The sequence below is a fragment of the Callospermophilus lateralis genome, chromosome 2 (genome assembly GCF_048772815.1).
Source record: "Callospermophilus lateralis isolate mCalLat2 chromosome 2, mCalLat2.hap1, whole genome shotgun sequence".
NCBI classification, from domain to species: Eukaryota; Metazoa; Chordata; class Mammalia; order Rodentia; family Sciuridae; genus Callospermophilus; species Callospermophilus lateralis.
In genome coordinates, this window is record NC_135306.1 from 54,101,122 (window position 1) to 54,240,566 (window position 139,445).

The 139,445-nt window shown below is 35.0% G+C and overlaps 2 protein-coding genes and 1 pseudogene across 2 annotated transcripts; 2 read left to right on the forward strand and 1 right to left on the reverse strand.

Moving 5' to 3' along the window:
• Nucleotides 1–1,121: 1,121 nt before the first annotated feature.
• On the forward strand, nucleotides 1,122–3,594 carry Cer1 (cerberus 1, DAN family BMP antagonist). The gene is made up of 2 exons (XM_076843422.2): nucleotides 1,122–1,628; nucleotides 3,298–3,594. Exons 1-2 carry the CDS (start codon nucleotides 1,122–1,124, stop codon nucleotides 3,592–3,594), a joined length of 804 nt encoding a protein of 267 aa, XP_076699537.2.
• Nucleotides 3,595–20,816: 17,222 nt separating this feature from the next.
• On the forward strand, nucleotides 20,817–82,333 carry Zdhhc21 (zDHHC palmitoyltransferase 21). Its single transcript, XM_076843423.2, has 9 exons — nucleotides 20,817–20,894; nucleotides 28,525–28,656; nucleotides 34,780–34,978; nucleotides 36,206–36,304; nucleotides 44,375–44,486; nucleotides 47,707–47,845; nucleotides 69,356–69,472; nucleotides 81,482–81,525; nucleotides 82,078–82,333. The coding sequence occupies exons 3-9, from the start codon at nucleotides 34,825–34,827 to the stop codon at nucleotides 82,208–82,210; spliced, it is 798 nt and encodes a 265-aa protein (XP_076699538.1). The 5' UTR covers nucleotides 20,817–20,894; nucleotides 28,525–28,656; nucleotides 34,780–34,824; the 3' UTR covers nucleotides 82,211–82,333.
• A 52,681-nt stretch (nucleotides 82,334–135,014) lies between these two features.
• On the reverse strand, nucleotides 135,015–135,565 carry LOC143390934 (large ribosomal subunit protein eL18 pseudogene; annotated as a pseudogene).
• Between the last annotated feature and the right edge of the window lie 3,880 nt (nucleotides 135,566–139,445).

A 139,445-nucleotide genomic window follows, 5' to 3' on the forward strand; every position in this document is an offset into this window, starting at 1 on the left:
TTCTCTTCCCTTGGCTGATTTTAGATAGTGATTTAACAAGTTTCCTTTTGATCCCTGAAAACTCATGTCTGTCTCAATCTTATTTAACCTGATCATCAATTACTGGAGAATAAAGGAGGAAGATGTGGATTCGGTAAGGTAAGGAACTGAGCAGCCAGCCTCACACCCCAAGCCATCAAACCTGGTTCTTAGAATCCACCTTCCCAAGTCTAGCTCTTTTGTTTAAAGAAAGAAAAACAAGTTGATAATGGGGGTTGGGGGGCATTTCCCCATCCTCATTGAAGACTGATGAACTGTCAGCCAATCTACCTTAGGATTCTTGCTGAGAAATTTAAGGACAATTGTAAAGTTTACTGAGGACTGACCAGTTGTGAAATTTAGCACACAGTATTTGATACTTAACGTGAGAGTATTAACTTGTGAATTACGAGATTCCATGTGTGGAAAGGGAGAATGTATTTATTCCCTTTACTCTATTACTACACAACAGCCAACAACCTTAATCCACATAGAAGTAAAAGGTGATAAATCTCTTTCTCGACAAAGTTAACATCCCTCTTTCTTTCCTTTCCATACCATTTTGATATACTTCTTTAGTAGTGTGTGTGTGTGTGTGTGTGTGTGTGTGTGTGTGTAAATAGTTTTCCTAAAGGCCTGGTCTTTTGTTAAATGTGTGCCCTTGATTTTTATCTGATACACTTCTCTCAAAAACATGTCATGCCTATTCTATCCCAACACAGTAAAGAAACACACCAAATGTTAGCTGTCTTCCTTCTTCTAATAACAGTGATGGGAAATCCAGCAAAGAATGAGCTGTTTTTGCTAATACAGCTCTTTAAGTCTCAGACAGAGAGCTAAACTGTCAGTTAATTACCCCCTGGGTCTCAGGCTTTCACTGGGCCTTCTAAAATACACAAAACCAAAGTGAAGGCAGGACACCATTAGCACCACATAATTCAAGCAAACAATCAATGTGTTTACTCTGCCTGGCTACTGACCACCTGCCTTCCATCCCACCAGGCAGGTCTCTCTATATAGGCTGTCCTGTTCACAGTCCTGTAGAGTGAGCCTCTTTGGGCGTCACCATCTGTGAACTGAAAGGAATCTTGGGCTCTGATAGCATGCATCTGCTTTTACTTCAATTGCTTGTGCTCCTGCCTCTGGGGAAGGCTGGCTGGCGCCTGGATGACCGTGGAAGTCACAGTTCTCTTTCCCTCCTGCTCCTAGAAAGGAGCCGCCGAGAACTCTCCACCAGCAACCAAGAGGAAGCTGAGGACAAGCCGGATCTGTTTGTTGCAGTGCCACACCTGATAGGCACCAGCCTGGCAGTGGAAGACCAGAGGCAGAAAGAGAAGATGCTGTCCATGTTTGGCAGGATCTGGAAGAAGCCTGAGAGAGAACTGTACCCTCTTGGGGACATAGAAAGTGAGTACTCCCCACCTGGGACCCAGGCCCTCCCTCAGCCAATAGAAAGGAAGAAAATAGAGAAGTCTCCTCTTCGAGAAGAAGCCAAGAAATTCTGGCACCACTTCATGTTCAGAAAAGGTCCAGCCTCTCAAGGGGTCATCTTGCCCATCAAAAGCCATGAAGTACATTGGGAGACCTGTAGGACAGTGCCCTTCAGCCAGGTATGTGTCCTGGGGGTGGAGTAGATGGGGGTTTGCAAGATGGGAAACAGCTGAGACAGGGAGAGAGGAGGAAAAGCAGCTGTGGGGAATCAGTCTTGCCTAACTTCAAACTTGGTCCTAGATAGTCACCATAGGATTTGGTAAAGTATGATCTTATTCCCTACATCTCCTTCTCATCTCTCTGTTATTTCTTGGCATGCCAGAAATGCTACAAGAATGGTATAATGGTACTGTCAATATGATAATCAAAGGATACAGAGCTCTGTTTTATTTATTTATTTTTAGACTGGGGGTGTCCTATCCAGAGAAGTAAGTCTGCCCTCAGTTAGGAAACTGGGAATACAGAGCAATCACCAGGACTTATTTGTAGCTACATCTCTGCACCTCTGGAATGTGGGTGAACAGGTCAACTCCTTCTGTAGATAAGGTGGGACGTACTGAATTCTTCCCCAAACAAATTTCACATTCATTGTGACAGTCTTAATCTATTTCACACCTAACCATAGGTTTATGAAAGTTTCTTTAATAGTTGTCAAAGCTATCCAACTTTTAAAAAGCTATCCCACAACCTCAAACTATATTGAGATTCTTGGGACAAAAGTTTGCTGTATTATTTCTAGTATTGTGATAGAAAATGATTTAGTTTAACTTATTTTTACAAAAGCTCTCAAAAAATAATCTAGATGTGATATGACACCACCTACCCCACCCTATCTCCGGATTTATGTTTTATTGGCTGACATATACTTACCATGATCAATTCCAATTCTATTAAAACAAAATGCATCAGATACGTAAACATGAAGATGTTGAACCAAAAGCAATGCAGGGAAAAGTAAAATTTTACAGTCCAGTAACTCTACCCAATTAAGCAGGCAGTATTATAAGACAATTGACTGTGTGAGGCAGTTAAGTATTCTGCTTGCAAAGGCAAGGATATGCAGCATTGACAAGTCAATTATCAAATAATAATGACTGCTTTGTGGCCCATGTGCAATTAGAAAATTAATTCTAAGAATTGAGCCATCAAATTTCCTTTGAAATTCTTATTTTGAATTATATTGCTAATTAAATTATAATTAAGATGTTTGATTCTTGTATATTTTGGAAAGCACATAAAACTAGGTGTATGAGGTTACGAGAGAGGCAAAGATGATGTAACAGGTGCATGCACTGCAATTTTGCCATGCAACTTTGTAGATTTGAATGCACCACAGTTCCTGCAAAATAGGACAGAATTAAATTTGTGATGTTCTGGTCTATTTTATGATCAATTGAACAAAATATGTATAGAGAGCCTACTATGGGAAATGTACTGTGAGGAATAAAATAGTAACACAGAGTACTTAAATAAGAAGTTTGTCATTAGAATTTTTCCAATTGGTCACATTCAACTAGACAAAATGTCTTAGTCTGACATTTATAGTACCAATTATTTTCATATTAAGTTGAGGATACCAAAAGGCTAATAATTTACTCAATACATTTAGTTAAGTTGGCTTTATGCCCTAATAGATACCCTCACTTGGACATTACAAAATGTATCCAAAATGGAAAAGCAATGGAAATTTTAGTCTGTTATCCTGATTTACACTCTCTAGCTTCTTTGCATCATGTACAAAAGGGAAATGACTCAAGATAACATAATGGAAATGTGTTTGTCTTTTAGACCATCACCCATGAAGACTGTGAAAAAGTTGTTGTTCAGAACAACCTTTGCTTTGGGAAGTGCGGGTCTGTTCATTTTCCTGGAGCGACGCTGCACCCCCATACCTTCTGCTCCCACTGCTCACCTGCTAAGTTCACCACTGTGCACTTGCAGCTGAACTGCACTGGCCTGGCCCCTGTGATCAAGGTAGTGATGCAGGTGGAGGAGTGCCAGTGTGCGGTGACGACAGAGCATGGAGACGGACACCCCCTTCAGGCTGGCTCCCAGGATTCCTTTATCCCAGAGGTTTCAACTTAAAAAGTTCTCCCACTATTACCTTTGAAAAGCAAAACCACAACAACAAGGCAATGGTTATTCAGTCTGGAAATAATAAGTGGGTACATAATGCTTAAAGGGAAAGGTGGTTTTAAAAGTAATTACAAGATGGCAATATTTAGAAGAAATAGTATTTTTCTAGTTTTTGATAGATGTTTGGAATCTAGTGATGGCTGTACCACTAACTGGTTGTAGAATATTAAGGAGCTGTAGAAATTTGCACCATCTAAAGCTTTTTATCTACAAATGAGAGACTTGTCCCAGTTGATTGCAAAAGTCCTTTCCACTACTGGTACATGATTGATTTTCTCCAAAATTTTAAAAGCCTTCTATCTAAGGAAAAGAAATAAACTACATCATAAAAATGGGCTTCTTCAATAGCTTGTCAAATCACCAGCAGGAACAAACAAACAAACAAACAAAAAAAGTTGGAATATTTTTAGAAGGGATTTCACATGCTTGTAGCTGCATTTGTGATTCAGGGAATGTTTTGCCTTCTTCTATCCGATGATTCTTTTCATAGATGTTTGAAGTAACTTGCTTGGTTTCTCCTCCTCTCCCATCTTCCTCCTCCTTTTTAAAATTGTTTTTTTTTTGGGGGGGGCGGTTACTGGGGATTGAACCCAGGTGTGCTCTACCACTTAGCTACAAACCCAGCCTTTTTAAAAATTTTTTATTTTAATATAGGGTCTTGCTAAGTTACTGAGGGCTTCAAACTTGTGATCTTCCTGCCTCAGACTCCCACGTAGCTGGGATCACAGGCATGCACTTGGCCTCCCCATATAAAGTTCTTAATGTCTGGTGTCTGTCTTTGATGAAGTAACATTGATGCTACTTTTAGCAGTTTACATAGGGAAGAGGAACAATCTTTGGTAGCCAAATAGCTACCTATATTATGAGAAAGAAAAACTATATGACGAGAACCATGATTAAAGCTCACTCCAGAAACACTAATGAAAGTAAACAAGAAATTCAGCAGAGGTCAAATTAAATAAATTGTAAATAAATAATTTAAAATTGAAATAATTTATGGTGAAATATCCACATGGCTTTTGAGTTAGGTAATAAGTAAGGTTTCTGAGTTTGGATCACTGTTTTTGAGTATTGTATAAAACTTTGTATGATAAATTCTACTCAGCAAAGGCCACAATGAAAAGGTCTGACAATATTCTGAATGTTTTGATGTACTGAATTTTAGTGTATGAAGCATTCTGGAAAATGTTGTGGCATGTAAATATCTTATGTTTGGCCCTTATTTGTTTTGCCTGTCTCATCATTTAAAGGTACCACTGGGACATCAGTATTAGAAGTGTTTCTGAATGTCTGTGTGGGCTTATGACACTGACCCATGGGTTTCTTCTGACTTTGTAAGCAGCCTGTGGTTTAAGCCTTTGAACCACTGTCATTTATCGATTGTCTTTCCTGCCTGTATTTATTTGTATGCATACATTGTGCCGAATTGACTTTTCCCAACCAGATTATTTTTTTATAATTATTCAAAAATTCATTTTAAAAAATTGCTTGATTTGGATTCCTTTATTTCAATACATACACATGTGAGCTCGTGCCTACACACACATGAGCACACACACGAACACACACATACACAAGCAAATGTTTCATGGAATAATAACTAATTATTTTTTGAAAAGAAATCAATTTAAATTTTAATTCTATTCCTCTTTAATCACACTATCTAACATGGTGTTTCAAAGAAGTAAATGCATTTATATTTAGTGTGTATTATGAAACACATCAATGTAATAGAATATGAGCTACATAGATACACATGTGACATTTACAACAGAATATATTATACCCTTTGGTGGTCAAAAACAATCTAATTGGCCAAGATGTGGTCATAAGGATAAAATTGTTCAGCATTAGTGATATCCCAGCTGGTCAATATATTTTGATGCCAAAAGCTATTGAGCAGCTGTCTAGTTTGCAGATTCTCCCCCAATTGGAATCTCCTTTTCCTCACATCTTTGCATATATCCCTTTTATCTGTACTTGCAAATAGACTCTAAAGCCCAGGCTCCAAACAGCTCTCTCTTTCATTCAAACTCTGTTCTGCCCTTTGCTCACATGTAATTTCCAGATGGGAAAGCTGATAGCTCCATTGGAGCTAACATTAATGGAGTGATAGCATGAACCTCATGAAATGGCCCATTTACAACCAGTTTAATATGTAAAAAGGGCATTTTTTAATGTTTCAACATAATATGTGTGAGTGTAAGAAACTGGGAGGAAACACACAAATATCAGACATCTATTAATGTCTAGATAATGTGTGATGACTTTTAAAGAAAGTACAAAATCTAACCCTTGCAAAAACCATGTGATGTAGGTAATCACCCCATTTTATAAGGGAGAAAAGGAAGCCTCTAAAAAGTTTGAAAACTTGCCTAAAATCACACGGAATATGCTTTCTTTGAATTAAAATATTTGCTCGTTGGTCCTCGGTCTGAGAGGCCTCAGAGAGAACTTCTTACCTTTTACCTACCTCTCACATCTGAAGCATATTGGTGTCATCTCTTAAATAGAAATTATCCCTAGGTTTTCAGCTAAACATTGCCCTGGTTTGCTTGGTCCCCAAGGCAAGCCCCTTCATAAATCCTGGCCTCATTTTCCTCTCATAAAAAAAGGTTGATAATAATTACCTCGATATTATTATGATGATCAACTGCAGGTAACAGCACTTCAGAGAAACTTTAGATCCTATAAAACCACAAGGTATTAATTCACTTTTCTCCTTTCAGACTTTCCTCTTTTTGTTATTTTTTTAAAATTTGTTTTGAGAAATTTCAGACATAAAAGCATAGAAAAGGATTCTATAACAAACACAAAATTCTCATAGCCAGAATAGAGGATTATCATTTTGCCATCTTCTGCATTTAGTCATTTTTTAAAAAGAATTAAACCATTTGGGATATAAAGAAATTTTCCCTCCATGGGATGCTGAGTCCCATCCCTCAAAATCCCACCCACCCTACATTCCACCCCCTGAAGATATTTGTTTACACTTCCAATTCCTAGTTATATTTTTGCATTTCTATTCACATCCATAATCAGTATACGGTATTATTTTTATATGTGTGAGGATGTATTTGTTAGTGTGCAACATACAGCTCTGGGGGGCTGCAAATACAACAAAGGTACTGGTCAGATAGGATCCCTGCTACTATGGAGCCTCCATTGCAGCAAGGTGAGACATAGTTCAAAAATTAATCAATTTATCCATCAAGCAACTGAAAAGGAAAAATATTAGATGGCTATAAGTGGTATGCAAAAGAGTAAAACAGGAAAATATGCTAGAGATTGATAATTTTAGATTGAGTGGTGACATTAAAGCTGTGCAATTTTAATTATCTGCATGAATATTCTGCAGAAGAGTTTTTAGGTTTTTTTCCTCCATACATGATGCTGACTTGTTCTTACAACAGTTTTTTAGAGGTTTTTTCCCTATACATTTTATTTGTATTCTACAAACTTGAAATTAAGCATTCCCTTCAGTGAAGATTTAACCTAGCTTTGATAAAATTATTTTCTCAGCATATGTATTTTTGGGGGCATGTAAAGATGCAGGTTTGTTTCTTGCACACAGGATGTATTCATCACAGGTTGGCTCTATCTTGGCACCATATTACTCCAGGACCCACACTCTGGACTGGAGCACAATGGTCCATTCCACACTCTGGAATAATAATGGTCTTCCTGTCTGAAACAAAGAGTGAGAACATGGTGAATGGTTTATTAAAGATTTTCTGAAATACACCATAAAGGACTTTCATCATATTTAATTGTCCAAAACAAATCATATGGCAAGCCTGATTTCAAAGGGACTTGGAATTAAAAAACTCTACTAAGGTAGGCTACACAATTTCCTTAACCTGTCAACTGAATTTCTAATTCAGATGTCAATTATTCTCTGATTTTTTTTTTTACAGAGAATTTATTCTATGTAAGACATTGTGCTAAGAACCTTAGGATATTCAAAGATAAATAAGATGTCACCCCAAGGCTGATAATGTAGTAGCAGAGAAAATATATGCAAATTACAAGGCAAAAGTAATAGTAGCAATAATAAGAGCTACCAATTATTGAGGCCTTACTGTGTGTTTGTATACCTCTGATCCCTTATCTCCAAGGAGGGGACATTTTAACTCTCTTTCTCCAAGGACATCGAAATTTAGAGGAGTTCATTCATTCAGTACAAAATATTTATGCCTGTCTCTGATAAGCCAGCCACTGTGCAAGGTGCAGAGAATATAAATGGTTACAAGATGATCTGACCTTAGAAGCCTACCATCCAGGAACAAGTAACTGAATGTTTTTGCTTTCCATTTGTTTTTCTGTTTAGCTTAGAATGATGACCTCACCAGCACATCCCTGTTCTCAAACTCAAACTCTACTTTCCCAATAAAACCTTTCTTAATCCCAGACAAAGTCAGGTGCATCTCTTACACGATTTCATGGCACTATTTTTCTTTACTTCATATCTCTCATCTCAATTTAGAATTATAACTTTATTTGCATGATTATTAATCAAACTGTAAGCTTCCTGAGAACAGGATTCATATTGGGTTTTTTTTTTAATCATTGTAATCAATGCCTAGGAAAAGTACTCAATATTTTTTCTTTGTATGTAAGAAACAAAATCAATAGGTATCATATACTTAACACATATCATGTGTCTATAAGACAACTGTGCCAAGATTATATTATTTAATTATTTATATTATTTAATATAATCCTCATGTAATGTATGAAGTAGGGAGTATAGAACATTTTATTGCTGATGATGCTAAGGCTCAGACAAACAAACTTTTCAAAGTATCACTTCTAGGGAGTGGCAGAAGCTGAATGACTCCTAAGCTCAATTTCTTTTCTACTATGTCATACTGATTCAAGATAGATGTATATTTATTTACATATGTGCATAAGTGGATATATAGACTTTTATACATATGCATATATATTCTATGTATGTACATATATAGAATATGGCAACCAAGGTTAAACACCTCACTCATCTAGTCATCTATCCTAAAATCCATTATCCATGCCTGTTTTCAGGTAACATTGAGGAAGCTTTCAAATCAAGTGCCAGAAAACACAATGCAGAGTGCATTAAATTATAAAGGGATTTATTATTTCACTACAATTCTGAAGGGCAGCTAATTCTTTAACTGGTCAAGTGCAGCTCTACCATTTCATTAGGAATATGGGTTCCTTCTTCTTTCATCTCCATCAGTTTCAGGATATCCTGAAAGCTAAAACTCTGCTCAGTCACATCATGCTGTTGCAGCTCTCAACATTATAGGTTTCACTCTTCACATAATACTGTCCATAGTAGAGAAAAGGGATTCTCCATTGGGTGCAGTTCCGCATTCCTATAATCCCTGCTACTCGGGAGGCTTTGGCAGGAGGACCACAAGTTCAAGTTCACCCTTAGCAACCTAGCAAGACTGCTTCAAAATAAAATTTAAAAAGACTGGAGATGTAACTTGGTGGTAGATCTCCCCTGGGTCCAATCCCCAGTACTCCCACCCAACATACACACACAAAGGATTCTCTTCCACTCATTTCCCTTTTAAAGAGCTGAATAAAATCAGTTATGCCCAGGATAACTGAATAATGGAACAAAATTTTTGTTCTTATAGCAAGAAATAAGGAGAAGATACCTATTGGGTAGTCAAGCAACATCACGCCACAGCTGTTTCTACTTTTAATGTTGTTACCATGATTTATTTCCTTGTCTTTCTCTCTAGATTGTAAGCTATTTAACAGCAAGTCCTGCATGTTATGCATCTTTGATACCTTTCTGCTTGTATTGTTTTCTGTTTTATATTTACATATATACACAAACATATATACATACACATAAAATCTATAATTTTAATGCTTTATAGGGAGTAAATATTCAATTCATGTAAGTTAAATGAATGAATTTTAGGAATTGCTTTTGGAAGGATAGGCAGCATACGTATGGGGAGTTTTGAATAGCAGCCATCGGGTTTTAAAAATGTATGTGGTAGGCAATGTGGAGTTTTAAGCAGATTAGGATGGTATGGGTTTACAGGAGTAGTTTCAGAGGAGTCCGTGAACCCCCTGAAATGTGTGCAAATATTGTGGGTGTTCAGAAGGTCCTGAATTTTCATGAGCTTCTTAAAGGTTTCCATGAGCCAAAAATTTTAGCAGTGGGTATAATAAATTGGAATGGAAAGAAAGCTTAGAGGCCAGAAGAGCTGGAAGAAATCTTGGAAATCATGTGCATAAAACTCTTCCAATTGGAACTCAGGAATGTCAGGTTTCCATGTTGGGAACATAGGAAATATTTTGAAGACATGTCCGTGTGTGCTCTTCACCTGGTTTAATCTCAGGTTCATATCCAGGAGCTTGCAGTGATGAAAGGAATTGAGCAATAATATCCCAACCAAAGGATGGACTTTCCTGTAATACTAGTTTTCTACAGCCCAGCCTCACTTCCCCACCCACATTTCCTGAAGTGGCTTAGATTTTTATTAATTGTTTTCCTTCCTCGAATTGTTTTGTTTTTCTCCTTTCCTTTAAAAGAAACACTCACCAGTGGCCCTCCTATTGATGAGGTCTTAGGTTAATGTTTTCCAAGGAAATTTTCACCACCTCCTCTTGTCAACTTACCAAGCCAAACACACCTCCTTCATGTCCAAAAACCAAAGAACAGGAATTTCTGGTACGTGTACTTTGTAGCTTACAATCACATCACTGAAAGGAAACCTGAGTCCTGCTCAAACTTCAGGCAAGAAGTAGGTGAAAATGTGATGGATAGACGTATCCTACATCATACTAGACCCTGAAAGGATGTCCTTTTCAAAAGACCTGGGGACTGTAGGACTTAATAGTATCTTTGGACACAAAGAAATGGTGCCCTAGAGAGCTCAGGACCATGAAAATAGTGTAAGCCTATAATTGAAGGGGCTTCCAGATATTCAGATAATAGCAAGAAGAGAGACACTATGCCCCATTTTCCTGCTTGTCCTTCAAAGTGATTATATGCTCTGGTATAGGTCTATGGAAAATTGCAAGGCAGGTAAAAAATATTTTTTGGCATCTACTTTTCCTGCTTTCTGCTTCTGAACTCAGTCTTAGGCTCCCTTATCCTTGTTCACCTCATTTCTGAATTTTCAAATTATCTATAATTCCCTAGAGCTTCTAACTAAAGTCTATCACTCCACTAATTGATTAGTTAAATTAATATTTATTTAAAATCTAGTTAGTGTTAGGCATTGGGTTGCTCACTGGGATACCGAGAGGGCCATGACAGGCACCTGCCCTTGAGAAGATAAATTTGCCTGGCTGAGGAGTTGGATTTCATCCCAGAGGCAACTGCTTTTTAAGCCTGTTTGTGTATTAGTTATCTGTGGGCATCTAAAATACAGTAGTACTGTTCCAATGGGTCAGCAGACTTGGTGGATAGCAGACATTACTCTGTAGGTTTTTAAAACTTCACAGGCATTTTTGCTGCTAGGCCAGGTAATAGGAAATTAGGGAGTCACTAAAAACTTCTGATCACAGTAATTAGGAACAGTTGCTCAGATTTCTTTTAGAGAACAATTATGCATTTTCTCCTTTTGTTTGTTTGTTTTTGCAGTACTGGAGATTGAACCCAGGCATGCACTACCACTAAGCTACATTTCCCAACCTCTTTATTTTCCTGTTTGCAACAGGGTTTCACTAAGTTGCCCAGGATGGCCTCGAACTTGCAAATCCTCCTGCCTCCTTATCTCAAATGGCTGGGATCACAGTCATCCTGTTTCTCCTAATTCTTCTTGATGCTTTTAGTTGTTTTTCACTGAAACTCTGCCAAGTTTTTTAGTTTTCAGTTCTATGCAATTAAGGAGTGACATTATTCCTACCCCATTAACTCAATTGCTTTTTTTGTTGTGGTTGGTAATGGTGCTGGGGACTGGACCCAGGATCTCAAACATGCTAAGCATGCACTCTACTCAATTACATGTTTTATATAAAGAGAAAATAGGAGTCTCTGAGTTGATTATCTCCCCCAAATACATTGTTTTTTAAAAATCACATTTATTGTACTTATTCCTCCATTAATATTTAACTTTATAATTCAAAGATTTTTCAACCATTATTGCCTAAAACTTGCTTCAGGTGCTTATTAGCAGTATCTCTCTCTAGGTTCCACAGCTAGTAAGTCTGATTCAGTGGGTTTGGGAGATGCTCAGGAATTTGAAATTTTCCAACTTTTTCACAATGAAGATTTCTTTAAACAAATGAAATAGTTTTAACAAGAAATAAAAAAGAATATCACCAAGAACACCTTCAAGTTCTCTACTTTAAATTAAAAATTGTTTTCATTTTGCCACATTTGTTTTCTCTCTCTACTTAATGAATGCATGGTGGTATATTTATCATGTATTTTTATTTTTCAGAACTATGTAAAAGTAAATTTTGGATATCCTGATGCTTTACCCATAATATTCCAAAATGCATCTCCTCAAAATAAGGATATTCTCCTACATAATTAGGAGAAAGATATCATTGCTTCAAAGATATTTCCAAGATATTGTCTAGTTTTTTTGTATCTCAATGGACATCTTTTAGTTCTCTCTCAAATATAGGACCTACACCTATGGAAGTTTTATACATCCTGGTGGGCCAATGGAGGAGAACTCTGGGGAGCAAGACGTACTTCAGGCCAAACAAAACAGGTTTCAAGTTGGTTCTGGGTAGATTTCACAAAGCAGGTCAGACAAATGTCTCATCTTGCCATAATGACCATTCCACTTGATAGTTGGACAGGTCATATAGCAATGTGGATGCACTCCCACACACTAGTCTTAACTATAAAAAAGGTGAAAAGTTCTTTCCTCCTCTGGGGAACTTCAAAGAAAATGCTCTTGTCCTCATTTTTATGATAGAAAGTTGACTGGTGAGTGTACATTAAGGCATCTACATGACTAAATACACACCCTGACTTACGGGATTAGATTTGCTTCAGCATACATCATTAAATAACTTCCTGCTATGATTGAAGGGTTAAAATCATGAGTCAGTATCAGATTTCAGGGGAGTAATAAGAAATAGGGATCACAGGAGTTGTAGTGTGATACTTCTGCATGCTCTCTGATACTATCTCCATAAAACAACATCGGCTGCTGCTGCACACAGTATAATTTTAATATGTTCTTTTAATATTTACAGAGTGCCTATAAAAGACTTTGTAATAACAGCTGGTAGTTCCCGTGGTAATTAATAAATGATAGCAAAACCATCATCAGATTGCTTTGGGAAGGTCTCTCAGAATGCTGGCCTGGGGAAGATTCCTGGGTACAGGACTTTCTAAACCTGAGGTTGACTCCTTCTCACTACTTGCCTACATGGTTCCATAGATGCTTTTCTCTGAGTTCTTTCCAAAACAGCAAAAACTAAGGAGCAAAAGGAATGAACAAGGAGTTTGACTTTGCAAATTAAGTAGCTAGCAAAGCTAACCTTCCTGCTTGTACTCTTCATTCTATTGGTGCTTCTGTCTCCAATTCTAACTGGTCTCTTCTCTTTTTATGATCTTGTCTTAGAGACAAACTAAGGCTTCCTCATCCTAAAACACAAGCAGGAAACAAAACATTAACTCCTTTTATTACCAATTTCTTGCAGTAATAATGCCTCCTGCCTCTAATTTCTAAGTAGTCTACTTTCTTGCTAGTTCAAATCACCTAGTTATTAAACATACATTGAATTACCCAGGAAAATTCTAGTCACCAAATCTAATGGCCTTTCCTTAAGACCCATGATCTTTAGCATGACCTTTCCTCAGACTTTCATCTTCTTGATCATTCCTCTGCCTGTCACCCATCCCTTTTCTCCCCTCCCTTCTACAAACCCTTCAGTATCTGTGATAAACAAAGCTCAGACTCAGAGCCCTCCTCAAGGGTCTGCCAACCACTCTGACCCTTCTTTCATATCGTTCATTAATTCAACCAACTCATTGAGCACCCATGATGGATCCGACATTGTGAGAAGCAATGGAAAGTTATGTAAAAATAAGACTGGATCAGTGCTCCATGTAGCTCACTGTCTTGTGGGGAAGATGTACAAGCACATAGATAATCCCAACCTGGTGAATGAGTCAGGAGAATCCAATGGGAGTCCAAAGGAAGGTGCCTTAAACTGGTTATTTCAAAGGAAGACACTACCAGACATCTGCAGGGTGAGCATACAGTCAGCCGCTGTGGGGGCATGGAAAATGATGGTCCAGAAAGCCAATCTGTACTATGGGGACATACATTAAAAGGCAAGGCAGAGGAAGGGGATGAGAAATGGGAACACGGAAAAGACTGAAAATGCCAGATTATGATGATATTTTATGCCATGGTAAACATGTCTTGTTTTACAGTAAACACTTGAAGCAGGGAGTAAGAATGGTTAGATTTGCTTTTATGGACAACTGCATGAATGACAGTGTAGAGAATAAGTGGGGGTAGGAGTAAGATTGGAGGTAGAAATGTACCACTGCAGTACGGGGTAAAAAAAAAAAATGGCAACATGAACTAAGATAGCGCTGTAGGGATGGAAGGAATAAATTGTTTCAAGACATATTCTAGAAGTGGAATTGATGGGGTGGTTTGGTGACTGGGTATAGTTGGATTGAGAGAAATAGAGAAGATACATTCATAGTTTTCTAGCTTTGGCAATAATTATTCTGGAATTTGGGATATGGGGTAGGGATAGAGTTAGGGTGCTTTTGATGAAAGTTTTTTTTTCACCTTTCTTTTTAATTTTTTTGAAAGATTAGTTTTCGAACATGTTAGGTTCGAAGTTTTGAAGGATGTGGAGGATAATTTTTCATAGCATATAACTAGGGTTTTGTTCTTGTTCTGAAATGAGGTTCTTTTGATTTTGAAAATTCCAATGAGAAGAAGTTTGGGGGACAATAAGAAATTAAAAAAACAGTGAGAAGAGTAGAGGATAGGAAAGGCAGCAGTCACTAGTATGGCACTCTGTAAAAACGTGGATGTGTAACTGATGTGATTCTGCAATCTGTATACAGGGTAAAAATGGGAGTTTATAACCCACTTAAATCAAATGTATGAGATATGAGATGTCAAGAGCTTTGTAATGTTTTGAACAACCAATAATAAAAAAACAGTGAGAAGGCTTTATATACTCTTATTCTTATCAAAAGCAATGTTCCAATCATATGTAGAGGTTATTCATACTGTCTTTAGCCTTCTACCTTAGCATGAGAGTAATACCAGTTGAGTCACTTCTTACACCAGATCCATGTCTAAGTGCTTGACACACACTGACTCATTTAATCCTCAGGTGTTCTACCACAATGACTATTATGTTACCTTCCTTTTACATAAGAAGAAACTGAGGCACTGGGTAGTTAAGTAAGTTAGACTGGGGACAAAGTCAGGCATTCTTTCTCATTATACTCTTTCTGAGATTGAGTTTCTAATTATCCACAAACTCTGACATATGGGGGCCTAATATGGCCTGCTGCCTGTTGTTGAAAATAAAATTTTATTGTTATACAACCATGCCTGCTCATTTACATATTGTCTATGGCTGCTTTGCAATACAATGGCCAAGTTAAATGGTTACTACAAAGATTATTTCACACACACACACACACACACACACACTCACACACACACACACACACACACACAATTCCTATCTGATCCTTTACAGAATGTTTGTTGACCTCAACCAAAAGGGTTCTAGACACCTGAGTTGATATTTTTCTTTGTCTGTGTGTCGGGGGGTGAACAATGACCACTATACCTTACAGCCAAACTTCTGCAAATAAGATGTTAGAAACTGGTCCTTTTTCCCCCCAATGATAAAACCATTCACCACCTCATTTGCCTTACTTGTCAGGATTAAAAAGTGACAAGTATCTTTCCCTAAGCTATTAATGGAGATAGTTAAAGGACAAACAGATTAAACATTAAGTTGATGTGCAGGTGCAATGATGCACACCTGTAATTCCAGCAAAAACCAAAACCAAAAAGGGCTGAGGATACTGAGGATGTGGCTCAGTGTAAAGTGTACCTGTGTTCAATCACCACAAAGAAACTAACAACAACAACAACAAAAAAAGAAGTTGGTGGCTTGTTTTTGATTGTTCCTACTCTCTTACAGGAAATGAGGCAGAGAAACTTTGTTTGCCTTAAAAATAATGGTACCTTTTTTACCTTTCATGGCTGGTCCCAAAGGCTTTGCATCTATGTGAACCCACATAACAAACATCTGGGGGTGGGGGTTTATTTGAATTTGGGTCTGCAACTCAATAGAAAACAGTTAGATATATTGACTTGCGAATAATTGGAACATAGGAGATTCTTAATCGTTTTTTTTTTTTAATCAAATACTTAAATATACAATAGTCACTTTTCAAGACTCTGCCTTCTTATCTCTGCTCTTACTACAACCCCTTTCTTTGGTGACCTAATCCACTCTTACTGTCTCAACTGTTCCTGCTGGTAGAGGTCTCCAGAAGCCATTTAACATCCTTGAGGTTGCTTACGATCTCTGCTCCAGTCTTATTTTATCTATTGATATAACATTTCTCTCTTTTTTCTCTCTCATTTCTCTCTTTTATAATGAAACCTCTCAGGGAAAATCTCTATCTCCATCCTTCATGTTCAAAGGACAGAATCATCAAAATCCATCAATTTTTATTACTTATTTATTTTGCAGGTATAGGGATTGAACGCAGGGCCTTATGCCTGTTGAGCAAAGGCTCTACCACTAAGCCATACCCTCAGTCCTGCCCTATTTTACAGTTGTACTTGACATTTTACCAAGGCAGGACTTTTCATCATCTTTTTAGATACTTTAACCTTCCCACTCTCTTGGCACTCTCTTCATCCCACTTACTTAAATTAAGCTGCTTCTAAGTAGACCAAGGGAAAAGGGTGCCCTGCTCAAAACATTTCTTCCTCCCACCTTGGAAGAGTCCTTGTGTAAACTGTGGAGCCTCATTATTGGAAATGACAGTTACTTTATTGTGCAATTGACACAGAAAGGTTCCTGAAGAATCTTGATTTTTGAGTCCTGACAATGGGAAGCTTTCATCATTAAGTGGGTTTTTAAGACACAATCAGTCCAGGAACAAATCTGTTATCCCACAAAATCAGATTCACTGCCTTTCAGGGAGGAAGGGCACTCCTACACAAGAGCGGGAAGGGTGGCATCTTCTCTGAGGTATGCTCCCATTGAGGGATTCTGAGGTGAGTCTAAGGGAGTAGTATTAGGTTGGTGTTTGTTTTAAGGTGGGATTAGGAGAAGAGGGAATTAACTAGGAATTGCATGCTTCCAAGAGATGAAGATGACCGAGCAACTGAATATCACCAGTGACAAATGGAAATAACAATTTTTCTGAGTTGTCATCTGTAAGAAGTCAGTAATCATCCAAAGAGGGGGGTCATTATGGCATTTTAGAACTGCTGCATGACCTTTGCAGATTGTCCTGTTAATTTTGCATCTGGATTTGTCTGTCTTCCCAGCCTGATTAGTGGCAGGACTTCTTTTTAGTTCAAGTTGATTTTCAGTCTTTCTATCTCAAATAGATTTTAACTCAGTGTTAATGTGGAGATTAAGTGCACATAAACATTCACCAAGATAAATTTCTTCATTGGCCCTTGACCAAGTAAAAGAATCTCAAGTTCACCTTAACAGAAAATTCTTAAGCAAATGGCAAGCAAATACTAGGTTCCAATTTAGGACATTTAGATCTTCCCAAATGCCCTATCACTCTGCTTTTTGATAATGCTACTACCCTTGCTAACAGTCTCTTCCAGCTCAAAGTAGGTCATTGCCCTTGTCTGAAGCTTGATGGTTCTTCAATAGACATAACATTATTTTTGAGACTCACCATAACTTGACAGTTTCTTTCCATTTGCCTCTCTCTCTTTCCATGTACTCTACATTTGAGCCACACCACATGGACCCTTGCATTTTCATGTATCCATGTCTTTGTTCAATCACTTCCCCCATTCTGAAATTTCTCTCCCTTTTTTGTCCCAAAATCTTACTCTTGGGGCTAGGAGTATAGTTCAGTGGTAGAATGTGTGCTTAGCATTCATGAGATCATGGGTTCAATTCCCAGAACTTTCCCCAACCCCTGCAAAAATATCACCAAGCTTCCTTAAATCAATATCCTATTCCCAGTTGCCTGATGCAAGAACTTATCTCCATGAAACCACCCTTACCCATCCTATTGAAGTTACTAGCTGCATCTCTAGCACTTTCATAGCATTTTGCTTGTAATTATTCAGTGTTGCTCTTATCTTCTAAACACACAGTGGTTTTATAGTTTTCCCTTGATATTTAAAACAAAAGTTATTTTACTCACCCTTTTTTCCTAGGAAGAGTTCTTTACGTAAAGTTCATGACTTCATTGTGATGCTCTCAAAAGTGTGAGACAGTGGGGCAGTGTGTAAAACTTTGTCCATAAATGTATGTACATGTTTACATACATTGTGTGTGTGTGTGTGTGTGTGTGTGTGTGTGTGTGTCTGTGTGTGTGTATGTATGTATTTGTGGAGAGAATCATCAACTTTCATCACATGCTCAGAGATATGTTATCCCCCCCCAAAAAAAATTAAGAACAACTTTTAGATTATATTAGACTACTGTGGAATGGGCACTCTGCCACTCAAACAGATGGAGGAGATGAGTATAAGCAACCAAGAAATCACGAATGTGCATCAAATGTGGGTGCAAAGGGCATGGAACCCATCTGGGCAGGTGGAGAACGCCATCCACCCAAAGCTGCCAAGGGCTATTAGCCTGTATGATTAAACTCTGGATTGCACTGACTTTTGAAAATTGCAGTAAAATCCAGTCCTCCTTAGTCATGGCACAGAAGCACAACAGTTGAGTGAATTTATCTACATAAATGCCCTGAGTATGCCTTTGTTAAGAGCTAAGTTAGCAGTGGAAGCAATGCCATTGTCCTCATCTATTTTTTAGATAAATATGAATTTAGTTAATAATCACATTTCAGTCCTTCACAGGTCCATAAAACAGACTGGAATTTTGGAAGAAAAATATACTGTGATTGATATTATCTATCTATATCTATATCTCCACATACTATCTTCTGTGGCAGGAAGGCACAATAATCTAACTGCACATCACTGCAATATATGTATTCTTTCCATCCTTACAGTAAATATGAAAAGATTATCTGATGACACAGGTGTCTGATGCTTAGGATGAAATGACTTGACTTTCAGTACAGAGGATAGACAGGACTTTGGTTATATGTCTTAACTGCCCATGCTACATGTTTCATGATTTGAGAATATTTTTACCAACACTTCTCTCATTCCTGTGGAATTGACTTGGCTGATATGAGAATGTTAACTCACACACACATAAAGGCATTGGAAATATGAACACTTTTGATTCACATTCATATGCCTTTCAATTAATTCTGATTTGGGCATGTTGAGATCGTTTGACCTTAATCATTCCCTCTCACAGGGGTAAATGAAGAGAGAGCAAAAGAATATGCAATTCAGGTAGCAGGATTTGGGGAAGGGGTTTCTATGTGTTTTCCTTCAAAGTGACTCCTTTTATCTAATGTTTTCTTCTATCCAAACAACCCAAGTTACAAAAATCCTACTATATCAAATGAATGATGAAAATCCAAGCTAATTCTTCCAAAAGGAATTGTGACTAGTCTTCAAACCTATCTCTGTATGAATGGGGTCAAACCAATCCCTATCATTCGGGTTCTTTTGGAATACAATACTTTAGGTCAGCAATTCTGAAATGTTAGTGTGCACTAGAATCTTGGAAGACTTGTTAGAACACATATTGCTAGCTTCTACCTCCAAAATTTCTAATACTATAGATTTGGGGTGGAGGCTGGAGAATATGATTTCTCACAAGTTCCTAGGTGCTGCTGCTGCTGTTGGTCTAGGATCTATACTTTGAAAACAACTAATCTACGTCTTTAAGATCACAAGGGGTTTGTAATCATTTCAATCTGGATAAAATATATTTTTAAAACCCTAGCAATACAAGGTAACATAAGGGTTCCCCAAAGCTACAATGAATGTGGTCCAAGAATAGTGGTGAGGAGGAATTCTGGGATGTCAGGATTTCAGCTGACTTCCAAGTTGGATCAGGATTAAGATGATCCGAGAGAAGATGGAAGACATTCATAATATGAGGAAATAAACCAATTTAGTTGGAGCTAAGACTTGAGAGGTAGGAAGGAACCTATTGGTAGAAGGCTTTCAATTCCATTTTATGTACAGACTTCATACAGCAGGAACTATTTCTTCCATCCACACCAGCTGCCCATCACTGCAGAAAGTTTGAGCTTTTCAAATTCCTTTTAGCTGGGATGAGATGGGAAAGGTTTTTTTTTTTAGTGTATTTCGTAGGTTTGGAGAAGATACCAAATTCTACCGGGATGTGTTGTTAGCATTGCTCAGTTAAATTATTTTTCCTATCCTACACGGATAGAAGAGCTGACAACCTGTGGAGTTCTGAAATAAAAGTAAGGCTTATTTGGCTACGGATGGAGGTTACCGATAGGAATAGGAAAAATCTTGGATGGCTGTAGTATCCCAAACAGAGGGTCAAAAATGGGTAAAGCAAGCACTACAGTGCAGTACTTTGTAATGATTAAGGTGCACTCCTAAAAATCAGCTGGAGATCCAAATGCAGGTACTGATTCAGTAGGCCTGATATTATGCACTTCCTTCAAGTTCCAGAGGATGCTGCAGACCATACTTGAAGCAAGGTACCGGGGGACGTCAAGAACATGTCAGGGGGGAGAGAGGCCTGTTGGCCATATCCTCTGAAGAAAGGAGGATACTTGCAATCCTTAAGGATTAGGCCCCAACCCGGTGCAGTGAGGATGTGGGGACGAGAAGGACGACCTGGGCAAAGCCAGGAAGGGGACCAAAGAGAAGGGCGGAGACACTGAGGTGCTTCAGGTAGAGTGCTCCGGTGATGGCGGCCCACCGCGCGATTTCTGGTCTTTCGGCCCTCCGCGGCTCCCATCGCGGCTCCTGGGCGCGAAGCGGAGACTGCTACGGAGGCGGCGGCGGCGGCGGCCGATCCCTCCTCGCGCGGGCGCGCGGGCATGCGGACACCAAGTCGGCCGGTCCTGGCGCTTGGGCTCCCGGAAGCGGAAGAGGAGAGCGGCCGGGCCTGGGCGGCGGCGCGGGAGAAAAAGGCGTGGGTAGAGTCGCGGGCGGTCGCGTGAGCAGCGGCGGCGAGAGGCTAGCCAGCCGGCGCCGGTAAGTGTGTGGAGGCGCGGGGGTGAGGGGGACGCCCCCGCCGGCCCCGCCCTCCTCGCGGGGCGCCGGGCCACCGACCCCGCTCCCCGCGCCCTCGCGGTGCCTCCCCAGCCCTACTTGCACCTGTCCCCGCGCGCGCTCGGAACCCGGGCTCGGAACCTCGGGACTTCTCCGCGCCCTCCCAGCCCCAGGCCTGGCGGTTTTCAGAGCACCTTCTGCCAGCACCGGAGCCACCCGCCGGTGCCCCTCCCATAACTGGTGATGGGTGGGTTCCTGCTCTAGTGGATGTGATTTTGGGTTAGTTAAAAAACAAAGTCAGTGCCTGGAGTTTCCTCCCTGTAAACCAGTTTCCCTTTTTGCACTCCCTCCCGGAGACCTGTACCAAGATTCCGGATTTCTCTCTGCTGTGACAGAACCTTTCATTCATTCTCAGACCGCTGGCGAGAAGCTGCAAAGGACTAGCAGGAGGAGAAAGAGTTGGCTCTTTTATTGACCTTCTTCTCCCATCCCCAACCAAAGGTGTTTTAGAGAAAATTTCTTATGGGTGGATGGCAGCAGTTTGCACTTGTTACCATTCCCCATTATAGGTTGCTGGATTTTAACTGGAGAGACCATTTAAATTATGGTCTTTCTCAAGCTATATTTTGGTCACATTTTTAGATCGCTTGTGAGTCAGTGGAGGATGTCTGTATCTCCAGGGCTAAGAGGACCTGACCAATTATTTCTTGAAACTATTGCAGTACAGCAGTCATAAAAGTACAAGAGGAAAAAAAAAATCAAGGTCATTGTGGGCGGGCTATAAATAAATCATAGGTAAAGTTACTGTCTAAAGACAAATAAGGATAATTAAGTGCAAGTTAAAAAGATGTTTCAAATGGTTCCTTCTGCTACTCTGTTAATATGTGCACCTAAAAACATTCACTACCTAACTTGTGGTAAAAATAATAATAGTACTTACCATTTGATGACTGCTTAGAGTGTACTGTTCCTGGATTAAAGGCTTTTTATGTAGTATTCCATTAACTTCTTCCAACTCTTTAGATTTATTTTAAAGATAAAATTCAGAGAAGTGCTCTTTTTATTGGCTTTGTTGTGCTATCACTTAATAGCAAAAAGATTTTTGAAATAGAGATGAGGTGAGAAATCAACTGGAAAGAATCAAATGAGATTTGGTTTTGTGGAAAGTAAAACCAGATTCTATTCCCATGTCTGTCACTATCCAGCTGTGGGGTCATTGGTAGGTCAGTGACCCAGGTTGTCAGGTTGTTTTCTTATCCATACAGCTAAGGAGTCAAGACTACATTCCTTAAGGCTTATTCTTTAATTTAAAGCTTTTCCACTTTCTATTTTTGAAAATTGCCATGTTTGTAAGACTCTTAACATGTGGAAGGTATATTTAAAACATTTACCTGATGAAAAATATTAGTAAAATTTTGAGATAGTGCCAGAATAGATGAACTTTAGAATTCATCATTTTGCACATAAAACAATAGAACTATGCTGGGTCTCTTCAAACTGTTGAGATTTCTGTTAGTTTAAACATATGTTAGAAGCTGTGGTTGGAGTAAATGAAACAAAGCATGTTTTGAAAATGGATGATAAGAATTATGTCATGTTGCCTGTCTATAGCATACTTTGTTTAATAAAAGAAATTTAAACATTTAAAAATAAATGTATATAACCATCGGCTTAATAAGTTATATTCTAAGACAAAAAGTAATCAGCGAATCATAAAACTTTTACTTATTTTCCCACTGCCTGATTTAAATCTATATTTTAATTCATAGTGTGTGATTCAGAACCTGTGAAAAAGTTCTTGAATAAAATAATGCCATGGATTAGGAAAGAAACTGATTGAGAAATCTAGTAATGTCTCCATGGAGCTTTTTTCCTGGAATTGTAATTAAGATTGAGTCAATGAAAATTTTTCAGCATAAGAGTCTACACAGTGATAGTGTCAGTACCAGGCTTAATAGGGAAGGCAGAAGAAAAGCTGTTTTTATTGCCTGAAGGTTATTTGTAAATTCAGCTTTACTTTTTGAATAAAGAATATAACTTTGGCAAAGTATTAAGTCTAAGATTCAAATTTTCAAATGTGTTAGAAATAAAAGAAAATTTAGCACCTATTGGCATAATCAGTTTATAAATACCTCATCAAAATATGTTTGACATATTTTGAATCAATAATAATAATAATAATAATAAATAGGAGAAAGAATTGGAAAAATACCAGTCTTATTGCCAGAATAGTGATTTGTTGGTCAAGAATTCCTGATAAATTGGATCAACTAGTTTAAAAAGCACATTTTCATGGACCTGTGAAGGTGCATTGATAGCTACCTTAGTATAATGGTAATTTGCTTATTTTGTTTCCCTTTTTAGATCTACCCTAGGCAAAATGTGATGTTTTCCAAGTTTGTCATCTGCCCTTTAGGCCTCCTTTTCCTTTGTATTATTCCTCTCTGTGTAAATTAACCTTCTTCTCCATTTTGGAGGCTAAATCAACATCAACTCTCCTCACCTATGTGCTGCTCCTTTCACAAAAGGTCAGGTTAGATAAATTGGTATTATACCATTCACTGATTACTTTGCTTTTAATTCTAACTTAAAATGCTCAAGTATGCTCTCAACTGGACTTCTGAAAGCCTTTTAAATTATAATTATAGAATGAATAACTTTCACATATGCAGGATTTTCAGCTTCAGCAAGTAGGTGAGGAGAGATTTTCCATCTAGTGTTAGTGTTTTTAGATTAGGCCTGCTTTGGTTAATTCTGGTGCAAAGACAGTCTAATTTAGTTTCTTTTTTATTCTTCCAGTATATCTTGGTACAGTGGGTATTAGGTGGTCAGAAGCTGGCCTATCTTACTATTTGGAAGACATGCCTTATTTATACCCAGGAAAAACCTTAGCCTCTTCAAGTCTAGCTTTTACCATACCTGAAGTTTTTTTCCTTTTACTTTCTTATTTAATTTAATACACATACACACACACACACACACACACACGTGTGTGTGTATGTGTATGTGTATGTATATATGTATGTATTTTAAAGACAGGGTCTAAGTTGCCCAGGTTGATCTTGAACTTGGAATCCTGCCTTAGCCTCCCTGCTAGGTGGGATTATAAGCATGCACCACTGTGCCCAGCTTCTTTGTACCATTTTTGAAGCAAAGATTCTCATTGCTTCCTGTCTCTATTCTACATTGAATCTTGCTTTTTCTATCCTTTCTCCCACATTCCTTCCTTCCTAAATGAATATTCCCACATAGATACTTGGTACTGACTAAAACAACATTTGGTAGTTTTAATTGCTGTCATCCCATATCTTCCAAGTTATTTCTAATATTTGTTAGAAGATTCAGATGAAATATGTCACTGTAGTGCAGTATTATTAATAGAGATGCAGTATTTTTATTTATTTTTCACTCCTGAGGCAGGTGTCCAGAAGAGCAGGTTTATGTGAAGAACAACAGCTTATGTTAATTTTGTCCAGAATGTAGTGGCTTAGATACTTGTTCTACACAGTAGATTCTTGAAATCCTTGATGGTGCAAGAATGTTATGCTTTGACACTTTGCCCCACCCATGTTTTTACAAAAATCTTCTTGGAGAATTTAGCAATTGATTCAGAATACCCTGCTTTAATTATATAGTCTCATTAGCTTCTGAAATCAAGGATGATTTTCTTCCATGCTTCATTTCTCCTCTTACCATCCTGCTTGCACTTGAAAGAGATTAGATTAGGGGCTTTTTTTAGTTCAATTATTCTGTTTTAGATCAAACTTCTATTTTTGGTTTTGTGCTTGAAGAAATCCCAGGGAAACATGTAGAAATATAACTTTACTACATGCTTGTAGTATAACACTAGCTGAAAGGCTATACTTTTTGAAAAAAAAATTTTTTCCCCTAACAAGTAGTTGACAGATTTTGGTGAGGGATGATGTAAATCAGCTGAGGTATGGTTAAATTGTATCACTACTTTTAAGGATAGGACCCTGAAACACTGTTTCATTAGAATGAAATGAGTTTTTAAAAGGAGAAGTAAAACTCATTTTTAAGTTCCCCTCTCTTCCCTACTTCACACTTCCCTTTAAAGTTACTATTTTGGAGATATTTCTTTGCCAGGCAACTTCTCATTTAAGCATGATTACAGCCCTGTAAAATTGATATTTTTAGCCCCATTTTAAAGATGGTCAAACAGAGCTTGGAAAGCAAGCAGCTGTGTTACCATTTGAACATGCTTCTCTGTTTTAACATCTGTACAAGATATATTTACTACTCTGTTGATAATAAATGGAATACCTACATGACATCTTAAAAATTACTTTATTGACTAAGTATTACAGGCAGCTAGAGCCTCATGTTTAAGTAGAGCTAAATGCCATGATTAACCATTTTGGGAGTAGGATAAATCAAATCAAATAGCTTTGTAAGTATGTTTAAAGATACACAGCTGTAACTTTGTTTTCTAAACTAATTTTTGCTTGTAATAATGTTTTAAATTTCATATATTGATCTAGAATAGTATTAATTTTCTCTTGGCCTGTGCAAATTTTTTTTTTTTTTGGTATGTTTGGTAACTTACTCTGTGATTTGACTATATTTTTTCTGACATAGCAATGTTAAAAATGTTTAATGTCATAGTTTTGAAACTTTGTAATATTGTAATCCCAAAATTTTTAGGATTTTTGAGGTTACTATTATTTTCATACTACATAGATGAAATTTGATTTCAAAGTAGTGACAGTGGTATTGATCTAGCACTGAAATGTTAGTTGCATTTTGCATGCTATGTCTGTAATAGAGCCCTAATAACTGTAAATGTTTGTTGAGAATTTTCTTGATGTTAAGCCAGTGAGTGATGTGGGTTTGACTCATGGATGATTTGCCGGTGGTATTACCTAATGTTACTTACAGAAACTACTGTTTTGTTGAAACATTAGGAAGCCACCCTAGAGTTATGGCCTTAGTGGCATTGCTCACTTTGGCTATGTTTCAGAACTTTTTGTTGTTCCACATCTAATTGTGTTTGATTTTCTTTTTTAATACATTCATTTGCCATTAGGGTAGCAGCTCCTTAACTTTGTCATATGGTATTTTGTTTTTAAGAAGCAAGGTACAGCAAAGAGACCACTTTAAATTAGGCTAAAAAGTTAGAGTAGAAAGACATGACATTTGACAATCTAATAATCACGCTGCATAGAAAAATTGACCTTGGGAGAAAATACAGGTATTATTCGTTTTATAAGTTTATAAGGGAGAATGGAAACGTAATGATAATCATTGATATATTTTTCACATTCTCACTATGTTATAGTTTTGTTGTTGCATTGGTAAACAGAGCACTTCATAAATTCATAGCTTGTTCTTTATTTCCTGTCTTGGAGAATGATACCAACTTTATTTAGTCCCTAAGCCAGAGATTTAGGACTAATCATAGAATCTGCCCTTTACTTCATTTGACCACTATGTCCTATCAGTTTTTTTCATTAAAGTTCTTCTAGATCTGTCCTTTTTCCAGTATGTTTTCTGTCGTGTTACTTCATAACACAAACATACCCCATAGCCCTTATAAATAAGCATTTCTGGGATGCTTACCATGTTTCTCACCATTTTTCTTTCTCTTTGTTGTAATAAGGATTGAACCAAGGGTGCTTAACCACTGAGCCACATCCCCAGGCTTTTAAAAATATTTTATTTAGAGACAGGGTCTTGATAAATTGCTGAGACTGGCTTTGAACTCATGATCCTCCTGCTTCAGCTTCCTGAGCTGCTGGGATTACAGGTGTCTACTGCACCTGGTGTCCTTCATCATTTCTTAGGTGACAGACTAGTTTGTTGTTTGTTAAGTCAGTTTCAGTACTTTATCCATCTACCCAAACTCAGCCATAAGATCTTTGCTTTTCTTCTCCAAATACAAATTTGATTCTGGGATTTGCTCCCTAAAATCCTTTAATGATTTTCCATTGCATTCAGGATGAAGTCCAGACTCATTGACATGTTTTCATTTCATAGTGTTTTTTAATTTGAGGATCACTCTTTATTTGGTGTCATGAATTCTGTTTAGTAGGCTGTGACCAGCATCAAATATTTTTGATGAAGTAAAATCGAATAGCAGTATCAGAGTGCATCTTATGTAGAAAGGGTAAAATGTCTTTCTTCAGTTATATATTTCTGTGTGTACTGATAGTGTTGTGGAATTTATTTCTTTGAATTGATTATGATCAAGAGGTTGTCACATCTTTTTTTTTTAATTTAAAAAAATTTTTTTGTAGGGGCTGGGGATGTGGCTCAAGTGGTAGGTAGCGCACTCGCCTGGCATGCGTGTGGCCCGGTTTCGATCCTCAGCACCACATACAAATGTGTCCGCCGAAAACTAGAAAATAAATATTAAAAATTCTCTCTCTCTCCCTCTCTCTCAAAAAAAATTTTTTTTGTAGTTGTAGATGGACAGAATACCTTTATTTTATTTGTTTCTTTTTATGTGGTGCTAAGGATGGAACCCAGTGCCTCATGCATGCCAGGCTAGCGCTCTGCCACTGAGCTATAGCCTCAGCCCAGGGATGTCACATCTTAACCCATGTTCCAGATGCAGTGATTCTTGTCATTTCCATTTACTTCTGTTTCCTCTGCTTGCTTTTACATCTTTTCTTGTTCTATTCTCTTGGTTAGAAAAAGCCTCTGTTTTTCATTGAGCTCATTCAGAGGCTTCATTGTCTCTGAAAATCTTTCCCTGATGACAGCTTACCATAAGAAAGAAGTTGATTGTAATGCGTCCCAGCACACACATGCATCTTCAGAAAACTGAAAAATGTTCTATGAACTAATACCCTTGCTGTGTGAGATGCATTTTTTCCTTCTTTCTTAGCTTCTTTTACATCATAATTGATCTTGTCTCTTTACTGATCAGTCTCCACTGAGTATAGTGTCTCTTTTTCATCTATATCCTGTGTCAAAGCATAATATAAAGTTAATAAATATTGATTGAATTAATAACAGTTAATTGGTATACGTTATTGTAGAACTTATTATTTTAAGCTTTAGCTATAGGATCTAACTTTTATGGTTGACTCTTCTGGTGGTAGTTTCATTGTAGGAGGATAACTTTTTTCTTAGAATATTTTAAACCAAAATTTCTATTTTAAACTCTTCTGTTCTCTGTTTATTAATTGCGAGTAGATGCTTCTAACCTCATATCTTGGAAGATATTACTTGTATTTTGTCATGTAAGTGATCTCAGAATCTAAATTTTACTTTGAAATTTGTGGTCAAGGAAATTTGATGATGCCCAAATGCTGGACACGTAATGCTTTTTTGGTTTTATGGGAATTAGGTGATTTCTTTTTTTTGTTTTTTTTTTTTTCACTTTTTTTTTTTATTGGTTGTTCATAACATTACAAAGCTCATGACATATGAATTAGGTGATTTCAAAAGAGAGAACTTTCATCTGTAATGGTGATCAAGTGCAAATTCTTCAGGGATAAATGGCATATGAAAGCATTGAATCAGGTGGAATTGAATCATCTTATTTTTTAATTTAAAAGTTTTGTAATTGTCATTTTCATAGAATGTTTAGTTGCTTATAATTTTTATCTTTGTGAGAGATGATTGTTTGTTAAACCATTAATAGATTCTCATGGAGAACAGTTACTGAAGAGAGGGTCCATTTGGTGGAATGTAATGCAAAAAGAATGAATCAAGATAAAACTTCTAGATGCAAGTACCAGAAAAATTACAACACATCCCAGTGAATTTGCAAGTGGTAAGTTTGCATTTTACAGTGGGACTATGTTTCTCATTTATTTAGTGTAGTATCCTTGGAGTCTAATGTTTGTATGCACTTAATTGTACGTTAGCAAATGTAGTTTGTTTACAAATTTTATATTACATTTTAACTAAGCGTATTTTCTTAAATTAGACTTTTTATAAAGAAAATAAGCTGTAAATATTACGAGTCACAGAAATATCTTTCTAAATTGCAAATATTATGTTGTTTTATGGCAGATACTTCCACATAGCAGTTTTTAAAAATCCTAATCTTAAAAATAATATATAGTGATAGAGGCTCAAATTAAACATTTATAACACTAATGCTGTCACTTAGTCTATTTTTTGGTGGTTGAAAATAATTTAGAATTGTATATGATACTGATAAACTTACAAGAACATATAAATATATGCATAAAATAGGAAAGCCTTCTTACTCCTCTTTTTCTTTCAGTTCAGTGATAATCCAGTTTGGTTGATGTGTTTTCTTCAAACAATTTTTTCCCTCTATACACATGCAGAAATTACTTATGTGTAGTTTTTGCTAAAAAAAAAAATGTTATAGGAACTATTCCTCAACTTATCTTCCCAACATTTAATTTTGAAAACTTTAAACAGAAATGTGGAAATCAATTTTATAGTGTTAAATCTGAATACCCATCATTTAGATTTTATAACTATTATTATTGAACTTCATCACATATTCATCTCTTGTCTATCCATCAATCAGTTTTATTATTATTTTTTGATCCATTACAAAGTAAATTGCAGGTATCAGTATACTTCCTTCTCCACATTCTTTAATATATGTCATTAACTAGAGTTCAGTATTGATTTACAGGGGTTTTGTAAGGTTAGTTTACATACCATGAAATGCAATAATTGGAAGTGTACATTTGCTGAGTTTTGACAAATTCACATACTTGTATAACTCAGACTCCATATCATGGTATAGATCTTTATTAGCACTACAGAAAGTTTCCTCATGCCTCTTCTTAGTCTGCCCCTATTCCTTCTCTTCCAGAAAAGCTACTGTTAAGATTTCCCCCCTTCCCATCATAAAACTTGATTTATTAATTCAGTAGTGCGTTATAGGTAGTGACATGCACATCTAGGTCTGCCTTCCTTTTTTATTTCCCCTCAAAATTGCAGTAACTTGGAAATAGTCTACACTATGGATGTATTATAATTTATTTTCCCCTCTTCTACTTGGACATGTAGGCTGTGCTAAATTTTTCTAATTTACAAGAAGTGCTGTGTCCTTTATACGGCCTTTTATGTATATATACTTGTATACTCTCATGAGTATACAAGTATATATACATATATTTATTTTTAGTAATATTGCCGATATTACTAAAAATAAAACTGCTGGGTAAAAGGGTTTTACGTTTTGATATATACTGCCAAATTACCCTCCCCATATGATTCTATCAGTTTATGTGCACACTGGTAATTTATGAGAGTGCCCTTTCCCTTTGTCCTCTCAACATTGAATATCATCTGTCTTCCTGAAAGTTTTTTAATAAATTGATGAAAAATATACCTAGTTATTTTACATTTCCTAATCAGTAATGATTAGCCATTGGATTTTACTTTCTATTTTTGAATTGCCTTTTAATGTATTTCCTTTGTATGTCTCTTATCGTTCATGTGTTATAATATTTTTTCCATGGACACTGTATCTTTTGACTAGGTGTTTAGAGTGTTTTGGGATCAGGAATTTTAATTTTTATGTGGTTGAAATTGACTTTATGGGTTTTGTGAAGGCCATCCTCATTCCAAGCTTTTAAAACCATTGGCTGTTTTCTTCTTCTAATTTTGCTTTTTATTGAAATTAAGAACCAAAAGATCATTGTGAATTGAAGTGCCAGGAAAAATTTCATATGGAAAATGAGATTCAAATTGTCCTGAATTGTGAGTTAAATTTAAATAGAGTTAAGGAGAGTAATGGGGACATTTCAGACAGGAGGAATGAATGATGGAATGTGTTTTTCATATTCATAGAACTGCCATCAAACCACTTTGGCCAAGATGATGAGTCACACAAAACTGTGTTTGGGGATATACTTATGACAAGATTTCTTATAATTATTTTGGCCAATCTTTATGATTTTCTAAATTCTGCATTCTGATGTTACCATTTTCTGTCATATAGTAGTTTTCTGTTATTTTTCTTTTCCTAATTCCATAAATATTCTTCCTGAGGAAAATATGTGGTGAAATAGAGTTGCCTGAAAAGGCAGAAAAGGAAAGGTGGTATCCATCCCATTAGAAAAATCTGAAGATTGTAAATATTTACTCAGTGTAGTTTAATTAGAGTTGAATTATAATTTCTTTAAAAATAGTTTGTGCTGTAGTAATTTACATCATTATGAAATTAGTCATTACACTCAAGTTTAGTTACCAGATAGTAATCTTTAAAAATCTTGAAATACCAGTGTATCTACTAGTCACATCAAAGTTTGAGTTATGAGTTCACCACTTAATATGTAAATTAGTATGTTGCTAATGAAAGTACTTAACAAAATGCCACCCTTAAGACCAAGCAGCAGCATTGTATTCAACTTGCTTGTTGCTCAGGATGTGTAATAGTTTCTGTTCAGCCATAAGCCACGCCTGGTAGATATTAACTGATTGGAGTGATCCTACAACTCTACCAGTTATGTGTTTGTAGTTGTAATCAGATTTGGAGCTCTTTGGACAACCGTTTTCTTCTCTACAACCCTGTTTTAAGGATTATGTGGCACTAATTTTCTCTTATCAGGTATTTATTTAAATATTCAACATCTTGTTCATTGTTTTATTTTTCTATCCTGTGCTCATTGTTCATTGGGTTGCTTGTTCTTTTAGAGCTTATCATCTATATATGTTTGCATTCAGGAAAAAATGAACACATTTTTAAATGATACTTTTTACTATGCAGTATTTTCTGTTGTGAGACTCTTTTATGGATGAGAAAATTTTGCTATTTTCTGGTAGAGAGAAATGAAAACAGTTTAAAAAATGAATGAGTATTTGATAATTTTCCCACTTGTTTTGCTGGTTTGTATGCTTTTCTGTTTCTAATGTTAATAAAATTAGAAATGAATAATGAAATTACTCTATTCTGTGTAATTATTGGAATTCACATTCTGTTTTTTAGTCCTGAACAGAACTGAAACATTAAAGGACAAAAAGGTACATGAAGTTAATAATATTGAACATGTTGAGAAACAGAACCTTCTGTCATTTCTTTTAGCACTTGGTAGTTGGTAAGGCTGTAAAAAATTAACATTCTTTGGAATGTTTCTCTTTTTAGATATGTAAATAGCTTACCATTTGCATATGAACTTCTTTAGTTTTTAAAATACTGATACCTATCAAATTACACAGATATTAAGCTTTATCCTCTCTGATTTTCTTTAATGATAACTGATCTGTCTTTTCATTTTCTAATGAAGGGGTAGTGAAATTTAGCTTTTACTTTAAAAAATCTGGGTACTATTCCTGTTTTGGAATTCTTATGCAAATACTAATTTGGGCCATATCTGACTGAAACTGTTGAATGGTATTGCATTTGAGTTCTTGTCTCCTCACCTCCCTTCATTTCCCAGTTTTTGAAGGATCTAGGAAGGAGAGACAGACTACTCCTTTAAGAGTTAAATGGCTCCTTAATCTTTATTTTGGTAGCTTTATTTATTTTTATTTTTATTTTCTGTTATATGTGTGTATGTGTGTGTGTTTTAGTTATACATGATGGTAGACTCTGTTTTGATATATTTATACAAGCATGAAATCTTATCTTATTCCAATTAGGATCCTAGTCTTGTACACTATGTTGAGATTCATTGTGGTATATTCATACATGTACATAGGAAAGTTATGTCAGATTCATTCCACTGTCTTTCCTATTCCCCTGAACTAGTATTCCTCCCATCCCTGTTGTGTGTTAGCATCCACATATTGAGAGAACATTTGATCTTTGTTTTTTTGGGATTGATGTATTTCATTTAGCATGATAGTCTCTAGATCCTAGGCCTCTAATGGTACTCTGAGGCTTTTCAATTGAAAATAAATTATTCTTAGAATGAAATAGTTGGGATATAAGTTGGAAGTCTAGGAGTCATCCTTGACTCTTTTCTCTGCAACTCCTAATATTGAATCAATAAGACTCACTGGTTTGATTCTATTTCTTTAGTTGGCCCTTGTCTAAAACTAAGTTTGGCTTTTGTATTCTCTTAGCCTAACTGATCTTTGTCTTTAATTTTATCCTCCATACCAAAGCTTCACTAACTTATTTAAAACAAATTCATCAGGTTAACCTCCTGCTTTGATAGGTTTCCTTTGCCTAAGAATGAAGTCTTAGCATTTTAAATGTCATCTTTGTGTCCTTCGTGCTGTAGCCCTTTATTTCTCATTTCTTACCAGTCACTATCCATAGAAACTTTTTTTTTTTTTTTTTTGGTACTGGGGATTACACCCAGGGGTCCTTTCAGGGGTCCTTTGTCCCCAGTCCTTTTATTTTTTTACTTTGAAGCAGAATCTCACTGAGTTGCTTAGGGCCTTGCTAAGTTACTGAGTCTTGTTTTGAACTTGGATCCTCCTGCCTCAGTCTCCCTAGTCTCTAAGATTATAGGCGTATGCCACTGTGCCCAGTCACAGAAAGCTTTATGATTTGTTCTTGCAGTTAGTAATACCTCCTGCAGTTTTTACTCTTATATATCTCCAGCTCTTCTTTTGTTTGTGGTATTATTGTCACTTTCCTTTCTTGGATAACTTCTTCTCATCTTTTAAGACTGAACTCAGTTTTCATTTGTTATAGAAAGTCTTGCTTAAATCCGTATTTAACTATTTCCTTCTTTTGTGCCCCTACTGACAACTTGAGTACATATCTGGAACTTACTATATTATACTAAATATTTTTGTGACTCTTTGCCATTAGACTGTTAGTTTCTTTAAGTAAAGACCATATCTTAGTCTTAGTTGCATCTTTAATGTCTAACAAGTGACTGGTGTATAGCAGAGACTCAGTCAATATTTATTGAGTTGAGTAAGTTCAACTCATAGCTGTAGTATTGACATCTTTGTAAAGATTCAGGTTTAATGGTTTCTAGATAATAGTCAGCTGTATCAGACACCTGGAAAGCACTTTAAATTGTTTTATTGGTTTTTGAACTCTATGAAGAATTAAGATTTATTAGATTGCAATGGGAATATATATTCTTTTAAAGCTTCTCAGTTGATTCTGGTTTCTTACAAGTTCAAGAACCATTGTCCTGGTTTATTGTTATTTCTATATATTTGATATAAAAAGTGCCCACTAAATCTTATATTCTAAGTGTTATTGTTTAAGCGTTATAAATGTAGATATATTTTAAGTCATTTTATTGATATCTATAGTTGAAGTATATCTTAACTTTTTAAGTGTCTCATTTGGAGATCTGTTGGTAGATCATTAATACTCAATTGAAAACAAAGCCCCATTTAAACAAGAGTCTTCTTGAGTAGAAGACTATTACTCTATGAATTTTAATGTTTCTAGCAATTTGTACATGATTTTAAAAACATTTTATTGTGTTTTAAAATTAAACTGAACTGCACAAGCCTTCAGTATACAGCTCAGTGAATGTTTCTATATATATATATATCCACAGGGTACCATCCACATCAAGATATAAAACATTTTTAGCCCTTCAGAGGTTAAAACACACCGCTTTTTAGTTAATACGCACCCTTTCATTACAGGATAAACACTATTTTGACTTGTGTGACCATCAGTAGTCTTACAGTTAAATCTACTGAAATTTTTTTATAAATCTTTTGCTGGACATGTACACTTATTTCTCTTGGGTTTATACATGAAATTGTAGGGTTAGGGCAAATATTGTTTTAATTTCAGCAGATAATACCAGTTTACACTCGTAATAGAAATTCATAATGAACAGTTGAAATTAAATTATTTGAGGCTTTTGGTGAAATTTAATACCCAGAAGTTTCTGTTTTCATAAGTGTTTATTGTTAAAAAATCAAATATACAAAAAAGTTAGTAAATGCATTTTATAGGTGCCAGAAACGCAGTTTTTAGTCAAGTAATTTTTTCTATGTTTGTAACTTTTTTTTCCCCCCTTCTTCTTAGGATTGTCTTTCCTTGTGGGTTGGCAGGCAGTTATAGGACTGCAAAATGGGTCTCCGGATTCACTTTGTTGTTGACCCACATGGTTGGTGCTGCATGGGTTTGATTGTCTTTGTCTGGTTATACAATATTGTTTTAATTCCCAAAATTGTCCTCTTTCCTCACTATGAAGAAGGACATATTCCAGGCATAGTAATAATAAGTAAGTTTTTAGATCTTTATTTGTTTTCTTTATAATTAAAGTTTTTTCATTGTGTATGTTTTTGAAGAGTAGTGCCACTATGATAATCTTCCTTTTAATATATTTATTATTTTAGTAGTGCTATTATTATTATAAATTAAATAAGTTTTAAAATTAAATAAGTTTTTAAAATAATAGTTTTTATATATTTGCATATTGAAGAGCTATCTCCATATTTATCTAAGTCTGAAAAATACATACAAAGACCATTTTGCTAAAAAAAAAAAACCAGCAGTTGATGTTTGCATTTTTAATGTTTCTGTTTTGTATTTAATTGCAAATATGGAAGTTCTAAGAATGGGCATGGTAGTGTACATTACTGGGAAATGAGAGTTTCATTCTACTAAAATCATTGATTTTGATTATGAAGTTGATTATGACCTCACTTTGAACTTCTGAATAATTAAGTTTTGCTATAATATACATGTTAATGGTTTGCCTATGATTAAAATAGTCAGATCAGAATGATATATTTTACATGTATATGTACATGTACATTGTTTTTATGTACTTTACCTCATTTTTATTTCAAAAGAGCTATGGGTTATATAATTTCTTTTATACAGATGATAAAACTGACTTATAGCTATGCAATTAGTCCAGGAGTGAGCACTCAAATTGTTTCCTTTTACATGTGCAATGTGTTTTGTTTTTATTCCCTCAACAAAATGCATGTGTCTTACTAATTTAAATTGTGAAATTATAGAGACTGAATCTGTTTTCCCTTGCTATTTTTTCCTGATTTTTAATTTTAAAATTAAAAAGTTTCTAATTCTTTATTCTCAAGCATCTTAAGATTCATCAAAAGGCGCAATTGAACATCTCTAATTGAGAGTAATTTTGAAGATAGAATTAATGGAAAAATTCAAGAGTAAAATATTTTTAAAAATGCTATCAAATATAGTACAAGTAGGGTCTATTTGTATCATTTTTGATGAGAAGTCACTCTTATTAAAGAAACTGATTTATATCAAATTTTAAAGTTATTAATATGCAAAATAATATTTAAAATAGAACATGTAGTATAGTTTTGGCAGTATTGATTATTTAATTTTTCATTTCATCTTTTTAAAAATTATTTATCCTGATAGTGTTAGTTAATATATACTTTTTAAACACAAATATGCTTGTTAATAATGTATTTTAAAGGGTAAATGACTAATTTATTAATTTATTTATTTTAAATAGTATTTTATGGCATTGCCATATTTTGTCTGGTCGCCTTAGTGAGGGCCTCAATAACTGACCCAGGAAGACTCCCAGAGAACCCTAAGATCCCACATGGAGGTATGCTACTCTTTGGATTTATCAGTTTTGCTGGTACAAGAATTATTATCTTTATCAATGTATTTAAATACTGTACTTGTGTCTATCATTTAACACCATTTTTAAGTCTTTGCTCACATTTTTCTTTCCAGACTTCTCTATTTAAAATTGCAAACCGTCCCTTCCACTTCCCTCTCATTCCCTGGCTCTCTTTTTCAGTTTGTCTCCTTTTTACCTATTCCAGATCTATATAACCTTTGTGAGAGTATAGATTTATTTTCCTTGGGTTTTCTTCCTTCATTTATTGCTATATCCCTAGTGTCTAGAAGAATCTCTGTCACTTAGTTGTGCAACAAATATTTGTTGAATGAAATATAATTATCTGAGAAATTCTGTTTTTATTTAAGAAAGGAATTTTGTTGCTGTTGCCATATACCTCATGATATTATAAATGTAATATTGCCTAGAGTAAATATTTGTAGTATTATGAACACTGTTTCCTATATATCTCCAAGTTTTAACATAGTCAGTGAAACATTTGAAAACTTTTTAATGTAGTGTCATTTAAACATAATGTTTGATCATCCTATTGCATAATAACCATTTAAACAACAAAAGTAAATAAAAATATATTACTTGTTTTATTATATACCAGACATAGTATAAACTCATCCTCCTGAGTCTTGCTTTTTGCTTATTTGCCAAATAATTTTTGAGAACGTTGTACTTTGTTCTAGTAAGGAATTTATATCTTTGTAGTACGCTATAGAACTACAATACTTTCTTTTGTAATTTAGTAACTTCCAAGCTTGCTACACATTAGAATTACCTAGGGGCCTTTTAAAATATCTCATATTGATTAAATGAGAATATCTGGATGTCAGTACATATGTCAGTATTTTCAAAAGATCACAGTAATTTCATTAAAAGTTTGGAAACCAATGCAGTAATTCCTTGTGAATTGAGGTTAAGTGACAGGTCACTTATAGAGCCTCCTATAAGTCCTGACTATTATTTTTTGGGATCCATCATTTAGGTGCTTACTTGGCTTTCAAATTTTAGAGGTTAAATGAAAATATTATACATATTTATGTAGCTGAAGAAATTTCTCTTATGTTTTCGGGGGAATAGGGAGTGAAACCTGGAGATACTTTACCACTGAGCTACATCTACAACCCGTTTTATTTCTTAATTTTGAACAGGGTCTTGCTATATTGCCCAGGCTGCCCTTGAACTTGTGATCCTTTTACCTCAGCCTGATCTGTAGTAGCTGGGATTACAGACATGCATCACTGTGCCTGGCTATAGCTATAGAAGTTTCTGAATACCATTCAAATATTTACTTTTTATTAACTTACAGAAATACCACCTTGCAATTTGTTTCTGTTTTATGGTGGGGGCAGAGAGGGTAGTACCCTTAAGCCTTAGAATCCCACTTCTCAACTGGCATAGCCAAAAACTCTCTAATAAACAGTATATGTGTGTAATCTCTTATAACACTAAATACAGAAGTAAAAAGAAGTCTTTTTCTAATTCTGGATGGATTTCTGATAAATTCTTTTTGTTTGTAATGATCAAACACTCAAATGCCTACAGGCTCCAGGCACCACCAATTAGTGAAAGGAGCCAGGTTTGTGGTTTTCCTGTTGAATCTAATAGTGACAGCCACAAGCCAGTACCTGTGGAATCATGCGATTAGATTGCTGGGTCTTAAAATTTAAAAAGTCAAAATAGGTGTATCATTCAGCTTTTTTGTCACTATGATGAAATACCTGAAGTAGGCTAACTTTATAAAGCAAAAGCTTATTTAACTTGATATTTTGGCTGCTGAAAGTCCAAATGACATGAAATAGGCTCTGACAAGGCTTTATTCCAATAGAATCTTCTTTTCCATCTAAGACTAATTCCCTCATCTTATCTTCTGAGCACTCACCAGAATTTCCCATAAGGCCCATCACACAACATTCTAGATTATTCTAACCTGTTCCTCAAAACTCTTGCAACCTATGACCATTCCAAAAGTTGACTTCACATTTTCAGGTATAGTTATAGTAAAGACCCCACTCCTGAAATCCATTTGTGTGTGTGTGTTTGTTTTGCATTACAATAATGAAATAGGTGAGGCAGATTACTTATGAACCAAAGAGAAATGTTCCGCTCACAGTTCTGAAGGTTCAGGAATGGCTGCCTGCATCTGCTCAGCTCTTTTGAGGGCCCTTTCGGTTGCATCATATCAGGGTGGATGGTGATGGTGGGAATGCATATGGGAATGAGCAATCACATTGCCAAACAAGAAGCCGAAGAGTTACTTAGTGGGGCCAGGCTCAGGCTTTCCTAACAACTTGCTCTCATGAGAACTTACTCTAGGAGACTGGTATTCCCTTCCAAGAACAGTACCCCCAATTACCTGAGTGCTTCCCACTAGGCCCTACCTCTTAAAGATTGTTTCAGCTGTCACTGTACCACACTGAGGACCAGTCTTCTGCATATGGACCCTTGAGGGACAAACCACATCCAAACTGGAATCCAATTTTTATGAGAAAGTTCATCATTCAAAAAACCATAAAAAATCTAGATTCAATCCCCAGCACTGCATCAATACCACCATTCCTGAACAACAACCAAAAAAGTAAAACAACAACAACAACAAAAAACCAAACCTAATTAAGAATTTTCAAAACATTTTGAATACCAGCAAATATCTGTAGATCTCACTGAGTCCACATTAGACCACAATATTATTTTAGATTATAAATGCTAGTGATGGAAGATATCATGGCTTATTGTTCTGACTCTGGGTGTCTGCATTATATCTTGTTTTAATTGACAGTTGGCCTGTTTTTCTTTGAGTCCAAGAACTTCCCTTTTATCCAATCAGAAAATACATTTATATATTATATTTTAATGTTTTCAAAGTCTGTGGTTGTCTCATATTACAGGATCTTCATGGTAATTGAGGTAGGAAGGCTGGGTAGTCAGGAACATGGATTGTCTATGCTAGAGTACACAGCTATTATGTTATAGAGCTGGTGTGAAACCCAGAGCCCTCTTATCTTTTTACCATAGATTTATGTACAGATGAATAATTTTAGTTCTTTTTCACCTTTGTTATGGTTTTAGGGAAAATTGAAGTCATCATATACTTTTTGTTGCTGGTTACCTGATTCTTTTGTAAATATGACTTTTTTTTTTTTGTACCAGGGATTGAATCCAAAGTGTTTAACCACTGAGCCATTTCCCCAGCCCTTTTTATATTTTATTTTGAGACAGGATCTTACTACGTTGCTTACAGTCTTGCTAAGTTCCTGAAGCTGGCTTTGAAACTATGATTCTCCTGCCTCAGCCTCCCAAGCCTCTAGGATTATAGGCATGTGCCTCCATGCCCAGCATAAATATGATTTTAACAGGCAAAAAGATCAACAAAATGTTAGCGGTAAAAAATAATATATCATGAATAAAGAATTGAAGCCCAAGAATAGTGACATTTATTCAGTAATGTTTGAAGGTTGAACAGTTTTATATAATTAAATTCTTCACAAAAGGAAACTTAAAGCCCTAATACTTTTACAATTTTAACCATCTTAATTGAATTACTCTGAAATATTTTGCATACCTTTCTGAATGTATGTTTATGTGTTTATGAATAACTTAGTATACTTGGAATCCACTAAATATGAGGCAAGTTGAATACAAAGGAATGTCCCATTTTTCATGAGGAAATCCCCAGAATTTGATTTAAAAAACTTTTGGGCAGGTGAAATAATAAAATATCAAATAATCAAATGAATTGTACATGTCTATTTATACTATTTGAAATTTTTACATGCATGTTTGAAATAACAAATATAAAATAACACCTCGATTTAAGAATATCATTTTTTATCACTTTCACATTTTATGGAATGATTTTATTCAATTTTTTAATTTTTTAAAAAACCACTTTGTTGAGCATAATTCATATGCCATCATCTATTTAAAGTGTGTAATTCAGTGGCTTTTAGTATATTCACAGAGATCTGCAACTGTCACCACAATCATCTCTAGTTTTTGTTGAGTTCTTAGCTTGAGTGTGTGACTCCAATGTTCTTGTCATCTCTAAAGACACTTTGTGTGTGTGTGTGTGTGTGTGTGTATTACTGAGGACTGAACCAGGGGCCTCATGGTGCTAGGCAAGCGCTCTACCACTAAGCTATATCCCCAGGACCCTAAAGCCACTTTTTGGCACAGTGTTATAGAGCAAAATCTTTTTTTTTTTAATTTTTAAAAATTTTAATTTATTCTAATTAGTTATATATGACATTGACACATCATACATAGATGGAGTTTAACTTCTCATTCTTCTGGTTGTACATGATGTGGAGTTGGGTCCTATAATCATATATGCACATAGGGTAATAATGTCCAATTTTTTTCTACTATCATTCCTACCCTTATACCCCCACTTTTCCCTTCACTCCCCTCTATCTAATCCAAAGTACCCCTATTCTTCCCTATGTCCCCAGCCCTTATTGTGAATTAGCATCCACATATCAGAGAACATTTGGCCTTTGTTTCTTTGGAATTGGCTTAGCATGGTATTTTCCAGTTCCATCCATTTATCAACAAATTCCATAATTTCATTCTTTAAGTCTGAATAGTATTCCATTGTATATATCTACCACAATTTCTTTATCCATTCATCTGTTGAAGGACACCTGGGTTGGTTCCATAGTTTGGGCTATGTGAATTGAGCTGCAGAACAAAATCTTACAAGTTTCTTTCTCTTTTTTTCTTTCTTTCCTTTTTTTTTTTTTTTTTTTTAAATATAGTCTTTTTTGATGCTGTCCCTCAAAATTTTACCTCAAGCTCTAAGGATGCATGTGTGATTAATGATCATGGACATACATAGTTTTACTGTTTTCCTTCCTCTTATGTTGTTTTTAAAATGTCTTCCATAAGAGACTTATTGACATTTATTTCCTACTATTTCTGTTAGGAAACCTATATTAGGATGCAAATCTTATATTGATTTTGGTTCAGGTATTATTTTTCTTCCTCAAACAGTACTTTGTGATTTAAAATATTGTAATTAAGAGAGAGGGCCCCATAAAATATGATTGTTTAAGACTTGAACAGAAGATGATTCCTTATTTATTTTTTTTAAAATTTTATTTTCTTGTGATGCTGAGGATCTAACCCAGGACCATGTGTATGCTAGGCAAGTGCTTTACCACTGAACCATGTCCCCAGCTTTGATTCCTTAAGGGGAGTAAAACAACCAAATCAAACCAAACATTGCTTTGTATTCATTCAGACATTTATAACATTAATAGAGATCCAGGTTAAATAATGTGATGTTATTTACTCAAACAACCTCAGTCATTTATGCAGTTTGTCTTTTTTCTCTGTTTTGTTTTTTTTCCTCTCTCTTAAAAAAATGTGTTTGCTTTTAATTTTTCCGTAAGTACCATAAATTATCAATTGGATTCTCTCTTTCATAGGCTTTTACTTATTTATTTTTTATATTGTTGAAATAATTTTTTATATCTTTATTTATTTTTATGTGGTGCTGAGAATTGAACTCAGTGCCTCACACGTGTGAGGCGGGCACTCTACCACTGAGCTACAGCCCTAGCCCAGAGGCTTTTATTTTATATTGTTAGATGGCTACTATAAAAATCTCAACAGTAAATCATCAGATATCAGACTGTATCATTCACCAAGGTCCTATTTTGAGCTGAGTAAACACTGAAAAAGGAAAGAGAAGACACTAAGAAATGCTTTATCAGTATGTAAGTTAAATTAAGGTGGATGTTTTTTACTTGCAACACAGCAAAAACATTGTAGATGTACTTTATGGTTCTAGATTTTTATAATAGTGATTTTTTTTTTTTTTTACTTATTCTCTGAACACATAGGGATGCATTGTGCGTATGTATGTGTGTATAACTGTTTGTAGGTCTTTCTCATTTTAGATATTCTGTAGTATCTTCAATTTAGCCAAGCTCTTTCTTTAAACAAATTTATGGTCCAGACCACAGGTTGTCAGGCTCTTCTTTACTGTAAAGGCCTGATAGTAAATATTTTGACCTTTATGGGCCATATAAGTCTCTGTCACAACTTAGCTTTGTCATTGTAGTACAGAAAGCAGCCATGAATAATACATAAATTAATGGGCATATAACAAATAAAACTTTATTTATAAACAGTGAAATTTAAGTTTATATATTTTTTTCATGTCATATATGATTTTGACATCACATTCTTAACTCATGGGTTTCAAAAACAGGTGGTGGAGTGGATTTCCTACACTGTAATTTGCCAGTCTTCGGTCTAAACTACAGAATTTTAGGCTTTTTCTGACATAGCCAAATGCTTTCTTTTCATAGAATATAACATTTTTGGTACAAAATAAAAAATTTTTTCTCTAGGCTATTATATACTGATGCTCAGAAACACCAGAATGAAACATTATATTTATGTTTTGAAGGATTTATTTATAAACATAAATTTTTTATGTTGCTCTTTTGTGAAAATTATCTCCTAGAGTTTCCTTTCTGTCTCTATTCCTTATAATGTGTGAATTCCACGTTTTAACACTGGGATGTTTGAGAGCATTAAGCTAAATAGAGAAAAATGATATGCTTGTGACATCATAATGTGTTACATAATAGATGAGTTTCTATTTCACTTATAGTTAAATAATACTAGTTTAATTGTATCTCAATTCAGCTTTAATATTGTTGCTGTCTTACATGATATGTTTCTACTAAAATAAGAACTATAAGAAATAAAAGGATTTTCTTCTAAAATAAGATTTCAAGTGTAAAAGATAATGTTATCAACTTTCTAATTGGAAAAATCAAATTTTATGTAGGTTTTATTTGTACTTACTGGTTTCTTCAGAGACATCTGTAGCAGAAAATGTTTCCCTGATGCTTTACCACATAAAATTCCAGTATGTTGACTTATTCTTGGCCATTAAACTAAAATAATGGAATTCAAATGGGGAATCAATTTAGAAAATGATTATCTAAATCATTTTAGAAAACCTCTAATATCTTTTATTTAGAATATTTCCTTTTTTATTTTAAATTTTTCATACTTCAGCAAGCATTTGTTGACCACCTTTTGTATGTTAGTCACATTCTGCATATAGTAATATTCATTGTGAATGTGAGAGTCAGGATATGGGGTAGTATAAAATAAGTGCTGAAAAAAATTAAGAATTTTATAAAAGTAAAATTTCATTTCAATACATATTAAAAGATGTATTTATATAAGAGCACTTGTATTGTCTTGGAAGATGACTGTCCCATAATTTTATGGGTCTGATTAAAACAGTTTATAATGAAAACAAATGCCTTTTTACTTATGCAAACCTCATGTTTTTAGCATAGAATGTCATTGTGTGCTCTTTTACTATATACCAGAGAATATTCCCTGCTTAGTGATAGAACAGTTTTGTGAAGAGCCTCTTTATTTGCATTATATAGTAATCTTTTTATAACCTTCCTCACTACTGAAACTATTCTGATACTTCTAAACCATTCTGATCTCCTACTCTAACTTGCTCCTGTACATATTCTCAGATTAATTCATTGATATTTTAAAAATGGTTTGTGGAAAGCCTTTGGGAGTGAATACCATCTCTGTTTTTCTAGTGAGTTTATAGGATTAATTTCAACTTATTAATTTGCTGAACCCAGGACTCCATGTTATTTCTTCTTTTGCTTTTAGATGATACAATTTCTATAAATTAGTTTGTTTAAATAAATTCTGTTTTGATATAATAATTCAGTTTTACTTTAGGGTTTTGTCATTGGATTTTACTTATATTCTAGCAATATGTGCAAAACTTAAATACATTGCTTCTGTTCCTTACTTTGAATGTAACAGTAATCTTTTATTTTCATAATGTTTAAAATTAGAAACACAAAAATAAGACAGACATAGACTAAAACAACAACATTTATGGCACATTTACCTTGGAGACTTAGAAATCTCTTAGAGATAGATATTGAAGACTTCCTATAAAATCTTCTAAACAGTTGTTGAATTTTAGCATTAATCATTTGTCTTTGTTAAATGCATTTTAATTTCTTTCTCTAGAAAGGGAGTTCTGGGAATTATGTAACAAGTGTAATTTGTTGAGACCAAAGCGTTCCCATCATTGCAGCCGCTGTGGCCACTGTGTGAGAAGAATGGATCATCACTGTCCATGGTAAGAAAAGAATAAGTCACTTTTAGCAAAAAAGAAAGAAAAGAAAAAAGAAAAGTAAAGAAAAATAAAAAAGAAAAACAAGTTGGTGAAAACCTCAAACTTGCCAGGATTAAACAAAAATTTTATTAAGTTATTCAGTTAAAAAAAATTTTCTAATAAGGACATATGTATATTTTATTCGGTCATATGGTTCTGTCAGTTCCCAAAGGCATTTTTCCACAGAGATCCCCTTTGCTAACAACAAGGAGATATTTGAGCAGAACAATAAAAATTAACATGCACCCAAATGTACAAAAAGACTGAGGTGCTTGTATTAAATGAGGCATTTGGTACAGTATCTGTCATGCAGGAAGTACTTAAATAGTAGTTGTTAGTTCTTCTTATAACAAACCATATACATCCCATCATTTTTATTTGCCTTTTCTTGTTCAACTAAAGAGCACTGCATTTCAGATGCCCTGATAACCTGCTTCTACTCCATACGCCTTTTAAAGTTCTATGTATTAGATATAGGTATTAAGATTTCATGTCTGGCTGTGGTTATGGCTCAGTGTTGCTTGTTTTGCATGTGTGAGTCACTGGGTTTGAGTCTCAGCACTGCGTATAAATAAATAAATAAAATAAAGGTCCATCAACAACTAAAAAATTAAAAAAAAAAGATTTCATGCATGTTGTATGTGTGTAAGTAATAATTAGCTGATTCTGTTGAACTGCCAACATTTTTGGTCAATAGGGGGCTCTCTTGTAATACTTAAAATGTTCAGTTGAAAAGTAGAATTTTTGAAAACAAATGCTGTGAGAATTCTGTATTGTATCTCATTTCAAAGCTGTCACTGAAATCTGTGAACAAGATATTGTATTTAATTCTGTTTTCCTAGCATTGGATCTTGTATAAATATTTAAACTGGTATAGTGTAGCACTTTATAAATATATCTATATACATATATATTTATGTTTGTACACACATGCATGCATTTATACAAAGTTAACTACGTTACAGTATTCTTTATAATTGCTTTTATCATTTTTCTCCACTTAGCTTAATGCTCTCAAACATCCCAGTGTTAAAATGTGGAATTTACACATTATAAGGAATAGAGATAGGAAGAAAACTCTAGAATGGAGACAGTTTTTACAAAAAGGCAACATAAAAACTTTGTATTTATAAATTAATCCTTCAAAACATAAATGTTTCATTCTGGTATTTTCTGAGCATCAGCATATAATATTCTAGAGAATAAATTTTTACTTTGTACCAAAAATGTCATATTTTTGATAATTTATTTTGGTGGCACAGCTAATTAGCAAACTGTTAGTGGCAATTTGGTTGATTATTTAAATATAATCTGATTATTTAAATAGAAGATAATTTCCCAAGATTAGGGAAAATTAAGATCACTTGAAATAAAAGCACTTTGTTACTATGTAAAAATTTTAAACATTGTCTAAAACTATCAACAGGATAATATAATGTGACATATAGATATTATTTGTAAAATATGCCTTAGATTTAAACAAATTAAGTCCCAAATAATTTTCTAAACCTCAATGGTGTTTGCAATCACAGTAATAGATTAAAAACAGGTATGTGAAACATGTATTCAGAAAAGTGGTAATTACTGAAGAACTCAGTTTTAAGCACTTTTTATAATCATGTTTCTAATGAACTAAAAATATAATAATGTTCATGGTACATTATTATGCCAAGATATTGATGCTTCCTTGCAAAAGAATCCTGTAGTTTTAAAGATTTAAAAAGAAATCAGCTTGGAAATGTATTTTTAAAAGTTAGTGATATTTGTTTAAGAGATAATGACTAGCTTGTTGGTGACCAAATGAAGTGCCTTTTAACCAGAATTCTATCATGGAAGTATTTTTCTCTGTTTCTAGGCTTATTGCTTCCCTAGTTTTATTAAAGTTTTCACAGTTTTGGTAGGAGAGGAGAAGTAGAAAAGATTATATAAGATTAGAAAGGAAGGGACCTAAATAGATTTAATGCTTATTAAAGTTCTCTGGTTAAGAGTGCAGTGATCATAGGAGCTATTTGCCAAACTTCTTGGGTATAGGAAACATGGGACAAGGATGTCATCTTTTAAACCACAGCTATTAAAGAACATCTTTTGTGTGTGTGTGCTGGGGATCGAACCCAGGGCCTTGTGCATGTAAGGCAAGCACTCTACCAACTGAACTATATCTCCAACCCTTAAAGAACATCTTTGAGTGCATGCATAAGCTCACTTCTCTTACAACCCTGCTTATAAGTAACAACAGTAAATCTTTTTGTTTACAAAATATGTACTCTTAAATCTAATAAATGCCTCCACAAGGTTTCTCAGTTCTGTTTTACTTAAAAATAATTTAGTGATATACTTTAAAAATAACAGTTTAAACTAGGAACACAACCTTTTATTATATTTCTTTTTTCTTTTTTTCTGTGACAGTATAATGCTGTTTTGAAATGAAAATATTCATGGAAGTTAATTTTAAATTAGAGTTTTCTCCTGGAATTTTAAAATAGTTTGAAAGTTTGGATATATTATGTAAGTTAAGAACAGTTTAATACTCAGTTTAAATTAGTGTTTGAAAAATTTTGAATTATAACATTAATCGTTTATCCTACTTAGATTTCTCTGTTATGTTGCTGGAAATGTAGCTCTTAGTATTTTTACGTGATTTTTAATACATTTGTATTTTCAGCAACCAGGAATAGATTTTTAAAAAGAAAATTGTGAACACTTAGCATTTATGTCAGAGTAGAAAATTTAAACTGTTTTACTTCACATTGCCCTCCACAATTAGAACACTATGCTGGAAGAAGAATGTCAAAAGAGGATTCTTTCTTCCTTCTCTATTGGCCCTTAGCTCTTCTAACTGTACATCCTCTGGCTAGTGGTTTAACTATTTTGTTTCTGTTTCCATCAATGACACAAGGAGACTACTTAATATCTGTTCTTCATGCCTCACTGGATTGTTGTGAGTTGAAGAATTATTGTATATATGTGGGTTTACCTTTGTTAAGTAAGAAATGTTTTACAAATGTAAGATGGCATATCTTTTTTTAATATACAGCTTATTTTTGGTTTGAGTGGCTTTAGTACATCTCAATGAAATTAAGCATATATGAAGTAATGTGAGTTTAATTTTAGTCTTACTGATCCTGAAATGAACATCTTGTTAAAGTTTAAAATATTTTTTCTTTTTCATTTTTTTTTTCTTCAGGATTAACAATTGTGTTGGTGAAGATAATCATTGGCTTTTTCTACAGTTGTGTTTCTACACTGAACTTCTTACTTGCTACGCACTGATGTTTTCTTTCTGCCACTATTATTATTTTCTTCCACTAAAAAAGCGTAATTTGGTAAGAAATGTTTATATCCACTAATGTTAGAGTAGCTGTAGCATACAATTATTAGCATGGTGGTTCCTTTAAGGGCAGAAGATTTAAAAAAAAAACCACAAAACAATAAGCCCCAAACTGTTAGAATTTAAGAAGTAGACCTTAATCTGATCCCTTTATGATTATTTCTTAATGTTGAGTAGCTTTTTTTATAAACCAACATATTAGATCTTTTAATACATGTATCTTGGTTTAAAATACCTACATGATGAAAAACAAAGAAAAAGTGTTAAATTCTTTTTTCAGGAATAAAGATCCAGGGGGAGTGTTATTGGCTAATTTTTCTTGTTATTTTGTGTGTGTGTACTAATATGTAACAACAAATCCCATCATTATGTACAGCTGTTGTGTACCAAGTAAAAAATGTGTCAAGAAATTTAACAAAAAACCATAGAAACAGTTTAATTTTATAAAGGTTCTCAAACAGTTAAGTTCTTGAGAAAAAGGATTCCTTCTGCCCTTGATTTTTAACAATAATAATAAGGTGAGTTTGCAGGGTGTTTTTTAAAGAATTATCCTTATGTTTATACCATTCAAGGCAGTGATTTCCCTGTTGTAGAGGAGTGGAGTAGACATTGACTTCCCACAGTGGCAGTGGTGGAGGTGGTGGTGATGGCAGTAACAAGAAATTTTGATTCCCTGTGTCCACACTGGGCTATATACATCTTATTTTCACTCATCCTGTAATTTTCCAACACCACATGAAGACACAGAGACTAATAGAGGTGTACCAAAAGACACAAAGCTAAGAAGTGACTATTCACCTGGTTTTAGTTTTAGGGCTGAGGTTTGAACCTGATATTTGTATTTTTTGATTATTATGCTTTCCATTTTATTTGGTGTTGGATTGCATTTAAAAAAATACTGTGTGTGTCTGTGTGTGTGTGTGTGTGTGTGTGTGTGTGAGAGAGAGAGAGAGAGAGAGAGAGAGAGAGAGAGAGAGAGAGAGACACAAGAATGACCAGGCTTACAGGCGAGGATGCAAGGTAGGGATGGAAGGGAGAAAGAATAAAACCTCTGATGGAGAAAGAATTTTTCATTCCTTTTTATATCAATTTATACTGTTTAAACCTTTATATGAAAAAAAGGTTCTGTGGTGAAACAGAATTTGGGAATTGAATTTGGGAATAAGGAAAATTATGAGAGAAAGTCTTAAGTTCTGTGTGCTTGAATTGTTGTAGTATACATGATCATTTTGAAGAATTAAAAGTATTTTCTAAATATTTAGTGTTTCACTGCATATTTTAGTGAGGGCTAATGATTATATTTATTGAGATATACCTGAGCAATTAAAATTACAATCTAATTACTGAAATTGAAAAGAGAATTTTAAATATGGGCGTTCCACATGTTCATTCTGGTTTTAGAAATATGTGTTCTTATTTATAGATTAATTTCTGGTATAATGGGTATTATAGTTAGAACTTGTCAGAATTCTCTTGAGTAAACTATTGCATATAATTAAGCCTAATAAGAAAAGCATTAAAATAAAATGGCTCATTAAAATTGAGATATTATTTTAAAAGTGAGAGAAAAGAAATGTAGTGGTGTTAGTGATAAAGATCTCTAAAAGGGAATGCATTGTAGTATAGTACACGGATTGACAAATTATTGGGGCATTGGGTTAAATATATCTGTCTTCTTAAGTGTTTTTGACAGTTTGAAGTATTTTAAAGTTTTACTGGAAAACAACTGCTCTCATTTGTTTACATATTGTCTATGACTGCTTTTGTGCTACTACAGATTTGAGTAGTATTGATAGAGACTATGGTCAGTAGAACCTAATGTGACCAGCAAAACCTACAATATTAACTATCAGGTTCTTTACATTTGCCAGCTGTTAGTGGAAAGATATTGGTTTCATAAACAAGACATAACCTAGGATCAAAGCCTGGCTTTTCTTGTAACATGTATAACCTTTGATCCGTTCTTTTACCTCTTCAATTATATTTCTTCTAAAAAATGTGAATAATAGATTAAATAAGATAATTATGTAAAAATATCTGGTATATACTAGATGTTCAGTTTATGTTACATTTCATTTTAATGAAAGCCCTTAGAAGGAGAGAACAGTTTTTCTTTGGTCTCTTAATTTTAATGAATATATTTTAGGCCATTTAGTAGGGTTTCTAGGAAATTCGTGATATACTAATTCCAGTAATGAAATAAGAATGTCGTGGTGGTAACTAACTGAAGGATTAAAACATTTGAAGTTATGCACTGATTTCTTTCTTTAAGTGTAAGATAGAAAATGTGGAGGTATTAATGCCAATTAGAGGAAGAATTTGTTTCTTTTAAAGGAAGAAACTGACTATAGATGATATTTGAATATATCTATCTACCTTTATATGTACACATATATAATTTTAATGTGCATACTGAATGTTGAGAAAAGATAACAATATAAGTTCATTGAAAGATTAAAAATATTAGGGAAAAAATTTACAAAAAATTAATACAAACTGGGTTTTAGGAACTCAAACCAGATTTTTTTTCCTTAGAGCAATTTATTGTTGAATTTTTAATTTTAAACAGTCATAATATGTTAATCAATAGTATTACCAAATAAAAGTCAAAAACCTAGATGATATTACTTACAATAAAAATTACTTTCAAATTCAGTAAATTATAGTCTAGGTCCCCAGAATTACTTATAATTTATTTGTTATTTATATCTAATAGTGCTGAACAGATAGTCTTCTCTTAGCCTGACTTACATTATTCTTATTGCATTAAGTGGGATGTTTTTATAATTTACCATCATATTAGAGGTAATAAAATGGGAACTCAAAGAGTTTATATTATGACATTTCTAAGATCACTTTGCATCCTATTGAAAAATCCATATTTTAAAATCTTGTACATGATATATTCTCTGAATGAAGGATTTATATACGTTATCAAGATAGGTTTATGGAGGGGGAGCTTTAACACAATGTTACCCAATATAAGAAAAGACAATTTTACTAGACAAATTTAAATACATAAAATGCAATGTTTGCTATCAATGTTTCTAACTGAATTTATTAGAGTAAAGCTAAATTCTAGGACCAAAATTATGACTAAAATTGTTGAAAGTATTTTATAATTTATATATCTCAAAATATTCCTGGAACTGAAGCAAAATGAATGTTCAGTATACATTGAGATGAATCCTACTCATTTCATTGATTTAGATGTCGAAAATTTAAGCTATACAACTAGGCACACACAAATTTAGAATTGTTATATATTCTTGGTGAATTGACTCTTGTATCATTATAAAATACACTTATCTATAGTAATGATTCTTGCCCATTATTTGATTAGTTGTATTAGCTTTCTTTTAGTGAGTGTTTTCATGGTCGATAAAGACAATCTTTACTTTAAAATTTTATTTTTCTTATGTCTTGTATGTTTCTTGTAGATGGCAGATATTTTAATTAAAAACAAACAAAAAACTAGTCTTGGTCATTATCCCTTTTTTTTTTTTTGATACCAGTGATTGAACCCAGAGGCACATAACCATTAAACCACATCCCAAGCCCTTTTTATTTTTAGACAGGGCCTTACTAAGTTGTTAAGGCTGGCTTTGAACTTGTGATCCTCCTGCTTTACTCTCAGAGCCACAGGGATTATAGGCTTGCACCACCATGCCCAGTGGTCATTGTCTTTTAATGACTTAGTTCATTTTTATTAAGTTTAATTCTGTCATCTTCTTTTTATTTTCTATTTGAACCCATCTGTTCTTTGTTTTCAATTTTCTCCTTTTCCTGTCTATTTTGGAATTTTCCATTTGAATTTCAATTTTTCTGTTCTAATGGTTTTATTCTTTTACTCCTTTTAAAAAAATAGTTTTCCTGATATTTTTGAGGACGTCTAATACAAGTTAGACTGTGAACATTGCCTACATAATGAATGCAGTGCCCTTAGAACATGCCCTACCATTATCATTTTTTGGTATAGTGTGGTATTCAGCAGTTGTAGAACTAAAATCACATGGCAAGAAAACATTGTTGCTGTTACTTATGCATTATATGTTGTGATGCATATATTATATATTGTGAATATTTATTTTGAATTATCCACATATTGATGCTTTTCTTAGTCTTTGTGTCTTCATAAATTTCTAAGTCATTTCAGGGATTCTTTTCCTCCTGCCTTTTACTTCCAAGTCTGCTGAAACAAATTCTCCCAATTTTCATACACCTGAAAATGTCTTTATTTCTTCTTCATTTTTGAAGCATTTATTGGCTGACAAAGAATTACAGACTGAAAATTGCTTTCAGGCTTTTTTTTTTTTTAACTTATTCCATTGTCTTGTGGTTTCTTATAATTTGTGTTGTAAAGCCATGTGTTTGCTTATTTTTCCTCCATAGAAATGATGTTTGTCTTTTCTGTAGCTATTTTTATGATTCTTTTTAATCTTTGTATTTTAGCAGTTATTCTGTAATTTTGTGATGTGCTTCAGTGTTACTTTTGATGCTTTTTTCCTTTTGGATACTTTTATGTAACTTTTTGAATCTGTGGACTGAATGAAAATCTTAAGTTATAGAAGTTTCTTGGCCTGCATCACTTTAAATATTACTTCTGCCCTACTTTTTTTCTTGCAGTTTTGGGATTCTAATGAAATATACACGAGGTCTCACTGTACTGCCTATCTTTCTGCATTTTCCTTTTTCCCTATGTAGTTTAGTCTAGATATTTTCTACTGATTTGTCTTTTGATTTACTAATCAGCTTTTTTGCTCTAATCTATTGAATTCTTAATTCAGTTATTTCATCTTTCAGTTTCATAATTTCTATTCGATCCTGTTTTTCATAGGTTACTTCTCTGATAAAATTTTCCATTTTGTCATCTATTTTTAAAATATTTTACTCAAAGTTATTTTAATGTCTGTGTCAGATAGCTTCAATTTTGAGATTTCCTTGTCTGTTTTATTGACTTTTTTCCTCTTCCTTTCCAGATATTTGGTCTAATATTCTGACATGCCTCATAAATTTTTATTGGATACTGAGCATTTTGTTTGATAACTTATAAGAAGATCTGGTTGATGTGTTCTAACTCCAGATATGATTTACTCTGTGTTTGCTTTTTAAATATAGGATATAAAAGAAGGTTCATCTTGATTCATTCAGGAGTTTTATTACATGTTTTTCTAATGCTAAATAGCAGAACATTGGTCTAAGTACTTTAGTTTTTTGGAAGACGACATGTATTATATTTATTGTTATTTTATAAAGATATATAATTTCTAGGTTTGTTTTAGTGAAGGACAGTTTGCCTTCACTTCTATGGTGTATCCTTTTGATGTCTCAGGAAAAATTGAGGTGTTTATTATGGATTGTGCCTTCCAGTTGTTTAACTTGTTCAAGGTAAAAGCAGTGCAGATGTAGGGCTAATCTTAATGTAGTTCTACTCTCTCTTTTAAATTCTGGCTAGTTTGACTACTTTCCAGTATATTCTAACAGCTGTTTATTAATTAGTTGGGTTTTCTCTGGCTTTTTATAGGGTTCTTGGAAGGAGCATTGATGTCATGCAAACAATTCCCTATTAGGCATTAGTGACAACAGGACTTTATTTAAAAATTTCTCCTTTGGTGATTCTAATCACTTCTTCCTAATCCACAATTCCAGGAAGCAGTACTCATGTTATAATCAGCATATGTGATGTCTTGCAGCATGGTATGGGGCAAAACTTCTGTGGCCCTAAGCTTTGGGAACTGTTAATTCTTCAGAAAATTGAACTCAATGAATTTATAAGTGAGGTGTAAACAAATTGAAAAGATGAGGGAAGCCATTACTGGGCAAGAAAATAATATATACCTTGAGGCATCAATTAGAACAGTCAGTTTTAGGGCTAAATGTGTTATAAAATACTAACTGTATACCAAATATTTCTAAGGCTAAATAATAGAACATTGCTTTCTCTATAGCAATTCCTTTGAAGATGACATTATGGTTTTTTTTTAAAGCAAAGGTAGAAAAATTACTATTTCAGTACAAAAGTCACCATTATTACTATTGATATTTTAAACAATGTTTTGTAGTGGAATATTCTTCAAATAATTCTTTGCCATCATTTTTTAGTGTCTTCTTTGTGTTCCCTTTATTTTTCCCAAGACAAAAAAGTATATGCAGCTCTTGATTATGTGTGCAAAGTTGGCCAGATAGTGTCAGAAACCTCTTTAATTCATTCTCCTTATTACTGTTTTTGTTTTTTGGAATATGGAATAAATATCACCAAAAGTCCCCAAGTATGTTTGGAAGTGGTACTAATGATTACTGTGCATCTTTCTTGTGGAAATAATGATGAAGTTAAAGTATGACATGGGCTTTGATCCTATACTCTGTTATAGTCCGTTAGCCAGACTGAAGTGAACACTCTTGTCTGCAATTTCTGTGTGCCTTTTCAGGTAGATAGATGGCAGCATAGTATCTTTTGTAGCCCATCTTTAAATGCCAAAGCTGAATCCTTGTCTTCTGGGTTGGAAAATGAAGTGTTAACCACTCTTATGTGTTTGTTTGTTTGTTTAAGGTGAAAGTGTTTATTCATTAAACAAAAGCAAAAAAACTTCGTTGCCTTTTAACTGTTGTGATGGAACTTAACATGTACTCAGAAGAAACTGGTACATTATAGTTATGCTCATGGGGAAGAATTGAAAGAAAGCAGACTGTTCTCAAATTCTGGGATATGAACAGTTTGGAAATCTGATTCTCCATTTCTCTTTTCTCACTGTTTTCAGGAAGGCTCTTTTTAACTGGATTACTGTAATTCCTTTGCAATTTCCACATATTTTTATGTGTATGTGTGTGTGTGTATATATATATGTATATACACATATATGTATGTATATGTATTTGGTAACAGTAACTTAATCCTTTTTAGATTTCCCCTCTCCTCCCCAACCCTGTGGTGCTGGGATTGAACCCAGGTCCTTGTACATGTTAGGTAAGCACTCTACCACTGAGCTATTTCCCCAGCCTTTTACATTTTTAATCTCTTTACTTTTAAAATATCTATCTGTCAGGGATGTTCAAAGATTTACCTGGTTTTACTTTGTGACGTTTTGAGGAAATTCATAAATATATTCTTTGTTGAGGGAAAGAAGGAGTAAGGAGTGTAGGAGGTAAGGATTTTATAGCTCATCATGAATCAATGCTCAAATTTTGGATTTATATTTTTAAGCTATAAATGTTGACTTGCATTCTAAGCCGTATGCTAAGGAAAGGCTGCAAACCTAAAATAATTAGTATATACTATCTTCTTTGAAAAAAGTAATTAAAAAATTCCAAAGTTCACAATTAGTGTAAGAAGCAAAAATAAATGAATATCTAGAAAAACTGCAGAAAATTGAATAGTTTTTTTTTTAAATAAGTAGGGATAAATTAAACATTTTTGGGAGGAGCAGAAATCAGTAAAACTTATAAACTTTGAAAAGTTTGGAAAAGTGTTTCAAATGTTGAACATTAACCTCACTTGACCCTCATTTACATTTATAATGGGAAAAAGAGTTGAATCCAATACAGTATAATATTGGATTTACTTAAAAATCTTCTTGAAACTAATGTCTGTCTTTAAGTAGTTATTTGGATGAAAATTATTGTAAGGATCTAAAAACCTATGCATTGGGGAATGATCTGGCATTTTAATTTAGTAAAATGGATGGCTATTAAAGAAAATGAACTTTCAACTGATCAAGATCTGTATTTGTTGACTATTTCATATGGTTATTTAAATATTCATAATGAAATTTTAGTTATTTGGAACATTATTGAATTTATTATAATAATTATATTGGTTTATCAAAAGCAATACAAGAAAATTACAGCTTTTTAATTAAATACGAAGGAAGGTATCATTTTATTTAAAGAGTATACTGTCTTAAGTTCATTATATGTTGTCTTAGAATATTTTATTAGTCACATATTTAATAATTTTTACTTTTTATTATCTTATTCTGGATTTGCATATTTCTTGGATTATTGGAAAATATCTACTTTTTGAAGTATTAATGAGAGCATAAACAATATGGTTTCCATTTTACAAGTAAAATGACTGAGATTCAGAGAGATTCAATAACTTGTGTAGTCATAGAATAACCATTTGACAGAGATATGATTTGGGCTGATTTTTGTCTGTCCCTAAGTCATGCTTTGGAATAACACCAAGCTTGCAAATACTTTTTATGTTTTTGCTTGAAGAAAATTTTAAAGCAGTATTATTGTAGCATAGCTTTTCATTAAAAAAAACCAGATTGATAAATAATAAAGTATCACAAAATCTGCTCTTCAAAGAATGTTCAGTGTACCTTTTGATAGGTCGGTTGGTTGGTTGGTCTTTTCTCCCTTCTTTGGGATTGAACCAGGAAGTCTTTGCCATTCAGCTATATCCCCAGTCTTTTTTATTTTTCATTTTAAGACAGGGTCTCTCTAAGTTGCCAAGGGTCTCACTAAATTGCTGAGACTGCCCTTGAACTTGGAATCCTCTTGCCTCAACCTCCCAAGGTGGTGAGATTATGGGTATATGCCACTGTGCCTGGCCTGATGTTTTTTTTTTTTTTTTTTAATGGAGGCAACCCTGCTTCAGTATTTTGTCTTGTATAAAGATTGTTCAATATATCTTCTAAAGGCATTCTAGTAGGTTAAAACATACTCTAAAAAACACTTAAACCTGCTGGCAGTCAGGTATTGTAGACAATGATTGTTATTTCTCCATATGAGGGAACACGAACTCTTTTTAAAAAAATTAATTTGTGATTATTAGTATTAAGGTAGTTAGTCATTTGTGGCATATCACTTTACTTCTAAAGTTGTATTTTAAAAATTTTTTTAATGAAATAGATTCAGATGATTTCAAATGAATTGTTTTGTATTTTTATGGCAAGGACAAAAACTAACATACTAACTGCATTCAAGGCTATGAGAGCATAGGGTGACAGAAGGAGAAGAGAGGAGAATTTCAATAAAGGACCTGCTGCCAAAATTCAGAAAAGGAAAATAAATAATGTTTAGTAGCCCAGCCAACTCTTCTGCTAGGAAGATACGTTATTATTATTCCAATTGGCTGATGTCTAATAGCGTTGCTAGGGATTTGATGTCAGAACTGTGCCACAAAATTATTCGCCTAGGCTTTTGGCTAATAAAGAATAGAAATAGCCAGAAGACTTGGTTGCAGGTAGCTTTTAATATTGGTAAATCTCTTCCTAATTCATTTTAATCTTTTTGTATAATCTTAAAGAATCCTGAGTATATTGCTATTTGTAAAAATATTTTATACTTTAAAAAAATCTTGGTTTTCTTAATACATACAAGGTAATTTATTTATTATGGTCATGAATGAATGGATAAGATTGCTGAAATATAAGCTTTTTGGATTTTTGATAAGAGTAACAGAGAACACTATGGAATTAAAATCAATATGAGATGAAAATTATTTTTAATGGTAGTGTGAAAATAATTTGGCTTTTTTGTTCATGTATTCTGGAAATGCTAGTAGAGATATTGTCCCTTAGTAACATTTTTGGTCTTGTTTTTCTCTTGAAAGGCATGGCGTCAGGTATATAGTTTATAGACAGAACCAGTTTTAGACTATTCTATTATTCTAATAATAGTTATTCTAAGAATAATTATATTTGTCAGTATATCCCCGTGCTTTTACTGACAGATGGGATTCAGAAACCGTATAATAAATCTTGTCCTTGTATTGCAGTACCAAGTAACTAATATATTTTCTTATTAGATGTGTTTATATAGCATATTAATTACAAATGTAATAGCATTTAACATAGAAGATTCTGCAGTTTTTATTTCTCTGTGAGATTTTTTTAGTCTTTTTGAAATTAAATGGTTAAATTGTTAAAACCTGGCAGCAATTTTTTTTTTGTCACTCTTTTATCAAACACTGTAGCACTGCATTAAGAGGTAAATTTAGCAAGAAAATATGTTACCCTGTTTTCTTATTGAATTCCTCTAACTTTTCTAGAAAATTTACTGCCAGAATATGGCAAGGCAGGCAAAATAATTTTTATGAAATATTTACTTTCTGTCTGCAGTGAGGTGCCATTAAAATTTGCTCTATAATATAGTTGCATCCATGTCTGCACCAAAATGTAATGTTTAATTCTGAACACTCAGTGATAGTCACTAGAGAGATAATAAATAAAGATTTTTTCCTCCTTAAATGTTAATTTCCTTTAGAATGTAATAAGACTGAAAAATGTGTATTTTACCTCAGGATTAGAGGGGTTCGTGTATGGAGAGGGTGGTACAGAATTCATCTGTAACTTCTTTACCTGTATTTTGGAATTAGTAAACTTAAGTGCATTCATTCTAAAATGTGCAAAAAAGCATAAAGATGTAATAGAATTTTATTTTAGGATTAAATTAAAATTATTTTAATGTATGTGTAATTATCATCTGAACTTACCCTCAGCAAGTGAAATTATTTAATCATTTTGAATATTCAAATCTGTGAAAATTGCCATCTCAGATGTCTAAACTATTTCTCTTCTTGAAAAACAGGAAAAATAAAATCCTTACTAATAATGTGCTGATTCTCTGTAGGGATGTGGGAGATATTGTTCCCTGGGGGACATTGGGAGATATCTAGAGACATTCTTGATTTGACAGTTGGGGACTACTGGTATTTTGTGGGCATAGGCCAGGGATGCTATTAAGTATTCTACAATGCAGAGGGAAGCTCTTCACAACAGAATTATCCAGCTCCAGTTGTCAGTAGTGCTGAAGTTGATAAACCCTTCAGTAGATGGAAGATCATGAATTGTTACTTTCCTGGTTAGTCTCATTAAAACATATAAAATTACTTAGAGACAGTAGATTGTAGTTGAAAATTGTTTCATAGTGAATTGATAGAAAAACCATTATTTAAGTGTAAAATTTTATTTGTAAAACAAATTGAGAAACACATTCATTCAGTTATTCAACGAATACTTGTTGCATGGTTAATGTGTGCACTGGTCTCTGTTCCAAGTTTGCATTTAAGGAGCTAACATTCTAATTGTAGGAAACAGGCAGTAAGCAAAAGTATGGCAAACAAAGTAAGCATTTTAAAGCATAATAAAGAAGGATACAGGGATGGAGAGTGATAATTGATGATGTAGTCAGGGAAGGCCTTTCTCATATGACTCTTGAGAACTCAAGCAAGCCCCCCATTATCAGGAGCAAGAACATTTTAGGCAGAGGAAAGAACCAGTGACAATACCCCAAAGTAGAGCCTACCTGAGTTTTTTGAGGATCAATCAGGAGATCAGTATGTCTTAAGCAGAGTGAGTTAGGGAGAGTAATAGGCATTGGATTGAGTGCACCAAGCTGTACATGGCAGGTGGACCCTTGTTTTGTTAAGATGTTTAATGGTTGTGCTTTGGGAGCTATTGAAGGATTTGTGTAGATTTACATAATCTCATTTACATTTTAGAAAGAAAATTCCAACTATTAAGAAGAATAAATTTAGGGACTAGAATGACAGCAGGAAGACTGCTAAAAATTAGGCCATTAAAATATGGTCAATAAATTTTAAAAAATTAAAAAAGAAATAGAAAAGCAAAGAAACAAAAAGAAAAAAATAAAAATAAAATATAGTCCAAGCATGAGATGATTACAGTGGGGGTAAAAGTGTTAAGAAGTGGCCTGTTAAGAGTTTGAAGAGTTAACAGGGTTTGTTGACGATTTGGTTGTGGAGATAAAAGGTGAAGAGTTGCAGATGATTTCAAGGTTTCAGGGCTTAGACAACTGGAAGTGCGCAGATACCATATACTAAGATGAGGAAAGAGTAAGTTTTAGTAAAAAATTAAAAGATTTTGGTTTTATGCTTGTCTACTTTGAGTGTCTATTTGATATCCAAGAAGGGATTCTAGGCTGTTAGATAGGGAATCGAATTTCAGCCAAGTTGTATGAGTTAGTAGCTTTCAGTTTAAAGATGAAGTTTAAAGCCATGAACTTTATTAGAGATATCTTTGAGTGTACGTATAGATGGAGAAGAATAGTGATCTGGAGGGCAAGCCCTCTTTACTCATAAATTTTGAGTCATAAAGGTGAGGAGGAAAAAGAAAGGTAACTAAGAATGAACAGTCAATGAAACAGGAGAAGAATGGCAAGAAAGAGTCAAGAATGTTGATTGCATATTGAAAGAGGAATTTTAACAGTGGTCCATAGAATGGGAACAAGTAGAAGGTGAATGAATGTTCTTGGGAAAGCCAACAATAGACAATGAAGTGATGGTTGGATCAACAAATTGGAGGTCCCACTGAGGTTGAGAATTTGTTAACATTAATGGCCAACAGGGAGTTAACTTGAAAGATAGAAGGAGGTATTCATAGAGTGGTATACTTGACACTGCACGTTATGTTATAGAAAGAATTATTGGGAATGATATAGGATATAGTCTTAGAATGGATTAAAACTTATACAAGATAAGATAGTAAGAAGAAATAAGTTCAAGGAATTCATAGACCAGGTATTGGAAGAATTATTTGCTAGATCCAAAGTAGCCAAATCTAACTCTGAATTATTTCATTTCACTTTCATCAAGCAGTGATGCCCCCACTACTGTCTAGTTTTACACCACCTTTGGAATTTTATATATCATTCCAAAAGATCACCAGATAGCAGGATAGGGATATTATTTCAAGGAACTGCCCCTCTCTTCTCTTGGTTTGTGCGTGAGGACATGTATATCTGTGTATGTATTGCCTACAGTTACTTTTTCTGTGTTTATCCCTGCCACTACATGTATGGAAAAATCTTGTCATTAATCCCTGTCTCCTCAGGGGGAGGAGACTTGCTTTTCGTGTCCAGCATTGTTCTTCATTTTTATTCATTTGTTCAATATATTAAGTACCTGCTATGAGATAAAGCCCATTCTTGGCTCCAGGGACTCATCACTGAACAAGACATGCCCAAATCCCCATCTTCAAGACATATATTTACTGCTAAGAGAGACAAACAACAAATAAATAAATAATCTTGTATCAGATTGAGATAATTCCTATGGAAAAAGTGAAAAAGGGCGAGGAGATAGGGAATGTTGGGATAATCTGTACTCTGGTCAAGGAAACATGCTCTATAGTGATATTTAAGCAAAGACGTGAAGAAAATGAGGGGATAAGTATGTGGATATCTGGAGAGTTTTCTGGGAAGAATAAATATAATGGCCCTTAATATGAGAATTGGCCAGATATATTTGAGAAAGAGCAAGGTCAGTGAGAATAGATCAGAATGAGCCAAGACAGTGGCAGATGAGGTCAGAGTCCCTCTGACTCTTCTATTTTTCCTTTGTCTCTGTGTCCTTTTCTGTATCTTATATGATATATTTTTCTCTCCTTTTACAAGTCATATGCAACTAAATATTTTACTTTTATTATTTTTTTAAAGATTTCTGTTTTTTTCTAAAACCAATAAAATGTTTATATTCTTTATTTAATTACTATAACCGTCTTTTCTACTATAATTTTATTTTGAACCCTTTATATTATAAAATACAATATATCAGGGGGGCACAGTGGCACATACCTGTAATCCCAGCAGCTTGGGAGGCTGAGACAGGAGGATAGCAAGTTCAAAGCCAGCCTCAGCAACTTAGCAATATCCTATTCGGTGAGACCCTGTCTCTAAATAAAATATAAGTAAGGGCTGGGGTTGTGGCTCAGTGGTTAAGCACTCTAGGTTCAATCTCTAGTACAAAAATAAAATAAGATATACCTATGGCAGAGTACCCCAAAATTAAAATACATAGATCACTGGATTCTTCCAGTGCTTCTTTGGACAACATTGGTAAGTTGTTGAGATAGGTATAGTTAATTTTCATTACTATAAACATTGCCATAAATATTCAGAGTATTTCATGTCAAATAAAACAATTTATTCAAACTATTGATGAACATTTACATTGTTTCCAGTTTGGGGTTATTACATACAATGCTAGCATTAAACATTCTTGTTCATATCTCTTGCTCTTTGTGTGCACGTTTCACTTGGATGTACAGCTAAAAGTGCTAGTGGTCAGAAGTTATGTGTGTGTCCTTTAAATATTGTTAAAACAGTTTTCCAAAGTAGTTGTAAGACTTTAACTTCGACTAGTAGACTGTGTAAGTTGAAGTTGCTAACAACCTCACTAATATCTGTTTAAATTTTTCTGACATTGGCAGTTAGGTGCATGAGAACTATACTTCATTGTGTTTTAATTTGCATTTCTCTGATGACTACTGGGCTTGAGCCCCTTTTCATGTATTTAGTGAGCCTATGAATAACATATTTGGTGAGATATACCTGTTTTAAGTATTTTGTCCATTTAACTTTTTTTCAAGTAATTGCAGGAAGTTTTAGATTAGCGCTTTTTTAAAATTGTATATATTATAAATATTTTCTTCCACTCTGTGGTTTACCTTTCCAATCTGTTAATGGTAGTTTTTGATAGAAGTTTTTAATTTAAATGTATTCTAAATCACCAGTCTTTTCCTTTTTGGGTAGCACTTTTTTGAGTTCAATTTAAGAAGTCTTATTCTAGCCTAAAGTCACTGATATAATTCTTCCATATTGTCATCTAGGTACTGTATTTTTCTGTCTTTCCCATTTGTAGTTAGAATTGGTTTTTTAAATTCTAACTAGAGATAGGATTAAGGATTTCATTGTTTCACAGATGAATAGTCAGTTGATCTTGTCAGCATTTATTGAAATGATAATTCTTTCTCCTCTATGTACAGTGTCCACTTTGTCATGAATCAAGATCCATATGTGTGTATATATGTTTCTATCTCTTCTCTAATCTATTGGTCTGTTTACTTCTTCTTGTAATTATACCATATTATCATAATTATAGCTTTATTACTCTTATAATAAATCATATTAGACAGTAAAGCAATATTTTTCAGTGTTTGAGGTTTTATGGACATTTTTTCTCCAACCCTCCAATGAAGTTTAATACTAAGGAATAAGATTGTGTTGATAGGAGTTGAGTAGGGCCCCAAATTACTTAAATTGCTAAATGTTTCCTCTTGGGGGTGATACTGGCCCTGATGAAAATATACTCAGTGGAACAGACCCTCCTACCTGTTCTCCTTTGTGTTTGCTCAACCTCCCCATAAAATTTAGAAACAGCATATCAGTTCCTACAAACCAAAACAGAAAACTCCTACCAGTAGATTATGTTCTCTACTATAGTGGGGGATCTTTTCTTAGGATTATATTAATTCTGTTGATCAGTTTAGATAGTTGACATTTTTTATGTGATCTAATTTCCTGATCTACAAACATAATATAGCTTCAGAAAGAAATTGGAAACAGGTAGTCCTATAGTCATAAGGAGTAGCTAAAATTTTTCCTGCAGTAAATACTCATAGGTTGATCAGTAAGTTCTAGCTCTGTCAAATATGAAAGAAAATGATAATTTCAGTCACAAATTCTTTCAGAGGATAACAAAAGAGTAAAATCTTCCCAACTTATTTTATGTGGATAGCTTCTCATGGGTATATAACCAATAAAGAAAAATGTGAGAAAGAAAATTATAGACTAGTCTGATTGTGAACATAGATGAACAACTCCTAAACAAAATACTAGTAGACTGAATAGAATTATATAATAATCAGCCTAACCAAGTTGAGTTTATCCTAGGAATGAAAGGTGTTTTTTTTTTTTTTACATTTGAATACCAGTCAGTATATTTTATCACTTTAACAAATTAGATTTTAAAAATGCTGATCTCTCAATTTATGAAGATACAATTCAGCATTTGTTCATGTATAAATCTTTCCAAAGTAGAATTAGATGAGAACTTCCTTAAGCAAATGAAAGATAAAATGTTTCTGAAAACATGTGAACAAAAATACTCCTCTGCCAACTACAGCATGCCAAAATGAATTATTGACTTCTTTTCCTCTGAATTGGGAGACAAGACATTGAGACCCACTGCCACTGTTTTTGTTGAATATAGTTCTAAAAGTTGTAGCTAGTGCCATAGGGCAAGAGAAAGAAAGAGACGGTATAACTGCTGAAAGAAATAAATTGAAATAAATAAATAAAATTACTTGCAGATGATATATTGTGGAAACAATTTGGGTTTTAAAGAAAGTTTACCTAGTAATTTCAAAACAGTATTTTTAAAAACTAATTATTTTTATTCAGAAAAAAATTTTATGTTCACAAACCTTTAGGTAATGAAATCAATAGCAGATGTCATTAAGAGTTGAATAAGAAAAAAAAGTTCTTGAATTAAATCTGACAAATAGAATAAAAAACCAACAAAGTTCTTGAATTAAATCCGACAAAAAAAGTACAAAATATCCAGGGGGAAACTTGGGGAACTTAATGAAAAGAAAATGTTATTTGTGAATATACGTTTGTGTGTTGTAACTTGAAAATCCAACTTTAAGATTTTAATAGAAATTTTTATAGAAATCCAAATTATCTAGAATAAGCAATTACAGAAAATCAAGATGGTATCACTTAGCCTACCAGGTGTCAAGATGTATTACGAAGTCATAGTAACTAAGATACTTGTCATTGGCACAGGGATAAACAAATAAACCAACGGAAGGAACTAAATAGGCCAAATCAGATCCCATATATGTATGGATACTTGATCTCTAATTACTGAGGAAAAGACAGCTTTTCAAATAAATTATTCTGGAATAATTGAATATCCATACAGTAAAAGTAAATTCAGATCCCTGTCTTTTATGGTGTACCAACATCTAAGTGGATTAGTAACCTCAATGTGAAAGGTAAAACTTATAAAACTTTTAAAAAGACTTTTGAGAAGATAATAGAGGAGAATATTATTATTAGTTCAGGGTCAATAAAAACTTCTTAAACAGAATATAAAAATAGATACAGGGGCTGGGCACACCTATAATCCCAGAGGCTTGGGAGGCTGAGGTAGGAGGTTTGTGAGTTCAAAGCCAGCCTCAGCAAAAGCAAGGTGCTAAGCAACTCTAAATAAAATACAAAATAGGACTGGGGATGTGGTTCAATGGTCAAGTGCCCCTGATTTCAACCCTGATACACCCTCTCCCCAAAAATTGATACAAGAAAAGATAAATTTGACTACATTAAAATTGCATTTGGATTTGTCAAAAAATACCATAAAGAAAACAAACAGGTAGTCTCTTAATGAGAGAAGGTATTTGCAGTGTGCAAACATAGTATCAAAAATGCGTGAAGAGGGCTGGGAGTATAGCTCAGTAGATAGAGTGCTTCCCTTGCAAGTACAAGACCATGGGTTCAATTCCCAGCATAAATAAATAAATGAATGAATGAATGAATAAATAAATAAATAAATGGTTTATAGGTCATTTTAATATTTATGATTTCACTTGATTGTTAGGAAAACTTGGAAAGACTTACTTGGCCGATACCTTTTTTTTTTTCTAACATTTCTTTCTTTTTTATTTATATGTAACAACAGAATGCATTACAACTCTTATTACATATATAGAGTTCAATTTTTTATATCTCTGGTTGTATACATAGTATACTCACACCAATTTGTGTCCTCATACATGTACTTTGGATAATAATGATCATCACATTCAACCATCATTAATTACCCCATGCTCCCTCCTTCCCCCTCCCACCCCTCTGCCCTATCTAGAGTTTGTCTATTCCTCCCATGCTCCCCCTCCCTGTCCCACTATGAATCAGCTTCCTTTATCAAAGAAAACATTCGATATTTGTTTTGGGGGGATTAGCTAACTTCACTTAGCATTATCTTCTCTAACTCTATCCATTTATCTGCAAATGCCATGATTTTATTTTCTTTTATTGCTGAGTAATATTCCATTGGGTATGTATGCAACATTTTTTTTTCCATTCATCTATTGAAAAGCATCTAGGTTGGTTCCACAATTTAGCTATTGTGAGTTGTGCTGCTATGAACATTGATGTGGCTGTGTCCCTGTATTATGCTGTTTTTAAGTCCTTTGGGTATAGACCCTGGAGAGGGATAGCTGGGTCAAATGGTGGTTCCATTCCCAGTTCTCTAAGAAATCTCCATACTGCTTTTCAGATTGGCTGCACCAGTTTGCAGTCCCACCAGCAGTGTATGTGTGTACCTTTTTCCCCACATCCTCGCCAACACTTATTGTTGTTTGTATGCATAATAGCTGCCATTCTGACTGGAGTGAGATGAAATCTTAGAGTGGTTTTGATTTGCATTTCTCTATTTGCTAGTGATGATGAACATTTTTCATGTGTTTGTTGATTCATTGTACATCATCTTCTGAGAAGTGTCTCTTCAGGTCCTTGGCCCATTCATTGATTGGGTTATTTGGTTTCTAGTTTTTTTTGAGTTCTTCATATACCCTAGTGATTAGCGCTCTATCTGATGTGTGAGGGATAAAGATTTGCTCCCCAGATGTATGCTCTCTGTTCACCTCACAGATTGTTTCTTTTGCTGAGAAGAAACTTTTTGGTTTGGGTCCATCCTATTTATTGATTCTTGATTTTAATTCTTGTGCCACAGGAGTCTTATTAAGTCTTATTAAGGAAGTTAGGGCCTAATCCCACATGATGGAGATTAGGGCCTACTTTTTCTTCTATAAATAAATAAATAATTTTTTTTTTTTTAATGCAGAAGAATGAATCAGTATCCTTTACCTTTTGGTAGGGGTAAGAGGAAGATTGTGATGAGAAGAAATGTGCTGGAGGCTATGTGTGGTTTCAGGTATCCTCATTCTTAAGAGGATAGTGTGTCGGCATGTCTTAACGAAAAATAGGGAGAAATCAAAACAATAAGGGATAGTTACTGATTATATTATTTTGCTAGGGCTACCATAACAAAATACCATAGACTCCATAGCTTAAACAGAAATTTATATTCTTCAAGCTCTGATGGCTGAAAGTCTAAGAATATGGTGTCAGCAGTTTGGGCCTTTCTCTTTGGCTTGCACATGGCCACCTTCTCGATGTGTTCTTACATGGTCTTTCTTCTGTGTGGGAGTGTCCCTAGTGTCTCTTTGTGTGACCAGATTTCTCCTTCTTATAAGAACAGCAGTTGAATTGGTTTAGCATGTACCCTAAAAGTCTCAGTTTGATTTAGTTACTACTTTAAAGAATTATCTTCAAATGTAGTCACATTCTGAGGCACTGGAGTTTAGGACTTAAACACATGAGTTTTGGGTGGGTACAGTTCGGCCCATTTTGTAAAGATCTTGAATAGTGAATAAGTTTTTGGGATTTTGATAAAGTTTCTTAAGTCAGTGTTTTAGATTCAGAGAGTGCTATATCTAAAAAAAATCTAAGATAGAACTAAAGATATACTCTAGAGAACAGTGTTAAATGACTTAAAATATGGATTTAGTGTTGGTGTTAGTTATGCATGTGTGTACTTGGAATACAATTGGTTTTTGAAAGTGTGAAGGTAATAAACAGTAATTTCTAGATCAAAACATTTTCCTGTTTTATATAAATACTGTAAATGTTTAACCAAATGAATAAATCTAATATTATAACTAGATCTTTTAGTCTTATCACCATCTCTGGCATTTATAAATTGTACTTGGCAAAAAATTTTTTTAAAATCTTTTCACTGGGAAAAGAGAGGATGGATTTTATTTGTATATTATTATGTTATATTACCAAAAATGGTAATTTTAGTACAGTAAATCTATTATAATGCAGTGTATATATTTTTAAAAATTACTGTACTATGTAAACCCATGCAGCAAGACCACAAAGCTATGAGAAAATGGAGGCACAATACTCAAAAACTTCATCAGTGATACAAGGATAAGAATCTAGTAAAAATATCCCTGTGGCTTGGGAGGCTGAAACAGGAGAATTGCGAGTTCATAACCAGCCTCAGCAACTTAGCAAGGCACTTAGAAACTCAATGAGACCTTGTCTCTAAATAAAATACAAAATAGGGCTGTGCCTGGGGCTCAGTAGTTGAGTGCCCCTGAGTTCAATCCCCAGTACCAAAAAAAAGAATCTAGTAAAAATAGCCATACAATTTTATTCATATTAAATGGTAAAGAAATACATAGGCACTACAATAAGCATGGTACTAGATTTTTACTTGAGTCTAGTGGTTTATTGATGTGATACACAGAGAAGTATCACTTCTTTGTCTTAAGCATTATTTTCAGTGGCCTCCCTACTTTTGGTATTGCTTCCAGAATACCTTTACTTAGTAACCATGATCAGTATAAAAGAAAGCATGTGGGTGCTTGTGAGGTTTTTTGGCCGGGGGTAGAGGGGTAGTATTTCCAGTCTACTTGTTGCTTTTATTCACTGTGGCTTTGTTACTCCAAAGCTAAGCAACAACTGGTTTCCTGAAGAAATCTTAATTCTTTGATTCCCTCCTGTGGTATATTTTGTTGGTAGGAGTGATGGTGAATTTAATGTTTTTTGTTTTTGTGTCGTGTACCTGCCTCACTTTCAGGATCTTCACCTTGAGCCAGAAAAATCAGTTTTCCCTTGCAGCATATCCAGCTGTCCCTACTAGACATTGCTTTTCATTTCTACAGTACTTTCTGCACACATCCCTGTTATAGAATTTGGAGTTCTGAAATGTTTTCTCTCTAAATAAACTATACTTCTTGAGGGCATGGAGAACTATCTATCATTTTTATATTTCTTCTACATATCCCAGAGCATGACAGTGGTGGTTGGGTAACGGGATAGAAAAAATGAATGAAGCAGGCTTGAATTAGGATCCTTGTGATTCTATTACACATGTTCTCCCATTATTTTGACAAAGTTAGATAATTTCTAGGTATTTTGGTTACTTGAACTTTAATAATGTGCTAATATATTTAATAATATGCTAATATGCATATTTAATAATATGCTAATAATAATGTGCACCCGAATCACTTATTCATTAGCCTGAAAAAACTTAAAATTCAGCAAGACACTTAAAGTGTTATATAGCCGTCAAATATTAAGACAGTCGTTTCAAAAACTTTGACTTAAAAAAAAACCTAATTCAGAAGCCTTATTAAACATATAAAAATGAAAAAATGGGACTCCTAAATACAGAAAGTTCTCCTATAATTCTATTTAAAAATACAAATTTATTAAAACATGATTGCTTCATTAAGCAAAAACTTGAGCATTACAAGAATTTTGTTTCTTATGCATTATTTTATCTACATGCTTTTCATTCAACATTTTTAGCAGTGAAATAAAATTTTCTTTGTAGACCAAAATTGTGTATCATCTGGGATTCATTTGTGTTTTTCCTTCAAATAGATTAAAAAACAAATAGGGTAACTTGCAGCCCTGGGATCGAAGGGTTTTTGACATAATAGAGTAATGAAATCTTTTGTTTTTCAGCTTACTATTGTAAACTGAAATTTTTAAAAAAAATTTCAAATATTGATATATTGATTAAGGGGCACAAACTCAAGAGTGGGAGAGGTAGTTCTTTTAAGATAATAATGGGGCCATGTATTAAGGCTCAAATCTGGATTTTTATTGCAATAACAATCAACTCTTCAAATTGTTTTTGAGACTTTCTTTTCTTTTTTCTTTATAGGACCTCTTTGTTGTTAGACATGAATTGGCCATAATGAGACTAGCTGCCTTTATGGGTATTACTATGTTAGTTGGAATAACTGGACTCTTTTATACACAACTAATTGGAATTATCACAGTAAGTATATTTTTAATGTGAAGTGACATTGTATGAACATATTACCTAATTATGAACTTAATTCTAAAGTTACAAAAAATTTAGAAATCAAAGGAGGAATCACCTATAATCTTTAATATATTTTCTTCATATGCTTGTAAATAATTTTAAGAAAGTTATAATGAGGTTCAGGAGTGTGTATATAAGATTTTGTATCCTGTTTTTGAAGATTAACAGTAGTTTTGCATGACTACATACTTTGTGTTTACAGTTTTTTAAAATAGGTATATATTCTCTGTTTAATGAATATACTATATTTTAATTAACTATTTTATTGTTTATTGGCATTTAACATGCAGTCACTTTTTCTATATTAAAGATAGCACCGTTTTCATCATTTCTTTTTTCTCTCTTTTTTTTTAAAGAGAGAGAGAATATTTTTAATATTTATTTTTTAGTTTTTTGGTGGACACAACATCTTTGTTTGTATGTGGTGCTGAGGATCGAACCTGGGCCGCACTCATGCCAGGCAAGAGTGCTACCGCTGGAGCCACATCCCCAGCCCTCTTTTTCTTCTCTTTAAACTATTTAGACTAAATTCTCAAAAATTGAGTTGCTAGTACATTTTATTAGTAATTTTTTATTTTTGCATATATTTTTATTTTGATATACAAACTAACAATAAGTGATTGTCATTGCTTATCTAGGATGTCTGAAAGGCTGATTGACATCATCTCATTTTATGTTTGGTACAGAAAAATCTTGAAATAGTGTCATCTATTTTTATATTTTTATATGAACTTAAAAACTATTTACTTGTTTATTTGCTTTTTCATTTTTTTTCACACTGCCTAACTGGAACAATTGTATTGAACACATGAAGTATTATATTAGGTACTAGTTCCCTCAGGGGTGCACTTATTTTTATGTTTCATAGGTCAATTTGAGACTATAGGAATGTAAGCCATGAAAGAGTAAGATTGAAATACACATTATAGTACCATACTTTCTTCATGCAGAGATGATCCCTTTACCATAGCAGAAAAGATTTTTTAAAAATGATAATAATCCTATTAAGAATTTGAAAGATAATATACTATATTATACAAAATATAGAGCACATAAATTTTCTTGTACATTATTGATGGGAGAATAAATTGGCTTAACCTCATTGAGCAAAATGTCAATGTCTTTTAAAATTTAAAATACATAGCCTTTTTGACTGTCCTACAAAGTTGTTTTTTATAAGCTATTTATTTGTGTGTAACCAGGAAGCTGAAGGTCTCCAGCATTATACATAACATATATGTATATATATTATATATAAAAATTGTTACCAAAATATATAATATACAGTGAAAAAAATATAGTAAGAAAAATGTATCAGCACTATCATAAATCAACAAGAAAAGTGTGGTATTGGCATAAGGATAGACATAGATAAATAGAATTGAGAGTCCAAAAATACAGTTGTCCCTTGCTATCTAGAGGGGATTGGTTCCAGAATACCCTGTGGATACTGAAATTTGTGGTGAGTGCTCATTTTCCTTATATGAATTGGCATTAATATTTGCATACACATCCCACTGTATACTTTAAATTATCTCTAGATTACTTATAATAACACAAAAATGCTGTGTAGATAGTTGCTATACTGTATTGTTTAGGGAATCGTAACCAAAAAGAAAAGTCTGTGCATATTCATTAGAGACACAGTTTTTTTTCCCCCAAATATTTTCAATCAATGGTTGTTTAATTAAATATATGGGTGTGGAACCCACAGATATGGAGGGCCAACTATGCAAGTACTGTCGTAATATGAATAGTGAGTTGATATTCAGCAAAGGTGCCAAGACAATTCAGTGGAGAAAGAAGTCTTTTCAATACATGATACTATTTTCTCATTCTCTAAGCTGTCTTTTTACTTTCTTATTTCCTTTGAAGCACAGAAGTTTTTTAAAATTTTTATTAAGTCCAATTTATTTATTTATTTTTACTATTTATATTCTGGTAAACAATTTTTCATGCATGACATGTATGTTATGTAATTCTGGAGACCTTTTTAGGATACATGATTACACATGTTCAAATAGGTAGCCACTCCAAAGGCTGTTGCATTGAACACGTTGATCAGAAGGGCTATGCATTTTATATATCCATAAGCAGAAGAATGAATAGACCTCTTCTTCACAGAATAAACAATAAATTAACTAAAAATGGATCATAGTCTCAAATGATTGAACAATAACTCTTAGAAGAAAACACAGGAGTAAACTTTGGTGGCCTTGGACTAAGCAATGGTAGTATCTTAAATAGACCATAAACTACCAAAGAAAAAAATATAATATAAGTTGGACTTAATCAAATTTATAAATTTTTGTACTTCGAAGGACACTTATCAAGAAGTTCAAAGACAGTTCAGAGAATGATAGAAAATATATGCAAATCATATATCTGACCAGGAACTTGTGTTTGGAATATATAAAGAACTTTTATAATTTAATAATAAAAAGGCAACTCAACTAAAATATGGCCACAGGATTTATCCAAAGAAAATATGCAGATGGACAGTAAGCACATGAACAGATACTCAACCTCATTAGTCATCAGGGAAATGCAAATCAAAACCGTGATGATATACTACTCCAAAACTACTAGAGTGGCTAAAGGCTGATAATAAGAATTGTTGGTAAGGATATAGAGTAATCAGAACTCTCATACACTGGTAATGGTGATGTAAAAGGGTGCAGCCACTTTAGAAAATAGTCTGGCAGTTCTTTGAAAGTTAAACATAGAATTACCATTAGACTCAGCAGTTCTACATGCCTGTATCCACACAAAAACTTGGCAGATTTATGGCAGCATTATTCATAATAACCTAAACTGAAAATAATCTAAATGTCCATCATTTGATAATGAATACACAAAATGTGATGTATCCATCTAATAGAATATTATTTGTCCATGAAAATATGGAAGAAATGAAGTGCTGATACATGCTACAACATGGGTGAACCTTGAAAATATTATGCTAACTGAAGGAAGATCCCATCTTTATGATTCCATTTATACAAAATATACAGAATAGGAAAATTTATATAGACAGAAAATAGATTAGTGTTTGACTAGGGCTGGCGGACAGAGGATGATAGCTATGGGGTACATGGATTTTTTTTATGGGGTGGTGAACATATTGTAGAGCTGAAATTACTAGGTCATATAAGATTGGTTCATCTTATAAGAAACTATCAGACCTTGTGCCTAAATGGTTCTGCCATCTTGCATTACTACCAATAATATATGAGAATTCTGGTTGTTTCATATCTTCCTTATCATTTGCTGTTGCCAATCTTTTTAATTGTAGTTATTCTGGTAGTTTTAAATATTATCTTGTTTTAATTTGAATTTCCCTGATGATTAATGGTGTCAAACACTTCTTTGTGTGCTTTTTAGCATTTCATAGATCTTTGAGAAATGTCTGAATATTTCATTATTCAGCTTGAAATACTTTTTAGTATCCCTTGTGATTTCTCTAATAATGATGATGGTAAATAACGTTGTATTAGTGACATTGCCAAAGATGAGAGGAAGTTATTCCCTAAAATATTTTTTTCTGCTTTTATACTTGTTCATAATTTAGAATAATGAACTCCTAGTTCATAAGTCTTGTCAAAATTGACAGGTTATGCTTGTATCTTTGGAATCTGCTTTTTTGAATTTACCCAAATCATTGATACATACTTGTATTCCTGTAACAGGATTTTTCCAGTGCTTAACCATTAATGAGTGGGAAATGGACCTTGGGAATATAACAACAAAGAGTACATGTACCTAGTGAGGACTGTAAACTAGGGGTTAATAGCAGAGGATAACAATTTCCTTCCCACCTCCTAGCCCCATAGCTTCAGATAGTTAAGGTTTTAAGATCTTTTGAAGACTCCTACTCTAAAATTTTAATATTCTTTTTTGAGTTGGACATAGTAAGTTGTTTGTTATTTTTGTTCATTTTTAAAGATTGTATATATCAAGTACTTTATTCTGACTATTCCATTCTGTAAACAGAATTTAATGAATAATATTCATTCTCAAGTTGCACAGTTTTATTTTTTTGTTGTTGTAATATTGAACATTTCATTGTATAAAGGAGGGATGTTGAGTTCTGATGTGGTATTTCTAAAACAGTGTAGAAACCACATTTGTTAAATAATGATCTATCCAAAAGCTTTCTCTTTTTTGCATGCATGAAATACCTCTCGGAACATTCTGTACCAGGCAGAGCTCTATCTAAAGAAATTGCATATCTGTGAAACATTCATAGAAAAATAAGTATTGAAAGAGATTATATTCTATATGTTAGTCTGATCTTGAGTCACTTTAGTTACTCTTGAATGCAAATACAATATAAATTATTGTCAATTTTAATTGCATTTACTTGTACCTTCATAGTGCATCTCAACCACTACTTTTTTTGAATTAGAAAAACAGTATTCATGGGTTCCCAGAATGTCCTCCTCCCACATTGATGCAAATTCTTTAAGGCTTAGTTATTTAAAGTTATTAGTATTCAGTGTTTAATTCTTAATCTAATGAATGATTAGCATCTTACTAAAATAGTATTTAATATTTTAATTAAGATTACAAAATAGATTATACTTTCTTTGTAAAGTGCTTTTTTTCTGTTTTGTTTAATGTTAAAATTAAGATTACCTACAGGAAATTTCACATCTGGATGTTTTTTGGTCATGATATGAATCCAAGGATCTCTCATTAAAGTGTGAGAAGTGATGAATTTGTTAGGTAGCATAAAAAATAAAAGAAATATTTAATAATTTCACAGAAGTTTTCCTCCATCCCCTATCCCTGTACCTTAAAGATCCAAGAGGCATTTTGGGATAACACTGGTGGGGATGTAAGTTCATTATATAAAATTGCATAGCTTGATTACAGGCCTGTTAGAGAAACAGCCAAAACAAATGCTCTCTCTTTAGGTTTAGCTTGAGATTTCAGGGAAACAGTATGTCAGTTTTCAGTAATTTTTCTCCATTATTCATTTTAACTTGGAATAAGTATAAATCATTTATCTCAAGTATAAAAAGAGAAGTCTCATCATCCTATTGGTGGAAGATAACAGGATAATCATAGCAATGATAATCTGATGTTTTAAACCTAGAAAGAGTAGATTATCTGTGACCCAGAAAAAATAATTAGAAATTACTTAAAAATAGTGGATTTCTAATCTCATTTCCAAGGTTAAAAGATCTCAACATAACCAGATGTTTCTGTTAAATAGACTAATCTGAAGCCTGATTTTAAAGGATTACTTTGATTACTTTTTGATTTAATTTTAAACAGAATTTAAATATATGTATTTGTGTATTTTTACCAAAATTAATATTGGAGTTAAGATGTTTTTAAAAATAATCTGTTTTGAGACATTCTTTTTTATTTAGGGGAACAAATTATTCCAACTATTTCTTAATTACACTATTTAACTCCCTTTTTTGCTGTTACTGAATAGCAGTAGATCACACAGCCAAAAGTAATGTCCATTCTGATAAGAATGAGTACTAATAGTGATGGGTGGTTGTGTTAGTCATGTTTTCAGTGACTGGGCTTGGAGAGAGTTAATGGAGAAGTGCTGTAACAGCTGGTCCAGCGCATTCTGGTGAGGTTCTGACAGTGAGCTATTGTCTACCATGACACTCCTCTGACAGTTTATCTAAATTTTGTATACAAGCATTTTTGTTTCCTGGGCACTGTGGAGTTTACATAATAGAATAAGCTTTTGATGGTGTCTCTGGAGCTTAGTGCTTTTCTCAGTTGTAGTGAGGTTGGGGGTAGGGTGAGAAAGATGTATTTAGTTGCAGTTTTATAAAAGGCTTTAATTTCACAAAGTAAAAATCAGTGATTTTTTTTTGTACTTTTGTCTCATAGCTACTATTGTTGCATTCTATTTGAATTACTAAAGATAGCTTAAAAGAAAGCTTTTCACATTAAGAAGGAAAATATTTTCTCCTATGTATCTGCTCATGTTTAACTTGCAGAGTTAATATTTGCCTAAATAATTGTAGAAAGAATCACAAATGCAAAGGTGACTTAATTTTAACTTGGTTATATTGTGCAGTAAAAAGTATCTTATGTTTAAAATGTTAAATCAGTTTAAAGAAGATTATCTATTAAATAGCATTTCATTAATCAATTAGTGGATTTACTTGCTTTTTAATATGTACCCAGAAATATAGGCTTGAGATTATTAATTCTTGTAATTAAATTTTGCCAAGTATTCCAATGAATTAGTGTCGTGAATTAGCAGCATTTAGTACAATCTCTATCCAAATTATGTTTGATCTACTCAACTCCAACTCAGCATTGCAGATATGCAAATCATTTGCTAATTATGCTGAACCTAGCCCACTTATAGTTCTACAAAGGGAGCTCTGTGTAGCATTTTTGCTTTCTTTTCTGAATTATCTTTTTGTTTAATAAAAGAAAATAAATATATTTCCAATACAGTATTTCCAGTTGTAATATTATATGAAGTATCTTCTCAGTACCTTTATAAAAACCTAGAAAAATTATTACAATTGAAAAATTCATCACTCTTCTTAGATGCCTTTAATGTCATATTCTAATATTGACTATAATGATTTCTTTGAATTTTGGATAAAGAATTTTATAGAAACTAGGTTCTCCCTTGCTATGGTATTAGTTTAAATATCAAGTTATGTTTCATAGAATATCAAGACAGTCATCTTAAAAAAGAATCATCATCAAAATTATTGCTATCTCTAAAATTATGATTTAAGCTCCTTAGCTTAAATATGTTCCTATATAAAAGTATATTTATAGTGCATTCTCATTGCTCAGTGTAATCAACTGCTTGAAACTATTTCTAATAAAATTAAAGCAATTAAAAACAAGTCTGTTTCTATAATTTTTAATAGAATAGTACTTTTAATTTTCTTAAAGGATTACTAATTGCTGAGTGATTAAATAGTTGCATTTTTTTGATAAGGAAATAAACATTTACAAATTTTGTTTTTAATTGGAATTTTCCCCAAATATTCATTTTATGATCTAAATCTACTGAATATTTAGCCTGATTTTAAAACATCATGTAATTGGAAAAAGTAGTGTATCTTATAGTTTACTTGTGATCTTTTGCCACAGTGATTCATATGCTTCTCTCTGTCATATTCTATTGCTATATTAGTTCTTTCCCAAACCCCAGCAAAAGGAACACATTAAATATCCATCTTCTGGGGGTTGGGGCTGGGGCTCAGCAGTAGTGCACTTGTGTGGCATGTGTGAGGCACTAGGTTCGATTCTCAGCACTGCATATAAATAAATAAAATATCAACAACTAAAAAAAATTTTTTTAAATACCCATTTTCTGTTAATAACCAAAAACCTTATCAAAAGAATAATTTTGGTGTTAAAAATGTAAGAGTAGTTGAATTATTTGAGTATTGATTATGAGCATAATTTTCCAGCTTTTTCAGATATTCTAGTTAGTGTAAGATTTATTTATACAACAGATTATTGTATATAATAATCATCTCCTCTGGCTTCCTGTGTAATTTTTTTCTTGTAAACTTGACTGCTTGTAAGTTCATTCATCCTGAGGATGTGTCATAAATACATACTTAGTAAATGTTTGATAGATGTACGGTGAGTAAATGAATTATGGTTTTTATACTTGGGACTTGTTTTTTCAAATGGATTATAAACTCCTTGTGGTCACAGGATTTTATATAAATAGTTCCCCACATATAAAATCCCCACATATAAAAATTAAGTCTCTGTCATTTTATCTTTCATTGTACGAACTTTTTTGTTTAGTTTAGACATAATTTTGAAGAGTTATATTCTAATGTAATCAAGACACTGTCCTCAGGCACGCTCAAAGTGTTTAGTAGGCATTAGCAATAAAAATTAGGACTTTTGTTTATTGAGGAGTTACTAGGTGCTTTTCACATATTAGCCAATTTAATCACCATAAAAACGTAGCAGGTAAGAATTATTATTTGGAAATTGAGGGAAAGTTTTTAAGGAATTTTCTTAAGGCTATAGAGCCAGAACATGGCTTGAGAAAGAGGAGTATGGCAATTATTTTGGAAAGAGATTTTCAGTGGCTGAAGACGTAAAGTCTGTTGCCTTCTCACTTTGGTTTTGTGACTGTTTAAACAATTATGTGAACTTTATATCCCAAATAAAAGACATAGCTAATCTTCTGTTGGAGCTGAATGCTTAAAGAACCATTCGTTTCAAATGAGGAAATAGTTCTGGCTTTCAAGGAGGAGAGTGATTTAAGATTAACAGAACATTTTCTATCTTTAATTAAAAATAAGGAATGCTATTTTGGGTCATGTGAAATGAATTTAATGCTGCAAATTATATTGTTACCCATTCTAGATGCTTTGTAAAAATTTAAACTCAAAATGAAATGAGCTGCTATTTGTACACTGATCAGAGGTGCTAAGAAGTCAAGTGAAAAACTTTCTTACAGTTGGAAGTAATTAGTAATAGATAAAACAGGTATATTGTCTCTAGTTGTGAAAAATTTTTGCTGAATGGTGTTTTAAACTTTAGATTAATTCAATATGTAGTCATTGTATTAGATAACTATGAGCAGCAGAGTTAGACACATCGATAAGACCAATATAGCAAGAATAGAGTGTAGATGATCACTGACTGAGGTTAGATGGAACTGTCTTTGAGGATTTTCTACTGATGCAATGTTTTTATTTTCACAGGCCTTCCAGTTTTTCAGGCCTAGAAACTCCATTTTGAAACTGTTTCCAAAGTTAATTGGGCCCAGAGGCTGTGACTCTAATAAAAGAGATAGTTTATTTCTTTATGTACCATTATTAGGGGTGCTAAAGGACTCCAGTATATTCCTTCTTCTATGCAACAACATGTGTAGCAAAGTGTTGCTTGGTGAGAATGAACTCAAAGCAGGATGAGTTGGTTGGATGGACAACATCAATTTATCTTTACCAGTATCAGGTTTATTAACAAGGAAACCTCTGATGATAGATTCTTGCTCTTCAACTTTCCCCACCCTATCCTTCATTTTTCTAATATCCAACCAATAGATTCATCTCTCTCCTTCTGCTAGAACCCCGCCCCCCCCCCCATTTCAGGTATGGTCTTATTAGTTGAGATTCAATTTTCTTTTATAGTCCACCTTAGTTTTTGGACTAAACCTGAAAGATCATTTCTTAGGCTAAAATTAGTCATCATGAAAAGATAAAGTATTGATTAATAAGATGAGTAAGACCTATATTTTTGTGAAGCCAAAACTTCCAGTGCAAAGAATTCTCATGTTATGCAGACTGATGAAAGTTTGAGGTATTTTGATCATTAGGCCATATTAGACATATATACTTCTCAGGAAGGAAGAGAACCTTATTATAGTAACTTACAGTAAATACTTGTTTTTTATCATTTCTGGAAGAATGAATTGGCAGGGGCGGGGATACCTGAGTTTATAAACTACATTTGTACTCTGAGATTTGATGTCTTATTGGTCCTTTTCTGATGGACACTTTGTGTTGGTTGTTGTATTTAATCGAGTTATTTGCATCGAAACATTTCAATTACTTTTAGTATTTAAAAAATTCGTTTTTCTATGTAAACAAAACAAAAGGTAAATAAAACCTAATTTATTTTTCTAATTTAGCACTTGAGAATAACTTGTGGTTTTTGCTCTTTCTGGCAGTAGTAAGATCTCCCCTCTTCTTATTTGCTGTTTCTGCATTGCTTGTGAATGTGTTAACATAACTTGTGTTGCTATAGTATGTTGTGTAAATGTCAGAACAAAAACTTGATGACATGTTTGGATGCCCAAATGCAAATCATACTTTTTTCTTTTAACAGTTTTTTTGAATAGCTGACTTTTAGAGAGATGAACATTGGCCATTTCTAGAGGGGAAAAAATAACCTATTTTGGCCAGCCTCATGAATTCTGTTCATAAAGTGGTAGTACATGTCACATGCTTTGAAAGAGTAACCTACTCCTGATGATTTAAAAAGTAGAATTCTCCTGGGGTTGTGGCTCAGAGGAAGAGTACTTGCCTAGCATGCATGAGGCACTGGGTTGGATCCTCAGCACCACATAAAATAAAATAAAGGTATTGTGTCCACCTACAACTAAAAAATAAATGTTTAAAAATAAACAAACAAACAAACAAAAAGATACTGTGTCCATGTGTAATAAAAAAATTAAAAATAAATAAAAAGTAGAATTCTAGTTATTTCCTAAAATAGATTCTGGAAAGTTATCAAAAACACATAAAAATTAAAGTTTTTCCTACATGAAATCTAAAATTGATTCTTTTAATGCCACAAACGCATTCCTTAAGGTTATAGTCAAGTTGTAAATTTCTACATAGCAAAAAATTTCTTTAATATTAGCTGATGATAATCTTGGAAATGATAGACTTTACAATTATCCTGAAACTATCCTGAAATGTGTCCAGGTTTTAGGTGTTATCCATGCCCGTGAATTTTAGGCCATCCAAACATCTTGCCTGATAGCTTCTTGATTTCTGTTCTTTTGTTTTATATTTTTGCATGAGCTGTCTTAATTGCTTTGGACTCTAAGAAACCATCAAAATTACTTCATTCACTTCTTTTACAAATGTGAAACCTTAAGCCCAAGTTTTGTCAAAGTCCCCAATTAATATCTTGTGTATTTGTAGATTATCTTTTCATAAACAGATAAAGACCACGTTGTTTTGAAGAAGTTATGCAACATAGTTCATAGTATTAACTTCTCATGCATGAACAGTTGAATAACCACAGTTAAGGATACATAAGGTTAAATACATCTGCTTTTTAGATGACTAGTAGCCTATAACAGAGCTTCATTTACAGATTTTCTAGGGATTTGTAAAGAAATGATAGATTCGCCACATATTCCATATTAGTTTTTTTTCATGCTTTGAAATTCATGATATCTAAAAACAATTCTATTTATAGTTAACCTTTCTAGTTCTTTTACATAACTTCTCTAAAAAGAGGTTTTTTTAAAAAAAATAAAGGTGCTATTTGTTAGCATCATTGGAAAAAAAAAAGCTCTACAATCAGATAAATTTGAGTTGCATCCATAAGTATTTGTATGTATCATTCTACTTAATAATGGTGCAGTCTGCCTTCTGCCCTATATGAACTAGGAATTCAGGTAAAGCAAAGGGGGAGAGAGGAAGACTTAGCCAATGTTTTTGTATACTTGAAAGAATATATTCTGTACTGCTTTAAAGTATGTTTGAAATATAAACTTTTAACTGAAAATAGGATTGTTCATTTGTGTGTTGATTATTTTGGTATGATTTATAATAATTTGCCAATCTAATGACAGGACTTCTTTTAGCACAGTTTAAACCAGCATTTCTAGAAGCTGTCTTCTTTCTGTTTGTTATTTTTCTTTTATATTTTATTAGAGTCTTTTAGAAAACACATAATAAGAAATTGTATTACTATGAAGAATGATTTTTCTATTGAAAAACAAAGAAATTGTTTTGAAATAGAAAAAGAAATAATATTAATGAGCTAACTTTAGTTTTCAGAGCAATATATGTTGTGATATGCCAAATTCATAAACTGCCTTGTTGAATTTTGTTATTTACAGAAATATAGGACTAGTTTTACTTTGACTCTTACTAGTTTTTTGTTCATTAGTGTCTTTAATATTGCCATTTTAAAATGCATGTTCACTGACAGTTGAATTGAAAATAAGTACCAGACTTAAAAGAATGATCAAGAAAGCAACTCTTATATTTTAATGAAGTCATACTCCCACAATTTTTGTGAGGTTTTGTATTTGAATAATTTGGGGGCATAATGTAATATTGATTCTGTTTTTCCAAGGGAACTGCAACAGTGTATATACATCATTTAAAATTCTCAGTGCATATATTTAAAATTTTAAATCTTCAGAATATTCTCTGAATAGGATTAAATCATAAAATAGATAAGAATAAAAATAAATTTGTTACATCTGAGTATTTTTTTTATTTTTAATAGGATACAACATCTATTGAAAAGATGTCAAACTGTTGCGAAGAGATGTAAGTATAAAAGTGAACTGTGTAGTGCTCTTATTTAAAAATTGAAACAGCTGGCCACACTTGAAAACCATGTATATGTAATGGAAAGGTAATATAATAATGACTTTTTCTTGGAACCTTGTCTGAGGCTGGAGCTAGCTAGACAGACATACTCCAGTCTTATAGTAAGGGGTCTTCCAGCCAGGATAGTTTTTAAACAAAATAAGTAGTGATCATTTTTGTTCCTTGTCTAACTAAAGTAAGTTAAATTATTTGTCCCGAAAGTACATCAAAAGAGATTTGCTACTGTGTTGTTGACACATATTCTATTAATCCTGAGATTCTCCTGTGCTTCAAAAGTTGCTCTAGGTTGATTGACGATGCAGATACAATATCTGCTATCCAGAGTTAAAACTCAGCTGCATGCCACAATGAAAGAAAAGCTGTATTTGTGATGCTGGGACACAATTCATCAGAGTCCAGTAATGGATCCCCAGCCAACCTGTATTGTTTTAGCTGACTGAAGTGCACCATGGGAGTGCTGTCTTTCACTAATAATGCTGTCTTCTGTAGATCGAGGCCCCGAAAGCCATGGCAGCAGACCTTCTCAGAAGTTTTTGGCACTCGTTGGAAGATCCTGTGGTTCATTCCTTTCAGGCAGAGGCAACCACTGCGTGTTCCCTACCACTTTGCCAATCACGTCTAAACAGATGGATGGTGGGCACAGATGGGTCCTCCATGCTGGAAATGCGTTACAGGTTTTATGATAATAGAACTATGACAGTCTTCAAGTCAATTAAAATCCACCCACCAATCTTAGGCATCATAATGTGCCCCAGGCTTTATTTTAATAGTGATCTTGATCCTGTTGTGGGACTAATACAAGATCTATATTTAAGTTTTAAAGCATGTTTACTTTCAAATTAGCTTTCCACAGAGATTTCTATAAATGCTTTTGTTATTAAACTCAAAAGGCAGCGATTAGGATGAAATAATTGTACATAAGTTCCTTTTAGTACTGACTGTGTTACAGATTTTAATTTATGGGAAATTTCAGATGTTTATTTAAATTTTCACCTTTAAGCAGTACTAATGAAATCTGAATTTAATTATTCAGATTTTACAAAACTTGATATATACCTTCTTATATGTAAATTTCCTTTTTCAAATACAAGTTAAATTACTTAATACTTCTTTTTATATGTGCTGCAAGTTTTTTTTTTTTTTTTTTTAATGCAGTGTAGAAGTGAATAACAACAAAGAGCAGTGTTTTCTTAGGAGCTGCTTCCTAATGTTTTCTCTTTTTCTCCTCCCCAGAACCAAAATAAAACACCACAAAAGTAAAACACCAGCTACCTACCTTATAATAAAGAAAAGGTTAATTTTTTTACACATTAATCTTCTGTATTTTTTCCCTTTACTGTTGTAATTATTGATTGTTTTTAGGATATTTGCTTCCAAGAGAAATTTGTGACTAGTGGGCATACATTCCTGTTTACCCTAAAATTTTAATGAGGAAAGGGTAGAAAATTCGCAATAATTCCAGTTACTTTTCTAGTGCAATTATATTAGAATGCATATGTTTTTAAAATGCCAGTATAACTAGATACTATATAATGTACAGTGTAAAGAAGAATATTGTGCTTTTAAAAATATATATCCTTTTTACTTTTATTTATCTACTAGTGAATCTAAAACTATTCATTGGACGTTTATGTAATAGATAGTGGCCAACTCATTGAAATTTTATTTATAAGAAGGTACTAGTAAAAGTAAGTTATTAACTTTCATGTACCTATAATCACCTAAATTGAAATTAAATTTTCATTGGTCAGCTACAATTTGTATTTCTAAACACCTTTTATCAGTAGTTGTTAGGAAATGACCTTAAAATAATAAAATAAAATGATCTATATTTATCATTAGCATTATACAAATTTAAGTTGCTAATAGTGATTGGAAAGCCCAGAACATTTGGGTAAAAAGACATTTAGTGTGCTTTGAAATAAATTCAGATTTTAAATTTTTTTCCATTGGAATACTGCAAAATCCATGCTTTTTAAAAAAATTTTATGTACTTACATTTACTTGAAGAGAATATTGAAATTGTCTACTATTCTTGGACCATATTAATATTTTTCTTTGGTTACTTTGGAAAGAAAAAATCACACCTGGGAACTAATGAAACAGAAGGTGACCATTGTCAGCCAATTAGCTGTACTATGGCTAGTTTGTTCAGAAATTGTAAATATCTTATAAAATATCCTAAAATAATAGAATCAACTCTCCTCAAAAATAATAACATGTTTTTATGTTTTAATTATAATGTGTTAATATTTTAAAACTTAGAAGTGGCAGATGAAGGTATTTATTGGTGCTAATCAGAAGCATAGTAAATGTAATATAAGAAATATATTTATAAAAATTAGTATGTGTGTTAGACTGTTGGGTTGGATTTTGTGCAAGCTAACTGACCAAATTTGACGTTGTGGCAGAACTATTAAAGGGAAGTATTGTAGCCATTATGTAGGTAGATATCAGTTGAATACTTTATATTGTATATATTCCTTTCACAAAAAGACTTTGAGAAAACAGCAGAACCAAGTGAAGACCCTGTACAGAGCTTTATGGACATATTTCACATAGTAACAGTAGCTACACTGAAAGGTAATGAGAGAAGTCTATTTCCCATTCTAAGGACATGTATTTTTTATTTTCTTAGATTTATCATTTTTAGGGCATATTCTCTTCCTTTCTTTCTCTTTACCCTCCTTGGTCCTGCTCTGTCTGTACCCATTTCCTCTTAAGTTAGTGGACTACAAACTAATACACTAGATAAGGATATAATTATTTTGTTTGAGTGTCAGAAGTGCTACATATCAACATTTATATAAAAATATATATTAAAGTATATCTATATAGGCTTATGATGTAACTTACAGTATTCTCAAGTTAGCACACCTAACCCTACTGTGAGATTTGTAGTTGTTGTTAGTCTAACTGATAGTAGCCAGTTGGCAGTTTCCTAGGGATTGTTTAAACTCTGGTGTTCTTTCTGCGCCCTCTTTTGGCTAATTGATGTAATTATACTGGCTCTAGAGGTTTACTGTCCCGTAAGTAAATTCTGAACATGTCAGAGGTACACACTAAGAAGGCGTTCATGTACAAAAATATAAAGTTTTATGAAAATGAATGTGTCGCTGTTGACAATGTTATTTCTAGCTCAAAAGAATGTGATGATTACTTTGCTTCATTAAGTATATTCTTAGTATAATTTTTACTGTAAATCACAAACTTAGATCAGGGCAAACTAAGCCATTTCATGTATTTTATTTTAAATCGTATTTTGGCAAATTAATTCTTGACACTTAGAAAAGCCATTACCTTAAAAGTTATTAGTTTATTATAAAACACAAATTTTTATAGTTATAAAGGCATCTAAGTATCTAGAATGTCTTACTGAATATCTAAAAAATACATTTAGTTTTCTCATTCTCAAATTTTGGAATGATTTTTTTTTTTTTTTTAAACTGGCACTCTTGACTGAAAACAACTAAAAAGAGATTAGTAATTCTTCCTATACTTTTTTCCTTTGTTCTTTTTTAACTTCTTTGGTCAGAATTATACCTCTAGTTGTAGTAGGCAGTTTATTATGTGTTCTGGATAACCCACAAAGATAACTAAAGGTGTTGAGCATTAGAAAATAATTATGAGTAGTAAGATTACTATTGTAATCTAAAGGTTGGACTAAAGCTTTTCTTTATGAATTTTCCATTAAATTTTAGCCAAATATAAATTAAAGAATTTTTTACATTGGAAGAGTCATTAACTTGGCTTTTGGCGAGGAAAGGTTCTTCTAGGATATACTTGTAACTCATGAACAATCATATTTGTTGTTGTCTGCAAACAGAAATGTTTATGGGCTCAATAGAGGCTCAAAATTATAGGCAGAAATGAACGGAGTTCAGAATCCTTAAAAGTAAGCATTTGGCTAAAGAGTTATGGTACTTTGTAACCTAAACTTAAAGTTTAAAAATATTAAGTTAGCCTATATGTCATTGTAATGAAAATATTATTTTACTTAAGTCATATTTTAAAAATTGTGATTAACATAAGAGACAGCTATTTAAAATTATAGTTAACATATTAACCTTTCTTTCAGAAGATAAATAGTTTCCTTTTATAATAGTGAAGTAGAGGTTTGAAGGTGTAGTGTAGTGGTAGGACACATGCTAGGCCTGGGTCCAATCTCCAGCACCAAAAAATAAAAGAAAAATGAAGTAGATAATATCAGCATGCAAAAAATTCAGTATGACAACTGAATATAATTTCTGTCAGAATTAACATCAGTGCATTTTACTAATGCATACAAGAATTTTCACTAAGTATGGTGCCTAATTCTAACTATTCTCAGATTTTCAAGTCACTTCCACATAAGTTAACTAGTTGGAGATACATTTTGCTCAAAAGGGTTTTTAAATTCTGAATGGTAATTACAAAGACTTAAGTTAGGACAATACTTCTAAGTAGGAAGTGTGAACTAATTAGATTATGACCACACGATTTTCTATTGTTAAATCATGGGGCAGTTCTAGTATTCTCACAATATTACTATTAAATTATAATGTGTCTAGCTGTGGTTTAATATGGCATTAATATTCATTAACATAGCTACTAGTTTCTCTCTGGACTTTCTCAAGTATATGAGTACTTCTCTTGTGCTTCATGTATTAATAGATTACTTAGCTCAAGTTTACTAAACTGTAGTAACTTCTTTAAGCAAGTTTTTGATGTGATCTCTAGTATACATAAATATATCTAGAATTTATTTGAAGCTTATACTTAAAACATTAAGTAATTTACATAGGTACAAGTATTAGATTTCATCCAAGCTCTACTATGCTTGCTTTGAAAAATTTTAAGTATTTAATAAATCAAGTACATTTAGTCTGTACTACTTGCTAGTATTACTAACCATATAATTAACTAATGAATGTGTTATTTAATGCCCATATTTGTTGCTTTCTGTTCTAAGAATCAACATCTGAATTTGTCTATAAATGAAAGATTTTAGTATACTCTATTTTTAGCCATTCTCAGTTGAATTCTAGAATCTTCTACAGTAGAGTATGAGAAAGTATTAGAACCTACTTGCTTGAAGTATTTTGAACCAATGTTATATTGTCAATGAATATTTAGCATTTCTGCTATCTTTGGAATGGTGAAGGTTTATCTCTAAGATAGTGACTTTTCTCTGACTTCTTGCATTATCATTTTGCAATTTTTTAATAACAGAATTCACTGTGTTTTTATCTGTTTTTCAGAAGTTGCAAATACTGCCTTCTAGTGCTAATTTTAAACAGAAGTTACAATATTTAAGATTCTTAAATCACTGGTATTACTGATATTTTCCATTATCATAAGTTTTACTATTATTATGTCCTTTCCCCTTGATACTCCAGATGACAGGAATCAATGAGTAGTGAGTAGCCAAAAAATTGGAGAGAGAGTGGGGAACTTAATAAGATGAGGAGACGGAGCATGAGTAATTAGCATCTCAGCAACAGGGTTGACTGACAGTTTCTATGACCTCATAGAATCTGTGACCTCATAGAATCTTGCTATAGTCATTTTATTTTAGCCTATCACTTGTTGATACAATTTTCTGTAAGAGTTGTTAATGCATTTAAGCTTTTAGTTCAAGTTATTTAAGGAGTTTATATTTCTCTTTCTTTTCAGCTGGTCAGACACCTTGGAGAAATTAACTTTAAGTAATTTGGTAGAGTATGCTAACATGCAGTATTAAAAATAATGTGAAAATGCAGCTATTTAATGCAGAGGGGAAATGAATAGATTGCTCTGAGTGTGAAAAAAAATTGGGACTATTTTGACATGTGTCTTGTGGCAAAGAAAGGATAGTATTCTAGAAAATTTTGTCACAGAGAAAAAAACCAACAATTTGAATATAAAGGGTGGATTTCACCTTAACATTTGGGATATTTTGGATTTCTTTCTTGATCCTGAAGGTCTCCATTTCTGTTGGTATTTTAAATTCCTTATACCATGTAATGTAGTGCTTAGCACAGTTGTTCAACACTCTGGGCTTTTTGGTATTTATAGCATTATATATATAAACAAAGATGTGGACAAAACAACAGCAACAAAAGATGTGGGGTTTTTTGTGGCTTTGCTTGCTAGCCTGTTTGACTTAAAACAGGGTTTGATTGTAACTGCTAACTAACGGGAAAGCTTGTCTGCATATTGCAAGCTCTGTCCTCTTGCCAGTATGCGTAGGTGATACTTTAACCTACTGGTGCCTGAAGTTAGTGTTTTACAACTTAAACAACTAAAACATCCTGGTGCTATTCATTTTGACATTTTTAATTCCTGTACCAAAGAGTTAATTTTCTTTTTGGTTGAGAGTTTTCTCGTGCATCTGTGTTTATAAAGTGGAAGTGAATGGTACTAAGAACAGTTTTATTACCAGGTCTTACTTTTTGCAACTGCTGCCTTGATTTAATGATTTTAAATGTTCCTCGATGGATTTTTTTTTCTTCCAGTTAAGCAGGTTAGGATATGGATATTAATTTTGTATTTTAATATAGCTTGGCTACTTTAAAAGGTAGTTTAATAGGCTAAAGTTACAAAAGATAGTTTAAGCACTTCGCAAAATTATTTTTGCTTTTTTTCTGCAGCAATTAATAAAAATAGGAAGAACAACTATGCTTTTATTTCTGTAATGAGTTATACAGCATATAGTGATAACTGAAGCAAAGTGCTAAAATGAAGGATTAGTAGCAGGTTTTTTTTTATTACAAATTAAGAATTTAGCACCTCAGTGTTTATAATCTTTAGTGGCTTTAAAGAATGCTATTGCTATTTGTGTGTTTTGTGAATAAAGATAAGTAAAATTAAAGAATACTTTTAATATACACATATATAAAGCGTGTGTGTGTGTATACACACATGTATACACATACTTTCCCAATAAGAAATGTAAATATACCTTGATTTAAGCGAAACTGCTAATAGAAAATTAAACTTCACCGAAAAAAAGAACAAGTCTGGATATTGTTACTCACTTTACATGAAATTTCAGAGTAAGGTTATTTTTAAAACTAATTTTGCTTAGTGATTCATTTTATAAAATGGAGACAAACACTCTTTAAATGTACTTGTAATTGTCCAGTTGTAACACTGCTATGTATGTACCATTTTGGTTCTCTATTTCTTCCCCTTAAGCTCTAAAAACACTCATTTAGTATTTTTAAAACTAGCTGAAATGGTTAATCATTCTGGCAAGAAGATAATAGTATATATGTGTTGAAAAGTAGACAATCACATTTGAAAATGTTTTGCTTTATTTTTGATCAGCTGAAATCAATCTTTCCTTGAATATAGATTTTATGTGTGGGTTTGCAGTGAATTCTGAATGGAAAAAAAGAATCAAGTCTGAAACTTATGTGAAACATGACTTCAGATCATTTGAATGATAGCCAGGAATCAAGATGAGCATATTCAAGGTGAAAGCAAAATTTGCTTAAAAGCAAAATGGGATGGAGTAACATTATGGATCTCGCTAATCTGCCAAGAATTATTTCCTAGATTTGTTGTGACTTTATTAGTTCTGAGTAATTCAGCTTATTTATGCATGCTTTAAATTAATGTGTCTGATTACATTTGTTTTTCAAGTTATGGGCAGTGGAGAATTTGCCACCATTTTTCTCAGAGAGAATATTAGAAAGTAAATAAAACAGTACTCTACTTTAGCATAGGTAGAGAAAAGGAACTTAAAGATTATAATAGGAAGATTTCTACTACACTCAGAAACACTCAGAGAAAGGTGTGACATGGGGTGACAAGAATAGGCTCTTGGGAGGACTGAATGTGTGTCAATCGTGCTCTGTGAGCATGTTTTATGTCCCAGCAGTTAGTCTTTTTTCTTTGTTTATTTAACCTGACTAGCAACTGTAATGAATAGACAAAATCTGTGTTATTTGGGGGCTTCTAAAATTTTATGTCAACTCCAAATCCTGCCTGAGATTGTATCCCTAAAATAAAAGACCTGTCTGATATTTTAATAATAGTATGTTCCAAGTACCATATGAAGATCCAGTTTTTAAATTTGTCAGGCATTTTTTTTTTGTTGAGTCCATAATATGTGTAAATCTGAATGTTGTTTTCCTTTATTATCTACTGTCTTGCCTTGTCTATTCCCCTAAGAGAATTTAAAGAAAATCCTCACTAACATTTCTAGTGCTGATGGTAATAAGGAAATAATAGAATTAAAAATATAGAGAGAAGAGGGAGAAAATGGTTAAAAATAACAGGTGTGTGTGTCTGAGATATAATTGTATAATTGAAAGGTCTACACTGGTTCTTCAAATGAAAAACAAGCCAGGTATCTACCTTAAGAACAATATTGTTGTCCTTAATTTATTTTAGTGATTTGGTTTTATTCATGTAATATTGTTTGCTGATTATTTTTAATTTAAATTGTGAAATTTTTACTTCTCTCAAAATGTATTATGTACTGTATTTTTAGAAATATTATTTTTAAATAAATATTTTTTAAAAACATAGAACTGTCCTCCTCTTCTTATTTATTAAAATCAATTCAAATTCTAGATTTCAGCACTACCAATGTAATAATCCATGATTTTGTTTTGTTTTGTTTTATGCAATTTGGATGAGAATTCATAATGCAGCTATTGTAATGAGATGAGTGACATAGGATATTATAATCACAAAATTAATTAGATATTCAAGAATAACTAGGTATATATACATCAGGGTTGAAATTGATAAAAAAAAATCATATTCCTCATTAGGTATATTTATTTTAGAGATGACCCAGAAGGCTAGAGTCAGTCACCCAATTTATTTAATATCGTGTCAGATGCTATTTTATGGAGATATTTTTTATTTGAGAAATGATTTAAATACAATAAAATGTAAAATAAAACCTATATCTAGACAATGTTTTAGATTCAGGTGTATTGAATTATATAAAGACCATCAGTTCATTGTGAAACTGTTTAATAGCTTTATACACAGATTTCCTAAGCCATCAACTAACCACTTGTACATGCAAGAGCTCACAAAGAAGAAGTGTATATTTATGAGTACAAATTGGTTAAAAATATCATTAATTCTAAATAGATAATCAAGAGTCTTCCATAGAAGGAAGTAGAAACTGCTCTGAGATTGAAGACAAGGGCTTTAAAATTTTTCGCAAATTTTTATTAACAGAAAAATAATTTTGATAACACTCTGTATTAACACAAATGATTTTTAGATAAAATTACAAATTTTGCTGTTTGGTAAATCAAAGCAAATCATTGGCTTCTGACAAGATTTCAAGGATCATGAAACTTCAACCTTGTCCCTTTTGCAATTTCCTGTTCTAATTCTGAGCATCATTTACAATAATTGTGTTTTCTTAGTAATGATAAATTACAATAGTTCTCAAACTTTTTTGTCGTAGGACTCCTTTATACTCAAAAATTATTGTAGACCTGAAAGTATTTTTAATGTTATTTGTCTTTATCAATATTTACTATTTTAAAAAATTCAGACGCTTATTTATTAATTCACTTAAACATAAACTCATTACAAGTTAAATATGTATTTTTATATAAAGACCCATAATTTTATGTTTCTACAAAGCTCGTTCATGTTCACCTTCATAGAAGAAAGTTGATTTTCATACTCTTACATTTATTGTGGTGTTGTTTGGGTTGACATATCTTAAGGAATCTGGTCTCTAGAAGATACATTAGTCGGAAAAGGAAGGAGTGTTTTATTAATCTTTTCAAGTAACTGAATATTCTTCTTTTATACTACAAAAATCTTGACAAGTGATGGTTTCTTAAGCTTAGTTGCAATGTGGAATCAGAACATCAAAGGACTTTTCATTCTCATGTTAAGATCCATTGGTCACATCTTCACTTTAGAAAGTTCTCTTCCTCATATAAAATAAAATTTGCTGTCACTACTGATCCTGTTGCGAAAGTAAGTACAGTATTAGAAAGCTGTGAAGCTCATCATGACAGATAATATTTTTCAGAATTCTGATTTTCACTGTAAAATTTAAATGTTAGCCTTGGAAACAACATACTCCACTGGTTTTCCTTGAAGTAACAGGTTACCTTCATTCATACTTGACTTATGCTTGACAATACCCAAATCCAAAAAAAAAAAAAAAAAAAAAATGTCATTCTTTCAAATATAAAATGGTGTTTCATGAAAAAAAAAAAAAAAGCTACTAGTTCAGCTTGCAACTCCAACAGCAATAGAAGTGCTTCTCTCAGGAATGAGCAATCATACTTCAGCATTCACCCCAAGCGCTTTATGTATATTTCCCATTTTGTCAAAATAATAAAAATGTGCTCAATAGCAAGACTTAATACAATTAATAGTTTTCCTGCATCATTGAAGATTTAAATGGAACTGGCTTGTCATTCTCCTTTTTAAGCCAATGCCTGAATCCAGTTCATTTGACTGTTTTGGAAGGAAATCAGTAGTGGAAGGACAGAACAGTATGCATTTGAGACTCAATTTCATTTGCTCTGCATTAGACCTGGGAGAAGAAACATTGGAAGTTTAAAAAGAGATTTTATATCTGTATTTCAGCTTTTGAGCACTCAAGACAGCATACTTACAGAAGCACATGATTTAGCCTTGTTACAGAGACCAAAACTAAAAATGCATGATAGTATTATAAGGCTGCAAAATCATTTGAGAAACTGCCAGACACTGTAGATGAACAAGTACATACAAATGCTGCTCCAGGCTGACCAATTACCCATATGAACAGCAATTATATTAGCGTGCAAGGGCAATTGGAGGGAAAATTGGACCCTGTGGACATCCAGCTGAGCAAACAGGACTGAGGAAGGATAGAGGATGTGTTTTAGTTTGGGAAAAAAGTCTAAGTTACTTAAGAAAATATTTGTATCAGTCACAGCACATTCTTTGTATGTCTTCTGAATGCTTAATATTTTTCAAATTAACTCTCTTCATCAAATGAAAAAGTGTCTCTGCTTAAAGATCAAACACCTGAATAGCAATGTGTTTTGCATGTAAAAAAGCCAGAATATTCAGGAAATTGGGAGGTTGAAATACATAAATCCAAACATTCAGATGCTATTGTAGACATGCACGTGATTGTAATCTTCAGCAGTAAGTTTATTGGCAAAAACTGGTTGAAGATGATGTTCTAATATGATGTCAAGGATTTATAGTTCCACATTTAAACTATGGGTTGTAATCCTTAATGAATAAGTAATGGCCATCAAGTCAATGAAAATTACCGTATAAATTTATCCCATAAATCTGTAGCTTTTGGCCAAATACCCTCATTCTGTTGTACAGATTTGTATTTTCATGCCATCTAGAAATAACCAATATCAAGGTTTCTTGAGAGGCTTGCTTGATATCACTTGATTTCTGACTTAGATTTTGAATGTTTGAAAGCATTTCAAATTTTCTTAGCATGGAAAAAGTATCCACAATATGGAAAATACCAATACATTTATATACAACTGTGAAATGCTCTAATTTTTGCTGTTTATTTTTCAAATATAATACTTTGAGAGGGTCCCCCAGCAATCCCCATCTCCTGGATTTCAAACCAGTAGAATCTTCTTTTCAATTCTCAGAGGCCGACACTTGTAAATTTGGAATGTATCATTTCTATGCATGTATTCACACATTGATATATGGAAACATGAAATGTTGTTTAAGTTTTAAGGTTTACATAAACTTCCCACAGCAGTCACTGTCTCTCTTTCCTGCTTTTTCAAATTCTCCATAACGCTTAGGTGGGACATCTCCACTCTTCTCTCCAAAGGCAGCTTCAGGCAATAGCGGGTATTCATCACACCACTCTCCTCCCTCCCTCCCTCCCTCCCTCTCTCTCTCTCTCTCTCTCTCTCTCACACACACACACACACACACACACGCATGCACATATGTGGTTGCTTGGTTTACATAAGGGGACCCTACTGTTTTGACAATGTCAACATACAGTCATCTCCATTTTTTCTTTCTATGGATTTTATCATGTCACTAATTAAAATTTATTTAATCATGCCACCATGATGGGAATCAAATGGATTTTTTTTCTTTTCTATTATTATCAATGCTACATTGAGTACTCTTATGCTGAAATCTTTGTGCCCATTTGCTAGTATTTGTATAGGTCAATTCCTAGAACTGAAATTGATATGTGAAAGAATGTACATATTTTTCCATCTCGATAGCAAATACCCAGCCATCTTCCAAAAGTATTTGTACACACTCTCACATGTTAGTATTAATCTTTAAAATTTTGCATCAACTTAATAATAAGTGGCTAAGGTTTGGTGGTTTGGTTTGGTTTCTACATATTTCTTGCTTATAGTTTTTGGCCAAGTTGTTTACTTGTGAATGTTAGTGACTCTTGCTTATAGTTTTTGGCCAAGTTGTTTACTTATGAATGTTAGTGACTCTCTTGTGAATGTTAGTGACATGTTGCTTTATTCAACGTGTTTCTAAATTTTAACTCCCAACCCCATGGTGATATTCCAGTTACTGTTGCTTTATAACAATGCCAACGACCAGTCATTTTTGTTTTAGATCATAATTTCAGAAATTGTGAAAGGGCACAGCAGCTTTTAGTATTCCATGGGTTCTAAGGCTTTAGCTAGAGAGATTGAGAAAACCATTGAGGATTGTAGGACTGGAAACTACTGAAGCCTTTTTCTTGACTGTCTTGTCTGGTGGGCTGTCAGCTGTGACTTCAGTGGGGACTCGGTTGTGCAGAACATCTAAGGGAAACTTTCTATGTTATCTTTTTGGGCTACCTTGTAGCATGGTGGCTGGGTTCCAGAAACCAGTGTACCAAGAGCACCTGGAAGAAGCTATGTCATCTTTGTTTGTTTCGGTGCCGGGGATGGAACCCAGGACCTTTCACATGCTAGGAAAGTACTCTGCCACTGAGCTACAACCCCACTCACCAGGTCTCCTTTATGTCCTAGCTTCAGAAGTCACGAGCCTGCTATAATCACTGCCCCAAATTAGTGGGAGAACATAGAATCCATCTCGTGGAAACAGTGTCAAATCACATTTCACAAGAAAAACATGGGATGGAGACATTATTGAGAACATCTTCGGGAAATAAAAATTTCCACAATAACTTATGTTGTATAGAATTAAGTTGCCTTGAAATTTCAGTTTTCTATGAATACACCACAGTGAATCTCATCACAGTGTACATCCACAAGAATGGAGTCCTAATTAGAATAAGATATATTCTATGCTTATATCAAAATGGATTCTATTGTCATATATAACTTAAAAAACCAATAACAAAAAGAAATTTAAGTGTTCTTTGTGACTTCTGGGTTTAATCACCTTATTTTAAAAAGACTTCCTAAATCAACATAATGTGTTTTCCAAAAAACTTTGCTAGTTTTACTCTTTTACATTATTCACCCGAATCCATTTGGGGTTTCTTTCTTCCTTTTTTTTTTTTTTTTTGTTTTTTGTTTTTTGACTACATAATCTTTCTTTTTCATTTGTTTTCTTTTCCTTTAGTTATACATGACACTAGAATGTATTTTGATATATTATACATACATGGAGTACAAATTCCCATTCCTCTGGTTGTATGTGATGTGGGATTACATTGGTAATATCTTCATATATGAACATAGGAAAGTAATGTTTAATTCACTCTACTATCTTTCTTATTTCTATTCCCCCTCTCTACCCTTCATTCCCCTTTGTCGAATCCAAAGTACTTCTATTCCTCCCTACCCCCACCCCTTATTGTGGATTAGCATCCACATATCAAAGAGAACATTTGGACTTTTTTTTTTTTTTTTTTGGCTTATTTCACTTAGCACTATAGTCTCCATTCCCTCCACTTACCAGCAAATGCCACAATTTCATTTCTCTTTAGGGCTGAGTAATATCTCATGGTGTATATATACTACATTTTCTTTATCCATTTATTGTTAAAGAGCATCTGGGCTGGTTCTATAGTTTAGCTATTGTGAATTGAACTGCTATAAACATTGATTTGCAGCACCACTGTAGTACGCTGATTTTAAGTTCTTAGGGAATATACCAAGGAGTGGGATAACTGGGTCAAATAGTGGTTCCATTCCAAGTTTTTTGAGGAATCCATTTGGAGTTTATTTCTATAAACTAAAATAGAATTTTATTTTTGTAAGCTTCAATAGTTTTCTATGTTTTCATAAATATATGATATATTTTATTGTATAATTTGCAATATATAGTTAGGAACTAATTTTTTTCAGATGGACAAAATATCACCTTATAAGACCTGAAACTATAAAAATCTTAATAAGAAAATGTAGAGGAAAAGGTTCGTAGTATTGGTCTTGGCAGTGATTTCTTAGCATGACACCAAAAGCATAAACAACAAAAGCAAATACAAAGTGTGACAATGACACCAAAAGCATAAACAACAAAAGCAAATACAAAGTAAAAAGTTTATATGGCCAAGAAAACTATCAGCAGAATGAAGAGGAGCCTGGGAGTGAGAGGAAATGTTTTCAACCATTTATCTGCTAGGAGGTTAATAATTAAAATATATAAGGAGCTCCTATAATAGCCCCAAACAAAACAAAACAACAAACAATTAAAATATAGGCAAAAGCTTATAATATTCCTTTACATCTAAAATTTAACATTACTATCACATACATTTAAAAATTTCTTAAGATGATAAATCTCATGTTACATGCTTTTTACTATAATGAGTTATAAAATAAGATCCAAAGTTAATATTATTTATATAAATGAAGAATACCAAGATAATGCACATGTTAATATTTTGCTTTTTTCCCTTTGGTTTTCTCTGTCTTCTTAAAAAAAAATGGAATGCTGCAGGTACATCTATATCTTCAATCTGCCTTTATTTTCTCCAGAGGTTGCCACTGTCCGAAAGCTGGTATATATTATTTTCATGGATGTTTTGATACTTTCATTATGTACATAGCACCCATAAGTAGTACTATTTTAAACATTTACATAATCATATTATACTTTATCCTTCACAACTTGTTTTTTTTATTCATCATTTCCTTTTTAAAAAAAATAACCATTTTTATTCTTGTAGATCTGTATCATTCATTATAAATCTTGCAGAGTAACTATTTGGATATACCATGGTTTACATGAATTAACAAACTTGCTCAATGAATCTCCCTATACACCAGTGCCTGAGGTTTTCTAGGGTAGAAAAGTGGAGAGGTAGGATGTGGGGACATCTTAAAGGTGACAAGATATTCCCCAGGTGCTCTTCAAAGTGGTCAAATCCATTTGTACTTCAACCAACAGGAATATGGCTTCATCTTCCCCCACATCCTCACTAATCCTCAATGGCATTTTTCCAATTCAGTATTGATGTATATATTTTCCATTTATATATATTTTCATATCTTCCAGAATCATTTGTCAATCCAGTCATTTGCTAAGAAACTGACTATATAATTTTCAGGAAAAAGTCTTTGTAGTAAATATCAGGAGAAAGAGTAGGTAAAAATACGATCCTAAGAATTCAGTAAACCATGAAGGAGGCTTTCTTAAATTAAAAAAATCAAGGCATTAAAGGGATGAATTGATATCTAAAAGTACAAATATGAATAAAAATGCATGTTCTTATGAGATAGCCAAAGATAAACCAGCACTAAAGAAACCCTAACTTTCTATTTCTGAAGTTTAGGGTCAACTCTGGCATTTATTCCTTAACAGAGAGCTAAAATTCTCCCTTCTTTTCAGAGTTAGGATTGAAATTTATAAAGTCCTCATAGAAATTAATAAGTACTGCCTGTTGAGATCTTATTTTCATATTCTATTTATCTGGCAAATCAAGATTAGCTCAATAATTTATATATCACTTGAGGGCAAATCAATGAGCTCTGGTTGCTTTTATATAAAGGAAGTTGAATCCAAATCTGTCATGTTCAAATGTGCTTACAACTGGGTATTCATAGAAACAAAAAACACAGTGGGGAAAATGTATTGTCAAAACAATTTTTTTTTGGTGTAATACATTTTAAATATCTGATTCGCAGTGTCACTTGTGTCCTTGAAGTTTAATAGCATGCATTTAATGCTTCTAGTGACTATGCTAAAAATTTCAAAAGCAGTCACCTATATTTCTCTAATTGTTTGTAATCCTCATGTTAAAAAAGGTAATTTTTAGTACTCGTCCATTTATTTTTTTAAATACATTTTTAAATTTTTAGTCATAGATGAACACAATATCTTTATTTGCTTACTTATTTTTATGTGGTGCTGAGGATCGAACCCAGTGGCTCTCCTGTGCGAAACAAGTGCTCTGCCACTGAGTCATGACCCCAGCCCAATACTCCCTCATTTAAAACAAGAATTTTTTAATGTTATCATACCCAATTCCCACATTTTTAATTAATATAATTTGGAGATTTCTAGTCAAATTACTATCTTATATTTTAAAATTCACTTTATTGAGATATGTATACCCATTTTAAGTATGCATTCCAATGCAAAAGTTTATACACTCCACCCTAAAAATTTCCCTGGGTCCCTTTGTAGCTCACACCTTCACCTACTCTAGATAATTCTTCTCTTTGTCACTATAGGTTAGATTTGCCTTTTCCAGGATTTCACATAAGTGAAATTACGTAATATGTCCTCTTCTTTTTTTTTTTTTTAAACCCTCATCGTCTTCTGATCAGCATAATGTTTTTGAGGGTTGTTCCATTTTCTAAGTATCAGTTTTGTTCTTCTTGTTGCTGGATTGTATCCCATTATATTGATTTTTAGTTTGTTATCTCTTCATTTACAAACATCTGGGTTACGTTCAGCTTTTTTCCTATTCTGAGTAAAACTTCTGTGAACATACAAGTCTTTGTATAAGCATGTTTTCATTTCCTGGGATGAATGACTTAGAATATAAATACTACATTGAATGCTAAGAGTATGTTTAAGCTTTTAAGAGGATAAACAACAACAAAAATATTAACAGATTTCTCACCAGAACATATGTACAATTCAATTTTCAAAGTGATTGTACCACTTTACATTCCTACCAGCAGTGTGCTTAAAATGGGTATATATACCTGAATTAAGTGATTTTAAAATGGAGTATGCAAAATAGTAATCTGACTATATTCTCCAAGTTGTATTAATAAAAAATGTGAGAATCTGATAGAATACAAGATGCAAAATGGGGCGTAATGGAAAGATGCTCCACATCATTTCCTACACTTGGTATTATCAGTCTGCTTTAGCCACTCTGGTGTATCTGATTGTGATTTTAATTTGCATTTACTTGATGAATAATGACATTGAGCACATCTTATGTGCATATTGACTAATCTTACATTTTCTGAGATGTCTTTTCAATTTTGGGGGGGCCATTTTTAAGTGGGCTGTCTTCTTACTGAGTCAAAAGAATTTGTGACGTATCTTAGATATCATTCATCTGTGAGATTTTTATTTTCTCACAGTGTGTGTCTATGCCATAAAATCCGCTCATTGTAGATGCACAATTGGATGTTTTGTTGTAAATGTATAGTTGTGCAACTATCACCAAAGTACGATTATAAAAAAATCTCTGTCACCCTGGACAGTTTCCGCATACCCAGGCAACCGTGGATCTGATATTCTCTAGAGAATTGCTTTTTCCAGGCAGTTGCCATAAATGGTATCACACAATGGATAGTCTTTTATGTCTGGCTGCTTTCCCTTCATATGATGAGTGAAACATTGATTGTTCCCTTTCCCTGCCTTTTTTGATTCAGTATTTTCTTTTCCTTCATTTTATCCCCTCTATTGGTTTATTAGCTTTTTAATTTTTCAATGATTTTGCTCAGACTTACAATAGGCCTTATCACAGTCTACCCTCAAAAAGCATCACGCTACTTCATGTCTAATATGAAAATAATACAACTGTTGGCTTCCATTTCCCCATTGTGTCCTTTTGCATATTGATGTCACATATTTTACTGACATATTCCCTATAAACCTCACAATACATTGCTACTGCTTTTTTTTTTTAACAGTCAATTATCTTTTAGAGAAATTTTAAAGTAGGAAAAGTATCTTTTCCATTTGCCATATGCTTACTGTTTCTGGTGATCTTCATTCTTTTTGCAGATCCTAGTTTCCATATAGTATCGTCTTCCTTCTGTCTGAGAATTTCCTTTTACATTTCTTGTGATTCAGGCCTGCTGGTGATAAATTCTCTCAGCATCTGTTTGTCTGAAAAAGTTTTCTTACACCTTCATTTCTAAAGAATATTTTTGCCGAATATAGAATTCTAGGTTGATGGCAATTTTTTTCTCCCTTACATTCAGTCCCTTTTCATTCCGTTATTTTCTAGTGTACATATTTTCTGGGGAGAAATCTGTTAATGTTTTTCTTCTTCTTCTTTTACTCAATGTCACTTTTCTCTTTTAAAATCGATCGATCCCTTTATCTCCAGGTCTCAGCTGTTCAGTTATGATGTGGTTTTCTCTGTTTGTCCTACCTAGAGTTAAGTCTGTGTTTCCATTGTTTACATCAGATTTGAAAGGCTTTGACCATGATGTGTTCAAATATTTTGTCCACTCCCCACCTCTTCCAATAAGACTTGGTATGCCAAACAGTTTACTGAGGCTTTGTTCATTTTTTCAGGTTTTTTTCCTTTCCCTCTGTCCTTCTGTTTGAATAGTTTCTATTTTTGTGTTTCAAGTTCATTCTTCTTTCTTCTATAGTGTCAAATCTGCTACTAATCTCATACAATAAATTTTAAATTCTACATATTATATTTTTCACCACTAAAAGTTGTATTTAGTTCTTCTTTCTCTTTTTATTGTATGGATGTTTTCCTTTCAATATTTAAACATCCCACCGAAGCCATGTGATAAAGGCTTGGTCCTGAAGGAGGTGCTGTTGGGAGGTGTTGGAACCTTTACAAGGAGGTAGGAGGACTTAGTGGGAGGTCTTCAGGTCATTGGACTCATAATTACTGTGAAGCAGATAGTGAGACCCCAGCCCCTTATTCTTATCTTTTGCTTCCTGACTACAAGGTGAGTGGTTTTGTTCCACATATGCTCCTGCCATGATGCGCTACCTCACCCTGAGCAATGAGGTCAACCAACCATGAACTGGAACCTCCAAAACTGGGATACAAAAGAAAGCCTTTTATCTTTATAAGCTAAATTATCTCAGTTATTTGTTACAGTGATGGAAAACTGACTAATACATTATCTTTTATGTAGAATTTTCTCTGGAGAAAATACTTAGACCCTTGCTATGAAGACAATGGAAATGTAAGCAACTTGGTCAACCCTTTCATCAACTCTACCATCTCTTTCCAGGCCCAAGGAAAACACTAGATACCCAAATGGCCTAATTGTTCATCAGCTTTCAGAGGAAAGAAGGTCATTATCTCTTGGTTAATGAAAAGGTGGGTGGTCCTGATGGAATTCTCCAAACTTTGCTAGAATTTCTCTTGGGCTCTTCCTCCCTTAGTTCCAGGGAGAAGAAACATCAGGTACCTTCTCCAGGGTGAGGGAAGGTTAGTGCCTCTTTTTCTGAATATTCATTTGGAAGCAAAGCTGGCCTGCTGGTTCTTCTTTTCTATTAGTTGGATGGCAGGGGTGGAGGTGGGAAGAATAAAACCAGTACCATGAACCACCCTACATTTTGTGCCATCACTTTGTGTCTTTGCCATAATCCCAGGACAATGTGGAAAATCCTGTTTTACAATAGCAACCATAAAACTATACTACTAGTATCTGTTATTTGCTAAATAAATATTTATGTGCCATGTGTGATGCTGAGAACTTTACAGGAATTATCTTCTCGAATCCTCAAAACAAGTCTGGGAAATTGTCCCCATTATCTCTATTTGACAGGTGAGAAAATTAAGGTCACTCAGCTATTAAATAATCAAGCCAAAATTCAGACATAGAGACAACATTTTTAACCATTAGTGAGTTTTTTTTTTTTTTTTTGGCTCATGCATTTGGGAAGTTGATATGATTCAGAGTTTCCATCTTTAGGGGCATTTTCAAAGGTGTCAATTGGAGAGATGAGAAGAGGTGGCTTGGGGCTGCTGGACAGAAGCCACTCTCAGCCAGAAGCCTCACTCTCTCCTACAATTCTCTTCCTTTATGATTCTATGATTCAGCTATAAACAATGAATATGGTTTAGTAGAGGTTAATAAAGCACCCATGAATTACTGCCAGCTTCACTCTAGGTCCTTGTTCATTGGTGGTTCTCTTAGGGACTAACTGCCTCTTTGGGAATGAATTTCCCCATGTGGATTTGCATTAATTCCCTCAGCCTGCAGAATTGTAATCTGGGAGAGTTCATTCAGCAAATGGCACCCAGCTTTTCTCACTCTGGTTTGCCAAAGACACTGTGAGGCTTTGTTTGAACACAGGCAACAGTACCGGACGGCAGATGTTTGCAAATACCATTTGTTTAATTGCTCGGGTACTTTATAATATATTTTTGTCCTAAGCTGTGGAAAACACATCCTTCATCAGCTTTAAAACAGAGTGGAACTTCGGAGGGTCATTCTGGCTGTCTTTTTTCCTTGTGCATGGGTCCAGACAGATGGAGGGAACAAAAAGAAGAGAAAGGGGAAGCTGTTGGCAGTCACCCTCATCTTTGCCTCTTTGTAGCAGCAGGAGCAATATAGAAATGGTTACCCTTTCCAATTTTTCTCCCCACTCCTAAGGGGCGGGGGGGAACACCCAACCAACAGAAAGGCACTCAGAGCCATCAAACTGAATAGACAATCAAGGAGGAGAATTAGGTGGTGGCTGCCCTCCCTAGCAGCATCTAGAGCAGTTGGCATCTGAACTACGTTGCAGAGACCTGGCGTGCCTTTTTGGCTGGCATAAATGCTACTGAAAGGTTTACATGGGCACCATGAGCGTTCCCAGCATGGCCCTTCCCACAGTGTGCAGTGACTTCAGGCTCCTGCATGTGCTGCAGAGCCCTGAGCTGCACCTTGAGAGGACACAGGTGTGTAACACAGTCCAGGTTTTACCTACTTCTATGCTGGGTCTCCCACAGTGGAACTCTCCAGAGCTGCCTTCAGTGATACAGCCAGAGGCTCTAGAGTCAGTGTCCAAGCCTTAGGGCCATTCTGCTCAACCCTTAAAGAACTTCCAGTGGTGCCTCCCCAAATACGCCAGACCTCACCTGGAGACCTCTCCTTAATTTGCTAAGTCTTGATGGCACATGGGAATTTGCATCCAGGAGTCAATCCATAGGTGACTCAGAGGTGCAGCTGGAATCAATACCTTAGTGCTTTCTAAAATGGTATCATTTATATGTAACAGTTACAAAAATGGTTTTTAGAACCAAAATCCCAACCCTAACTCTGCTGCTTACTCTCTTTATGATCTTGGACAATCCACATAACTGCTCTGTACCTTATTTTCATTATTTCTGATATGGGATGGTAATGTTTTCTAGTTTGGGGACTATTTGGGATTATATGAGTTCTCATATGTAAGCTGTTATAATTTCTAAGTATAAACTTAGAAGGAAAAAATGGCTATACATTTACTTTGAGGTTTATTTTGTAGGAATCATAAGAAACATAGGAAATGGTCTTGTTCTACATTTGGCTAGCCATTACATAGCAACAGGGCCAGTACATTTGTTTTTAACTCATTTTAGTTTATATTTCTCTCTTAAAAAATAAACTTTTAAAAATAGAGCCCAGCTTTAATAAAAAGTTAATTTTATCTTTAAAATCCCTAAAGGGATTACTTTGGCTTCTCCAGAAATCAGTCTGATAGACATCAATCTGCCTATGACAAATATACATATTCTGGCAAATATTCATAAGTGTTTTTAAAGTTCAATTAGATCTAACAAATACCTGTTAAGTATATACAAGATGTGAGGTACTTTTTGGGAAAGCAAGAAAATAAGGAAAAGGAATCTAACATTTATTGAGTGGCTACTTTATGCCAAATATTGTACTAAGAACTTTATAATCATTTGATCTTGGTGGCTGATATAGTTAACTATATTTTACAGACAAAAGAACTGAGACTCAGAGAATTCAATGTCCTAGCATTTTAAAAATTCAAGGCTTAGCCGGGTTCAGTGGTGTACACCTGTAATCCCAGCAGCTCAGGAGGCTGAGGTAGGAGGATCCCAGGTTCAAAGCCAGCCTGAGCAACTTAGCAAGGTCCTAAAGCAACTCACCAAGATCCTGTCTCTAAATAAAATATACGAAGGGACTGGAAATGTGGTTCAGTGGTTAAGCACCCTTGGGTTCCATCCCTGGTACCTGGTTCCTAAGTAAATAAATAAATAAGTAAATGGAATCCAAGGCTTTTCTTCTTTTTACTTTGTTATGTCTACTCAGAAAATTCAAAGATGAAGATGGAACAGTCTTATCTAAAGGTGAATGTTATGAGTTAGATGTGGTGTCCCTCCCAAAAGCTCATGTGTGAGAAAATGGAAGAAGGTTTGGAGGAGAAATGATTAGGTTATAACCTTAACCCAATCAGTGAATTAATCCCTGATGGGATTAACCAGTGATAGCTGGAGGCGGGTGGGGTGGGGCTGGAGGAAGTGGATCACTGGGTGCGTGGCTATGGGGTATGTATCTGTATGTGGTGAGTGGAGTCTCTCTCTGCTTTCCCATCCTCCTGTGAGCCGCTTCCCTCTGCCACACTCCTCTGCCATGATGTTCAGGAATGGAACAAGATTTCTATGGACTAAGACCTCTGAAACTGTGAGCCCTCAAATAAACTTTTCCTCCTCTAAAATTGTTCTGGTCAGGTCTTGTAGTCACCACAGAGGAAAAAGCTGACTAAAACAGTGAAGTTTGGTATTTTCACAGCACATTATGGTTTACAGTGGCTTGTTTATCTATGCTGTACATTCTAATTGGAACATAGATTCTAGTGCTCCTGCTCCATTCTGTATTCCATGTCGCCTTTACATGGTTGGTCGTGCCCTGCATTTGTGGGGCCCTTGATGCTAAGGGAGTGCTTTCACCTCATGCATTTGTCAAAACAATTGTATGAAGGATCTAATAACCCTAGTGAGGTCAGTATTTAGTAGGCATTTATTGTGTGCCAGTAACTATGCTGAAAACTTTTTAGGTTATCTCAGTTAAGCTGGTAAGGCTTTGCTGATAGGTACCCACACCCATGTGTTACAGGTAAGGCCACTGCCACCAACCACAGTGCTAGTGTCAAAACTCACATCCAGGTCTGTCTGTCAAAGATCCCAAAAGCCTTAAACACTCTTATGCTATGCCATCTCCTTGTTTTCTGCTTGAACCTAGGTCCCTAAAAGAATGGTGTTGTCATAAACAAAAACAGGAAATTAAGAAAGATTAAAATTTAGGAGGGGAGGTGACCTCATTTGGGTATAGGGCGACTCTGAGGTGCAGGTAGGTCTCTTTAAGTGCACTCACTTGAGTGGAAATTGATGCCACCCATACACAGAGTGGGGAGGTGTTAGCTTTTCACCATCATGAGGAAATGCATGAGAGAAATCAACGTAAGGAGAAAGATTCATTTTGGCTCACAGTTTCAGAGGTTTCAGTCCATGTGGTTTGGCCCAGTTGCTTTCAAGCCAGTGGCAAGGTGGAAGTGTGTGGCAGAAGAGAACTGTTCAATTCATGGTGACTGGGAAGCAAAGAGAGAGAACAGCTAGAGACAACTATACCCTTCAAGGACAGCCCCCCGGTGATCTTCTTCTTCCACTAAACTATGGATCCATAAATGGAGTCATCCATTGAGGAGGTCAGAGTCCTTATGATCCAGTCACACCCCCAAAGCCCCACCATGAACACTGTGACATTGAGGCCCAAACCTTCAACATATGAGCTTTTGTGGGATATTAAGATACAAATCCTAAGCGAAGGCAAAGGACAGTGATAGTGGATTGGGCCACCCAGGAGACAGGTCTCCCATGCCTCCCACGCAGGCGTTGGAAATGGGGTTCCCCTTGGTGGAATGGGCTGGAATGGGCTGGCTGGGAAATAAAAGCTAAGAAAAGTAGAACTATGAGAAAACCACAGGACACAGAAAGTAGTTTCAAAAGTGGGGGCAGGACAGGCAAGCCGATCAGACGGATTGAGCTTCTCTACTGTGGCCAAATGGAACCTGCTTTATTTATATCAGGAAACATCAAAGGCCTTCCATAGAATGTTCACCAAAAAAGGTTAAAGGTGGGATGTTCAGTTCCCAGTGGGCTACACCCATCTCTGGAGCTACTACGAGGGATCTTCCTAGCAGAGTGGAGATAAAGGTCACATGCATTGGCCAATCTGAGAGAGCCATGGATAATTCACAATGCCAAACCTAAATCTCCCTGGCAAGAGAAGACCCTCATGTAATTCACAGAAAGCTTCCCACGGACAGGCATGAAGGGAAGCCCAGCTCAAGCTTCATGCCAGACTACATTTAGAGGGCAGGAGGAGAGGAGGGGCACACGTACAGGAGGTGGGTGGATACAGGGAGAACCAAGAGAGAACAATATCTCGGAAATCAAAGAAAGGAATGTCTAAAAAGCAGCAATGAACTAGCATTAGGAAACCTGTGGATAGACAAGGGAACTGAAATCAGAGAACCCATCTTCGGAGCAAACCTGATTCCAGAGTGGTTGTGAGTAGAGAGGAGCTGGCCGGAGGTGAGTCAAGAACGCCAGAGGTTAAGAAATGAGTGCTGGACAAGGCAGAATGAATGGCAGCCAACTCCCTCAAGAAATCTATTGATAAAAACCCTGCCAAGAGACAAGATCAGTCTGATTCTATTTTGCAGTCTGATGCCTATGTCAAGAGGCATATTGCAGCAGTGTGAGCTCTTCCAATAGTCAAATCCATATTTTCAGATTTAGAGAAAATAAAAAGTGTTAGGAGTAAACATGAGGGGCATTTTCTTCCCCTTTTCCCCCTTTGTGTTGCTGGGAATTGAAGCTGGGGCTTTGTGAATCCTAAGCAGGTGTTTTACCACTGAGCTCCGTCCCCAGCACTCATGAGGGAGACGTCTAAAGCAGTTCTAAAGAAATGGGTAAAACATACAATGCCACAGGATGGAAATGAACTTGTAGCTTAAGAGAGGATCACAAATCTGGCTTCAATACCACATTCCTTTAGTAATTAGAAAAGATAAGATAAAACTACAGCCTCTCGGCCAAGAAATACTCAAGTCATTTCCAAGCCAGACACAAAGTTTCTGGAAGTGACTTGTAGTGTGCCTGACCACACGTGGCCCTTATCTTGTAGAGGAACAAGACTGCTTCCTCATGGTTACTGGGCATTCAGTTCTCTTTTATTCAATGCTTCATTTCAAAGGATTCCTCTCATTGCTTCTGACAAATTACAAAGAAGGATTCGAGTCTTTTGTTTGCCCTTACTATTATTGTAAGTATTAATCTCTTCCCTTTTTCTTTTTGCAAACTGCTATCTCAGTAATGTTACAGTGATGGTCAGACTAAAATGAGTCCTTTCAAAAAGACTTAGTATTGGAGTATCGAGGAAACATAAGCTTCTAGTTAATGCCTTCTATGAATGTAGTAATTTTAGTTTGTGCTTTGGGAATAAAATCAGGTTATGTGTGAAGAAAATCAGGCTATATACTCTGATTCCAGATCATCCATACTTGCCTCTGACCTCAAAAGACACACACACACACACAGATGAAAGCTACAATAGTACAGATAGAGAACCAGCCCTTAATTTTCTTGTTGAGGTACTTTACCAATCATCTTGGGACATAATGGGAGTCTCAATTTTTTATGATTTTTGAGAAGTGGTTGCCTTTAGATGAGGCTTTCTTCCTGTACAATAGTCAATATCAGAAAACCAACACAATGCTCATTGCTTGTTTGCCTGATCTCTCTGCTTCAGGCCCTTATAAAATGAGAGACCCCTCTTTGCTCTATTCTTTAAGTGTTGTTTATTTAGAAAATTACGGAATGTGAGATCACCAATTCATTAATTATTAGTGTTTTTTTAATAAAATGGCATCATAGCAAATCAAAAAAATAAAAGCATATCCATAACATCATCCTAAGAGAGATCACAGTCTTTAGTTTAATGTATCTGCATCTAGTCTGTTATTTGCTATGCTCATTTATTACATAGTTGTACTCACAGTCTGACACAGTTTGTATTGTTTCTCACTTGACCTTATACCTGAAGCACATATTCCCACTCCATGCCTCACCCTCAGGACTGACACAAAGTTTTCCTATCTTGGCAAGAGGACTGACTGGAGACTGGCATTTGCTAATTCTCTATTGAAGAAAACACACTGGTTAATTGGATCTTAGTCCAGCTGTAGCCTATTTACCTTTCTTTCAGTTCCTACAACTGAGGTATCATGTTACCATTGAAAGGCCTCCTTTCCCTGTCCTTCAATACTATGATAATTCATGCATCTTCAGGTGATCTGAAGAAAAGTATGTTCCCACTTTTCTACACCATCCCTCATGCCTGATCACTAGACTCATTATCCTCTATTTGCTAAAAACAGTTGGAATTGAGATCATTGCTCACCTCAACACCAGCCCAGAATAGTGCCATGGGTTACATAGTTTGTAGTGAGGATGGTAAATAACTATCCATTTCTCATCAATCAGCAGTAGTTAACCCATTAGGATCTAAGATGTGTTTCAACTTGGTAATCAAGTGCCATGACTGGTTATCAATATCTGCCTCAAACATGGGGAAAAATTTACAGCAAACATCCCTAAAATTCACCATTCTTAAGGGAAACATATTTAAAGGCTATTATGTGCCAAATTCCTTGTATATATCACATGATTTGCTCATCATACCAATACCAGTAAATGGATATGATTTTCTCATGAGAGTGGTACAGCAAAGCAAAACGTAACTACCCACACTCAGAAATTAAGAAAATAAAATTGGCCCAAGGAGTAAGCTATGGAACCAATGCATGATGAAAATCAGAGTAGGTACTTGTGGATCTATGTGAAAGAAAGTCATCAGAATGGTTTCTAGAATAGCAAGATTTGTCACTAACCATATTTAATGTATGAGCATATTTTAAAGAAAGATTGTCAGCTAGAAAAGATGATTGACAATGGAAGCCTAGGAAAGGGAGTGACAGTGAATGAGATGTTGGTGGTGCATTCCCAAGAAGGAATGTCGAGGTAGCTTCATTGGGCATGCGTTTACTGACCATCTGGCAGGGCCATGCACTGCACTGGGCACGGGGCACATGAAGACCACTCACTGCTCCTGGCCTATGTGAATTGTGCTCTGGTATGCCTTCCACACTTTTTCTTCCACCTCTTCTCCTTCTCTAAGATTCATTTGCTCTTTTGATCCACTTATTTTTCTCATCTCATTCCAAACCTGTAAAATGAATATTTTGGAATCAGGATACAAAGGGAAGAGAAGAAGTGTGATTCCAAGTGAATTGCTGCCTTTCCCTTCTTTGCAGTTCCTGGATGAGAACACTACAAATTTTTATTCTAACATTCTGGAGTTTGAGTCCCAAGCTTGTCGCACACATAGGATTTTACATGCAACTACAATTGATGTGTTTGACTATATCAAATTCAAATTGAATGTTGAAGAAATCAGTAAGGTCAGGCTTCCATTTTAATTTTATGAACCTCAAATATGGAAAGAGAGTGAGATTTTTTTTAAATTATGAACTAAAAAGTTGGGAACTTTGCAACGTGACTTTTGTGGTTGATCCCAGCATTACTCATGCTCTTTATGAAACTTTTTACTAGCTTCAATAAGAAGAATTTTTAACTGAGAATTTTTGAATTGGCTCTAAACTTCTGGCTTTGGGATAAACTGGTTTCCATAGTTTCTGAATGCTGTTTATTTGAATAATAAACCAAATATGATTTAACTCAGCATAAGATGCTATGTCTAGCTATCCAGGGATTCAGAGCAACACATGGATGGGCAGAAGAAATCACAAGTGAAAAAGTCTACCATCCATCTCTGTTTCTAAAGTGGAAAAAAAAAAAGTGAACAACATAAAGCCTTTCTCCCTTCTTTCCCTGTCTCAACTTAAAATGTGTTGCTCTAATTTATTTTTTAAAACAGGCTTCCATTAACCCTGATTCCTTTATTTCTTTTAAATTTAAATATGGTTTTATGAGTCAGTGTTTACTCTTTTTAGAAATAACTTTAGCTATAAGCAGAGAAAATAAAAATAATTCAATAATGATAAACACTATTTAGAGGAGGAAATCCCTTTATGAATTGACTATAACTTAATTTCTATTCTCCCTCACTTCACCCATATGTGGGGAACATCTTCTAAATGCCTAGCACTAAATTAAGATTTAGCGCTGACCTCAGAGAGCTTAAAGCATGAATGTTTCCTCATTGGTGTATTAGCTCCTGGATGTTTAATGAACTAATCCTGTGAGCACAGTCATGGAGAAACATGTGGAGGAGAGCCATGCCCTTGCCTGGGGAATGGAGAAGTCTTGAACAGAGAGAGGACATTTATGGAGGTTTGGTTTATTTTTATAGAATCACTCTAGCAAAGTAGTGAGTGTATGTAATTTGGTATGTTTAACAGTTTTACAAGGCTTTCCATAAAAGCATCCGATTCCTGTTCTCTCCTCCTTAGAGTTCCACCCCATAGAGCCCATGATTTCTAGTTCTTTGGGGTTTTATCTACTACCATATATTTCTAAATACTATGCCTAGAATGCTACTTCTTGAATATTTTAATGATAAGGATCATGAGTTGACTTATTTCTATGGAAAACAGATTTTGCTCTCTTATTACTCAGACTTTACCAAAACTTTTTTATGAGTTGGTTAGCTGGTTTAGTTATTGTCATAGTGGAAATTTTGTCCAAAGGGGTCCTGACTCTTGGCAGATTTCTCCTATAGAAGGCTGCCTGAAAACTCTGATGGAAAGGCAAGCCCGCTGGCTGGGGGCTTCGGGGTGGGGAGTGGGGACAGGGGAGGGGTTTAGGCATTTTACTGACCAGCTCAAAAAGTATCAGTATTTTTAGGTCCTTTCTCTTGAGATGGTCATTTTCCCCAAAAAGAAACCCTGCAGTCCCTTGAAGATGTTCAGTTGCCAGAGTTTGCAGAGACAAGTCTGTCATGCAGGTGAGAGTTTCACTTGCAGTCTTCAGAATGGCACTTCTGACCTGAGCTATGACTACTCCTTCCAAGTTCAAAGTCTCCCATTGTTAACTTCTCCAGGAGAAAATGTCCCTGCTCTGGCTGGAGAAGATCTTCCCCTGACTATGTGGAAAGAGTGGGTAGACTGAGGGGTCAACAGCCTCTTGTCCATCCAGCACATCCTTAGGTTGTCAGCACCCACCTGGCCTTCCCAGGGGTCCAGTGCTCCTAGTTCCCACATCATCTGGCTCTGATGATCTGTGCTTTTTTTCTTGGTTCTGTAGTCTTTTCTGGTCAGCTACATTGGATACCATAGATGTATGCTTTTCACATCCCAATGTTTTGTTGAAATATTATTCTCTTGAAATATTATTCTCTTCTCCTTTGTGGGTTTATGCCTCTTTACAAAAACTCCTTTTATATCCTATTACTCATTCTTCATGAAGGAAATGAATGCATCTTCAATTTTCCCTTTATATGTTAAGAGTCATAAATGACATTTTAAAGGACAATTTAAAGGTAAAGCCCGAGGAAGGGAAATTTAAACTAAATTTTAATTCAAGAGAATAGCAAATCCAAAATGTATGTTTTAAAAGAGTTTGGCACCATGTTTAGGAACTGGGGGATTGCAGTTTGGCTGGAATATCAGGTAAATGAACAGGGGTTGTAGGCATCTTAGGGAAGCAGACAAGCCTCTGTGATAGATTGGTTGCAAAATGGCCCAAATTATTTCTCTTCCTCAATGCACATTATTGTAATGTCACTTTGTGACTTCCTCATCAGTGGGAGAGTCTATTTCCCAACTCCTGGAATCTGGGATTGCCACCAGATGGCTTTGGCCAGTAAAACGTGGCAGAGGGATGATGTATGATTCTGACTAGACCACACTTCCTATTTTAGAACCAGCTCAGCTGCTGCTAGAACAAGCTGAGCTCCACTGCTGGAGGAGGAGAGACATGTGACCCAGCCATCCCCTGTTGCCCCAGCTGAAGCCAGTCTGTCCCCAGAGGCAGTCCACTTGGCTGAGTTGCAGCTGACCCTACATATGAGGGAACCAAGCTGAGACCAGGAAAAGCACCCAACTGAGGTCCCAGTCCACAGAAGGATGAGCTCAATGTGTCATGGTTAAGTGACTATGTTTTGGGGTAGTTTGCTGGTCAACCAGCATAATCCCTAAATAGAAATTTGAAGAGCAAAGGGTGCTGGTTAAAATTACAAGATCTGGTTCTTCCTTTGCTACCAACATCTTGTGTGTCCTCACAGATAAGTTACTTCATCTTAGCCTCACCAGCTGTTAATTAAAGACACTAGAAGATGGACCAGATAAATGATTTTGAAGCTTTTCTGCACATGTGAGCCATTAAGGAGGTTGTTAAAAATTACCATTCTGAGAGTCAGATGCACAGTGGTGCACACTAGTACTCCCAGCTTTGGGAGTACTGGGAATCTGCGGCAAGACTATTGCAAGTTTGAGTCCAGCCTTGGCAATTTAGCAAGACCCTGTCTCAAAATAAAAAGTAAAAAGGGTTGTTGTAACTCAGTGCTAGAGCACCCCTGGGTACAATACCAGTACTGAAAAAAAAATTCTGTCCTCAACCCTATAAAATTGAGAAGTGTACGATTTTCTTTCTTTCCCTGGTGATTCTGATGCAGCTGGCCAGCAGGCTTTCCAGACACAGTGATTCAGAACCACTCTTGTCATGAGATCTTCAAGGTTCCTTACGGGTGGAAAATTTTGTGAGCTTAAGTCCCTCCAATGGGTTTTGCTGTGGCTTTAGATGTTTATTGCTGCCTCCACCATGGTGCCTAGGTTTTTTCCTCAGAATGTTCTTCCCTGCCTGCCTCTCACCACTGGGGCTGTATCACTTTTCACCTCTCCTGCTCCACAGCCCAGGCAGCCTTTGGATCAAAATTCACAGTCAGCAGCCCCACAGTGACTTTGCCCCCAGCCACGGAACTCATTGGAACCTCAGTTTTTATACTCACGTCCACCTCTGCTTCTTAGCTCTCCAGGAACTCTTTTGATTATTAAGGAAAAGAGTCACCAGACATGGGCTGTCTTTATCCCTCATTCAACTCGGAGTTCTCATTCTCTCACCTCACTGTAGCACTTTGGTTTCTCTGTTAGACAATGGCAGGTGTCTTGTGTTCTTTGGCGGCCCCAGCAACGTTAGACCCTGTTCCATCTGCTGACTTCTTAGGCTCTAGGAACTAGAGTTTCTAGAAGACTCCAGTCTTCTATTCTTGGCGTCACCCTCTTCCCATCTGGAATGCTCTTCTCTTTGGCCCAGCTTGGCCAAACTAGAGCTTCTCCTACCAATGGGTCCTTTTTTCAAATCAAATAATAAGCTTTGGGTAAAGCCCTACTCCCATTTATCCTCAAATCACATTGTGTCAGTGAAAGTGGGGGAGTGGGTGAGAAGAGGGAAGATTTTTCCATTAACTGCCTCCGTATTGTACACCTTCTCCCCATCCCAGGAAGGAGTTACCTCGGGACATCACACAGAAGCTGTAAGGCATATGGCAAAACCTGAGTAGTTCCCAGCCTGGGGACAGTGAGTGGGGTTTGCAAGAAGCAGGCCCCATAGGAGCTAGAGATTGCCAGGCTCATGAGATGAAAGGGACACACTTTTTTGCTGATGAGTGACCTGAAAGTCTAACCCTGTCTGGTGCAAAACATGTCTCACTCTTTGGATTCTCCTCTATAATGATGGAGTCAGCTCCTCCCACATATAGTAATTAGTTACCCTGGACAATTTGCAGATAGGTATAAGTTCTACTTAGGATTTTAAAATGAGCTGGTCAATAAAGTTAATTTAACTTTCTTCTACTATGAAGCCAGAGCGATTCATTAGATAATTCACACCTGGCATAGTGTACTTGAGAGCATGCAGCCACTACTGTGCCCTCAGCCAGCTTTGATAGAATAACCCACCTCAATTGCGTCCTTTTAAATACAATGCCATCTCAATAAAACTAGCTTTTTCATACTTAAAAAAAAAAGTTTCTTCATTGTTTGGTCAGGAGTTAAGGCTACTTTGCAATCCTTGGGTAATCCTTCCTGGCAATTTGCAAAGAAGACATCTTAGTGGCAGATCAATGGTTTCCTTTCATGGGGACTTACACTCATCTTGTGTGGCCTTTGGATTCTGTCTTCCTCACGCTGTCTGAACTCAGCAGTGGTCTGAGGGTGGAGCGTGGCCCCACAGGATGAGCTGCTCTGGGATGGGAAAACTGATTCCACCAGTGCTGGACCCACTGACCAAGTGACCGAAGACAATTCCTTTAAGCTGCTGCCTCTCATGTATCTTATTAATACATAAGGCATAGCATAAATAATCCCGGGAGCACTTTAAGCTCCAATATTGGTGAAGTGAACATATTTCTGATTACAGTTCTAATCAGAATGTGGACTCTGAGAAATCATCTACAGAGTTCCTGACTGGCAGGTAGACTTGGGATTGGTTCCTCTGCCCTCTGATCAGTCCTGAGTACTCCAAAGGGAAACTTGAAGAACTTTCATTTTTTTTTAAGTTCAAAAGAATTTCCAGCCATAATAACATTAATTTGTTTATATTCCAAATGCCAGCATGTTCTTTAGGATAAGTTTTCTCAGTTGATTCCCCCACAGCTGGAAATCAGGATACTAGCATTTTTTTCCCCATTTTTCTGGGGGGTGGAGAGTACCAGGGATTGAACTCAGGGGCACTCGACCACTGAGCCACCTCCCCGGTCCTACTTATTTGTATTTTTATTTAGAGACGGGGTCTCGCTGGGTTGCTCAACGCTTTGCTTTTGCTGAGGCTGGCTTTGAACTTGCCATTATCCTGCATCAGCCTCCTGAGCCAGTGGGATTATAGACATGCATCACTGCATCCAGTTTTCCATTTTTTTTTCAGGGGGAGGGGGTTCAGGCTCTAGCATTTTTATTTGACAGAAAAAGAAAATACGGTCTCACAATTTTAAGTCACATGCTCAAAGTCATGTGGCCAGTGTTGATGAAATTGCTCTAGAATTAGAGGGCTTGGAACCCCAAACCAGACCCCACAACACCAAATATCACTCTGAGACAAGGAAGTCAGCCCTGAGAGAGGGGACAGACCATCCCACCTGTGTTTCAATCCTTCCCACACAGACATTCCCTGGGACTTATTTGGTACTAATTCTAAGCAATTGGAACGGCCTATTCATTGTCAAATTTCTTCCTCCATCATTTGAAAGTAGGAAAAGAGTGGAAATATTCTACATGTAGGAAAATCTCTGCAAAATGAACAGTCATTCCCTCATTCAGCAATATCCATTCCTTGGACAAATTCAGGGCCTCTTTGTTCCAGGCCAGGTGCCAGGAACAAAAGTTAGACACAAAGGGCTTGGTGGCTCAAAGGGAGCAGTATGGATCTGTACCACTGAATCACAGAGTAAGAACTGGCTTCCTCAAATCAGTGGCGACCGTTTAAGGACCATCAACAAATACTTCCATCACTAGGATTTTCTCCTCGAGCTCAGTCTTTTATCCAAATATCAAAAAGAAAATGAGAATGTCAGAGCCATTCTGTGTTTCCAAAGTAGCACAAGTCAGGGACATGTAATGTGGACCTCGTCCGTAATTTTTAAAATTCTAGCACTTATGTTTTAAAAAGCAAATAACAGCAGGTAAAATTGATAATCTGTTTTATTTAACCTAAGCTATCAAAAATGTTCAACATGAAATCAATATAAATTATAGTATTGTTGTTGTTGTTTTTATCTGCATGCTGGATTAGATCCAAAGCCTTGTGTATACTAAGCATTTCCAATACCACTGAGTTACACATCCGGTTTCCCAAAAAATTGTGAGACATTTTGCCTTGTTTTTTTTTTTTTTGTACTTGGTTTTAAAATGCAGTATGATTTTAAACTTTCAACATACCTCAATTCAGACCAGTCACTTTTCAAGTCCTCAGTAGCTGCCTTTGGCTAGGGCCACCATCTTGGACAGGGTACTAGATTGATCTGAGTTGGCCTCAGAGGAGAGGTCATGAGGCAAAGGAGCCAGTTTCTTATCACTTGGGGCTCCCCATGGGTTCTATGGCCCAACTAGTCCTGGACAGTAGTCTCCAGGACTCCTGCTCTGATTCTACTTGCAGGAAGGGGCGGTAGTGTCCCTCCAGTGGATGGTGATGAGCAACAGGGAGAACTTTAGCCTCAGGTGGGCTCCCGCTTCCAGCAGGCCTCCTTTCCTTACATGAAACATGACCGCTGGCCAAGCCAGGCCCGCAGGCCTGCCTAGAAGCCAACCCCTGTTTGCAGTTCTCATGAATTGCTCTTTCTTCTCCACAGCACACAAAAACCATTTCCCGGACTCCTTTTACTCCCTTCCAGCATTACAACGACCTGCAGAGGGGAGGTACACAAGGCTCCCTTTGTTCCTCAGCTTGAAGTTGGACAATGTACCTGCTTTAGATAAAAGTCTTACCCTGCAAAGCCACATTTTTGTCCCTTTTCTTCCTTTCTCATTTTTTTTTTCCTTTTACAGAGCCAACAATCAAACCTTCACTTTCAACATTTTAACCTTATAAAATGTGAGCAGGTTTCTACTTTGAAAGTGGATTTGAGAGTTTCCCACCTCCCTGCCCAAGGATTGGCTTTCGGAGAGGAAAGCTAGGAACTGGGCATGGGTTCTGAAGGTTCCAGAAATCCCTTTCTGATGCCCCCCGATAATTTGGTGACCTTATGTTCTCCTCCATTTCTCTCTGAAACCATTTCCAGACTTCAGGGGGAGGTGTCCTTTAAAGAAATGGGCTTGGTCAAACCGCTGGGCCGTTAAGTCATCCCTGAAGAGAAGCAGACATAAATGGGTGCATGTCAGTGCCATCTCTGAGGATGAGAGTGGCCAGTGTTTGTACAGTTGAAAGCTGAGCCCCCTCCCTCACCTCATCCTCCCTACCTCAGGTAACCTGCTCTCCCAAGAGAATGTGTATAATGTGGGCCTTCGGGTCAGAGCAAGTTTGCTCTCTTATTTTAAACCTGGAAACAGGTTGGGACCTGTTGGGAACTCAAACAAAAGATTTTCTAGCAGTGTCTTAGGGACATCTTAAGGAACAACACTGAAACAAAGCAGCTCTGTAGAGAGTGCAGACTCGGTGGCTTTTCTGAGGTTCATTACAGGGTCCCGGGAACCAGGATACTTTCAATGTGGGCAACTGGAAGTTTGACCTTCTGAAGAAATCCTTGCTGTATTGGAAATAATTTTCCTCTGAAGGAAAGGTATTCATTACCCCTTTCCTCTTCTTCATGCTCATTTGATTCACTCTGGTGTCAACCCTTTCTAGGAGTTTCCTGTAGAGAATCTACAGCTCAATCCAGCACATGTGTACTGAGCACCTGGGATTTAGCACCCACAGGACTAAGAGCTAGTGGTGCTTGGAAGCACTCACTTTCACAGTGGGTGAAAATGCTCGTTTTCCTTTTTTGGTAATAATTATCCCCTGAATCTCTAGACCAGGAATTGGCAAATGATAGCATCAGAGACAGCTTTGGCCAGTGGACTGCTTTTTGTTTTGTTTTAAATTGTGCTAAAATACACATAAAGAATTGGTCTTTTAAATATATAGTTCAATATTACGATGTGTATTAACATTGTCATGCAACCAATCTCCAGAACTCTTTTCATCTTGTAAAAGTGAAACTCTGCTCCCATTGAACAATTCCTCATCCCTTGCTCTCCATGTCCCATAGATGTACCCATCCTTCTTTCTGTTTCTATGATGTTGACTGGTCTAGGTAGCTCACATGAGTGGCATCATGCATTATTTATCTTTCTGTGACTGGCTTCTTTCTCTTAGCATGATATCCTCAAAGATTCATCCATGTGCCAGAATTCTCTGTCTTTTTAAAGCAGAATAATACTCCATTTTATGTATATTCTACATTTTGTTCATCCACAAATCTGTTGATGGACCCTTGGCTTTCATATTTTGGCTCTTTTGAACAATTTTGTTATGAATATGGGTATACAAATATCTTTTCAAAATCCCTAGAAGTAGAATTCAAAATTATATGATAGTTTTTGTTTGTGATTTTTTAGAAAAAGAAAAAAAGAAGTTTTATGGCTTTGCTAGCAAAGGAAAAACACAGGGGACTCCTGTCCCAGAGGCTGTGATTCTGCCCATCAGTAGGAACAGGGGGCTTTTAAAGAAGTGATTCATGTTGGAGTTGTTGGTAGTTCTTTTAATTTTTTGAGGAACCATCATTCTTTTACACAGAGGCAATACCATTTTAAATTCCTACCAACAGTGTGTAAGGCTCCAATTTCTCTGTATTTTTGCCAATATTTTTTATTTTCTGTGGTTTTGATGATAGCAATCCCAGTGAGTATAAGGTGGCATTTCACTGCGGTTTTTATTTGCATTTCCCTAGTGATTAGTGATGTTAAACATGTTTTCATGTGTGTCTTGGCCATCTTTTTAATAGAAATGTCTATTTAAGTCCTTTGCCCATTTTTTTTTTTTTTTTTGCTGATATCAGGATTGAACTCAGGGGCACTCTACCACTGAGCCGCATCCGTAGCACTATTTTGTATTTTATTTAGAGACAGTGTCTCACTGAGTTGCTTAACACCTTGCCATTGAACTTGCTGGCTTCGAACTCGCAATCCTCCTGTCTCAGCCACACGAGGTGCTGGGATTATATGTGTACACATGCACCACCATGCCCAGCTCTTGGCCCCTTTTTCTTATTTGGCTTTTGCTAGTATCCTATTTTGATGAAATTTTATTGGAATGTTCCTTTATCCATTTATTTATATATTGTCTGTGGCTGTTTTCATGACAATGGAAGAGACCATATCATACGCTCTAGAAGTCTAAAATATTTATTATGTAGTAGTTTATCTTTTTTTTGTGTGTGTGTGTGTGGTGCTGGAGATCGAACCCAGGGCCTTACACATGCCAGGCAAATGTTACCATTGCCACATTCCCAGCCCCAGCTCTATAGTACCTTACAGAAAAAAGTTGCCACCCCTTGCTTTAAATAATCAAGAACTGGTTATGTAAATATCCTCATGTTGTTTGAAACGAGTAGATCATATACATGATAACAGCTCACTAAAAATAACTTTCCTAAACATTAGAGCATGGCACCAGGATATGGTACTTACAGATGAGGAAACCCAGGCTTGGAGGCTCCTTCCTGGCCAACTTTCATTTTCATGGCTCATGGCAGTGGCTTGAAATTATTTTTGGTCTCACCAGATTCTGTCACCTTAAAACCTTCCATCATTTTTCAGAAAGAATCTTATTTCCCCTTCATAGGACGAAAAATATAGCATGAGGCTGAATTTCTTCAAGCTGCTTCCCCACTCAATTTAACAGCTCCTGACCTCAGTTTCTGTCTCTCTCTTCCTGGAGAGCACGACGCTTTCTCATTCTAATTTTCCTTGGATGTCCATCAGCTATACGCTCGCCCCATGTGCTCAGTCTGTTTTCTAGGCCAGTTGCCTATGCTTGAAACAATGCTTCTTCTGTGAATGTATTTATATCTGTACATACATAGATGATAGATAGATATAAACATATAAGGATTAATATAAATACGTGAATGCATATCTGCTGGTTTACTTATTACACATATTAATATGCATTCAAAGGTTTCCAGAGTACAGTCTGACCATCTGACCACCTCAGTGTTTTGCTTAAAAATTTGCATCTTTTTCTTGCCTTGTGCAATGGGCTCAACCATAATTATCAGACTCATGTCTTGATATTTCCATCCAGGGCAGTGCTTAACTGAAATACCTCCAACCGAACATCACTCACTTCAGGGCTTAAAATAGTCTTTGTTTCTATCAAGTAATTTTTGATAGTGAAAAGCTCTAGTTTATAAGGTCTATTGTGCAAAACATCAACCTCTGCACTCCTTTTGGAAATAGCCATTTTTTGACTCTTGGTTGTTCCTTCTGTGTTTAACCTCTATATCTTCTTTCAAGTTTTCAGATTTATCATTTGTATACTTATTTTCCCCCTCCTGCCAGCCTGGTGCACACACTTTCCCTTCCACATCCTCTCACCATAGTCATAGAGGTTTTGATAGGTACATACTCAGAATCTGCACTGATATAAAGAGGTTTAATGTTTCTTGTCACTGAGCCACATTATATATTATGGTATTTCCTTTCTTGGACAATTTTTTATTTTTCCATGAATTAATAATTGCTGTGATTTTTAAATTGTTTACTATCCTAGATGCCAGTAAGTGATTCAGTCCCAAATTTATGAACAGAAGTTAAAACATTATCTCAGTATATTCACACGTCAGTGACCCATCTGTTCCATTTATGTTTTGGGGATTCATCTTCCTGCATCCCTGTCTTCTCATCTGATTTTTCAATTTGGGAGAATGAAGATGAGTCTAGGAGAAAGAATTCAGAAACAGAATACATATGTCACTCTGGCATTTAGAAGGGAGATTTTTCTCCCCACTTACTTTATTTAAAACACCCTATTAGTTTGTTTCCCACATCAAGGTATTGCACGTCCGGTTGAGCTTCGTGGCCTCTGGTTTTCTCTTCAACTAGTTCATTTCCACTCACATGTGATTGTACAGCACTTATCAAATGTGGCCCCTTCCACCAATATAGGGTGTGATAATGACAATGCTGCTGCTGGTGGTAATGACCCTACAGAGGTAATGGACAGACATCTCTAGGTCATATCTGTCTGGATCTTGCAAGGGACATAGCACAGATCAGGAGCAATGGGCAGGATAGCTTCCTTTTATATGAAGCTCTGACAAGCTGCGTGGTTCTTCCTGGGAACAAAGGCGTCTGGCTTACCTGCCTTGGTCAACAGTTTCCATTTCTTTAGCACTTACAGCTTGCCAGGCTCTGCACAGAGGGCTACACCTGAATCATTATAATGTAGAGATTTAGGATAGAGAGACAGAGTCTTAAAGAAAACATGCATGAGCCATTGAGAAGCAGAAAGCACAGTTATAAATCTTGAGCAACATACCCTTGGCTTATGCCCTTGTAAAATAAGGGAAATACACAAACATAGGGAAAACTGGTACAAAATTGTGTAGCTCCATCCTGGCTGCACCTCCAGTCCACCTCTGATACAACCCCTCTGTAAATATTGGACCCCCAGCCCCAAGTGGGGTTTCTCACTCTCAAGATAGCTGGCATTCTCCCTTAAAAGTATATCTGCTTCCTAAATAAACCTCTGTCTATCCCTTTGCCTAGCTCATGCTGAAATTCTTGTCTGTCACGCATGCCAAGAGCCCTGCTCCTCCTGAATTGAATTCCCCCTCCTTTCTGGGAACTCCTCAGACCCTTCTCCCCAAAGCCACCTCCTTTCCCGTGACAATTTCACTTACTCAATACAACAGCTCTGGGACACTGAAATGTAAGTAGTCCTATTTTACAGAGAAGGAACTCCCAGTGGCTTCCCAAAATCACACAACTAGCATCTTTGAGATTCAGGCTCTGTTTTCAGAGCCTCAGCCCTCTCTCTGTTGACTGCTCTTGATCTTAGAAGTGATATACGGTGTGGTGCCAACCAAGACAGTAACAAGCATTTGGGTAGACTAACGAAGGTGTGTTGAAGAAGTGGTGTCAGCTATATTGTGAGCATCTTTTTATGTTTATCTGTATATTCCAGGTGTTTCTGGGCTTATTTGCTCAATGTATTTGAACAGAACCCATCATTTCCACATACATCAGCATATATGGAAAGGACACACAACTTGGCAATCCTTAGGAGATTCTACAAAGTCAGGACTAGTTTTGCTCTCTGTTCTCATCTCTACACACACCTTGAGCACACCCTGTATTCCAAGATATTAAATGTTGTCAATCCCTCGTCCTTCCATGTCTTTCTCTGTTCTTTTGCAAATGTTGTTCCTCTGCTGTGAAATTCCTTCCTCCCATCTCCTAACCTTCTGGACAGCAGATATTGCCTCCTCGAGGGACGTGTTCTTTGACCTTCTCAAAGGGTTTCCTTCCCCATGTTCCATGAGTTAAATATTTACCCTGCTTCCATTGTAGGTTGCTATACAAGTATCTGATACAGTGCTTGGCTCTTAGGAGCTATTTAGTAAAATTTTATTTAATGAACAAACAAACAAATAAGTCAATGGATGGTTGTATGGATGAGATTCCTTTGTAAACTTTCTTTATGGACCAAGAACCTTGCAATTCTCAGGACTACTTTTGCCCAATAAGAAAATTTGCCCCAAACTGTTCCCTCCATAGTTTACCTTCTCCTGTCTTTATTTTTTGTTATTTATTTTAAAAATTGCATAATGGAAAGTGTCTGACCTTAATTTCAAGCTGACTGTTTTTATTATACCCAACTGAGCGCAAATATTCCATTCCACTATTTTGTTATTCTTTTCAATATCCAACATACCTATTACTCATAAAAATGTGACTTCCTGCTTTATTTCCAGTGTAACACATGAGAGTTCCATAAAATCTAGCAAAGAAAATGAAATTTAGTGCAGACAGAAGATTTTATCTATTCACGTGGCTCCCCACTGTCGACTCATATCATGTAATTCTACTTAGCACTCTGAGCTATTTCCTTCAAGTACTTTCCAAGCATTACCTAAGTGATGTAGTATAGGTAAGGGGTGGGACGCCAGGAACTTGAGCTGTAAATGCAGACCTGTTAAACGCAGTTCTGAGGAAATTAGATTTTAGAGTTGGAAAAGAAATATGGTCCTGACACTAACACCTTGTCTTACTTCAAATGACCAAACCTCACCTCTCCTCCAACATCTCCTCTGTGAGGACAAGGGGGATATTATGTTAACTGGAAGGAGACCCAGAAACGTTGTTCCAAAGATTATGAAAAGTTATAATCCCCAATGGACGGCCACATTAAAAGACAGTATTTTTTTTCAAGATTGTCGGAAAAAGAACTTCAATCACTTTATAATCAAGATGCAGTATACCACGGTTGAAAAAGCCGGTCATGGTTCAAGAACATGCAGAATTTTAAACTATAACAATATCACTTTCTATTCCTTAAGTGCCTACTGTGTGTGAGGTATTTTAGATGCAGTGTCTTTCTTTAATCCTTTTCAGAATACTCAGAGCAATATCAGTGAATCTTCAAAATTGCCCAGCTCAGCTCATATCCCTTTTAACTTTTATGTAGGAGTATTTGCTCACAGAAGGACACCTTTTAGGAAATGCCACTGGGTACAGAAGAAGGCCAGAGGCCACATAAGGAATTGTGTTCACTGAATGAGCTTCTTTAGAATTAGATTTTTTAAAAAAAATCTCACATACAGGTCAAAGGTTCAGTAGAACAGTTTGGACCCTTGGGGAGGAGATTAGGAATGGCTTTTGGTTATAAACTTATAAATCACTTACAACTTGGAAAAAAATAGCATGTAGTCACTTAGAACTTTCAAAATATTATGAGAAAAAATATAGAAGGATCTTTTATCATCCAGGACCGAATTCCAAGTGGTGCCTTGCCCTCCTGGCCTGGTGTTGTGAGCAAATTGGAGGAGCCATCCTCCTGTTCTTCCTGGGGGCAGAGGTGGCTTGGTCAAGTTCATCACTGTGTCTTCCACTTGAGCAACTGCCTAGTGCCTGGTAAGTGCTCAGTCACAATTTTTCAAATGGATTCTTTCTCTATGAGAATTTAAAATTTTCTGTTTTCCTTTCCGTGACAATATAAAAGCTGAAACATTCTAGTTATCTTGAGACCCATCAGGATTTTTGGTGCCTTAGTGTTCAAGATTGTGCTTGAAAAAAAATGGAGAAAAGAAAACTAGACAACTTATAATGCAAATGAAATATATGTGTGCTAAGCCAAGGCCATGGACATTGGGTCAGACTGTGGAATGACACCTGCATTGGTGTCACCAGACCCTTCACAGGCCAGTCATGCATAGCCCAAAACACCTGCAGCACCAAGGTCAGGAAAAATCTAATCTAAAATTGTTATCAAAAATACTATTAGACAAAATCAAGGACAGAGCCCTCTGACATATACATTAAACTAGTAATCCACAGTTTGGATACATTTGTTCAATGAAGTAAAAATACACATAATAAAACTATTACCCAATCTGTATATCTTATGTGTTAACACATTAGATGTATTAGATGTACTTGGCAATACTTACAAGATTCCACAAAATCAGAACTAATTTTTCTCTCTGTTCTCATCTCTACACATACCTTGAGCACACTCTGTATTGCAAGATATTAAATGTTGTCAATCACTCATTACATAAATACATTAGATGATGCATTTATTGCCTTATCTTTTATGTGAATCACCTTTTTTATCTTAAAAAAAAATAAAGCTTTTCTTTCACCCAGGATCCTCCCGGACTTCTCTTCTATTGCTAATATTGTTTGCTCAATTGCACACAGCTTTTATCATTCTACGTTAATTCTCATAGCCGGGCAACTAGAGATGAGAGGTATGCAATTTCTGCCTTTCTGGAGACTTGAAGTCAACTAAGCTGAGCTCCTGCTGTGTTCTTGACCTCACTGCTGCAGCCTGGGAGCAGTCAAGCATTCCCCAGCTCCCTGCTTCTCTCCCTCCCTGGTTTCTTTCTCCACAGGGACTAGGAGATGTGTGTGATTTGACCTGAATTTACACATGTAATTCATTTTAATTCCATATACTTCTGCCAGTTCAGTAGATCTACTTTCTGAGTGATACAGAACCCTCAGCCTAGGACATCTGACTTATGCAGATAAGTGAAAATGTATTGTAAATGATATCAGGTTGAAAGAATAGAGAACAAAATTGTGTATAATCCTGAAAGAATAGAGAACAAAATTGTGTATAAATCCTGATTACAATCGTGTGATATATGCATGAGTTCTAAAAAGTTTTGAAAAAAGTTATATCGTATATTTTATAAATACAATTACAGTTCAATGTTTATTATATTTTTCCATTAAACTTGAAAATAATTGAAATTTAATAAAATAGCCACATTTATTTGACATGATGTGTTTTGGGTGAATATATATATATGATGGCTTCAAGTTTTTGCAACTTTTTCTAGGTAGTGCCCAGAAGATGATTATGATTGGCCTAAACTTAACAACAGAATCAACCTAATCTATCATTTATCCAAATCAAGGTAAATAATGATTTTTAAAAAACTGTCCTTTTAAGAAATTTTAAATGGAGGGTGTATTCCTTGCTCAGTGTTCTAGAACCTTAATCATTTCCATGATTTCTCCAAAAGATGAATAAGGGCTGACAATCTGATTTTATATTCCCACTTCTCTCAGTGCCCTTGAAATAGACTTCATTAAGCCTGGGATCCTGCCTTGGGCTGTGGTTTCCTTTTTATAACATTTGTCTTATCTTTTATGTGAATCAGCATTTTTATCTTAAAAAAAATAGAGCTAGAGAAGAATATCTCTACCTATCTACAGCTCTAAAGGATTACATTAAGAACAACTACATATTACACACAGACATGGAAATTTTTGTCAGATGTAGAGGAAATTCGTGAAATTGAACTTGGAATGATAAACATATCAATTTAACAAGGAGTTGTATAATAAATACAGCGGTTATTTTTGGTTATAAAATTAAAATCATTTGACTTTGGAAACAAACACTTGACATTTTTTTTAAATCAAGCATGTTAATATTATCTGCAGAATTTTGTATTCCTAATATCCTTATATTCCATGAAGAGATGATGTATTTATTAGCCAGTCACAAAAGAACAAATATTGTAGGATTCTACTTACACAAGGAATATCCTGTGGTCAAATTCATAGAAAGGAAGAATAGTGGTTGCCAGAGGCTAGGGACAGGGAAGAAGGGGGAATTACTCTCAGTACAGAGTTTCAGTTTTACAAGGTGAGGAAAGTTCTATGGATGGACGGTGGTGATAGTAGCACCACAAAGTGAATGTACGTAATTCCACTGAACTGTATGCACACCTAAGAATGGCTAATATGGTAAATTTTAGGTAATGCACTACAGATCCAAATTGGAACAAGTCTGCTTTGCTTCTATACATTTATTCAAGTTAGAAGCACTTTTTGTCCTAATTCTAAAAGTTGGACATAAAAATTGGAAATGTAAAGAAAAAAGTCTTTACAGATGACATAAACATGCTTGGAAAACCCAGAGGATGCAGTAAAAAATTATTAGAAATGCGAGCATTATATAAGATGCCTTGTAAGAGACTTGATCTTAAAAATATAGAGCAGTCTTATAAATAAGAGACATAATGAAAATACTAATCTTATGTAACTTAAAAAAAATACTTTAAAAGTAGAGAAATTCAAAGAACTTACAGAATCTGAATGAAGGAAAGCTAAAACCTTTACAAAAGACATAACACTGATTTGAATAATTGAAGAAACATACGTGCTTCTAAATAGGAAGTCTTGAAGTATAAAACTATTGTCTTAAAATATTTATAAATTTAATGTATTCCTTTTACAAAAGTAGATAAATTGGTACTAAAGTGTACATCAAAGACACATTTGTGAGGACATCCAACAGTTTCTTTTAAAAAGAAAGAAAAGTAATTAAATAAAATTTAGGGGTAATTTGTTACCCAGAGAAAGTTCAGTGATTAATTGCCTTTTTAAAAATCCTCCATTTGTCCAACAAAAAGACATACAATTGAGGAGATGAACTATCATTCATTCACACAGTGGAGTAGGTGTCTGCCATGAGAATGGTACTGTGGATACCAATGTAGGGACGCAAGAAGTTGTTCTTGTTGTGCTGTTAAATAAGAAAGGACAATCATGGAACAGTGCATGGAATGTGATCTCATTTTATGTTTAAAAACCCAAACCAAACAAACTATGAATATTTCTGGCAGGTTATACTCTCATATAAATGGTGGTGAATTCTGACAATTTTCATTTTAAAAATAATTTTTCTGTTTATCTCTAATGTCTTATTTTGCAACTTGGATTAAAAGAAGTAGTAATATATTTTTTTTTAAAAATAGAAGAGATACTGAATGTAGTCTGATTTCTAGAGATAATATTTTATTAATTAGCTTCTTTAAAAGCACTTTTTCTATTTATGTCCTGCTCTCCATACCGTCTTCTTTCCCGGTGTTTTCTCACCTTTGCCTGGTAAAACTTCCTTTGCATCCCTGCCCCTAGGCTCCCCTCTTAGGCTTCTCTCCTGTTCAGCCCTCCTTCCTGTGGCTCTTGGCCTCCATGAAACATTCATTATAATTTTATTCTTTGCTCCTGTCACAGTCCCTTTCTCTCCCTACTCAGGTTCCCATGAAGGATCTGTGTTTGTGAATGAGACCTGAGAGCACTTGGCTACAGACATACTTTTGTCTTCTCAGCAGGCACAGTAATGCGAGAAGACCTAGGATGGAATGAATGTTACCAGCTGCCCAGGGCTGGTATTGATGCGGGTGGGAAAAGGCAACATAAGTGCAGGAGGGAAAATGTTCACCGGCCAGGTGCAAGAAATGAATGCCATGACAACACGTGGCACCTCCCATTCCCGCAGGTACCTGCTGACTGTTTTCATCATGACTTTTACTAAGGAGCTCAGTGTCCTTCCCAAGGGTGTTTTTAAAATTCTAATTTTGAGGTAAGCAGACAGTTCTTTTTCACCGAAGGAAAAGAGGAATACCAAAATGACTTAGTGATGTATTTTAGAGCAGAGAAAAGTCTAGTTTTAAACTCCACCATCTGATCGCCACCAGGGGGTGAAGTACTTTATGCTTCTACAAATAGAAACTCTGAAAGGAACAGTGTGGCAACTTTGCTGGGCTTTTCCACAAGTAAAATTCCATCTTGCTATTGAAAATTCAAAAAACCAATAAACAAAAAAGTAATGTTTAGTGGACTTAGGTTGGAGAAATAGAAACAGTACTTGTCTCTACTTTCCTGACCAACTCTGTATCTCTGTGTTCATCCATCTTCCCCTGCACATATATCATGGGAACAGTATTTCGAAGTATTTATATAGGTAAGGTTACCATGTTCATGAGGTATCTTGGTGCAGTTTCTGAATCTTTATATCCATATTTTTAAATACTAAATCAAAATGCTAAGTGATGCATTGTAATTATGTGGTTTTGTGAGCTTCAGGATAGTTTTTGGTTTTTTAATTGGTTCAGCCCCATGTTTTCCCTAATGGTTACAAATGATTAGAAGCTTGGAGCTATGAAATCTGCTTAGTGGAAGGTAATCCTGCCCTGGTAGTCGTTCACTGTGCCTGGAAAAAAAAAAGTAGTGTTTAATACATTATCAGTGTAAATGGTTGCACTGATGCTAAACTGCAGTGACTATTAACTGTGGGAGTGTGTGTTAATCCATAATTACAGTTGAAACACTTTCTTGGAGTAACCAAAGATTTATCTATTTTAGGTTAATACCATGCAGTAAGGATGGAAATAAATGGCCCAAAGCTAAATATAATCAGACTAAAGCACATTTCTCTTAAATAAACTCTCTAAAATGTGTACACACCTCTCTATCCTTTATTGGAAATCCATGTCTTATTGATCATGCAGTTTTCTTTATAACTTATCACCTTTAAGTCTGAGTTTATAGGGGGAACAGATAGTTATGACAGTCATGCTAAAATAATGTGGTTTAGCTAAACATTCTCTTTCTTAACCACATAGACATTGTCTAGTAGCTCTGGTGAACTATGCTTATTGCCCACTATTCCCTGTGAGAAGGTAGGAGGCACAATGCCGGAAGGTGGATGGCAATACTTAGAGAGAAAAGGATGGGCCAGTTTACTAAATGCTTTCAAATATGATAGGCATGAATTATTGCAAAGCATATTCCCTTCCAGCCTTTGCTTTCAGGTGCAAGCAAACCTTTATTACATATTATAGGTCAAGAATTGTGCTAAGTGGTCTGGATACATGTCCTAGGCCTTGCCTTCCAGGAGATATGTTCAGAGTCTAATTGGAGACACAGGCAGGTGAGTATACTTGCATTACACCTGAAAAGTGAAAATCACACAGGAAAATGTGCATTGTAATTACTGGCCAACTTCGGGAGAAGGTCAAGGAGTCTTTAGAGGAGAGATGAAGATCATAGAAACAGATTTCCTACACAGGCTTTGGAGAGACCTGGATATTAATCCATCCTCTATGGAACTCATTCTGTAAACCAGGGCAGATTTACTCCACTGCACTCAGTTTTAGATCCCTTCTTGGCAGGATAAATAATACTAGTGAGGAAGTACCTGTAAAAAGCTTAGCACCACCCCTGGCACCTAGCACACTCATGAAATGGCAGCTGTCATTGTTTACCACCCTCACTTTACAGATGAGAGGAGTAGGTGGAAGGCTCTGGAGAAGTTTGTCATCCCCTGCACACTGTGTGAGAGCAGGTATTCAGATTTACTCCATGTTTCTTCAGTTACCCAATGACACCTGGGAAGCAGAGATTGCTGAGAAGCCAGACTTCATCTTTTCTACTTTATCTTTTATATTTTGCCTACGGTGGGCTCTTCTGCAAGACAGCAAACATTTGACATTCCCTTTGTATTGTAGACCCATTTCTGTGGTAAGGTAGATAGGAGGTGACTCTTCTTTCTCTGTGAAATTGGTCTGAGATGAGCAAAGTAGGGAAATTAGAGAAGGAAATAAAAAAGCCAAAAAGATGGTATGCAGAAGGACAGCAGGATCAGAGAAAGGCCCTTTACTTCAAGCAATGAATATTAAACTCAGTGAAAAATTGTCCTGTTGTCTTTAAAGCACTTAAAGTAGTAATGGGTCATCTTTCTCCTCCACTATCTCTTTGTGTTGGAGTAAGAGTGGGAAGAGAAAGGGGGACCCTTCTGAAATGCTGACCGTAAGAGTCAATGGGGAGGGTTTCTGTTGGGAACAGCTAGGGGGGTCCAGTTTAAACTTCTGAATGGATTTGACCTGGAGAAATGGGCAACAAAGCAAGAAGGAAGGTTCTTCTCTTCTGAGTGTTGTTTTATTTGCACAATTGATGGTAAAATGAATCATCAAAATCCAAATAGGCCTCTGTTGGAGTTTTTTTTGATAATAGCCCCTTGAACTTGTCTAAGGTTCCAAAGACCCTGAGAAGACAGGAAGGATGGGGGTTGGGGGTGGTAGTCCGGGCTGTTTCTTGGAGATGCAAGGAGATAGGAGCAGAGGAGGACCCTGTGCCTCCTGTATCATCCTGGAACTTTGAGAGCTGAACTGTAACTTGTCAGAGACAAACTGCACTGACCTTATTCAAATACTATCCTTCCAGGAATTCCTTACATTTGAGAAGAACCATACAATTTCTTCATCTGGAATTCACACCATTGCCACAAAACAAGCAGGTGCAGAGTGATAACATTCATCTATAGGTGATAACCTTACCATTTAAAAATGTTGAATATGTACTTGACAAAGCTAGTAAGTCACAGAGATAGGACTTGAAGTTTGGTTCTTCTCATTCCAAACCCAGTTCCTTTTCCGCTATGATCAGTCTTCCTATCATGTGTGTTTCTATAAATGTGAATTGTCTCATGCACGGTTGATAAAAGGGAAATGACTTTGGTATAATGAGGATGTTGTGTTGGCTCATACACGCTTTGTTCAAATGAACTTTTGAATAATGAGAGTAGAATCATAATCTTCAGTGGAAGAGAGGAAAACCCTTAGCTTGCCTCCTGCACTGCCATCAGAAGTCCTTATCATTTGTATTTTAAAGGTTTAAAATAGGAACTAATTCCTGGGCTCTTACCCCAGACCTGTATGGCTTCCAGCTATGGTCACTTTCACTGACCCCCATGCCCACTATCATGGCAGCTCTGCTGACTCACAATTCCACTTCTAATGGTGTGGTTTTGCTCCATTTCCAGCATGCCCCCCATGACATTTTTGCATTTTAATACTAAGGTGACACCTCCAGCCATACGGGTTGCCTATGGCAGCAAGGTTTTCCCCAGTACCAGTGATCTTTGCCTCTGCAGGAACTTTGGCTACAGAATTGCATAGGTTTTGAGTGATTGGCCCTAAACGTCTGTTTTTCATTAGCCCTGTTATTTAATCTCTCTTCTTCTGATAAGAAATATGTATTCATTGTATTAAACATATTACATGCATTATCATATAGATATCACAAGAATAGATAATGTAAGGTGACAAGTATTATAATTCTGATTTTACAGAGGAGAAAACTGAGACTCTGAGAGGTTAGGGTGCTTTTCCAAGTGGAAGAATTGGAATCCAAACCAAGGTCCACCTGATTCTAGTCATATGTGTGCTAGTGGCTACCATATTAGGCAGCATACCTTTGGACAACTGTGCTCTACGCTACCCTGCGATGTCAGTTTTCTGAGTTTAATGGAATTCTGGATTTATAATTTGCAAAATTTTAAAATATTGCAGAATGACATATTAAAATGCACAAATCAATGTGTAGAGTTACAGAATGGTTGTTTTATAGAAGACCTCTTATTTTGTTTATATTTTCATGAAGTTAAGATTTAAGAGAATATTTGGGTTAGGATTTAAAAGAATATTTGACATTTTTCTAGATTTTCCCCCACCCAAAGCCACATTAATGTGGTTAGTCCAAAAAAGAGAAAACTGGGAGATATTATAATTGCCAAATTCAAATTCTTAAATCAATTTTATGAGAAAAAGTTAGATTTCTATATGACTACAGGTAGCCACAAGGACAGTACTGGATAAAAAAACAAAAATAGAACAGAACTATCTCCATAGAGAGGAAGCTGACTTGGAAAGCAAAGAGTGCTTATATTTGAAAATGATAAATGTATAAAGTCAATTGATCTATGGTCAACTTTAAGTAATTCAAAAAGTAAGAGTGAACTAAGCCCAAGGGTTTAAAAAAGGAAATTCTAAAATTAAGAAATAAAATAAATGAGAAATAAAGATAAGAACAAAAGGAGAAAACAGAAGTCAGAAGTTGGCTCTTTGAGAAGATTGATAAAGTTAAAAAAAATTGCTAGATTGATCAAGGAAAAAAGGAGAAAAAGAATTACGAATTTCAAGCATGAAAGAAGGATTATTGTGACAGATCCCACAGATGTTAAAATAATAATAAAAAGATGTAAGCAATTTTAAGCCAGTTAGGTTGACAGTTCAAATAAAACAGATAAATTTATTTAGAGCATATTTTACAAAAATTGACCCAATAAGAAATGGAAAATGTTAATAACCAATAACTGCAACAGACATTGAATTCATAATTTAAAACTTTTCCAGAAAGAAACTCCAGACTGAGATGGCTTCACTGACTAATTTTATCACTTTTAAGGAAGAAATAACACTTCCACCCAATCTTTCTCAGAAAACAGAGAGAGAACATTTCCTAGCTCATTTAATTAGATCAGCATTACATTGATATCAAAACCAGACAAGACTATTCCAAGAAAAGAATATTGCAGACAAACATTTCTTATGAATGTAGACACAAAAATTAACAAAATGTTAGCAAGTCAAATCCAACAATGTTTAAAAATAATTAACACTTCACGAAATGGAGTTTATCACAAGAAAGTAAGATTGTTTTAGCATTCTAAAATGAGTTAATTAGTAATTATTTAGTAATCTATAACATCTGGAAATTAAATGAAAATTCTATGATGGTCTCAATAGATGCAGAAAGGCATTTGACAAAATTCAACCTTATATTTATGATTTAAAATAACCCCCAGAAAACTAGAGATAGAAGAAAATTTCTTCAATATAGGTCAATATGAAAATCCTATACCTAACATTATACTTAATGGTGAAATATTGAATGCATTTCACCAACAACTGGGAACAAAGCAAGAACATATTTTCTCGTCACTATTATTCAACATTGTTCATAGATACTATGGCCATTGGGGAAAAAAAGAAATAAAAAGCACATACTTTGGAAAGGAATAATTATAACTCCCTTCATAGATTATATGATTGTGTACAAATAGAATCCTAAGTAACCTACCAAAAATAAGCACCACCACTCCCCAGAAAAAAGAAAAAAGAAACAAAATTACAAGTACTGAGCACTTATGATCAAATTAAACAAGGATGTTTGAAATGAGAAGTCAGTATATAAAAATCAATTGTATTTCTATAGTCTTGTAATGAGTAACTGGAAAATAAAATGTAATATTTCATTTGCAAAAGCATCTCAAACCATAAAATTAAAATTTATATAAATTTATCCCTATGACCAAAATTACAAAGTAGGACCTTATACAACACCTTTACACAGAAAATTACACACATTACTGTGAACAATAATATAGAATCTAAAGAAATGGAAGTATATACTATATGCATGGATTGAAAGCTCAAAAATTGTAAAGATGTCAATCATCTCCAACTCAACATGAAGAGTCAATATGATTCCAATGAAAACCTTAGCAGAAGTTGGCAAACTAATTATAAAACTTCTATGGAAATGCCAAAGACCTAAAACAGAAAAACATTTCTGAAAAGGAAAAAAAATTGATAGCTATACTTCTGTAAAAATATATTAGTCAAGACTGAGACATTGGTAAGAGGATAGGTAAATTTATTAATGGGACACATAGACAAATAGCATAGATATTGAGCCATGTGCATAAGGTCAAATGATTTTTGTTAGATATACAAATGCAATATGATGAGAAATGGAAATTATTTTCAATGAATGATTCTGGAACAATAGCCTATTCATATGAAGAAAAAAGTATTGGTCCCTACCTTACATCAGATACAAGAACTAATTTGTGATGTATCATGGGACTTAAATATAAAACTAATATTATAATACTTCTAGAAGAAAACATAAAGAAGGGTCTTTGTAATTTCTAGATAAACATGAATTTCTCAGGAAAGAAAAAGCATTAAAAATAAAAGAAAAAACTAATAAATTGGATTTCACCAAAATTAAAAACATTAAGAAAATGAATAAAGAAGGCATGGATTGGGAGAAATATTCACTATACAAATGTCTAATAAAGGATTTATCTCCTTAATTTACAAAAGACTTCTACACCTCAATAGTAAAAACAGAAATCAACTTGTACATTAGACTTTAATAAACAAAAAAGGATATAAGAATGACCCATTCATATGTGAAAGAAGGCTCAGCATCATTAATCATTAGGTGAATACCTATGAAATTAAAGTGAGATACTTTTATGCACCCACCAAAAGGCTGAAGTGAAAAAAAAAATGACAATACCAAGAGTTGGAGAAGTTAAGGAAAATCTGGAACTTTCATATCACTTAAGAGGTGTAAAATGGTGCAACTATTTTGAAAAAGCATCTGGCAGTTTATCATTAAATTAATTATGTGTCTATTTTATGACTAAACAATTCCACTGTTAGCAGGAAGAGATCTATAAATTGATGGTCACAAAAAGATTTGTCTGTGAATGTTTGTAGCTTTTATCATAATAATTCAAATCTAGAGGTAACCCAAATGTCCATCAGTGGGAGAATAAATAATCAAATTATGGTGTAGATATATAATATGATTCAGCAATAAAAAGTAACAAATTACTAATACACAATAACACAGATACAGCTCAAAACCCACTGAGTGAAGCCAGATCCAAATGAATAAATAGTCTATTATTCTACCTATATGAATTTCTAGAAAAGCCACAATATACGGTGATAGAAATCAGAACAGTGATTATGGATGGCCTAGGAGAAGAGGGTGTTCCTTGAGAGGCCAACGGGGATCTTTGAATGGCATGAAAGATGCTCTGTATCTTAATAGGTGTGAGGATTAGATAGGTGAACACATTTGTAAAAATCCATCATTTAAGATTTGTACAGGACACTGAATACCTCGATTAAAGTTTTGAGATATAGACAACAGGAGCCCTATCTTTATGGGTTATAATTTTCCTGAGTACATTACAAAAAAAAAAAAAAATGCGGGAGTAGATTTAAAGGACCCTTAGCAGAAACTCCAATCCTAATCTTCATTTTCATGAGCCAAAATCATCTTAGAACCTGGGGAACCTGATGCTTTCATCCTGTCCTCTTCCAGTCCAAGAACGAGCTCACCCATCTCTGGCTCTAAGAAAGGCCAGAAACTGAGAAAGAATATGAGCTTCTGAGATTAAAATAGGTGACCTGCAGGAACTATAATTGATTTTAGAGAATAACATCCCTGGTTTTGATCCCATCTCTTACTCTCAGATAAATTGCTTAATTTGTCCTAAGCCTTGACTTCCAGTTTTATAAATAAAGATAATCAAACTTGCCTTGAAGATTATTGTATGGAATATCAATAAGATTTTTTCATTAGTCGCATCTTCTGTGAAGCCTTCCCCAAGGTGCCTGACCAGCTGCAAACCTACTGCTTCCCAGTTACACTCGGTCATAGCACTCTTCCTTAGAGCCCCCAACATTGAAGCAATTTTGTATTTACTCTTTTTGTTTTTAATCCAAAATCTTTTTATTGACAGTAAGATCCAGTAAGATCTGGGGTTAGTTTTCGTAGCCATGGCTGGCCCTCTGGCCTCTGACCTGCTTGAATTTCTGGCCTTGGAATGGACATACGGTTTGGTGTGGCTGTGCCGGGTCCTGGGAACCTTGCCAAAATGCTGGTGCACCTCTTGGCCATTGTGAGGACCAGAGAGCAGGACTATGTCTTAGCCCTCAGTGGAGTCCAAGGCCAGCTGGTCAAAGTTGAGGATCTAGCCCCTAGTCTTGAGGATGTGGCAGTGGGCTAGGCTGCTCACGCACAGTGCACACACAATCAGTTTGGGCACCTCCTGAACACACGCATTATCTCTTTGGTCCCATGTCCCATAGCCATTTTGTTTTCTTGGTCAGGAAGCTTCATCTTCCAGATCATCCAGGAGACGGAGACAGGTATGACTCATGAACAACTTCTTCAGTACAAGTTGGTTGAAGGTGGAATTGGTTCACCTAGCCAGAAACCTATACAACTTGACCAACTGCCTTAGGTAGACGTCCTCCTTCTTGGGCCCCTTGCACCAAACCTTTCAGTCCTTGTGAAGGATGTCAGTTCCCATGATTCTTTTGTGAATAGTTGGTTAATGTCATTTCTCACCCCTGCTACCCCACTAGACCCCATGTGTCTCCAGGACACAGAACAGATATATATTTGCTCACCTCTACCTGGAACAGTTTCTGATATATGGTGAATAATAAATGTTCCTGGAGAAATGATGACTGTTCCATGAACGGGAATTTTTATCATAAATCAATTCCTCTGCCACTTTGGCAAAAGCAGGTAAAATTATAAAACTCCCATCTACCCTTTCCTCTCTTCTTTAATTTCAACACACACACACACACACACACACCAGACTATAGACTACTTTGGGGGGCCTTCTTTTCACCTTTATCATTTATCTGAGTTCATTACCACCTGGTCTTACTTGTCTTATATATGTGTGTATGTGTGTGGCAGGATTAGAGAAAGGGTGTAGAGGGGAGGGTGCATTTGGCACATGGAGAGATTTGTCTCCTAATGACAGCCTCAGAGAGATAACCCTGCCCTTAAGGAGCCAGTAGGAGGCTTTGACACAGTGTTTAGGAAATCTGCTGCGGTCTTTGTTGGTTCAGAAGAACTTTTACACTGCAGGGCAGGTTGCTCCAGGCCACCTATCACTGTTTTTCATCAGCCTTGGGGGTGTCATGTTTATCTGTCCTATTCACATGCACCAGCCTCCCCCAGTAGTTTTGGGAGCCTAATTTGTGAGGCTTTTGGCAAGGTTTGCCTTGTCAGAAGGGCCACGTGCAGGATATTGTTACTCTGCCTTCACCGCCACTCTCATTTTTTATCTTTTTCTTTGCTTTCCTAAAGCTTGATGGGAGAATATGCCCATGATCCCAAGGACAGGGATACCTGCAGCACTGGGCAGTCCTCTCAAGTCTGTCTCAGGCTTTAGTGTGCAGAAGTTAAAAAATTTAGATGGAAAAATGCATTCAATTTTTTTTTCAAGTTGTTGCTTTCAAATACAGATTCTTTCTGACTTATGATTGGGATTGTGTTCTATTAAACTCATTGTAAATGGAAAATATTGGAAGTCAAAATGCATCGAGTACACCTAGCCTACCAGACATCACAGCTTAGAAGACAGTACTCTGGAATATCACTTGTTCACTTTTCTGATTGCATAGGTGACTGGGAGCTGTGGCTCACTGCCACGGCCCAGCATCTGAAGATCATAGCATACCACATATTGCTAGCTCAGGAGAAAATGAAAATTCAATCTGAAGTACAGTTTCTACTGAGTGCATTTTATTTTTGCACCATTATAAAACTGAAAAATCATAAGTTGAGCCAAGGAAAGTTTAGGAACATCTCTCTGTAATTGTAGAGTCACAGGAAATTGCAAATACATACATATATACATACATATAAGTACAGGAAAGATGTTGTATCCTTTTACCTTACTTTTTGCTTTTATTTACAGATACAATGTGTAGCATTGCAATATTTCAGATAACATAAAATTATATGCTTCTCCCATTTATAATTGAATTATTAACGGAATATTTTTCTATGTATAAGTGAACATATGGATCCAGTTGTAAAAAATAGGATCATGCTATATGGTAACCGGTTTTTTTTTTTTTTTTGGTTGTCACACATTCTTATAAATGGCTACATTTATGAGAGAAAATGTTTTAAACATGTATTTTCAGAAAACATGGTAGAGAAAACTTGGTTTAAGTTAAGGGTGAGCACACTTCAATTCCAGACCCAGACTCTGTTCCTGGTTTCAATCAAAATATCTTTGTCTGTAACAAATACCTGCCTCCAGGAGAAGCAGGAGGTAGATCATTTCATCACCAGGATGTCTCCGACTTGATAATCGGTGGTTTCCATTCCTTTCAGTGTTTAATCTCTTTAGGAAGCTGAAGATTCTGCTGTTTGTCTTCAATATGGCCTTTTGTCCAGCAGCCTGGACGAAACTCAAGGCCTTCCTTTGGGAGCCATTAGGGATGGGGGTAAATCAATTAAGATGGGGTCTCAAGGGATGCAATAGGAAGGGCTACTGGAAGCCACAGCTGAGGTGGGAGGAAAGCTGAGCCTTCCCTGGTGGGTAGGCACCGCCCATGGCATGAGAAGGAGAGGCCAAGGGCTGCTGACCCTCCGCTGACAGCTTCACCAGAAGAAAACTGAAGGAGGACAGGGGACTGTTACTGGCTGAATGGGCTTGGGTACTGGATTTGAGGTCCAAGGAGCAGGGAACCCTCACGGTCTTCAAGTTGGAACCATCTCTTGCTTACCCAATTCAGACCCCTAGGAACCCTAATCTGAGGAGAGACTGCAGTCCGAGACAGAGCCAGAAGGTGAGGGAAGCTAATAAAAGGGCCACATGTGCCTCCCCAATCCTCAGGGAGCACAGAAAACCTGGACATAATGAAAAGTTCGCGAGTAAGTTGCATCCATGAAACTGATACCACCAGGTCATACATGTGGCCATTGTGGTCTGATTTTATCTTTATGACAACCTCATGAGGCATGCTGTTCTTTCTCCCCTTATATAGGTGAAGAAACTGAGGTTCACAAAGTTTAAGTAACTTGTTCAAGCTCACATAACTAGCAATGCTGGCCAGAACCCAGGATGAGCGCCCCCAAGGGAACTTATCTCCACATGAGGTGCTTCCATCTATTACTATATCCATGAGCACAGGGCTCATATGCTTAGTACAGAATCAGATTAGAACTGGCATCAGGGCTAAAAAGTTAAAAATAAAACGAATCACAATAAAATAGTCTTAAATGAATCTCTAAATAGTATCTCAACTCTTCGGCTCCCTGGGTCAACAGCCCTGAGCAGTGGCTATTCCCCACCACAGAGTCCGATGGAGGAGTTAAGACAATTCCACACCCTGAGGGGCTGCACAGGGGAGTGACAGAGAAGCCAGCGAGCTCCCTGGGGAGGGTCAGAGTGAGCAGAGCCAGCGTGGGAGCCCTCCAACCAGGCAGCAAGGCACCACACTGGCTCCATTTTGAATTTTTATTCTGCCTTCCCTCTTGCCCCTGTCTGCTTCTCTCTGAATATCTTTAAATTCCTCCCCTTGGGTGGAGGGAAATAAATTCATATGTTTTCACCGTCCCTTTATGAGCTTTCTGTCTTAATTATTAGGTGTAGGATTTGGGATAAATTATGGACACCAAGGTTAAGTGACCTGCCAGAGGTTACAAAACTAGAGGGTAGAAACGCTGTGACTGGAACTCTGTCACTCTGTTTCCCAATCAGTGCCCATGCTCACACTCTCTGCTGCTGCTGGAAGAGCGGGTGGCTGTGAATAGCCAGAAGCAGTGATGGGCTCGTAGGAGCCTCTCTGCAAATGTCAGCCTCCTCATGGGCAGCTCTAGGCTGATCCCTAGTTTATTTGCCAGTGATGACAGAAATCAAAGCACTTCCCGGACATGACTGAGTAACAACTGGGGATCACTGGGGATGAAAGATCTGGCTTTTCCCAAGTTGTTGTTCTATCCAGTGCTGTGTGTAAGTTAGGGAGGTCTCAAGAAGCAGCATGGTTAAACTCTTGGAAGGGGAGACTGGGAGTGGGAAAAGTGGAACTCTAGACAGGGGCAGACGCTATAGAGAAAGGAATTGAGGGGAAGTGCTGAGATTGGGGACATGTGGCATATTTAAGCAAGGCAGAGTTCCAGTGAGGTCCTCACTAGTCATTAATGCTTTAGGAGTTAGGACATCTAGTTAACTCTCGGGGCCGTGTTAGGGTAGAGCAGTCAGTGAAGCAGCAGGCACGACTACTCCATCTGTGCCCACAGCTGCCTGCTAGCACCAGTCTATGGGATGCACAGGATTGCTCAGAATTTTCACTCTCAGGGAAAGATGCCCCCAGGATGGAGCATGGTCCACCTTGAGCATGCCTTTAGTGTATACCAGTCCCATTTCTGAGTTT

Bases quoted from the DNA above. Each gene is read 5' to 3' on its own strand.
- Zdhhc21 (XM_076843423.2), top strand. From the start codon at position 34,825: ATGGGTCTCCGGATTCACTTTGTTGTTGACCCACATGGTTGGTGCTGC. The intron at 34,979-36,205 runs GTAAGTTTTTAG...TATTTTAAATAG, and splicing joins TCCAGGCATAGTAATAATAA to TATTTTATGGCATTGCCATA. The intron at 47,846-69,355 runs GTAAGAAATGTT...TTTTCTTTATAG, and splicing joins CACTAAAAAAGCGTAATTTG to GACCTCTTTGTTGTTAGACA.
- Cer1 (XM_076843422.2), top strand. From the start codon at position 1,122: ATGCATCTGCTTTTACTTCAATTGCTTGTGCTCCTGCCTCTGGGGAAG. The intron at 1,629-3,297 runs GTATGTGTCCTG...TTTGTCTTTTAG, and splicing joins GGACAGTGCCCTTCAGCCAG to ACCATCACCCATGAAGACTG.